Raw genomic sequence first — 106,029 nt, forward strand, 5'->3', positions numbered from 1 at the left:
GCAAGTTAAAGTTCCCCAAAAGTGCTGCTTCTGGCCCCAGAACTCAGCCCGCTTTCTAATGGAAGAGCCCGTGCCGAGGTTTGGGCATTGTGGCTTCTGCTGGGAGTTGCCCCACAATGTCAGAGCTGACCTGCATGGCCAGGCAGGCCCCCGGCCCACCCTCTGGCGGAGCGACCTGAGTGGGTGGATGGGGTTGGCCCCTTTTCCAGGCCTGCCCCACGTGGAGCCCTTCCCACTGCTGCCAGGCCGCCAGGCGGGCTGCTTTCAGAACTCTGCAGAGTGAGGCAGATCTCCCAGAATGTCAGGGTCTGTGTGGACAGAGACAGCTGTGGGGACCTACAAGTGGCTTGTGCTCAGGGGTGCCAGCCAGGGAGCAAGGCGCAGACGCCGCGGGCACCCCATCCCTGCCACCGTTTTCCTGTGCACCTCCTTGCCTGGGGCCCCCAGGACTTGCAGGGCATGGTCCCAGGCCTCCACTTGTCTCCCCACCACGCAGCAGCCGGGGCAAGGCGGGAGGTTGTCCCTGTGGATGGCTGTTGTCTTGCTTGTCAGCAGGTTCCTGCGGAGATGTCGGACCTCAGAAATGCATTAATCGGAGAAAATGACTCCTGTAAACCGTGCCTTCAGCCGTGGATGCCTCGAGCAGCACCTGCCCTTCTCTGCATCCCCCTGTGTGCCAGGGTCTGACACGAGGGTGCTTCGTTCTTGCTCTTGGCTTGGCTTTGTTTTTTGGCACTTGGTGGTCTATGTTTTTTGATTTGTTAGTTTTTAACAGGGTTGAAAGAACCATTTGTTCCTCTGTTGCTGGCCAGGTCTCTCCCGGGGCACTAGGTGAAGAGGCTCTAGGAGAAATCTCAGTCTGGGCGGGGAGGGTTCTTGACTATTGTAAGTCCGGGGAAAGGAAATCCCAGGGCAAAATACCTCTAAAAACTGAGATCAGTCAAAGGGAGAAATAAAGTTTAAAATCCGTTTATTGCTCACAAACTGCAGTCCCCGAGCATCTTTTTCCTCTTTCCTGCTCCAGCAGAACCAAAAACCAGCCCTCCCCTCATCTCTCGGGTATAGATAAGCCCTCCTTGCCCAGATAATTACCCATTGATATGGAGATGAACTTCCACCCCTGAGGAATGATGCAAATGAACTAAAGCCGTACTTCTCTCCACCTCTGAACGCCTGTTGATATGCAGATGTACCAAAGCCAGGCGAGATATTCTGGATATGTTACAATTTTACCCACAACTATGAATGAGATAGAATTCTCAAGCAGGTTGCACAAGTGCAAGGAAGGAAGGAATTCATTAAAACGAGAGTGGCAGCAAATGCCCACAGCCGGCAGGCCGCTGGGGGAGCAGAGGAAGGAAAGGGAGGCTCCCGGGACTCCTGCTCGGCTCCGGGCAGCTCCTCTGCCGACTCCTGAAGCCGGGGCCACCTGGTGTCCAGTGTCTGCTTGGATCTGCACAGCGGGGGAGCTAAGCCCCCGCCCACCCCAGGATCTAGGGGAGCCACAGACCCCTGGATGGAGTGAGACGGTGTTCTGAGAACTTCCCAAAGCAAAGAAAGGAGATTTTTCGGGCAGGCTACTAAGGAGCATGATGGTGCAGCTGCAGTCCTGTCTCGGGTGACCCAGGCGACGGGAACTTTCAGGCCCAGATCAGAGCTCTCAGCAGCCCCTCCCTACTTGTCCCAAGGAGAACAGAGTGAAGACCTGTGCTTAAGTCTGGAAAATTGAATTATAAAAATGCTTACCACTGGAAGAGCACAGAGACAAACCTCAGCAAGTTGAACACCAAGAAGTCTTTATTTTACGGCAAAGTACACATTGGGTACACATTGGAAGCACAGGGAGTCAGGCGGCCTCAGAGAGCAGGTGCCCTTAAGGGCTTAGGAGTCTGTCTTTTAAGGCTTTCAAGAATGGGGCAAAGGGCCAGGAGAGGGGGCACATAGGTTTGCCATGTGCTCTCACGGTATCTGTCTCCGGTGAGAGACGTGATGGCACCATCCATAGCCTGTCCTCTGGATATTCTGTAAGATGAACTTAACACAAGGAATTTATTGATCCTGTTCTTCTCCAAGATAGTGGTGACCCTCAGGCACTGGGATCATGTCAGTTAGGACTGTTTGCCCTGCCTTAAGGTAGGGTCAGTTATTGGCTGATTAACATAAAGTATGTTAGGAATCTTACCTCCTAACTCCCTTATTTTTGAAATGGAATCTTAGCCTCCAGGTGGAGCCCTTCTGTTCCTACTACACTCCTTACATCTTGGCGTTTTCATCCCACGCAGGAAGTCACCGGGATGCTTGTTCTGTGTCCCTGCCCTGAGAACGTAGGTATGAACTTGAGCAACTGGTTTTAAAATGCCTCTGGGGTGTGTTTTAAGCTGGTATGGTTAGGAAGCTGACGCGGGCCGTGTCCTGGAGAAGGAAGTTCACGGTCACAGGACGCTGCACATGGAGGCGGCCCACTGTGAATGTGCAAATGGCCACCGGCTGGAAGGAGGGCGTGGGGAGGCCTCTGTGGTTTTCAAAGGATGGGGCGGGCTGACCGTGCGGATGTCGGGCTCTGGAGTCGGGCACCCCAAGCTGTCTGCTGCCTGGCTGGGGGTTCGGGTGGGGGGCTCATGTCTCCTAGGAGAGAGCAGGTAAAGCAGGGGCTGTGGGGGTGGGGGCTCGGGTCATCGCCGCCGTATCTGCCAGCCCTGGGGAGGCCAGCAGGCCCCACTCTGGTCAGTAAGGCCCCAACTCATCAGAGCGGCATAAAATACAGAAAATAGACAGCAGGGTTCATCCACAAACGTAACATACACATAATGCTTTCAACCTAGACTTAAGTCTGCTGTTGATAAATATTGTGTGATGTCTCTGCTCCTTCTGGAGTGTGTTGGGGTTAACTCAGCCAGCCACGTTTATTCATTTAATTAATTTAATGTTAGCACACACTCAAGTGAAATGATATTTATGAAACATCCTTTATAAACTAAAGAATTACGTGCATGGGTAATACTATTTTCCACAGTGTAATAACTACCCCGAGACTAATCTCTGTCTCTTCTCTTGGAATTTGTAAACACAGCATAAACTGTTTGTTTTCTTCAAGTAAATTGTCTACTAACTAGAACTCCTAGATGCCTGGAAGGTAGAAGCTAATTGATTTTTCATGGTTAATATTTACTGGTAGAAAAGAACAGAAAGCCGTGTAGATGTGCTGAAAAGAAGCTACCCTGCCTGTTCTTCTGCCCAAGAAACGAGGGTGTGAAGTACAGAGCAGTGAGACGCCGCGCACAGCCATGTGGCCGACCTCCCGGCCAGGCCGGCTGGGTCAGACCTGGGGCAGGCTTCCCCACAGTCCTGGGGCTCTCCCGGCTGCCCCGACAGGAACGGGCCTGCGGCTTGGTGATGAGGATTCTCCAGAGGAACCCACGGCTGCCACACCCTCCCGTCACATTCAATGACCTCGTTTGCAATGTGCTCCACGCCTGCCAGGTAATTATTGACATCAGAGTGACTCTGCCGGCTCTTCCAGAGATTCTGGAGACCCCAGGAGGTGAGTGATGGTCTGGTTCCCGGTGACCTGCAATCCGTGGGCGGTGGGAGAGCCCAGCTCCCTGCCACATCCTGACTGCGCTGCCCTGAAGGGGAGAGAATGGGGACGAGGTGTGCTTTCTACGTGAGGCCCATCTCTGTGGCCAGCTGAGCCCGAGGCCCCCCTGTCTCCCTGTCCAGACCCCAGGCCCAGGGAGGAAAACCGGAAAGAGAACCCTCAGGTCGGGCTTCATCGTTGGGCAATCTCACCAATGTAGTGTGTCATCTGCCTACCGTGTGACAAACATCCTACCTGACATTTTAAAAACACTGTCATTTTCTTTTAAATGCCCATGTATTTGCCTACATCACACTATGCTTTGTGTTGGGGGAGCGGGTTACAAGCCTATAAATTTGCCCCTAAAATAGTACCTGAGGTGAAAACTCCAAGGGAGGCTATATCCCTGAGGATACGCTTGGGTGAAATTGTGACATTTCCGGAGTACCTCGCTTGGCTTTAGTACATGTGCATATCAGCAGGAGCTCCAGGGTGCAGAGAAGTGTGGTTGTAGTGGATTTGCGTAAGTCTCCATATCACTGGGTCGTTACCGGGCAGTGGAGGGCTTCGCTGTACCTGGGAGGGGAGGGGGAGGGCCGTTTTTGCTGCTGTTTGAGCCGGAGAGAGATGGCCCGGGCTGCAGTTTTGTAAGCAATAAACGGGTTTTTAACTGTATTTCTCCCTTTGACTGATTACAGTTTTTAGAGCTATTTTGCCCTGGGATTTCCTCTGCCCGGACTTACAATATGAGATAAGTAAGTGCTCGAACCCTTGGGGCCACCCAGTTCCAGCGGGCACATTGCAGGGCACAGAGCCGGTCAGGCCTGCTCTGGGTGGGGAAGGCCCAGCCGGGCACAGGTGCTTCTCTGCAGAGTCTGAGTGTGTGATCCGGTAACTTCCTGCTCCTGGACGGCCTCTGGACCTCAGCACTCTAGCCCTTTCTTTGCTGTGAGCACCGCTCCGGGCAGCGCAGGGCGGCAGCTGCATCTCTAGCCCCCTGCGCAATAGGAGCACGTCCGCCCCCTCACCAGCATCCAGACCTGACCACATGACCCCCAGGGAGCAGAGGGCTGGCATCATCTTATCAACAAGGCATTAAAATGCTGGTTGTTACAGTGCTGTTAGGCCAGCTGAGATGTAAGGATTCTTTGTGTCAAAGATAATTACAGCCTTTAGCTTCAAGGTCATCCCTCCCAGAACCCTGCCCTGGCTTCCTGTCCCTTCCAGCGGAAGACTTGGCTCTGGAATGGACTTCAGACCAATCTCATCTTGTTACACATGTGGCCCACAGAGGTTAATCAACCCCCCTGAGGTCACAGTGCCAGTGGAAGAAAATCCCTGGAAAGAACGGGTCGGGACCCAGGTTCGGAGCCCTTTGCTGCATTCTGAGACTCCGGATCCAAGACACACACATGGTTTGCGGTTCAAAAACATACTTTACAGGAAAAGAATTGGACACAATGTGTACTCATAAGCAGGTACATTTTCCTATGACAAATTTTTTTTTTCTAAAAAGCTTTCATTTTGCCACAGTTTTAACAACCGTATGTAGAAAATACTATTCGTTAAACCGGGTGAGGGACAGAATCACAGACTTTATTTGGGGGATGGTTGCAATGCATATAGCACCGCTGTGGTGGGTTTTGCACAGGGGAGAGATTGGGCTCAACCCTGACCACCACAAGGAAAAGCGGGGTTCATAGCCAAGGACAAGGTGTGCACTGGGGGGCTGTGGGTGGGGAACTGCCGGGAGGAGCATCCAAGGTGGGGTGTTCTTGCTAGACCAGCCTGAGAGGATTCTTGCAGAAGGAGGGCCAAGGTAGCAACATCAAGGGTGGGGTTTTTGCTAAAACAGGACTACGTGTGCGAGGTCAGAGCCCAAGGCCAGGGTCCCAGGGCACGGTGCCGCCCGACTGGGATCGAGTCAGGCTGAGAGCCTGACCTATGGATCACAGAAATACAGAAGAAAGCCATGCTTTTGATGCCGGGGTTCTTGTTTGCGGAGTCGAAGAATGAACTTAGCAAACACCGAAGGCAGAAGAACCAGGGCAGAGGCTTTTATTTAGAAATAAAGTGAGAAGGCAGAGCTCCTGGCTCATGCCAGGAGGGGACAAGAGAGCCCGGGGTGGTGCATCGTCTAGGGGATTTATAGCCAGTTGAGGATTTGGGGGAACTGAGGTGTGGACTTGTGCCACCTGCCCTGCCCTCAAGGTGGGCTGGTTGTTGTGTTTGCCAGGGCTGTTTACAGTGAAGTCACTGGTTATGCTAAGATAACCTTGCGGAACACTCAAACATTCCAAGCCAAGTTGCTCCTGGCCTTTTGACCTTTAACTGAATCTCACTGAACATGTGGATATTCCTAGTCTGGTATCTTTACCCTAGAGAATTAGTGTGAGCTTGGCTTTGCATAATGCTGAGCACAGTTTGGGTAGGAACTTACCTTGTTACATTGCTTTGACTGTAAGTATCCTGCCCTGCTTTCTTCTGGAGGCCCTCACCCTACTGTGACTACACCCCGGTCCGTCTCACTTTGTTGCTGACCACCACGTGCCAGTCCAAAGCCCTAAGACACTGTTCGGAAGCGCAGCCGGTGGAACTTCCCCAGAGATGCTCTCTGCTAACACGCAGACTTAAAACAGGAAATTCTCGCCTCCTTCCTCTCCTTCCGAGAACTCAGTCGTTTCCCTAAGTTCTTAGAAAGAAATAGGCAGAACAGAAATCTTACTGCCCCTCTGCTAATGGCTTCTAGAAATTTATTTTTCTTCATTGAACATTGAGCATGTGTTGCTTAGTAGATCACGAAAAAAGGGTTATGTTCGAACTGTCCCTGGCCGCCGCCTCTAGGAAGCCCGTCTCGATGGTCAGCTGCCTCCGGGTGTGGTTTTTCAAAATGCAGCCTCATCTTTTACAGCTGTGGGTAGCCGGACGGGTTACTTGACCTTACCCACACTGAACCTTGGTTTTCTTCCTTGCAAAACAGGGTACGGTGCCCGAAACGGGCCGGACAGCGTAAAGCTGGCATGAAGCGCTGGGGAAGCGCTGCGCACAGGCCGCCTCACGACAGGCTGGTCACCATGCTGTGGGGGGTGGGGGCCCGTGGCTACGGAGAGGACCTCCATCTGGGGTTAACGCCGGGGTTCTTGTTTGCGGAGGAAGAACGAACTTAGCAAACACCCAAGGCAGGAGAGCCGGGGAGAGGCTTTTATTGAGAGACAGTGAGAGGACAGAGCTCCCGGCTCACACCAGGAGGGGAGCGGTGGCGCATTGTCTGGGGGATTTATAGGCGGTTGAGAGACAAAGGGCTAGGGATGCAGACCCACCAAATGGTTTCTAGATGTTTATCTTTGAAGAGACACTAAGTTTCTTACCAGTTTTCTGGATTATTTTGCAGAGTTAACCTAAGATATTTATTGCTCTGATTCTTTCCCAGGGTAGCAGCTTCTTGGTTTGGAATCCCATCAATCAAGGCTGCCTGTCCCGCTCCCAAGGTGGGCTGAGTTACTGTCTGTTTGCTAAATAATTAGGAATCTTACTTCTTAACTTCCTGGGTGTTAAAATGCAATCTTATCTTTAAGGTGGAACCCTTCCGGCCCTTCACTATGTTGTTTACGGCTGGGCTTACTTGCCATATTAATTGCCCAGGTCATATATTACTTGACTAGGGGCTGGAGGAGGAAAAGTAGCATCTGGCCAAAGTTACCAAGACAAGCTGGGCCTTTTAGCATCAGGCTAAAGTAAATTTTACAATAGCCTCATTTAATTGACACAATGAAGACATGGGCCATGCTGAGGTATTTTATTATCTGGGGGATGTTCAAACATTCCAGGCCAGTTACTCCTGGCTTTTCAGTTTTAACTAATCTTCACGGAAGAATGCGTGTACTCCTAGTCTGGTATTTTACTTTAGAGAATTAATGTGACTGACTTTGCTGAACTGTTTAATACGGAGTTTTCGTAGGAGTCTTTTTCCGGAGGCCCTCGCCCTGCTGACTACACCCGCGGCCCCCGTCTCAGGGTGAGGCTGGCTCCCTCCAACAGCAGCAGGTCGGCGGCATTTCGTCCAGAAGCTTCCCAGTACCACCGGGTGTGTGTCACCTGTAATTAAAAAAAAAAAAATTGCTCTTATCACTGTAGAGACGCCAGAGGGGAAAGAGAATCCTGAGTATTTACATCAAGAGGACTTTTCTGCCCATGTGACCGAGGAGGGTCACCGTCTTTCCAGGGCCCAGAACCCAACCCCACAGCCGGCGGGAGCACCGCTTGGAGGGCGCGGCGGGGGCGGCCCGGACCTTCATCTGCCGCAGCGTCGGGTTGCCAGGGGCACCGCGTTCCCGGGGGCGGGGGGTCCCCGGGGCTGTCCGCTCGGCCCGGCCCGGGCCTCCCCGCGGCAGGACGCTGCCCGCCGCCGACCCCAGTCAGCTGCAGCCCGAGGGTCCCACCGCAACTCCGCCCGGTCTCCCGACAGCCGCTCCTCTGCCCGGCCCGCTCCCCAACCCCGCGATCGTGGCTCCGCTCCCGCCATCCTGGACCGTAGCTCCGCGCGGGAGGCGCCCACCAGAGACCGCGGCTCCGCCCAGCGCCCCAACTCCGACAGACTCCGCCTCCATCCCGCGTGCCCCGCCCACGACCCCGCCCAGCGCCCCTCCGGCAGAGACTCCGTCTCACGTGCCCCGCCCATGGCTCCGCCCAGCGCCCCCTCCTCCGACAGAGACTCCGCCTCCACCCCGCGTGCCCCGCCCACGACCCCGCCCAGCGCCCCTCCGGCAGAGACTCCGTCTCACGTGCCCCGCCCATGGCTCCGCCCAGCGCCCCCTCCTCCGACCGAGACTGCCTGTGCCCCGCCCACTGCCCCTCCTCCGTCCGAGGCTCCACCCCGCCCCGCTTGCCCAGCCCGTGGGTTCGCCCGGCCGCCGCACTGAGCAACACCCCGCCTCTGAGGTACGCATGCGCGGCTGCGTTTGCGACGCGTCGTGACGGTGCCGGCAGCCGGTGAGGGCGGGGGCGAGAAGGGAGGCGCTGGTGGGGGCCTCCCGCAGCACGTCCCGCTTTGGGCTCTAGGTGCGCGGGACTGGGGGCGCGGCGGGGACAGGACAGGGGGTCGGGGCGTATGGGCGGGGGCTCCCCGCGAGCTCCGGGCAGGGGAGGCGGGGCAGGGGCGGTGGAGCAGGGGAGGCGGGGCAGCGGCAGTGAGGAGGGAGCGCCCGCCGCCGCCGCCGCCGCCGCCGCCGCCGCCGCCCCCTGCGGCGCCCCCTGATCTGGAAGTCCAGGGGAGACCCCCCGAGGCCCTCGGAGGTGCTCACCGAGGGGGCGACGCAGAAGTCGGTAAGAAATAACATTCTTACTTTGTTTTCATTTTTCTTATCTGGAAGAAATAGTTTTACGCACTGTCAAAGTATAATTCTGGAAATGTTAGAAACGTCAATTCTTGTGCAGACAGCACATGTTGGCTGCATGCACCTCCTTGATGAGGGACAGCAGGGTGACCAAGGGGCTGGAAGGGAGTGCCGGGCACCGACACCCGGAGCATGGTCCGCCTCTGGGATGCCCCTCGCGGTGTGCCCTCCGGACCTGCGCCACCTCAGGTTCGCCTCTGTGAGGTGCCTGGCCAGTCCTGTAAGCTGGCTTTCAGCGATCGCCCTGGAAAGTCAGGTGATCCCCAGGGGGCTGATCGAGCAGTAATCCCGGCTGACATACGAGCACGTGACCTCTTTTCCTGCTCTTGACGCCATTTCCAAGTCTGGGGTCAGTTAGCCACATAGAGATGCAGGTATCCACAGCATTTCAGCAGCTCTTCAGTGAGTGAGGGCCAGCTGGAAGGGTCCTGGCTGGCAAGCCCCCCTGGTGGCACTGCCTGGTCAGCACTGTGGCGATGGGACCGAGGTTCACTAGATTTTTTTAATGTCTGGTCCAGTGCAGTAAGTCAGCTTCAGCCACCACATCAACAACAACCAAAATCCGCAGTTTGTGGGTCCATGAAAACAAAGGCCTGCATGGAGCCCTTAAGTGGGGCTTGGATGCAGCAGTGGAGCTGTGCAACCCGGTGCCCTGTGCCATGGAGAGAGGGATGTGGTCAGGGGCGGGAGAGCCCAGCTCTCCCCAGCCTGTCGGGCCCTCCCAGAGCAGGGCCAGTTCGCCACAGCTGTGCCCATGTCCTGTGCATCCGTGACATCGGGGAAGGGGCAGTAGTGTCTCCTCGGGCTTGGGGAAGGCCGACTGGCCACCCTGACTGGGCCCCTGCAGGTCCCCACCACCCACCGCCTGGCATGTTCCCTCCTGGTGTTTCGCCTCCGTTGTACATCTGGGTGGGGGTGCAGACTGGTGCCAGAAAGGCCCCAGAAGGCCCAAGGTGACAGGTCAGGCCAAGCTGGCACAGCTTGCTGGGGAACGTGTTTGCAGGTTCTCAGGGAGGCTTGGAGCAGGAGAGTGGACTTGGGACTTGGAGGGGCAGCAGGGTTTATAGCAAGTCATTCCATTTTTACAGTCGGCCCTGGCACCAAGAGCTTGCCCTGTCTCGGCTCTGGCTCTGCTGTTGATTGGCTCCAGTGTCTGACCCTCACCTGCCCACTGTTGTTTCTGTACATATGATACTGTCTCCAAAAAGACTGTCTGGAAGGCTTGAAGACCTGGAAGCCAGTCTCAGCCTTTCCTGGGGTATACATTTTAAAGAATAGTGTTTTTCCATGGAGTCGGGAGCCAGCTCCTCTCTGCCGACCTAGAGTGCTTTGCACCATACTTGTTGCCTGGCTGCCCTGGGCTTCCCAGCCCCGCCTCACGTAGCCAAGCCTGGGCTTCAGACAGACGCACACGCAGTGAGGGTCTGTGCCCCGGCCACTGCCCGAGTGCTGGGGGCCGGGGGTGGGTGTGCTCCACATCTTGCAGCCCCACTTCGTGTTTCCCCAAGTGTGACGGCCACCAGGAGCACCTTAGGCCGCCCCTCCCAGGCCGGTGTGTCACCCCAGGACCCACCTTCCTTGTGGTGCTGGCCTGTGTTCAGGGCTTCTCTCCAGGATAATCAGGTTCGGTTATTTTTGGTGTTGGGCTCCCATGGAGTACCACCTGGGGCGCACAGGAGGGCCATTGTGCAGTCTTTAGTTACCCTAGGCTGGCGTGGGGAAGGAAGACACAGAACCACCAGCTCAGCTGGGAGTTTACAGCCTCAGGGAGCCTGGGCAGCGCTGCAGAGGTGGGCCGGTGCTCCGCTGGTACCAAAACGCAGGGACCACAGCACTGCCTGCCAGGGGCCGGGGCAGGTGGCGCCACCCACGGACTAGCCAGTTTGAGGCCAGCACCTGAGCCCGGCTCCCTGTGTCAATTGGATTGTAAGTTGAAGGCAGGCCGTTTCCTGCCTCCTACCGAGTGAACGCCTGATGCATCACAGGTGCCTCATATGCATGACCAATATCCTGCTGACCTTTATTCATACTCTTTATTCCTGTAGTCGGACGCTGATTTACAACAGGGCTAAGAGACTTGTTTTCTTAGTTCCTAAGTGGCAGGACCAAGATGAGGGGGGCCCCTGAGTGAGGCCCTTCTTGTTCCTCTGGCCTGAGTGCCTGGCGTGCCTCCTGACAGCAGGGGTTCTGACCCTTTCCACCAGGTCAGCGCTCCTCAGAGCCACAGGGAGCCTCCCAGGTCAAGTCAAGACAGAGAGCTCACTGATGCAGTCGTGGCAAAACGGGAACTGTGGGCTGAATCTGGTGGTGGACTTATGGGAAATCATGAGGAGAAATGAGAAGTCCGTGTGTTCACAGAGTAGTAGTTCTGTGCAGGGTGTCATGGTTACCCCGTGCCCATGAGCTTTCCCTGACTGGGCCCCTGCAGGTCCCCACCACCCACCGCCTGGCATGTTCCCTCCTGGTGGCTCGCCAGTGTTGAAAATCTGTATGCCCTCCCGGCGTCTACCTCACCGGATGTGGATCTCATTGGCTATAGGTCAGCTACGTCGTTCCCATCCCCTGGGGCTTAGCAGGTGACGTTCCTGCAGAACCCAGCAGTTCCAGGTACTCTTATGTGATGGTCTGTCAGTGTGACCACAAGAGGAGCCTGGGCAGAGGGTCAGGGAGAAACTTTATTTTCATGGGTCCTGGAGGCACGTGCAGGAGCTCAGGGTGTCAGGAGGGAGGAGGCTCGGGTTCCCAGGACGAGGGGTCTGGGTGGGGTGAATGGGCTGAGATAAGTTGCTGGGCCTTGGGCAGTAGGGTGGCCCCTAGTTGTCCCGGCACCTGGCCCGGGATGATTCAGGCAGATGTCCGTCCCAGCATGTAGGCAGATAGAGGTGGCGTAGCTGCAGGTGGACTGGATGGCACATCCCATGCCTGCTTTGGGTGGGGTGGGGGGGTCTCTCCCCAGGCAGGAAGGGGCTTCAATGTCCAAGCAATACACGAAAAAAATACACACATACACACTCTACACAGATACCCAGAGCTGAGTGCCCTTGCCAGCCCTCAATGGAGTGTTAAACTTGATATGTGTACAGAGTAACAGTTAAGTGTGTTCTCAGGTGTGTAAGTCACGGCCTAGCAGGAGAGGGAATGTGGGCAGGTCTCAGGGCAGCCCTCCACAGCGTAAGCGCTGTGAACACGGAGCCCTCTGCATGTGGTGGGACAGGACTCGGACTTGTAGGCGGAAAACGCACGCATGAATGTATGTGGTCATTTCTCCCCTGAATGAGACTCACAGAGCTGGACTGGTCCTGGGCAGTGGAGGAAAGCAGACGCTTGTGCCTTGGATTTTGTGACCACTCTCAAATCCGAGTGTTCAGTTAGGAGTGGATCCTCTCCAGCTTGTGCTACATCAGCCAGTATGTTCTGTGGTCTCAGAGCAGCTGCCTGGTTGTTTTACTGCTGTTCGCGAGCCACCCCAGATTGACAGCTCGCTTACCTCTGCTGCTCCAGGCCCTGGGCTCGCAGGAGGAGTTGAGGTAGAGTGGGCACCGTCCCCAGGACTGAGAGTGGTAGCTGCACGTTGGCAGCGCTACCATGGGGTGTGGGTGGGAGAGGCCTTCCCCTCCCTGGGAGGCCCTGTGGTGTGTGGAAGGCAGGGGGGTGCTGGAGGCCAGGCTCCTGAGGCCGCTTTGTCAGCAGCTGACTCTGGGGTCCCCGTCCTGCACCGTGGGTTCCTTCCTGTTTTGAAACTGCAATATAAGTGTTTGCAGTTTCACAAAGAAAGCAAGTCCACATGTATGTATGTCTGCCTGCTGGAGCATAGTTTGAAATGCGTCCTACTTTTAGCAACACTGGGTGCCAGGCGCTGGGCAGAGGGAGTGGCTGGCGCCGGGAGCTGCCAGCCCCATGGGGCCAAGGTGACCGGAGCCACGTGGTGCCCATGCTGTGCTGTGGAGGTGGGCGCAGCGGGAGCCTGAGCACGGGTGCACACGCCCAGGACCTGGCCCTGGCGCTGCCCCGCCCAGGGACGCTCCTGGAGGAAACGACCCTGTCGCCAGGATCTGAGAGTAAGGGGCTGAGTGGGCAGCGGCTGAGTGAGGGCCCAGCTGGTGGAGCCCCAGAGACAGAGGCCCAGGGCTAAGGGTGCAGTCTGGTGGAAGCACGGAGCGGCATGCAGGGGATGGTGCCAGCTGAACCCCAGAAGGTGGAAAGTGTTGGATCCTGAGAGCTCGGAGTTCAGATTTTAACAAGAAAATACGTGAAACCTTGTGTGGGGACTATAGGACACCCTTAGTGCTGACTGGTGCGAGATTAGACAGCAGTCTTCAGTGTGGGGGCAGGGGAGTTCATTGAACCTCATGGCACACATTTCATATAAAATTGAGTTAAGAAACTTCTTTTTGAGAGATTGATATTTACTACATCTGGCTCAGTATTTTGTAGGTTCCCTTTTTGAGATTTGGAATTCTAGTCTGGATTTTTTTTTTCTTTTTTTTTTCTTTTTTTTTTTTGTGAGGGCATCTCTCATATTTATTGATCAAATGCTTGTTAACGACAATAAAATTCTGTATAGGGGAGTCAATGCTCAATGCACAATCATTAATCCACCCCAAGCCTAATTTTCGTCAGTCTCCAATCTTCTGAGGCATAACAAACAGGTTCTTACATGGAGAACAAATTCTTACATAATGAATAAGTTACATAGTGAACAGTACAAGGGCAGTCATCACAGAAACTTTCGGTTTTGCTCATGCATTATGAACTATAAACAGTCAGTTCAAATATGAATATTCATTTGATTTTTAAACTTGATTTATATGTGGATACCACATTTCTCTATTATTTTTAATAAAATGCTGAAGTAGGTAGATACGAGATAAAGGTAGAAAACAGAGTTTAGTGTTGTAAGAGAGCAAATGTAGATGATCAGGTGTGTGCCTGCAGACTATGTGTTAATCCAAGCTAGACCAGGGCAATAAAACATCCACGTATGCAGAAGATTTCTCTCAGAACGGGGGGGTGAGGTTCTAAGCCTCACCTCTGTTGATCCCCAATTTCTCACCTGATGGCCCCCCTGCGACTGTGCCTGTCTTAGGTTGTTCCTCCCTTGAGGAATCTTACCCGTCTCTGGCTAACCAGTCATCTTCCGGGGCCATACAGGGAAATGTGAAGTTGGTAAGTGAGAGAGAAGCCTTATTGTTTGAAATGGTTAGCTTTTTATTTCTTTGCATCTTTATGCCCTGTAGCTTCTATGCCCAGCATTTGTCTTGAGGTATCTTTACCACTTGGAAGAATTATGATACTCGGTAAATTTGATATGAGGCACGAATTCTATTTAAGGGTTGTAATTAGGAAGGAAGAAGAAAAGCTATAGAAGTAGCAGGCGGGAGAAAACATGGGAAGATTGATTATTTCTTTGACATATCTTCTTGTAGAGTAACTTCAGCATGTATAGGTTTTAAGCTACTACTTAAATTGCGCACACACATTAACATAATAGGAGTATAGTTACATAACCAAAGCATACCTGTAATTACCAGCCATCTCCAGTGAAACCAAGAAAACCAGTTAGGCACCTTAGGCATTTGTGAAAACTTATCTATGATATGGTGGATATTGTCCAACTGAACTTGAACAGTCTGAGAGAAATCAGACAAAACAACCCATTCCTGGGGAAAGTTCACATCCCTTATGTTCTTTTAACAGTAAATAGTCTGTAGTTCTAAGATTTTGGAGCGCTACAATTTGCACTTCTCCTAAATCCTGATTGAGTTCCAACAGTCTAGATCCAGTCAAATTTGTTGTTTTACTGTATGCACAGGCCAGCTTAGATATCTCCTTCCTCATTCCCATGGCAAGTCCAGGAACTGGTGGGATGAGTGCATCTACAGCTGTAGCAGTGCGTGGATCTTTGTTGGGGTTTTTTGATGATCATCTTCTGGCATGAGTCTTCCAGAGAGTGCAGATGTTGGAAGTTCTTTTTCATATCGTATCTTAGTTCATTTTCGGGGTAGCCAAATTAGGCTTTGATCCTCTGTATAAACACAAACAGACCCTTTGCCTACACTTTTATATGCCCTTTATACTCTTGTGTAGAACTCATTGGAGGTCACCACACAGGAACTGCCCTTTTTTTTTTTTTTTTTTTTTTGGTATCACTAATCTACACTTACATGATGAATATTATGTTTACTAGGCTCTCCCCTATACCAGGTCCCCCCTATAAACCAGGAGTTCTTAAATATATCAGGAATATAACTTGAAGTCTGTTTTATGTGATCTCCAGGTTTTGTCAGCATCAAAGTTGGAATAAGAAATGGGTTGGTTGTGAAGAGCACAACTATTTTATGTTTCTGGGCAGTGAAAGAATGAACTTTTTGTTTTTACATCATTGCAGAGAAAAGCTATGGACCTACTTCAATTGAACTTACTTTTCTGAATAGGTAAATATGTTCACAGTATTGTCCCTGCCTGCCTGTAGGCAGCCACTGTTAGTTGGAAAAAACAAACTTTTGAGGCAGGGTACTGATAAACTATACCTGTGGCCCAAGGTTAAATCATCATTTGTGTACTTAGTTTAGGGGATGGTTTTCATGGTTTCAGTGAGAATTACCACCTAAAATTGGCCGGCTGGAGGAGGCGTCAGGATGCTCTGGTCCAGGAGTGGGAGAAGGGTGTCCTCTGGCAGGGACTAAGGGTAGCTGGCAAGCTGTGTGGAACCACGTGGGCAGAAGGTGCCCAGCGGGTCTGAGGGGCCCATGGGCCCTGCCTCACTGCCTGGAGGTGGGCACACCCATTCTTAGTCGTGGTCCAGGGCACCTACTTCGGACGGCGCACCGAGGGCAGAGTCCACACCATTTGCGAGGTAACAGACTAGAACAGAGGACTGATTTCTTCCTGCTGTATGGGGACGTCTGGGTGGCAGTCAGTGATGACAGCTTGTACTGAGCCAGGTGGCTGCCTGCTCTGTGCCACACCCTGTCCTCATCCCTGTACGTCGTCACCTCTCCTGTGCTCACAGTGGTGCTTGCTGTAGGGGCCGTCTGAGGCCAACACGTGGCACCCCATGGATTTGATCCTGGCACACCCAGCCTGTGGTCCAGGGACTGGCTGAAATGTGGTGGGATGCCCGGGACATCCCGGGGAGCTCAGCAGCGCCGCAGCAGTGCTGTTGTGAGTACAGGGCAGCCAGTGCGGCCATGGCCACGAGCTGCCCTGTGGGATCCGTGAACCGCGCTGCAGACCGGCACACAGGGACAGTGCCACATGCACCGCCGGCTCTAGCTGGCTTTCCCCTTGCCCTCCTGTGCTGCCAGCTCTGCTGTGCTATCTTCACGCCCGCATTAGACGGAAAAGAGTACTTTCTATTGCCATGTTCTGGGGAACTGGGTCCTCGCTGTGTGCGGTCAGCATGGAATGACTCCTCTCTCCCTCTGCAGACTGGACGGCTGCACGTAGACCTGGGGACAGGTGTGCTGACTCGGTCTCTCAGATGAGATGCCGTGCAGGGCCCCACAGCCCTATGTTGGCTCTTGGGCACCTTTGAAATAAAACTGAGGACGATGTGTCTTGTGAGTGACGGCGGGACACCAGAGGGCGTCTTCAACCTGGACTACACCTCATGGGAAACTCGCTGGGCACTGGCGGCCACAGGGTTTGCCTTTTACCTGGGCGTCTTTGTCATCTGCCACCAGCTGTCGTCCTCCCTGAACGCCACTTACTGCTCCCTGGTGGCCAAGGAGAAAGTGTTCTGGAACCTGGCGGCCACCCGGGCCGTGTTTGGTGTGCAGAGCACTGCAGCGGGCCTGTGGGCTCTGCTGGTGGACCCCATACTTCAGGCTGATAAGGTGCATGGTCAGCAGAACTGGTGCTGGTTTCAAGTGGCCACAGCAACTGGCTTCTTTTTCTTCGAGAACGTGGCGGTCCACCTGTCCAACGCACTCTTCCGGACGTTCGACCTGTTCTTAGTGACCCACCACCTCTTTGCCTTCCTCGGGTTTCTTGGCTCAGCGGTCAACCTCCAAGCAGGCCACTATCTCGCCATGGCCACACTGCTTCTGGAGATGAGCACCCCCTTCACCTGCGTGTCCTGGATGCTCCTGAAGGTAAGTGGCGCCTGGGAAGTGCAGGCTCCCCAGCAGTTCTGGCCCAAGCAGCAGAGCAGGTGAGCTAAGCGGAGCACCTGCCCATTCTGAGCCTGTACTGCGGGTGTGCAGTGGACTGTGCTAGTTATCAGCAGCCTAACTGCAGCATACAAAGTCAGCAGTAGACTCCTTCCCGTTGAATTCCGTTTTATTTATTTATTATGTATAGTTTTAAAGAAACCTTTAGGCTCCCAGCTCCATAACAAAAGGAGACTCACTGGACCTATGACTCAGGAGGGAGTATTTAGAAGCCCTAGAAAACATGATTTTTCTTCCAAATGCTTGTAAAAAAAATTGAAGTGATACATATGTATACACACATATCTTTAACGTTTTTTCATTTCATGTTATTTTACATGTAACATGAAATCTAACCTCTTCACAAATTTTTAAGTGCACAATACGTTATTGGCTCTCTGCACAACATTGCACGGCAGAGCCCAAGAACGTGTGCATCTTGTTTGCTTGCCTGTTGAGTAGTGACCTGCTGTTTCCCCCCTGCAGCCCCCGGCACTGGTCCAGTGTGCTTCTGTGAGTTTCGCTGTTGTACCAGCGTAGGCGAGCAGACTTGTGTCTCTCTTACTGGACCATTTCACTGAGCATCATGTCTGCAGGTGGTACACTTGGTCCAAGTTGTTGCATATTGAAGAATTTGCTTCTCTTTTCCACATGAACCATTTTCTATCGTGTATATAATCTATTCACTGGATGGACCTGTCAGTCGTTGGCACACCTGCTCTTCGCATAAGCGAAGTCAGACACAAAAGTGTGAGCACCATAGGATTCCAGACCAAGACAAATTATGAATGATCTCACTTGTTATGTAGAATTAAAAAAAACAAAAACAAAAACCCACCAGATGCAGGGAACAGATGGGTTGTTGGCTGAAGCAGGGAGCTGGGGGTGAGCCAGAGGCATAAGGAGGGTGAAAAGGCACAAACTTCAGCTACAAAATAAGTAACGAACTTACATGATTTAAGTTATATGACTTACAGGGTCTCATTGCAAGAAAAAACGTGACTGTGGTGATGGAGTTAGACTTACTGCGTCGATCATCTCACCACTTACACAAATGTGGGATCATTGTGTTGGGCACTGGAAACACAAGACGTTAGGGGCTCTGCAAAGAGGTGGGGATGAAATGTGTGCTCCATTTTAAACAAAGGAGTGAAATAGGGCTTTTCCTGCTTCTTTGCCTTCTGGACCCCTGGCCCACTCTGTATGCCAGGGCCTGGGGCCCGCTGCCCTGGGGCCAGCCTTTGTGCCCAGTCTGATGTGTACCATCTCCAGGTTCCCTGCTCAGTTTTGGCTATAATGATTGGAAGCTGGGTTTAATGTAAATTGAGAATAATTTTAAGGTGACTCCCTTTACGCTTGTATCCAAGGGCCGCTGGGTGGAGAGTGGCCAGACACCAGCCCAGCGGGACGGGGATCTATCTCATCCTTGACTCCCTCTTGGAGGCAGTTTTCTCCCAGGCCTGGTGTGGGAGCTGGTCTGGCTAGACAGTATATTCTGGTTTTGCTAAGCAAGCATTACCAATTCACCCCAAATGTACAGATTCAGGGTTAAACAGAAAGACTGAAGTGGCATTGAAAACAAGATTGACTTTTGCTCCAGGGAGCAGAGCATCTAGAAGAGCGGGAGGAAGAGGAGAAGGGGAGGCCGGGGTCAGCCCTCCTGTGGCTGGGGCAGAGCCCTCGAGCCGCTGTGGCGGCCCCAGGGTGCAGGGGTGGCAGCGGGGCACTGACACCTGCCTCCACTCGCCCGCAGGCCGGCTGGTCCGACTCCCTGCTGTGGAAGCTGAACCAGTGGCTGATGATCCACATGTTCCACTGCCGCATGGTCCTGACCTACCACATGTGGTGGGTGTGCTTCTGGCACTGGGACGGCCTGGCACGCAGCCTGTACCGGCCCCACTTCGTGCTCTTCCTGGCGGGGCTGAGCCTGCTCACGCTTGTCCTCAACCCCTACTGGACCCACAAGAAGACCCAGCAGCTGCTCAGCCCCGTGGACTGGAACTTCGCGCCACCGGACACCGGGGCCAACGGCCCGCGGCTCCCCAAGAAGGTGCAGTAGGTGCGCTGCCGCACTGTTTCCAAGACCCCCATCTGCCCACAGCCCAGGTGTCGCTGGCACGGCGAGGGGGCCGCGGGGCCCCGGGGCCAGTGGGGATCTCGGGCCGGATGGAAGGCTGCATGCAGTGCCCCGCCCCCCCCGGTGGCCAGGCGGCCAAAAGACATGGTGGAGCCGAGCGGTGCCGGCTGAACCCTGTTGTGCTGTTTTACCACCAAGGACTCTATATTAGAACAAGAATTTGTGTTCATATTTTATTGCTCAATTGACAAATAAGGTAGATGTTGGGTACGCAGACTTGTCTGGATTTTGGATTCATTTTTAGTTGAGTTGCTTATAGTTGCCACAACTAGACCATCATTTCCTGATGGGTGTTTTTCAGTAGATTCCAAGACCAGGTGATGACCTAGTTTCCCGACGAGCTGTCCTCGGAGATGCGCAGCTGTCCGCAGAGGCAGCCCTGCAGCCTGCTGCCCATCCTCCCCCGCCCGGTGGCAGCCCTGAGTTGGGCCTAGGTAGTCTGTAGGCAAGCAGCCAGTCTGTTGGCAGCTGTGCAGGGATACCCTCCTCCCAGGAGCCCGCAGCATATCACTTCCCTCTCACAGAAGACCTACATCAGTTCCTGTCTCCGTGAGCGGAGAGCAGTCCTGGGAGGTTCTCCCTGAGGACCCCACCTTACCCCGACTTGGCCAGCAAAGGCTTCATAGGAACGCCCCAGTTTGCATAGCAGGGGACCTGCATATGCATTTTATTCTTGACCTGAGTGTGCACTTAAAACTAGAAGTTCGTTCTTATCCAAAGCACCTTGGAAGTTTTTGTGAAAAACAGGAGTTTACTGGTCATGAAAATCACATGTGACTGCTTATGTAGCAAGGAGCCCATGGCGTATTGTGATTACAGAGCTCTGACTTCATTATGTTTAGGTAAAGATACATAATACCTCTTAAGAAGTGATGCAAACCTTAAAGATACCCAGCAAATCATGTCCCTGCTAGGAAGACTGCTCACTAACTGGCCTGTGCCCACACACCCTTCCTTGCGGAAGCAGAGGTCAGGGGTTTTCCAGGTGAGCAGAAGTTTAATAAAGTAACTGATGTTTACAGATCCAGAAGAATGCCAGTTCTTGTCTCAGTGCTGTTCATATCACTGTGAATGTTTTATAGGATGCAAGTGATGATAAATCTTAATGTATTCAAAACTCAGTTTAAAGTTTGAAATATTTAGCTTAATTTTTTTATCTTCCCTTCACTAGGACTTTGACCTTCCCAGTTCACCACTTACACCCCCTGTAAAGATGTATTTTGAATGCAAAAAGCCATAAGTGTGTAAAATGCACCACACACCAGCACTGTCCTCACGGGGCTCTAGTGAGGAAGGCGCAGGCGGGTATGTCTGGGCAGAAAGGGCTTTTGGAGCCCCTGTGTTCCAGCACCAGTGGGCCTTTATCATCTAGAGACTGGTAATGCCTCCTGGATCGTAGGACACTTCCCAGGCTCTTCACCAGGCCCAGTCACCCCACCCCCGCCACGAGAGTGGGTGAAGGTACAGAGCAGAGTGGGCCCCACAGCCTGTGTGCCCCATTGTTTGCTGAGACAGAGCAGGCGCTCAGCGGGGAGGATGCCCCGAGTACAGGAAGGTCAGCAACACTGGCCTTGACCCTCCTGACCACTTGGGGTGGAAATCAGCTGCCTTCAGCGAGTACATGGGCTGTCAGCTTGACCTGTCGCTGGCCACCCTTGGCACTGTGCTTTCCCTTCTGGTAGAGAATTGCTTCTCTGTACCCGTGGGACACAAAACAGGCCAAGGAGGCTGAGTCGAGTGTGGCGGGGAAGGCTGTGGACTGGAGGACAGCGCCCACTGGCACCCACAGTCCTCTGGGCCCTTCCCAGGCCCCACCCCCTGCATGCTGCCCTTGCCAGGCACAGCCAGCTGTGTGGCTTGGGTTTGCCAGGCACTGTGCCGGGTGACCTGTCACTTCTCTATTGTTCTTGGCACAGGCAACTCTGTGAACTGGGCTGATATAAAAAGAAATTGAAAATCAGTGTGGAAACTGGAACCTTTGCACACGTTGTTGGAAAAGCAAACTGGTGCAGCTACTGTGGGAACCAGTGTGGGGACTTAGGAAAATCAGAAATAGAGCCACCACGGGATCCAGCAATCCCGTTCTGGGTATTTATCCAAAGAAAATACAACCAGGATCTGGAAGAGATGTCTGCACCCCGTGCTCGCAGAACTATTCACAGTAGTCAGAGGTAACGGCACCGTAAGTGCCCACGGTGGACGAATGGATAAAGTGGTGCATTTACTTAACAGACTCTTCTCCAGCCCTGCAAAAGGGGATCCTGATGTGTGCTACAGCGAGGATGAGACTTGAGGATGTTGTGCCGAGATAAATAGTTGCCAAGAGACAAACACTGTGTGCCTCCAGCCACGCAAGTCCCGAGAGCCGTCCCAGTCACAGAGACAGGAGGTGGAAGGTGGGTGCCTGCGGCTGCCGGGGGCGAGGAGCTGGTGTCAGTGGGGCTGGAGTGCCAGTATTATGAAGTGACGGTGGTGGGAATGGTTCCACAGCAGCGAGAGTGTGCTCAGAGCCCCTGAGCTGGGCACTGAAAAATGGCTCAGACAGTACATTCTGTTACGTGTATTTTACCACGATTAGAAATAATATTAAAACAGATGATAGGACTTATCATTTGCGTTGAGTTTACTACTATCCAAAAATTTTAAAGGAACAGGAAATAGAATAACAACTAAATTCCCAGAAATTTATAAAAACGGGCTCTAGATGAGTATTTTTATTTTAAACTTTGCTTCCCTCCTCTCCGTATTTGTCCCCATCATTCCACCTCCTTTGAGATGCCCTGGTTAATTCATGCACAGAAGGCCAAAAGGTACCGAGTGCCCACCTTGTCTTCAGCACGGGAGCGAAGAAGACAGAACCCGCCGGAGGGCCGGAGGGCCGTGCAGGAGCCCCTCTGCCTGCCCCTCACCAGGCCGCCTTCCCCGGAGGCCTCCCTGACATCCCACACTCCACTTCCTTCAGTTTATTTTCCGCTTTCGGCTTCCCGTCCCAACCCCTGGGCACCTTAGCACACCGGGCCCCAGGTGGGCACTAGCAGGCCCCGCCCACTGCTCCCATCCCTGCAGACCAGGCACCCTGAGGGGCGGTGCTGGGGCCCGGGTGACACCGCGGGGGTCACGGAGCCGCACGGCTGCACCGCCTCCTCCCGCTGGCCCCGCCCACTGACCCCTCCCAGGACCACACTGCTGAGAGCCCCCCACTCGCCCGCCGTCCCAGGACCCCGTCTCCATGAAGCTCTGCACAGCCCAGGGTCGGCTCTGAGCAAGCTTGGGGCCCTAGCGCCGTCAGCCACGCCACGCCCACGTCCCCGAGAGAGCCAATCCTGAGCCGGGACGGCTGATTGGCATGCAGCGGATCGACTGGGCCCATCTGCCGCTGTGGGCGGGCCTAGGGGCGGATCCGGAAGCGCCGCCGAGCTGCCATCACCCCCGCGGGGGTCACGGCACCTGAGTGGAGGCGCTGCGGAGGCACGGTAGGCCGGGCGGGGCGGCGGCGCGAACCTGGCGGCTAGGGGAGACCTGCCCTGGCCCCAGGCCCACCTCCCACCTGACCCCAGGCCCCACGCTCCGCCGGACCTCAGCCCCTGGACCTGCCAGTGTTGGCTCCCCGGGGCCTCTTGTGGGGCCGAGGGCGGGTGGAACCCCTCGGCGGGTGTGGCTTGCGGGGCTGGCGGTTGCTCCAGGCATCCCCGGGATCCGCAGGCTCAGCCCCGGATGCCCAGGGGGCCTGGCTGGGGGCAGCAGGCTGGGGGACCCCCAGAGGGGGTGATGCTCCCCGGGCTGGAACTTGCAGCTGGCCTGGCCGCTCTGGAACTGGTTTGCCTCACTGTAAACAGACAACAGAGCCGCCCCGAACCTCCTCTTCACCGTGAAATGGACTCGTACTCTACCTCCAGCGAGTGCTCATTAACCCATAGTGGTGTTTTCAGCCAGCACCACAGGCAGCCATCCGCCCTGAGGGGTCAGCCCGGCCGTGCCTCAGAACTGAATGTCAGAAGATTCGGGGAGCCCTCGGAGAGAGCCTGCCAAGCAGTAGCTCCCCCTTACGCAGTCATCCACATAGGAATGAGAAAAGGGAAGGCTTTGTTTCCCAGTTTTACTGAGCTGTGTTGACACACGATGCTGCGAGTTTACACAGTGACCTGACGTGGGCATGTGCTGCGAATGATCAGTGTGCATCCATCCCCTCAGAGAGTTAGAAAGAGATGTTTCCCTTGTGATGGGAATGTTTAGGATTTACTCTTAGCAAGCCTCAGCGTGGCCACACGGCATTGTTTACTGTAGTTGCCACACTGTACATAACATCCCAGGAGTTATTTATTTTATAACTGAACTTTGTACCTTCTGACCCCTGTACTCCAATTCTCCCTCCTCTGGTAACCGCCAGTCTATATTCTCTGTATCTGTGGCGTTTTAGGTTCCACACACAGTGAGCTCATACAACATCTCTGTCTGACCCGTGTCATGTAGCATGTCACTCTCTGGGTGTGACCACGTTGTGGAGAATGGCAGGATCTCCTTTTCTCTGGCTGAGCAATACTCCACTGTGCGACTGTCCTGGCTCTTGTGAATAATGCTGCAGTGGACACAGGGGTGTCTCTTCGAGATCCAGATTTTATTTCTTTCAGGTAAAACCCAGAAGTGGAATTGTTGGGTTATAAATAATTTGTAGTGTTCTGAGGAGCCTCCGTACCATTTTCCGCAGACATTCCCACCAGCATATGAGGATTCCCTTTTCTCCACATCCTCACCAACAGTTATCAGTAGCTGGAAAGGTGGGTGGTGGTGTCTCATCGTGGTTTTGATTGGCATTTCCCTGATGATCAGTGAGGGGAGCATCTTTTTATTAACTGTTGGCCATCTGTATTCCTTCCTTAGAAAAATGCCCATTTTTAGTGGTATTGTTTTGTTCTCTCGAGTTGTATGAGTTCTTCACATAGTTTGAGTATTAGTCCCTTACCAGGTGCATGCTTTGTGAATACTGTTTTCACGTTCCGTAGGCTGCCTGTTCATGCTGGTGGTGGCCTCCACTGCTGTGCAGAAGCTTCTTAGTTTGATGTCGTCCCACCTGCTTACTTTGGCTTTTGTTGCCTTTGTTTTTGGTGTCTAACTCAAAAATCACTGCCAAGACTGACGTCAAGGAGTTTACCAATATATTTCTTCTAGGATAGCTATGGCTTCAGTTTTTTTAATCCATTTTGGGTTGATCTTTGTGTATGGTGTAAGAAAGTCGCCCGGTTTCATTCTCTTGCATGTAGCTGTCCAGTTTTCCCAACACCAGTTATTGAAGAGGCTGTCTTTTCCCCACTGAATATTCTTGGTTCTTGGTCCTTTGTTGTAAATTAATTGATCATACATTCATGGGCTTATTTCTGGGCACTGTTCAGTTCCATGGAACTATATGTCTGTTTTTATGCCAATATATGCCATTTTGATAACTAGATTTGTAGTATAATTTGAAATCAGGGAGTATGATGCCTCCAGCTTTGTTTTTCTTTCAAAAGATTGCTTTGGCTGTTAGTAGTCTTTTGTATAAATTTTAGGGTGGTTTTTCTGTTTCTGTGGAGTATACTATCGGGATTTGACAGGGGTTGCTTTGAATCTATAGATGGCTTTGAGTACTATGGACGTTTTAACAGCATTCTTCCAATTTGTGAGCATGGAATATTTTTTTATGTGCATCTTTTTCAGCTTATTTCATCAATGAGATAGTTTTCAGAGCACAGGTTTTTGACTTTCTTGATTAAATTTATTCCTAGGTATTCTTTTTGATGCAGTTCTAAATTTGCTTTCTTAATTTCTGTTTCTGTAAATGCAAGACTTTAAAAGCATCTTAAACAACTGTTGACTTAATTACCATAAAGCAAATATCAAAGAAAATGTTTTATAACAACATATTCTCTGAGTGTGACTCAATTAACTTAGAAATAAAGGTAATTTAAAAAGCACTTAAAGAAAAATTAAAAATATATTAAAGTCAAAGAATACCAATCTTTGAAATTAGATTATACTTAGCAGTGAAGGCTAATTTTAAAAGTTGTGAAATGTGGCTTGGCTAAGACAGTCCTTAAAAGGATATTTATTGCTTTCAGTGCTATAATTAAAATAGAAATGTCCCAAAATAATTTGTCTATACCTTAAGAAATTAGACATAGAATAAGAGGACAAACCAAAAGTAAAAAGGAGAAAGTGTATATGGTAAGGGCAGAAATTAATCAAGTGGGAAATTGTAATGCCACACAGACAAGAACGATTCTGCAAAGAAAAAAATTGAGAATCTCTGGCAAAACTGAAAGGAAAAGAGACACAGAGAGAGAAAAGGCATAAATAACAGCCACTGTAGCGGCAGAGTAATGGTCCCCCAAAGCATAGACGTCCTAAACCCCAGAACCTGTGAATCCATGACCTCAAATGGCAGATCTGTAGATCCGATCAAGGCGAGGATGGAGATGGAGGAATTATCCTGGGTTTTTCAAGTGGTCATTAAAGTGAGAGAGGGAGGCAGATGATGTGACAAGGACTCTGCCCACCGTCCACCCTCATGGGCTCTAAAGATGGAGGGAGGGGCCCCAAGCCCGGGACCACCTGTGAAGCTGCACCGCTGAGAGGAGACTTTCGCCGGAGTCTCCAGAAAGGGACACTGCTGCCAACACCTTGGTTTGGCCCAGTGAGACCTGTGCTGAACTGTGACCCACAGAACAAGGTAATAAATTGTGTTGTTTTCAGACTGAGTGTGTGGCAATTTGTTGCAGAACCTCTTGAAAAATCATGCAGGCGTGAGGGGGTCTAATCTACATGTGCAGCCATGATTAAAGCTATAGTGTGATCATGTCATGAGCAACTCCAGGGGAATACATTTGAAATCTTAGGATCAGTAGATAAATTCATAGAAAAATCTAACTTACCAATACTGACTGAAGAAAACACGGAAGACCTGAACATCTAGTACCCGGAATAAAATTGGAGTAAATGCAAATTTCCAGCAAGAAAATAGAAGATTCAGGTGGTTTTTTGGGTTCCACTAAAACTTCAAGGAAGAGAGAATTTAAATTTTAAACAAATTCTCCCAGAGAGTAGAGAGCATTCAGCATATTTGATGAGGTTAGTTTAAACTTGATAAGAACAGCGTGAGAAAAGGAAATTGCAAACAATCTCATGAACGTAGGTGAAGAAAAACCCTTCAAAAATCAGACGATCCAATTCAGCAATTCTTTAAAAGGGTAATACATCCTAGCAAGCTAGGATTATTTAATTCAGAAGATCTATTACTTTTGAATCCCCACATAATCATCTAAAGCAGGAAAAGTACACATCATCAATAGCTGCGGCAAAAGTTTTTGGCAGAATTCAAACCACATTAACAATACAGCCTCCTTCCCAGCTGGTTGGAAATGGAAGAGAACTTCCTTCATCTGATAAATGTATTTACACACATCTCAAGCAGAAAGTTAACTGAATGCTACACATAGAAGTTTAAATGTCCCAGCGGTTGGGAAGGGGGTGTGCTGCAGTGACACTGAAGATGTGCATAGCCTGACAGGTTAGACACCCAGGGAGCAAAGTTCAAGTGCCCCATGAAACATGTGAATGTTCACATAAGTGTGGCTTATAATGGCCTCAGCCCAGAAGTGACCTAAATGTCCTGGAGATGGTATAAATGACCTTGGTGTGTTCAGAGGTGAACAGGAGTGACAATGAGTGAACCTGATGTGGCACAGCAAAGTGTCAGAGAAATGCACGCAGCAGGACACCAGTTACTACAGCACCGAGAGCATACAGTTCTGACCATGAGAAATGGGGAGGGGGCTGTACACAAGGGACCAGACGTCCTCCCCGGGTCCACCTAGCCGCATGTGGATACCCCACTGCCATCCTGTCTTAAACCTGGTGGTAGGTGAGGGGTGCCCACTGTATTCTTCACTTCCTTCCATGTGCTATGTATGATACCTTGTATGTGTGGAAGAGGTCATAAGGCTCATCAAGCGCTGACGTAGGGGAGAGCCCGGGTGAGGTGGTCCGTGTGGCCCCACGTCAAACAAGGACACCCTCGTGACAAGAATGCCCTGTAATGCGCCTTCCAAGGGCATGTGGCCTCTCCGACATCTCCCAGCTTGCACCCTGAGAAGTTAAATACTTTGTGCAGTCACCCAGTTGGCTAAAGCACAGTGAAGGTGGAGACACATGTCTTTTTATTTCCAGCCAAATGCTCACTTAGTACCACCGCTGCTGATGATGAATATTAGTTAATTACTCTAGTAAGATGCCCAAGTCTGTCTACAGAAGAGGAAATGCCTAGATTTTTAGAAACTAGTGCCGTTCCCACCTCAAATTACTGTGTTAACATTCATCTTCCACAACGTAACAGTCTGTCTGAGTCTAGCTTAGGAAGGAAATGGGAACAGGGATTTAAGCAAGCCTGTGAGCATCCACTGATTCAGTGCTTCTACACACACCTCAGATCTTGCTGGGTCCACCCAGGCGGGGCTGATGTTTTAGAAACAGGAGGGGCAGGGCTTCGTGTTTTTCAGAATGGCTTCTGGGTCATCGTCTGCTTTAAAGACTTTAGTCCAGTCAGAAGTAAGCTTGGAGACAAGCAGGCGAAACCTGAACAAAGTCTAGCGCGGTCAAAAGTTAAAACGTCTGCTGCAGTATGGAGCAGGAAGCTGGGTATGTGGACACCACCGGCGTGCTAGACGCGGCAGCAGCTTCAGAAGGTTTCTGGGGTACTGGACGTCCTGTGTCACAGCCACAGCTTCCCGTCTGTGTGAAGTCAGCGTCCAGGAAGGTGTTTCTACCCAGGCAATTGTGCAAGTCCGGACGGAGCCCCACCAGCAAGCATTTGGAATTGTCAGGGCTATGAAACATTGTTGTTTGTATATTTGTAAGTAAACTGGAGAGGAAAATGATAGAAGATAATATAATTAAGCATGAAATTATTTAAAATGTGTATTAAACGTTGATGCCCCAAAAGAAGTACATACATTGTATCAGCATGAAGGAGATAGGCTTGAAAAGGGGAAGCAGAGACAATTGGAAGTCCAAATTCAGGGAGTTCATCACATTGAAACTCACTTCAAATTCTCTCTCTTTCTCTTTACCTGATGTCCAAAGTCATGTTAAAAATTAACCGTTGGACAAAGCAAAACAGAAGGAACAAAACAGCAGCACACACAGACTCCGAGAAGGGACTAGCGGTTACCAAAGGGAAGGGGGTGGCGGAGGGCGGGTGGGGAGGGAGGGAGAAGGGGATTAGGGGGCACTATAATTCACAATCACAATGTAGGTAGATCACGGGGAAGGCAGTCCAGCACTGAGAAGACAAGTAATGACTCTTTAGCATCTTACTACACTGACCGACAGTGGCTGCAATGGCGGGGAGGGGGACACTTAGTAATACGGGTGAATGTTGGATCCACAATGTTGCTCATGTGAAACCTTCATAAGACTGTATATCAATGATACCTTAATAAAAAAAATTAACTGGAGGCATAGTTTACATCTCTAAAAGGGATGTGCCCGATTAAAATGTACAGTCACAGGAGTTGAGAAAATGCCACGTAACTGGTCCCCAACCAAGATACACAGCGTGTCCCTGCCCCAACCCCCTGGGAGCCCCAGGCTGCCCCTGCAGGGATTTTCACCAGTACTCACCGCATGTCAGGGGAGTGGACAGTCTGGGCCGGACTTGAGGCTAACATTGACAAAGGAAACAGACACGGGATAGCACAGGCACAGGGTCCCGAGGCTTCCAGTGGCCAGGAGGGAGCCTGGGTGGGGGAAAGGCACGGCTGAATCCTGCAGCTGGGGTGCCTGGTCCTGTCTGAGCAGGAAGCAGTCCTCTCTCCCCCCTTCCCTGGTCCTCCCTGGACTTCCTTGGACCTCCCTGGCCCTCCCCACTAATCCCTGCCCTTGAGCTGTTGCTGGTGGTCCCAGATGAGCACCAGCACATGGGCTGGACCTGCTGACTGGTGCACTGTGCAGCCCCTTACATCTCGCCCGGTTGTCTGGGTGCCACCCTGTGCTAATGGAGAGATGTTACCTTACCCTCTGTTGTCCTTGAATCCCAGCGCCTCCCTGACTCGTGTGTCTTACTAGGCATTGGCACCCCCTAGCGCACCAGCCCTGAGAACCACAGCTTCTGGAGACAGAACCAGGTCCTTGGAGCAGGAAAGAACCTTCTAGATCTGTAAGGTACTTCAGCATTCCATCTAGCTCCAGCTACCCAAACTTTGAGCTGCTCTACCACAGATTTGGTACAGAGAGGAGAGGGAGGCGGAGAGGAGGAGGTGGGCCATGTCTGTGGGAAGGGACACCACCTCCCGACAGCCCCCAACCTTCTGAGCCTCAGTGGGCCACGTGCCAAGCGCCTGTGCTCCAGCGGAGGGGGCTGACCCATCCCACCTCCTGCACCCTGGCACTGGCCCTCCGGGGGTGCTTTCTCTCTCACCGCGCCTCCCCCTTCACCTCCCCGCCCACTGGGGATGGAGCAAATGGGAGAACAGCTCAGAATTGTTGCTGGTGCTCAGGGAACAAAAACGTCCCTGTTGCTGCCTGCACAATGCCCCCTTCTCCCTGCCGGCCGCGCAGGGGGCTGCAGTGGCATGCCTTTCCCTCCCAGGCCCCTCGGGCCTCCGCTGACTCTGTCTGCACCGCTCTCCCTCCCCCAGCCATGCCTCTGGCCTGCCCTCCGTGAAAGGGGGCTGGGGGAATGTTCCAGGGTAGCAACAGGAGTGCCTGCGAGGAGAGCCGGGCCTGACTCCCTCCCATCTTTCCCAGCGACTGACCGTCAGCTACGCACAGCGCTTCAAGCTCAGCAGCGGGCCCCTGGGCCATGGGTCACGTGTGTGAGGACAAGGTGTCTGTGCAGGAAGGCAATGGCAGGCCCGTGGTCACCGGCACTGCGGGCCCCTCACAGGGCCTGGCCCATCCCCTAGCCGGGAGTGGCAGGGCCACGCTCCATCAGGGGCGTGGCTCATCATCTCTTACCTGCTTCTTTGCATCTGTTTTTCTGGTGATACCTTTCCACTGTTTTCTCCAGTGGGGATTTTCACAGACGGGTTCCAGAGGTCACAGAAATGGAGTGTCAGCTCGAGAAGGCTGGAAAAATCACAGTGCCCAGGAGGCTCTTCCCTTTGCAAAGGCAGGAGAAAGTTCCTCTACAAGGAATCTAGGCCCCGCTGGCGAGGACTTCGGTGCTTGGCGGGGAATGGGGTATCTAGCAGGTGGGGGCCCAGGGTGCTTGGTGGTGTGCAATCCAGGAATTCGCAGTGGAGGCCCCAAGGCAAGCATTCGGGCACCCCCTGCACTGCAGGCCGGAGTCCCCGGGGACGCCACACAGGTGGGAAGCTGTTGGAACCACCTGGCTCTAAAACCTCAACTGTCTCGCGTGTCTGCCTGTGAACCGGCCTTCCTGGGTGTGCAGGCCTGAGCACGAAGAGAAGCGGCCTGTGTTCTGTGTGGACCCCACCCAGGCCGCTTGCCGAGGGTTTGGGCCCCCAGCTCCTGCGCTTGTTTTAGCAGCTCTGCTGGGGTGTCACCGCCACACCGTGCACCGCCCCTCACAGGAGCACTCTCGTGCTACTGGGTGTCTGCACACGCTGGAAACCTGCAGTTGGGAGGGCGCCCCCCACCCCTCCCCGCCCAGGACCAGCGACCTGACTCTTGCACAGTGTTCCTTAACATAGCTCCTTATTTTGTTTTTTTATGTTAGAAATGTAAAGTGAGATCAGCTAAGGGTGAAGTACTCATCAGGATGAGCTGAGCGGTGCGCGAAGTGCGGCCCAGCTCTGTCCTTAGAGGGCTGTTCACCGTGGGCAGTTGTGCCACATCCATCCGCAGCCCCTTCTCATCGGCCACATGTGTCCCCTGGTGACCCACTCCAGGCCGAACCCCTGGGAAGTGCCGCACGCTCACCGCGGCCAGGCTTGGTGAGCAAGGGTCTGGGCGCGTGTGGGCGCCTGGCACACAGCGGGGAGCACTGTCGGCTCCAGGAGGCCTCGGGGGCACCGCGACCCGGCAGGGCGGGCTGTCAGGAAACCCCGCTGGAGGAGAGGGGCCGAGGGGAGCAGCTGGCTGTGGGCACAGGGGCCTGGGCAGGGGCAGGGCAGGGAAGACAAGCCGCGGGGGGTGTCCGCCCTGTGTTCAGCGCTAGAGAGGCCTGGGCGGAGCTGGCGGACCCCAGGCTGAGAGCCCAGCGAAGGAAGAGCCGGACACGCAGAGCAGGGGTGACCCAAGGGTGTCCGAGGGGCCCTACCTCCTGTTGCCCAGAGGAGCGGCTGCCAGGCGTGTGCCCCCCTTCTGCGGCCCCAAACGCCCCCGTGACTCCCCTGCAGCGGGGTCTGTGCCCCAGGCCCAACTCGGGACCCCTGCGCCCGGCCCCGCTGAGGTCCCCTAGCCAGCTGTGCTCTCCCCACACCACGTTGACTGTCACTTGGCTCATGACATCGCCCACAGCGAACAGACGCTCGGCGCTCCGGGCAGCGCGCCAGGCGGTGTGCGCCCACCGGCACCCCGGGGCCTCCGGCGCGCCTCCACGCCCGCTCTGCGCCGGTTCCGGTGCCGGCCGCCAGCCGCGCTGCAGGCCAGCCCCGGGCGCAGGGACGGGCCCCGCCCAGGAGCGCCTTCCTCCGGGGGCGCCAGCCGCCACTGCTCCCGAGGACACAGGCACAGCCCCGGGGCCGGCCGGACAGCCTTCGCCTGTCGGTGGGCGGCGGCGGCGCCCTGCGCTCGCGCTCCCTGCACGGCGGGCAGGTGCGTGGCTGGTTTTGTGCCGCTCGTTCCTCCCGCGTCCTGAGCGTCAGCGTCGGTGGACCCGGGGAACCGGACGGTGGCGGACACCACGCAGTGCACAGAGGGCCTGAACGGGGCGGGAGCGAGGGAGGGACTCAGCCCTTCTTTCCTGCGGGCCGAGCCGTGGCACCTCCGCCTCTCCTCGCGCCGCAGTACCGCCCGGCTGTCCTGGGCCCCATGGCCGGCGGTGGGAGCCAGTTCCTCCTGAGAGGTCTCTGGCCGTCTGGCCGTCTCCCCCTGTTGTTCCCCCACGGAGAGCCCCGTGGCTCCCGGCACTGGTCCCTGGGCACCACGCCCTTACCAACACCTGTACACTTGAGGGGCCTAGTGAAAACTCATAGCAGTTTTAATTTGGATTTTCCTGAAAATAGTACTGTTGAGCCCCCTTTCTTGTTCTTAGTCATCAGCACATCTTTATGAAGTATTGGCTTAGGTCCTTTGTTCTAAAAGTGGACTTTTTACGATTGATTTGTAGGAGTTACATATTCACAAGTCTTTTGTCAAATACAGGTATTGCTAGTGTTCACTCCCAGGCTGTGTGTGGCCTGCCTTTTAATTTTCTTAATGTTGTCATAAGATAAGAAATGGTACATTTTGATGAAGTTCAGGTTAATCACCTTTAAGTGGTTAGTGCATTTTGTGTCCTACTCTGAGACTGATGATGACTAAATTACACTTTAAATTCTAATAATTTGTAGTTTACTTTGGATTTTCTGTGTATGCAATCATATTGTTTGTGAACAATCCCTTTTTTTCCCTCAGTCCTTAACAGTTTTTGTTTTTCTTGCTGTATAACACTGGTTAGATGCTCTAGTACAACAGTGGGTAGAGAAGTGATATTTGAAGACTTTAAGACACCCTTCTCAGTATAGATAAAACAAGCAGACAAAAGTAATTGGCCACAAATACGATCCACTTTGATACACACAGAACATTACATCTACAGGTGCAGAACACATTCAAGTGTTCATAGAACATTTACCCAAAAGAGAGTGTATGAAACAAGAGGCCTTGAAACAAGTCTCTACAAATTTTAAAGGACTGAAATCATATAGATTTATATTCTTAGGCTACAGAAGAATTAAGCAATAATCATGAAAACTAGAAAGTCCCTAAATGTTTGAAAATTAAACCTAACTTCTAAATATCCCATGGTTCAAAGAGGGAATCAAAATGGAAGTTCCCAGCCTTTTTCTCATCAGGGCTTACAGGAAATGGCACTGGAATAAACAGACAGAATTTGAGCCCCAAATCTGATTTCCTTCTCACCCAGCCCCACCCAGCAGCCCTGGGAGCCCCACCCCGATGCCCTTCCTGGGGGCCTGAGCTTGGTGGGTCAGTTCAGCCGCTGTGGGAGTGCGGACAGTCTGCTCTGTACTTCTGGTTGTAAGGGTGTTGCTGTATTATCTCCTTGGATCCAAAAACACAGTTTCTGAGTGGAAAATGATGACACAATAGCAGCTTCTCTGTCTTCCTTAAGATTTTGAAAACAAACTTGTGAGCCATCTTTTAGAAATATTGATTCAACGTGGTTTATCCCTTCCAGGAAAAAAAAAATAGATGGACCAAAATAATTGATATAGCTTCCTGAGTACCTACTCTGGCCAGACTTCCCCCTGGGTCCTTAGTTTTCTCTCTCAAACTTCTTACCTATGAAGTAGGTATCATTAGTCACACTTTCTAGGTGGTTAGACTGAAGCTCAGAGACTGATATAATCACATGATTTTATATGGGTCAGAAACCACAGCAGAACCCAGACTGACCCCACACCCCTTATTTAAGCCCCACACAGCACTATTCCTTTCGCCCCTGCTCTGCCTGACTAGGAAACATCACAGTGTCCGGACTTCTTGCATGGCAAACTAGAGCTAATTCAGTGGCCTTCACCTCTGTCACCGTGGCATTAAGATAATTGTCTGGAAGACCCAGGAGAAAGGTTCTCAAGGAACCTGAGAATAGAGACTTATACATTTTTCTGGTATTAAAGCCACTGAGAAGAAATATCTTTTCAGCTGATTCATGCTCTAGTATCTTCACAGTGTCCTGCAAGATAGGTCTGAAATTATATTTAGAAACAGCTCAGCTCTTTCCATAAGATTAGCAAGTGCTGACAATAAACACTGCAAAAATATTATCTTACCTACCAGCATTTATTTCCCAACCATTGTAGTCTTTACATGTTAGCTGTGATTTACACTAGTCAAAATTTGCAGGCAAAGAACTTTTGCAGAGCATGTGAACTTCAGAGGCATGTAATGTTTAAATTATTTTGTGACATTTAGGTACTCTGCGTCTCTTCTGTAAGCCCAGTGAATGGAAGCAGAGCAGTTCTAATTTCTGCCTTTAAGTCACCTCTGTGACTCAGGGACCTGGCAGAGGGGCCAGAGTCTAGCCTCTGCCAACACACCTGTTCTCTGCTGTGACTAGGTACCAGGCAGCACTGCTCCGGAGTCACTTTTCTGTCTTGTATTTTTGTTAAAGATGCTTTTTCTCCGGGGTTTCTCCCTTGAGTAGTACTTATAAGAATAGTTTGTCTCCTAACCTGTAAAATAAACGCTGCTGGCAAACAACCTCTAGGGCAAAGAAGGGCGACATTCTTGCCTATCCTAGGGGGCTTCCAGCGAACCCAGCGCGTGCAGGGATTCTCCGCCCCAAGCGGCCCGCGCAGCGCTCTCCGCGGCAGGGGTCTCAGGGCCAAGCTCTTGCTTCTCCCAGAGTTACTACGTGGCTGTTAACATAGGCATGGAATTCTAGAATCCGGGTTCACTAGTCAGGAACCCGGGAAAAACGAGTGCTACCCGGTGAAAGGCAAGTTTTTAAAAAGCCAGGAAATATGTGAAATCACTCATTTCCGAACGCCCCAGACTTGGCGGGTCTGAGGGCAGATGACCTTCTGCGGAGCCAGGACCCCGCCCGCTGACAGGACCAGTTCCCCAAGGGGAGGGGGCGGTGCCCCGGGGGTCGGCCTGCAGCGCGGGGGTCCCCGGGAAGGGCAGGGCGTCCCGGGGGTGGTCTGCGGGGCGGGGGTCCCCGGGAAGGGTAGGGGGCCGGAGGCTGGTCGGCCCGGGTCCCCTGCCTACGCGTGCGCAGCCCTGGCGGGCGTTGGGCGGAGGGAGGAGGGTCTGGGGGCCACGTGGCTTCATAGGAATGCTCGGGCGCGGGGGCGGAGAGCAGCCGACTACGGGCAGGCGCCGTAGCCAGTGAGCGCCCAGATCTGCCCGGGCCGACCAATCACGGTGTGGGGGTGGAGCGGCCTCCCGGGGCGGGGTCAGGGAGCATCCCGGGGCGGCGGACGCGGGGTGGGGAGAGGGGCGCCTGGAGGGTCTGCGGCCCGGGTCTCCTCCGGGTGAGTGTGGGGCGGGCGGGGGTCCCGGTGGGCGGCTGGGCGCGGCGGGAGGGTCCTGGAGCGGCGCGTCCACTGGAGACTCGGAGGAGTTTCTTTTACCTTTGAAACTTGTACTTCTGCCCAGCTGCCCCAAGGCAGGCAGACCCGACAGGGCCGCGAGCTGCGGATGGCTTGGGGTGTCCGCTGTCCCCCGCCCCGGGCACAGGCAGTGCAGGGAACGGGCCAGGTGCTGCCTCCAACCCCAGGGGTCACCCCTGTTCCGCTGTCCCCACGGCTGGCACAGGCAGTGCAGGGAGCGTGGAGAACAGCCCCCCAACAACAGGGAGGCGCCCCGTCCCTGGGGATAGGGGTCGTGGGGTCAAGTCTCCTGGCTGCAGAGTGGGCAGGCTTGGCTCCTGGGAACTCTCAGGACTGCTGAGCCGAGGGCCCCCCTTGCATTTCCTGCTCTTTGTATCGCCCAGGTAACTGGTACCTGCTGGTGGAAATGGCTGTGGGTTGTGGATGTTTGATGTTTTTATTCAGTGATGTTGAAAGATTCTTTCAGGAGTGGAAAAAAATATTAGTCATTTAAAATAGTTTATTTACTTATTTAAATATTAACTTAAAACTTTTCTTTTCCATGAGTCACTTTCTGATACTAGAAATTGTTTTTTAAAGTAAAATGAAGCGTCAGAGCTGTAAGAGCTGCACAGAGGTCTTTGTGAAATCGAGAAACAGAGAAGGCGTGCGGGGCGCACTGCTTCCTGGGTGTCAGTTCCCTGTGGTGAGCAGGGGCCCTGAGCGGACGCTGATGTACCATCAAAGTCCATGGTAATGTGACCTGTGTCACATGCCTGTGTCACCCCACTCACCTCATCTCCACGTAGGTGTTTCATCTCATATGGTCACAGGCAGGTGGGGACCGTGCAGTGAGGTATCAGAGAGGGAGCCGGCACATGCACAAAACCTTCCTTACCGTGTGCCCCGTAGTTACCATGTATGTACCATGTTATCGTTACTGTGTACCACGTATGGTTACAGCTGATCTGCACTGGTACTAGTTACTGTTGTTCATCTCTGGCTGGCCTACTTCATGAATTAAATGTTGTCATAGGTGTGTGTGTCCAGGATAACACCGTATGCATAGGGTTCAGTACTCTCCATGGCTTTGGGCATCTCTGGGGTCTGGGACAGTGTGCTCTGCAGATGGGGGCTGCTGTGACATTGTTGTTTACGAGCTGGCGTGGTGACACCTCACACTCCTGTGGAAGTGAGTTGGCTGAGTTAGCTTTGCACAAGGGGGTGGTTAGCTGGCGGCCCTAAATTTTGACTCAGTGAGTCACGTGGGACTCTTGGACTGGGGATTTTATGAAGGAGATGAAAGGCTGAGGCCACCTGAGTGTTCTGCACGCTGATGACCAATGTAGCCGAGGCACTTTTCCCGCAGGCCAGGTTCCTGGAAGGCAGGAGTGGGCTTCCCATCAGGGACTGAGGGTGCTCTTCGTTCTCAGGCATGGTGTCTGCTGGGGGGGATCCACACCCTTACTTGGATGTCAGGTTTTTTAGAAAGCAATGTGGACGTCCACACTCCAGTACTTGCATAATCTTTGAATGTCTATTCTCTTTTTGCTGTGGATAATTAAGACGTGACCATACAAGAAAGGCCCAGGGATTACATTTTGGCAAAAGTGTGCTGTCGACACTTACTGCTTCTTTTTATTCTTCGCCTTATTTCTCTGCAGGGAAAACCGAGTGGTGACTTTAGCTTGGTTCTGATTTTAAGGAAGGTGAGAAAGTGGGTTGGGAGGGCAGTGTCTACCCTAACTCAGCACCCTCAGCGCCCGCTGAACGTCACGGGGTGGGGCTGGAAGGCCCTCGGTCTTGGGAAGGATGTGGCCAGAGTCTCAAGTGCATGGAGCTGCTTGGCTGGCCTCCCTCTTCTGGCCAGGCTCTGCCTTCTCCAACAGCAGCTTGAAAGTGGTTTGAAATGGTGGGGCTTTTGCTGAGCAGGGTGGATTGGATCCCTGTGTGTAGACATGCCCCAGGAATGCCAGGGTTAAGGAAGGTGGAGTATGTATGTGTGCAAGCGTTGAGCTCTGGTGGAAAGAATCCACGGTCTGACTCCGTTTGTGTGCTGGGGTGAGCCTGGCTGGGTCAGCTGGGGCAGCAGCTGTGGGGCTGTGCTTGTGGGCTGCGGCTCTGCACGGGCAGGCCAGCTTGTCCCCACTCCCGGGCTCACCGCCAGCCCTGCCGGCCCTTTGCTGCAGAAGTGATAAAAAAGTTGATTCACTTCTTGTTCTCAGGGCTTGACTCAGCAGGGTAGTAGGAAGCGGCCCTCAGGCAATACTGACTGGGTACAACCTGTCGCCGCACCAGGCAGCCTGGTGCCGCATGCGTGGGTGCTGTGAGTTGAGCCAGCAGGAGCTCCTTCAGCGCCTCCCTGCAGAGGAATCCCCCTCTGTGCCTTCTTGTCCTGTGTGTGCAGTCGGCCCCTTCCCGGCTGGAACTGAAATCTGAACCATGCCATCGGCTTGCATGGACCGCCCCGGGCGCGGTTCTGCGGACACCGTGCAGACGGGGTCTGGAGTAGGAGCTCATGGGCAGATCCTGGGCAGCTGGGTGCTGCGGGCGTGCACGCCTGGAGAAGCGTTCAGACATTCTTCGCTCCAGGTGATCTCAGAGGACAGAGGGAAGCGTGCGGCCCCCGCTGGGCGGCAAGAACACTGGGAGCCCAGGGCCGAGGAGACTGAGCTGGGCAGTGACTGTGGGCAGCCGGGATTTGGCCTGGGGAACGTCTTTTGCTGGTGCTGGAGAGCGGCCTCACCCCCCAGGATGTTCTGTGGGAGGAAGGAAGAGGCCAGCAGGGGAGAGGAGGCGAGTTGGGGTGGTGTCCTGGGGGTGCAGTCACTCCGTGCCCCTCCTCCTCCATCAGAGCCCTCATTCGTCCCCCTGCTGCAGTGGGAGTCCCAGGGCAGCCCTCACGGCCACCCCCGATTGGGATGCCTTGACCCAGGGCAGAGCGGGTTCCCCCGCAGGGACAGACACCAGGCCTGGGGCTTTCCCAGCATACTTTGTTCCTGAGGCTGATGCCTGGTCTGTGAGGACCACCTCTCAAGATCGGACTCCCTTTATGCATGAGGTGGCTGGGCCCGTGCGTCCCATCCCAGCCATCCTGTCTCCCTCCTCCCTTTGATTTTTGGGTCTGGGGTGATTGCTCTGGTATGTCCCCTGAGAGCTGACCTACCCAGCATGTTCTGTGCCTGTTCTCGGAGTGGGAAGGCACAGGGAGATGGCACAGAGCAAGGACAGGGTCCAGCCCAGGAGTGACCCGAGGGAGAGACGTGCCTCAGCAGGCCGGTGCTGGCCAGCGCGTCACCCGCTGGGTGTGGGCCAGGCTAGCGGTTACTGCCTCACACCGTAACCCTCTGCTCTTCTGTTTAATGAATATACTATCCCATTTCACGGAAACAGTTCTCAAGACATGCCACGTGAAGACAGACTTAACTTACTCTGTGGTAAGTTTTGGTAGCCTGAAGCGTGTGTAGTTCCGCCCGTGTGGCATCAGGCCCTGGAGGTTCGCCTGCGTGTTTGACTGCGTTGGGAGCGCATGTGTGCTGGGACCTCCCGGGGGCCCCGGGGCATGGTGCTGGGTGGCGAAGCCTTTGTCCCCCGTGCCTGGTCTTGGGAGACTCGTCCTCGGGGCCTTGGAGTGGTGCCTTGACCCGGAGCCCAGGCTCAGGGTGCCTGCATGCAGGCTGGTGTGGACCCCATACCTGGACAGGTGGGCCTGCCCTCTGCCACCTCTGTGTGGGGAGCGGTGCAGACCAGCCTGCAGCCCACCTGGTTCTGGAGGTGGGGGGCCTCCTGCTCCCCTCCCTCCTCCTCCTCCTCCCACAGGTATTTTTTGAAAGTCGACCACATATCAGGTATATTTTTGGGGTATGCTCCGTATTAGTTGGCCCTAAATAAATAACTGAACACGCTTCTCACTTTGTACACGTGCAGCCCCTAGCTCGGGCATTAGCCCAGGCTTACGTACATCTGTTTTGTGGACGGGCCTGTAGCAGCACGCAGCACCTGTGAGCATGTCTGGGAGGCCCCCAAGGTGTGTCCCATCCTGGGCCACCCTTCCTCCCTGGGGGTGGGCAGGGCAGGCCGGGGGAGGCTGGGCATGGCTCCTGTCCTCCTGGGGAGTAGTTTGGGAGGGTGCCAGGAGGGGCAGAGCCAGGACAACAGGTGCACAGACGAAGTCATCTTGGGGTGGGTGCAGAGGCCCTGGGGGGCGAGCTGGGTGAACTGCAGGGCCAGGCTGGGGGCGGGTCGGACATGGGCCTGACACTCCGCCTGTCCCGTCCACAGCTCCCTGCCCGCTCAGCTGCAGCTCTGCATCCTCAGACTGCCAGTCAGCAAAGTCCCCCTGGGCTGGCTGTCCTCTGTCACTCCAGCCCGTGGCCCCCACCCCGTCTGTGTCTCTCAACCCCAGGGTGCCTCCATGCCACCTCCTCACCCCTCCTCAGGCTGTGAATCAGGCTTGTTCCTATTTGGGGTGTGGGGCTTCGCCCTTCAGGGCTGCACGGCTGTTCTCCGCAGGGACAGGCTCCCGAGGGAGAGGTGCGTCCTCTCCTATGGCCCTTACGGCTGGAGCAGAAGGCAGGGATGAGAGGGAGGGAGAGGTGCAGAGACAGACAAACGGACAGAGGACTTGGAGTGGCTGTGGAGCAGGAGGCTGAGGAAGGGGCCCACACAGGTTTGCGGTGGCTACAGGGGCATCACAGCTGGGGCAGCTGCTGCCGGCCCAGCCTCACCGGGCCTCTGGGTTGTAAGTGCCTGATCCCTGGTGCCCCACGCTCCGTGGGAAGAGCTGGTTTGCAGCTGTCACCTGCATGTTTTATAGTGGCCCTTGTTCCAGGGGATATGTGTGCTTCTGTTTTGACTTTCTCCCTTCTGGGGGCAGTGGCCTTATGGAAATGGCCTCAGTTGTGGCGTGAACAGCAGGTTGTGCGCTTGGAGTCACGTGGCCGTGGTGACTCCCTGGCCACCCTGTGTACTCGGGACAGTCCAGTGCTAACAGAGTGGACGTGTGGCAGCCAAGCCCGAGCTTCCGGAGTCCTGCGCTTTCCTCCCCCTTTTGCTTTCTGGCCTTTGTGAGCATTACATTTACCTAAAAACCTAAGGGAATGCTGGGTAAAAAGGGTTGAGGAGTTTGGTTTGCCTGGAGCTTGCCTGCCTGGTTAAATTAGGTTGCATCCTCGCCCCTAGATTGTACAAGGACCCATCACACGTGTCCGTGTTGACAGGGACCCTTGCTGACGTGAGACGGTCCCGAGTGCTCGGTCCTGGGTGCCCTAACCCACCAGGGTTTCCTGGCTCACACGACGGCTTGGCATCTGGCTCCATTGCAACCCCAGGTCCCCAGGCTCTGTTCCCCTCTGGTCACCCCCTCAGGAGCCTGAAGGGAAGTGGCCCGAGGGCCCTGGGCTCAGTGGGGATCCACGCGGACTCCCTGGGCCCAGTCTTGTGTCTGTGGCTGTGGTTCTGGTGCAGTCTCTGGGGCTGGACTTGGATGGTCCAGATCGTGCCCTGCCTGCCGCCTCCCCGCCTTGTGAGACCTAGACAGTGTGGAGCCGCTGCCGGAAGTTGGGGGCCAATCCAGCTCCTGCTGTGCATGCGATGTCGTGGGCTCTGCAGACCTGAGCTGTGGAGGAAGAAGAGCGTGTCCCCTCCTGGCCGTAGATGCTGTCCCTTCCACCCGCTGTCAGGCCTGGGGTGCTCTCCTGCCCTGGGTGTTGTGGCAGCGGGGCCTCATCCAGCTGGGAGAGGTCGGCCAGGGCAGGGGCTCCCAGTCTGGCTCTGAGCCCTTGCCTGGTGCCGGCTGTCTTCCTGCCACTTCCCGGTGTGGGCATGGAGCTCAGCACACTCCTGTGGTCGCCGCCTGTGCCCTCTGCTGTGCATGCCTGCTGGGCCTCCTGGCAGCCCATGTAGGTGCTGTAAGATGCCGACGCATTGCTGCAGTGGACGCTGGGGCCTGGCCCGTGGTGCCATGGGAAACTGCGCCTGTGGCAGCTGTGAAATGGAGCCATACGGCCCCAGCCACCGCTTCGGCTGGACGTCCTTTTGTTTAAAGCTGCAGTGTGAATGCACGGTGAGCCCTCTAATTTAATCAGGATGCTGAAATTGGAAAGTGGCAAGCGGTGCAGATGCCCCCGGCCCAGCGCAGGATCACCTCCTGCCGCTTGTTTCCCAAGGACGAGTCTTGTCCTTGGTTCCGGAGTCCAACCCAGCCCCGCTCCCGAAGCTGTCTGCACACCCGCTGGAAGGTGGCGTGCAGGAGCCAGGTTCTGAACCTGTGGCCTTGGAGCAGGGGTGAGAGCAGGTGGTTAAAGGGTGAACTCGTATGGTGCAGGGCGTGGAGCCGGACACAACGGCCTCTCAAGTCCAGACGCAGAGTCACGAATTTGCTGGTCAGCCTACCAGGGTGTGGGCTTCTCGGGAGTGTGGTTTCCCATGACACTGACTTTGAAAAACACGGTCCCAGAGCATCGTGATCTCCTGGCCTTCACATATGGCCAGCACACGGCCCTGGCGCATTGTGACCTGCCCGTGAAATGAGGTCCCACACATGGACCCTGCTGCCGACCCTGGTCCCAGGCCGAGCCTCAAGCTGCTGGGAGCCCTGTGGGCCCCCTCACGTGAAGGTGGGGACAAGCTGGGGACTAGGTGGCGTTAACAGTGGGCCCAGCACGGCAGGTCCTCTGGGTGGGCTGCAGTAAGACGTACACTGCTGCGGGGAGACCTCGAAGCACTCCTCCCTTATCCCGCCCCCAGTGTCACCAGAGAGGAGTCAGTTTGCCTCTGTTTTCATGCGTCATAAGCAGGCATGATGAGCATTAATGAGATTTGTACAGCGGGGTTTAAAAAAAGGCTTGAAAGTAAGTGAACAGTATAATGGAGAAAACAGAATTCTTCTGGGACCCAGGAGGCCCTGTGGCTCGGACACAGAGCTGGTGCGTCTGAGGGCCCGGGGGACGGGGTCAGGAGCCCAGCCTGCCCACAGGAGGCCGTGTCAGCCGAGCCACAGGCTGGCCCTGCTCGCAGGAGGATAGACGTGTGGGTCCTGTGGAGGCAGCAGGCACCGGAGCCAGGGGCCCCTCTGGGGTTTCCTGCCAGCCGGTCACCTTGACGTCCATTTGCACACCAGCGGAGTGAATGTGTGCATTCTCCGCGGCGTCACTGTGCGCTTGGTGGGGGGGCAGTCAGACCTCAGGAATGCCACCTCCCACCCTGGGGAGCAAGATGGCCGGAAAGCCCGCTTCCTTTCTTGTCCTTCCTGTGCCTCCTGCGGAGTCCCATTGTCCCCTCTTCCTGCAGATGCATCTGGTCTCCCTGCCCTGCACACCCTGATGGCGCCCCCCCACCCCCACCCCCCCACCAGCCAGTGCCTGGCCCCTCTGGTGTTACCCATGTGCCTGGCGTCCTTGGTGACGTCTCATCACAGGTGGCTCCACGAGCATGTGGGCTGGGCAGATATGGTTCTGGCATTTTGGACTTACTTCCTGTGGAGGTGACCTGGCAGCAGAAAGCCCCATGCACGTCCAAGGCGCCAGGGCCCCTGCTGGCCCGGCCCCCACGTCCTGTCCCACGCGGCCTTCCCGCGCCCCTCCTCTGTGGCTGCAGGACTGCAGTCTCCGGCCGCCCATGTCAAGACCTGAAGTGGGACCTGGACTGTGTGTTCTGGTGGCTTTCCCAGAGTGCCCCTGTTGGCAGCCCTCCCATTAGCAGATCGCCGAATGCGCTGAGGCTGCCTGCCTGGGGCTGGGCGCCTTCTCTGTAGGCTTGTCCCGCCCACCTTGCTTCCTCCTGTGACCACTGCAGTCCACACGCGTGTCCACAGGGCCTGGAAGCTACGCTGCAGCTTTCTGTCCACCTGGCAGATATCTGTTCCCGCTGTTGATGCTGCCGAATGTCTTGTGTGAACTCCCTGTGTGCTGGCAGAGGGCATTTACTGAGCCTTGCTGGGTGCTTGGCCCCAGTCACCTGTGTTGGACTGCCTGCAGCCACCCTGGCACAGGCGCCGTTACGTGGCCCAGGTGAGGGGATAGGCACAGCCTGGTGCAGAGGTGCAGACTCCACTGCAGTGGTGCCCCAGTGCCGGCCTCAGCTGCTCCCACAGACAACGGTGGGTGCACCCTGGTGGGTCTCTTAAACCCCAGTCTCTGTTTCTTCACTTGAAAATAAGAGAGACCACCCCTTGGTGGCAGGTGAGGCAGCGCCTAGCACGCCTGGAGCGTGGCACTCCTACAGCCGTGCCTGAGACCTATGAGCTGTGCACGTGTGGGGCCCGGGGAAACGAGAGGGGGTACGCCTCAGGAGAACCGGAGCCCTGCCTGCCGGCACGTGCCGGTCCCTCCAGCCGTGTCCTCATCCTGCGTGGAGTGCCGAGCCACGGGGCTCCAGGTGAAGGCAGGCCTGTGGCGCGTGAGCACCAGGCTGCCGTCAGCAGCCCGCCGACGTGCGTGCTCTTCCTCCACGCAGACAGGCCTGCATGTTTGATCCTGGTAGAAGCCGTGGCAGGTCTGAACCCCATGGTGGCCTCCTCAGGAGCAGGGTGAACCATCTCAGGAGGGCTGGGGCCACACTTACCCTGTAACAACAAATAGGGAAACAAATGCTGAAGAGAGAGAAATAGGACAGCGTGTGCAGAGATCAGGCTCAGACCTGAGTTTGGCGCACACTCGCTCAGGGGCTTCAGAAAATGCAGCTTCCTGAGCTGTCTAGGCTTCGCTGAGACTCAAAGCTTCAGTTGAAGGAAGACACACATGCTCGTTTCTCCTTAGGATGTGACGTGGAATTGAGCAGAGTTGCACGGCGGGGGTGTCAGGCTGGAAGGGCCTGGCAGTGAGTCCCAGCTGCAGAAGTCCGGCCTTCCCGAGCGTGGTCTCGGGGGCACGCAGATCCTGCACTGACGTGCGGCCCTCTGATTGCAGCTCAGCACGAAGATCGGCCTCCGCCACCCGGAGAGCGGCCTGCGGGGCTGAGGGCGGCCCGTCCACCTGACTGCGGCTGTCTCCCCCAGGGGCCCTGGGAGCACGGCTTCCGCAGCGGCGACATGGACCAGCTGGAGCCGTCCGCCTCCACCGCAGGAGGTAACGGGTCCCCAGAGCCGTGGCCTGGGCTCCTTCCGAGGGCTCCGTGCTCGTGGACCAGCAGGGCTGGGGACCGCCTGGGCCTTGGGGGTGCCCCTTGGGAGGAGGGTCTGACTGCGGCTGCTGAGGCGCGTGGCTCTGCGTGTGCTCCCACCAGCCCTGGAACCCCACCCGATCGGTGCACCAGAAACCTGCCTGGGGTGGTCAGGGCTGGTGGCCCCAGCCGGCCGGCGCCCTCGCCCCGTGGCTCCCCGGCAGCTACGGGTTGGGCTGGAGGGCAGCCTCCTTCTTCCGCACTGGCTTGGATGGGAAGCACAGCCCTCTGGCCACTCTCCAGATATAATGGCCCCAGGGACACGCCCAAATTAAAGGTTCCCTGTCTTGTCATGTCACTAGAGCTAAAATAAGTTGTGCTCGAGAGACCAGGGCTGGTGGGGGCACAGAGCGGCCTGGACACACAGCCCGAGGATTGTGCGGGGCCTCGCTTATGCAGTCACACCCACGTCCCTTGCACACAGGGGGGCAGAACCACGAGAGTGAGGAAGCCACAGAACTCTGGATGGCCCGCTCATTCTCGGCACGCATGGCCTCCACCTGCAGCTGTGCCGTGCTCTGCCCACTCAGTGGGGCTCTGGGCTCAGGGGTTATATGTGCAGCAGGAGGAGGGCAGCCTGCAGTTGGGGCCCTTCCTTAGGTAAGTCCAGGACAGAGATGCCGTTTCCTACAGAAGGCGAATCAGAAGGGAGGGCAGGCTGCAGGTGGAATGGGGTGCTAGCGTCCACCGCGGGGCGTGTTTTGGTGCCGTCAGACCCAGGGCGTGGTGCAGAGCTCAGCCCAGGAATCAGGAGGCCGGCTCCACGCCGGTCTGCTCTGCAGTGTGGGCACCTTCCGGAGGCCCTTGGCTCCCGGGCCGCAGTGTGCAGGGTTTGAGGGAGGCTCTGGGGCACATCCGTGCTACAGGTGTCCCCCTTGTGTGGGTGGATGGGTTTTGGGGTCCTAGGCTACATCTTATGTGAGAGCTGGACACTCGCTCTGGGACATTTCAGAATATGCACCTCGGAGGCTGATGCTTCAAAGGCACACCGCTGGCTAAGCACCGTCTGCAGTAACAGCCGGACTCCAGTGTGAGTTCTGGTGGGGAGAAGGAATTACGTGCGGTGCTGCGTTGCTGTGGATTCAGACGCCCCGTGACCGGCAGTAGGCTCGGATGCGGCCCAGCGAGTGGGAGTGGGGCGGGCAGAGGGTGGCGTTGTCCCGGGGCCGCTCGGCCCGCTGCTTTTCTGAAGCAGGAGCCCTTTTCTAACAATGACAGGCACCCCCCATTACAAAGAAAAGAAGCATCGCGTCCTGAGTTAAGCTTTTGTGTGGTAATCAATGCTGGTCCTACAAGCCCAGGAATGAAATGTGCCGCCTTTATCTCTGAACTTCAAGATGAATGTTCTTAACTTTTTTTCAGTGGGTTAGTTAATCCCATTGTCTTTAAAGTCTGTCAGTGGGTTTTCAGCCATCGGGCAGTTGTCTGCTCATAGAGGACGCGGGCGCCTTCCCTTCCCCTCTGTCCCTGAGCCCTGGCCCCACCCCCTGACCCACAGGCAGCGAGGGACTGGAGCAGCCGTCCCGAGCTGCGGACGGTGTGGTGTGTCCCCTAGTGCTGCTGACGTGGGCCTGGGAGCGTCATCTGGCCTCTGTGTGTGACCTTTGCTTCTCTTCAGAACACGTCAGGCCGGACTAGGGGCCACGCCACCTGGTCACACCGATAGTGGGGAATCACCCACAGCATCCCAGACTGCAGTACTGGGGACATAGGAACTGGGGGGACAGTTCAGACCCTCACAGCTGGGGTGGGAGCTGAACACAAGGCCCCAACATTGAAGTATTCCCTAGACGACCCTACGTCGCTCTCCCTGAGGCCTTGCCCGGCCTCTGTAGCCTGGAAGGTCCTACGGGGACATCCGGGGGCTGGGGGCCAGGGCCCAGGCCCAGCACCGAGGGCTCAGTAAATGTGCTGTACCAAAGCTCAGCGCCTGGCACCTCCTGGCAGCAGTGCCGTTGGGCCCTGGTCCCGTTGCACTAGTGGGAGGTGTGGGACTGTCGGCTGGGGCGGTGGGCGTTGCACACACAGCGCTGCTCAGCTCTGGGCTCTGGCCAGCCCCCAGAGGGCCCCTACTGCACAGACCCTGCCCCTTGCTGCCTGCTGCCTCCCCAAGGACACCAAGCAGGAATTGCTCTTCCTTCTCAGGGAGGTTGCCCTGCAGGTCCACAGTTCATGGGAGGTCCCGATGCCCCGGGGATGCAGGCCTGAGCCCCCTGGGGAGCCCACCTCTCAGAGCCCATGGATACAGGGCAGGGCCTGGGGGCTGTAGGCTGAGGGGAGGGAGTGGGTGAACCACGTGGTGGGGGCCCCAGGGGCTCGACCCTCGTCTTTACCTTTTCTCTCCTTTCCTTCCGTCGTGGCCACCCCATGCTCTGGCCCCAGAAGTGAGCCAGGGAAGGGTTCCAGGTCTGGGTTAATGGGGACTCCCGGGAGGGTGTGTCCCCAGGTGGGGACGCCCCACAGATGTCACGGGGTGTGGTCACATCTGTGCCGTTACCCACGTGCAGGGGAACGGGGCTGCGGAAAAGGGGGCCGTTGTTTACTAGCCGTCCTGCTGCCGTGACGTCCTGGGGCTCCCGACCTCACAGCTGGGCGTTGCTCCTTTTGACCATTTGCCCTGCCCTGGTCTCATTTCTTACGCACGAGACATTCATAATCGACGTCGTATTCTTATACATAACACGCACACACCACAGGCAGACGCCGAGGATTTTAATGCCATTTCACAGCATTTTCACTCTGGTGTCTGCATTTTTTTTTTCCTGAACAAACTTGTTAAGGGAAGCCACCCTCTGGCGACTTGGGGTCATAGGGAATTCAGCGCTCTGGGCCTTGGACAGTGGATCCACCTGACTTTTCTTAAAAAGCCTCCACGAGAAATCTCGTGTGTGACATAAAAGCCCTTTCTCAGCCTATCTGTGAATCCTCTTCTTCCCCAAAGAAAGCCGTCCTGGGAAGATTTCTCAGTGACCCGGCTGCCTCGTGGCCCCACTGGGGTGCAGCCTGCCCGGAGGGCCATCACAGAGTGCTGGGCACCCCCGGGCCCTGCCTGCTCCTCTCCGGGCAGCTGACTCATCCTGTACGGGTCCGAGTCCATGTACTGAGCCCTTAACACGTGGAAGCACCTCCTCTTCCTTCCTTCTTTCCAAACTGGTGTGTCTCCCAGGCAAAGGACTTGCTGCCAGGATCCCTGGCTGCACTTGCTGCACCCTATTTTGGCCTCTTTGTTCATGAATGCAGCACCATTTTGTGGGTGAGGGATGTTAATGCCATTATTTACAATATCTTAACCTTCAGACAGTGAAGTAAAATGCCACATGGGCACCGAGGAGGAGGAAGGGGAGCAGTTCGAATTCGACAGTGGAGATGACGCCCCAGAAGCAGACAGACCGGCCCCTGGCGCCCCCATGGCCAGCACCCCACCAGCAGGTGCTGCCCGCGGCTCAGGTGAGGCTCACCTCCTGCCCTTCTCGCTGCGGGTGGACACCTGGGGCAGGTGCATGTCTAGGAACAGAGACTGGCCGTGCGTCTGTGACGCTGCAAGACCTGAAGTGGCTGAACCTAAATTTGGCTGGATTCTTGTACTCAGTATTTTCCACACGTTTCAGTGTGTCCATCAACCTTCCTGTTGATATTTTGGGTGGAGAGGCGTGGCTGTTCTCTAACGTGCTCATGCAGTTGGAGAAGCTGTCCTGGGAGCTGCTGGGCTGTGCGTGTCACTGCCCCCAGGGCTGCCCCGAGCCGGGAGCCCCCTGCACGCTGCCTCAGAGCCGCCACATCTGGGAGCCCCAGGCGCCGGGGTGTCGGGTGGCCCGCGGCTCACCGCGTCCTTCCACCTCCATCCAGGGAGCGTGTGGGCTGGGCCCCCTGATGGCTGTGTTTTCCCCAGGAGGTGAGGACGGGTCGGGGGATGACAGCATGGTGCCACTGGATCCGGCCGCCGTGTTGGTGCCCACAAGGGTCAACCCCTACTCTGTCATTGACATCACCCCCTTCCGGGAGGAGCAGCCGCCATCCCCAGACCCAGAGGCTGAGGACGGGGGCACGAGCCTGCACATACCCAGTGGGTACTCGGTTCCCGTGCCCTGCGGCTATGCCGTGCCATCCAGCCTGCCACTCCTGCTGCCCGCCTACTCCAGCCCGATCATCGTCCGTGCTGCGTCCCTGGACGAGGAAGGTAGTGGCCTCGGCCTCTCGGAGCCTGTTGGTCAGGCCTCCGCTGCTTCCGGGGTCTGTAGGGTGTCGGGTGGAGAGGAGAGGGCTGTGGCCTGGCCGCGCGTGTCCCCAGACTCACGCGGTAGAGCCTAACCCCAGTGTGGTGGTGTTGGGGGCCTGGGGAGGGAGTGAATGGGACCGAGGGCCTTGTAAGAGACCCCAGAGCCTCCTGCCTACCCTCACATGAGGGCATGACGGGGGGGCCCGTCCATGAACGGGATTAGCCTCCCCAGGTGGTGACCCTGCAGCCGCTGGCCTGGCTGTGAGCACTTGGTGTCGTGGTTTGCCAGCCCAACCCGGGCCCTTCCCCGAGGACTGGAAGGGCTGAGATGAGACGGCAAGTTCTCAAGGTCCCGGCTGGGGCGCAGGCAGCAAGCTGTCCACGGTGGGGAGGAGACCAAAACTGAGCCAGGGGAGGCGGCTCTCAGACGGGCCCTGGCCGACACCGACCGAGTGCTTCCTTCCCTCTCCCACCTGACGCGTCTCCGCCCGCCGTCTGGGACACCCCACGGGCACGGCACGGTCAGAGGCTCACGGGCCCCTCGAATGCAGATGTCAGTGAGATGACAGTGATGGCTCTTTCCTTCCCCATTAGTAACAAATGAGGAAAGCTCTTTTCGGAAAATCCTGAGTTACGTTTGGAAAGCACGGAAGGTTTTCAGGGCCTGTGATTTCCCGTGCGTTTTCCTGCCGTAATCTGCAGTCATCTGGAAGTGGGCCGCGGTGAACAATGCTGTTTGTATTTTGTGACCGTAAAGAGAAAGAGCAATCTGAAAATAAGGGCGTGTAGGTTATGGAGATTTTGTGCTTATGGAAAACATACTAATTTTAAAGCAATTAGCTTATATTCATATAATTTGGCTTTTTAAAATAACTGAACATTCTTAATTTAAAATTGGTAAGCGTTATTTTAAGACCATTAGGATGTTTTGTGCTTCCTAGAGCGGTCAGTAAGCCCTGTAGGGATAAACGCTAAGCCCTCAGACCTGCCAGGAACAAGTGGGTCCGTGTCTGTCTTTGGACCCTCTAAAGAGAAGCAGGCCCCTTCGATGAGGAGGTCTGAGCCTGGGCTGCGCTGGGGCCTCCTCCAGGGCTGCAGGCCGCCCCAGAGCACACGCCCTGGCCCAGGCCCCTCCGGGAACACGACCCTGGACCAGGAGCAGCCACACTCATGGTTCTGGAAAGGACTGTGATGTCTGAGTGTGCTCACCGTGGTCCTCTGGTGGCCAGAGAGCTTCCGGCTCCTCCCAGACACTTAGTGCGGCTGTTCTGGAGGCTGTGGTGGGGCCTCCCTCCTGACCTCTACCCATCAAAGGCTGGTCTTCTGGACACGCAGCGGTGCATCTGAGTTCTCCGGGGAGCCACAGGGAGGGAGGTGCGCCCACGGGGTCTCTCAGTCCGTGAATCATCTCAGGGAAACCTGCCCTTCATAAGGAAGGAAACAGGCTGCTCGAGGGCAGGGTCAGCATCCTGGTCATGTTCATCAGCTTGGAACAGTGGGGCCTCTTTCTCCTAACAGAGATGCTGGAGGCGGCAGAGGATGGCCCGCGGGACCCCGTAGGTTCTGAGGCTCCAGCACACAGGTACCTTTACTGATTTTACGCGACGGCCTCCCTCTGCTGGTACAGCAGTGTCCAGGCGCCCCCTGCCCACCCCCGTCCAGCGCCTCTGTCCCCACAGGCCTCTCTGTCTTCCGCACACACTGCCCTCCAGCCGCCCCCGATTGGCCTCTGACTCCAGGACTGCAGGGTGTCAGTGTTGTTCTGTGTGAGCCTGCAAGGACAGCACTGCAGACGCGGCCCCCCCGCCTCCTGCTTGGGGACCTCAGTGACCCTCAGCACGGAGAGGGTTCTCAAGTCCTTCGCTGGGGGAGAAGTTATTTTTAATTTTGTCTCACCCAGCTTTCATCCAGAATCCCTCAAACTGATTTGACGAAAGGCCTTTCTTTCAAGCCACTTGCCTTCACAGTGCTTTTTCATCTGCTTGGAATGCCCAGAACATCGCAACCCACCAGGCAACTCCTACTTACCCTTCAAAGCCCCACTTAAATGCTCCGTTTCATAAAGTTCCTTCCTCTGTGCTTGCAGAGCTGTGTGCACACCTGTGCCATCATTCATTGCTCTGTGTTCTCACTGTAATTACCTATGTCCCTTTCTGCTGCTGGAAAGAGGATTCTTCAAAGGCAAAGGCCAGGTTTGACCAGATCTCAGAACATATACCGCCTAGCATGGCAGATGTGTTTATTTTTTGTTCTCAAACAGCCTTATTGAGATACAGCTCACATATGGCACATTCCACCTACGCCCAGGGCTTTTGGTATATATCACGTTACTCACTTTAAAATTGTGGCAAAAATAATGTAGAATTTGCCGTTTGAATCCTTCAGTGAAGACTTCAGTGGCATTAAATATGTTTACAGTGTTAGACAGCCACCTCACTGTCCCCTTTGAGAGCATCTCCTCGTCCCAAGCAGATGCTCTGCCCTGTGTGGGGGTCCCTCCCGCTACCCCGGCAGCCTCGCCCGTGACCTGTGTGGGAGTTGCTGGCAGCAGCCACCATGTAATTGCAGCCACATGGTGTCTGTCCCTTTGTGCCAGGCTTATGCCACCTGTGTTGTGCTGCCAGGTCCCTTCCATGCTGTAGCGCCACGCCTTCCCTTGCATGTTGCACCGCATTTTGTCCATTGTGTGTGTGTCCCCGGCGCGGGGCTTGCCACCCCAATGATGCCGCTGGGACGTTTGCAGGCAGGCCCGCCTCCTGGCCCCGTCGCCTTGGCTGCGCACCGAGAGGGGACAGGCTTCCTCGTGTGGCAGCCACGCTCAACATCCCCCCTTGGGGCAGTTTTGCACGCGGGCCCCTCTGGTTGCCTTTGGACTGCGGCGCTTGGGTTCCAGTCCCCCCATGAGCTCACCACGCTCATTTCCCCCTTTTTAAAGCCCTATCCTAGTGAGCATGCGGTGTGGCCTCCTGCTGACTGCGGTCTGCGTCTGTCTCCGCAGAGGCGTTTCCGAGGCCTCCACCCAGTCTGCGCGGGGTTTGCGGGTGGGGAGCGGGGCAGTCCCTCGGCAGGGGCCACTTGCCAGCATTTCCTCCCGTTCCCAGAGTTTCTTTTTGCTCTTTTGACAGTGACCTCTGATGTACAATTCCTTTAATTCTGATGAAGTCCAGTTTATGTTTTTTTCTTTAATTGCCTGTGTTTCCCCAGTGAATCATGGGCACCCCCCACGTCATGAGGCTGTCTTGCTGTTTTCTTCTAAGAGCCCCATGGTTCAGCTCTCTGGGCGGTGTGGTGTCCTGGCATGAGCGCGTCTGGTGCCCCGACCCCCATCTCCTCCCCACCTTCTGCCTGGTTGTTTACCCATGTGGAAAGCGCTGTACTGAATTCTCACCTGTTGTCGTAAAACCCGTCTGTCCTCCCAGTCTGTCCGCCTCGCCTCCTATGTTTTGGGCCCTGTGCGAGTTGTCTGTATAGGTATATTTGTCACATCTTCCTGCTGTCTTGAACCTTTGGTGACTGTATAATATCCTCCTTTGTCCTTTGTCTCCTATTTTGAGTCAAAGCCTGTTTATTCTGGCCAGGTTTTTGCAAGTGTGAAACTATCTGCCCCTGGCATGGCAGGCATGTGGGGCAGAGGGCGTTGCTCTGTGCCCAGAAGCACACAGATCGATGCCCAGTAGGGGGGAGCAGGGCTCCATGAGCGCCTGCGACAAGACCTGCCCTTGGCTGAAGGATGGAGTCATTTCAGTTTCTCAGGAATAAGCGCTGAGTGAGTGTGTTTCCCTAGAAGGCGGATCTGACATGTCACCCTGTTTTGTATCACTCTCCTCAGCCTCCCTCTCCCTCCTGGCTCGCCTCCCTGCCCTGAACGTTCTTTGCTAAAGCTCTTCTGTCTGTGCAGATGTCCCCTCCCTCACCTGTCACCTGCCACCCATCGGTAGTTGAGGGCACAGCTTTCATCCCGCCTCACATGTGAGATCGTGTGTGTGAGCCACAGGCAGAGGTGGTGGCCTTGTCACCTTGCGGAGGGAGGGTATCCCTCCTAAGTGGGTGGCATTTCAGTTTGATTGACTTTCAGAACCAGAAAGTGCAAAGTACTCCTTTTTTAGCCTGATGAGCACCTGGGCTCAGGGCGGGGACCCACTGAGCTGGTTTTATGCACAGGCACAAGTGTGGAGTGTGTCCGTGGTGGACCTTTTATCTGGAGGTTTTCAAGACTTTTGCTCTTGACCCCTGAAGTCTCACAGATACCACTGCTCATTAGCACTTTTGGCAAAAAATAATGCTGACAGTAAAAGAGGCCGCCCGCTGCACCTGTGGCTGGCTCTGGCCTATGGCGTGGCATCACCGTGCAGCCCAAATCAGTGACCCTCCACAGGGACGTTTCGGGGCATCTCGTTTACTGCTAGGGCTTCCCCTAGATCCAGCCTCTGCCCTTGCACATGCACCCCAGTCGGCCTGCCACAAGAGACCCCCACCCGGCCATGTGCGGTTCGTCACGGCTATGCCTCTCAGAGGTGACACTGCGGATGTTGTACTGATCTGACCTCACACTCTGAGCATTCAGACGCCCCCTGTGTGCGGGACAGCACCCGGCTGCTGCGGAGACTGCCGGCCCCAGGACCGTCCTGCCGAGATGGAGGCCTTGCCGCTGAGAGCTCTGTGTGCTCTGTTGGGGGCTGGTCTCGTGTCTCTTTCTCACTGGCCTGTTTGGAGCCTGGGAAGGCAGGTCTCCCGGAGTCTCTCCACCTGGCCGTGCATGTCCTCATTATGGACCTGCAGTGAGGTCCGGTTTAAATGGCAGGTGGTGCAGGCCTTTGGAGCGCGAGCTGCACCTCACGTTTGTGTTGCCTGTAGCTCTGAGTGAATACTGAACTTGGCTACGTGTTGGAGCTGGTGCGTTGACGAGAATGTGCAGGTCAAGGCCTGCTGGCGGAGGGTCACCGCTGCCCACATGGGGCGGCAGGGGCTTCTGCTCTGGGCACGTGAGGCCCCCAGGCTCACTCTGCCTAAAGCAGCGGGTCTGGCACATGCACCCCCGGGTTCCAGCCAGCAGGCAGGGTGCAGGGCAGCATCCCACTGCAGGCTGGTTGGGGTGGCGCCGGAGGTGCCCAGGGGAGCGAAGGGGGAAGGGATGGCAGGGACCCTGAACCCGTCCTCTCCCGGGTGCCTGCTCAGATGCCCAGAGCAGCTCCAAGCAACGGAAGCTGCTCTTGTCACAGGCTGTCTGGCCGCAGCCCCTGGGGGAGGTTCGCACGCACTGCAGCCCGTGTTTCGGGGGCCCTGTGGGTCTGACTTCATGTGTGTTTTCTTGAAGTGAAGGTGGAGTCCACGAAGAGGACAGTGCCCTGGCCCGGTGGGTTGCGGATCCGGCCAACACCGCGTGGATGGAGCGTGAGTACATGTGCCCCAGGGGGCTGACGCCACGCACTGCCCCCCCGAGACTGGCCCCGAGCTCTCCGACCCCGAGTCCTGTCTCGGACTGGTGAAGTGTGTTCACTGGCCTGAGGTGCTTGCCAGGGCAATTTCTTGGGCTCCTGAAGCTCCGACTCCACTTCCTGCGGGTGCATCTCAGCCTCTGCCCAGGGTCACTCCCGGGTGGTTTCTTCCCAGGACAAGTTTCAGCTGTTGCCGTGACTGCAGATCTGGGGGCTGATACTTTGACCCCAGCCCACAGTCAGCAGGGCGCTCTGGGTTGGCCACAGCGTGTCCTTTCTCACGGCTCCGTCGCCCAGAGACACCTTCCTGGGCACCCCAGTGAAGGGTCTGGGCAGTGGGTTAAGCTGACCCTCCAAGCAGACGCACCCACATGGTCAGAAAGCTGGACTGTCTTAGGTCCATCTATCTCTTCTTTATTTTTAAAGGGGAAGTAAAGATGGCATCTCTGATCACCCCGTGTTGCCCACTGGCGATTCTGTGCGGTTTTCTAGGATTGACTTTCTTGGCTATCTTGTCATTACATCACCTTCTGGAATGTTCATTCTGGTTTGACTGTGACCCTGCAGAGAACTCAGTGTGACTGTGCAGTTCTCTAGGGGCCTGTTAAGTCAGGTTCATGACAGGACTTTGATTCCAAAGTAAAATTTGCCTGAGTTTCTGCCATTGCTCACTTACTATGTGGGTGGCAGGGAACAGAGCAGCTGTGTTTGAAAGTAGGCTCTGTGCACTGCAGCCCTTCATGCCACCAGGAGCAGAAGCACTTCCTGTGGTCATCCTAGCAAATGTTACTATGAGAAAGCCAGCATCTGGGATGTGGGGGCCGGGCGGCAGCTGGAGCATGAGGGCTGTCCCCACACTTGCCCTGCAGACGGGAACAGGGCACAGTGGCCCAGGTCAGAGGAGTCTGGCTGTGTTCACGCACCTCTCACTGTGTCACCGAGTAACCAGTGGCCTCTGGTTTTCAGTATGGAAAGACACTGTACTTCCATAGACGAGCCATCAGCTCTTCCAAATGCTTAAATGAACGTCGAGTTTCCCTGCCAGTCCCCTGACGCCCGCCTAGTACAGTGTATGTTCCCCAGGGTCTTTCCCCATGGAGGACCCCCACTTCGTTTGTAAGGACACTTGGTACAGGTGCATAGGACACAGGTTCTACATCGTACAGTCTGGGAGACGTCGTCCTGAAAAGTCAGCATTTTTACACTTGCGGGCACCTACTTGCACGTCCACTGGCACAAACCACATAGTCGTCAGCTCACTTTACCAGCTCACCAGTGGAGCTGCCCCTTTAGTTCTGAGACTCTGTATGCACCTCTCTAATTTTTTCATATCGGAACATATTGACTTAAATGCCTAAAAATGTTTCTGAAAGAGCCATGCAGAGCTCCATAGCTGAACACAGACTAAGGCACTGATGGGCCTGGGGACAGTGAGACGCCCTGTTGGACGTATTTCACAGGTGGCCTGCTGCCCTTCACTTCCGAGGAAATGTCCTGTGATAGAAATAAGGCTTCTGCTCCGGGAGGCACCACGGTCCACCCTCACCAGCTGCCCCTGCGAGTCCTGGGGGCCTGGGGCCTGGGGACGGAAAGGCGTTCTGCTGGTCCTGCTCGGTTCTTAAAGTTCCCCCCTTCTTATTCCAGATCCTGAGGAAGCCATTTATGACGATGTGCCAAAAGAAAATTCAGACTCTGAACCAGGTTGGATTTCACCTGCTGTCGAGTTTAGGAGGTTGTCAGCCACCTTCCCTCTGCATGTCAGAAGGCCCTGCACGCACGGCCTAGGGTATATTCATGGGTCACAGCGTCTCATTGATACCATGGGGTGAATATTGCTCTCTGCACCTGTGTCCCTTTTTCCGTTTTGTTTTGTGGTAAGGTGCACGTTGAGTAAAATTCACCATCCTGTCCATTTCAGAGCATGTGATCGGATGGCCTTTTGTGCGGCCTCCACCATGTGGTGCTGTGTTCGGGTCTGTCGTGGCTGAGGGTGGGCTGCAGGGCTGCAGCCTAGAACACGGGGGTCCCTTGTGCCCTCGCACTGGCCTTGGGGGAACCTGAGTGGGGGCGCGAGCAGAGGGAGACAGGACCTGATGCCGGTGCAGGCAGTCACCGGCTGTCCGCAGCAGCTATCACACTGCCTCCCAGTCCTCGTGTCACGCTTCCTGTGGGGCCTGAACAGCAGTGCCCCCCAAGACATAAGAAGGTCTGTTGTTACATGTTCCGGGTAAAGGCACGCGGGTGTGTGGAGGGGGTTCTGGCCCTTCTTCCCCCAACAGACACACCCCAGACTGAGGCTCACACACCTGCCATCCCCTTCCTGTGCTCCTGAGAGCCTGCCAGGCCACCGTGGCCTGCTCCTGCTGCTGAGCGTTGGTGGCCTGCTGTGTGGTGCCCGCGGGCTGGCCCGGGATGGAGTGACGTGGGAGCGGAGCACCACCTTGGTCTGTGGGAGCGGCAGGGGTCTGGGCGCAGAAGGGCCCCTGGAGGGGGGAGGTGGCTGGTCTGGTAGCCAGCCGTGGGGCCTTTGAAGCCTGCCGGGGGCACGCGGCAGCGTGTAGGGTGCCTTTCTGAACTACGAGCCGCGTGGAGCCACCAGGGTCTCCCGGGACAGCAGGTCGAGTCAGCAGGACGGTGCTTGGCCCTGACCTCTGAGCTGCTGCCGGGTCTGCCCGCTGCTCACTGAGCCAGGCTGGATCCCACGGCCGAGGTGGTGGTGGCGGTGGGCTCCTGCGGGACCCCACAGCTTCTGCAAGGGAGCTCATTTCCCAGCATTTCACGGTTTTACCCAGACAGCATTTTCTTTTCAGAGCATTTAGCCAAACGTTTGGAGAACTTGTTTTATAAGGATTAATCTGAATTCAGTGGAGGTGTACAAGGGTAATTTTAAATATTAGGTATTTTAAAAGCAACAGGTTCTCATCTAATTTCTCATTTCCAGCAAAAGCAAATGTTTGCCTTAAATCATCTTAAATGTATAAAGCTCGCTCTTTGTCCTAAATAATATATTTGATCAATTCTTAATTATTTAAGATGTTTAAGGCTCAGTGATGTTACAGTGAGCAGCTGAGGTTGTGTATGGAATGAATTTAACAGAGAAACAAGATGTATCTGCGGACCAAAGTGCATCTTTACCCACCCAGCCCCTTCAGTGAACGTTTAAGCAGAAATTCTTAGCAACTCATTGACCTCCAAGAAACTCCAGCTAAGACGAAGAGCTTATGCTCACATGTTCAATAAATAATAGAAATCTGACACTAATATTTTAGGAGCTTAAAGAATGACATTTTCATTTTCTAAAAGTCTTATTGCTGGCAACTCAGCATTGAAAATAGAAAATCCATCTGTATTTTCTTGCTTTACCATATGTTCTTACATCAGTCAGGGCATATCACAAATTACTCCACCTGGATGGGAGGCCTTTGAATGTATTTGGAAAAAAGAATATTAATCTGTTTTAGCGTTGTCCATTGCGTGCCAGGGGAGTGCCTGTGAGCCCCATTTACTTCCCTGTTAGAGAACACGGACCAGGAACTAATGACTCGGAAATTGCAGATCCTTTGTCACTGTATTTAGTGGCACATACAAACGTGTTCTTCACTAATCATGAAATGGCTAATGTGATGAAGCCATTTAGATATACTAATAGATTATAACTTTTATTAGGCTGTTTTTAGCACAAAAGCAAAATGCACAGTTGTTGGCAGTGAGCTTTACTTGTATTCATATTGGAATATCTGTTTCATCTGTCCGTCCATCTATTCATCCGTCTGTCTGATCTATTCGTATCACATTTATCTAAAGAGAAATTGTGCTTCCTCAAAGTTCTCTGTGGCCAACGGATTGTCTGGTATAATTGTGGCGGATCTCACAGACCCATGGTCCTTGTGATGCAGGCGGGGCTGGGGGCTTGTAAGAGCTCTTTGGCCCCGCATGTCTCTGCCCACGCACGGAGGCTCTGCCCGGTGTCCGAGGCGCCCGGTGCTCCTCCCAGCGTGCCTCATGCTCGCAGCCTCCAGCTCTCGATGACACGGTCAAATGGCAAACATGCGGAAAACACAGCTAGTGAGTCCTGTGTTTTAATTTCTTATTGGCATTCATGCATTCAGATGAAATGATCTATGACGACGTGGAGAATGGAGAAGAGGGCGGAAACAGCTCGTTGGAGTGCGGGTGGAGCTCCAGTGAGTTCGAGAGCTATGAAGAGCAGAGTGACGTGGAGTGCGGGGGTGGGGTCCCCAGGCCCTTCTTGCGCAGCAGCCACAAAAAGCAAGTATGTCCCGTCGGTCTGTTAAGGGGGGCTATCTTGTGCTAACGGACAGTTTCATTCACATAGTACTTAAATAATTGTGGCTTAAGACGTTGGCACATAGTTCGAGGGAAGCATAACATGTTGGCCAAAGGGAAGGCGCCCTTATGCTCATGGTGAGCGTGACTGCGAGGGGTGGGAAAGGGTGCTTTTATGAACAAAATCGCTTGAGTCCTCAGCTAGCTCGCACTCCTGAATGTTTTAAGGGAGTTAGCGACCGTTCCCTGATTGCTTGTTTATGCACAGTGACTGTGCGCCTTATGCACAAGGTCTGCCTCGCTCAGCACACCCTGCTTTCCTCTGAGGGGTATTTTGAACTTCAGCATTTTCTGCATGAACAGGAAGATCTGTAGGTAGAATGTGCTGCTAAACGGTGTGAAAGGACACCAGCTTTACACCGCCTTTGGCCTTCCTTCCTCGGGGGAGTGTGTGAGACATCCTGAGATGAGGGTCCAGGGAGAAACCTCAGAGACTGGAAGCGTGGATTGTCAGATAGGTGGCTGTCAGACGTGGGACCTAAGGGCTGTTTGTTGAGGCAAATCATGCAAATGAGGTTTCCAGTTCTCAGTGTCAGCCTGCTGTGCCACACCCCGTTGTTGGGTCTTGGCTGTTTGCAGAAGGGTTGATTTGCCCTGTGTCTGCAGCTGTGGCTGCATGCTTCGCCTTCTGTGTGAGGCCGAGATACAGGCCATGCAGACGGAGGCTGCCAGCCCAACACCGTTACTGATGCTGACTGTGACCTCATTAACACCTCGGCATGAGGACAGACCCAGAAATGCCCAGCCCGCCCTGCCTGCACCCAGTGCCCCGCTGCCGGTCTTGGGCTGTGCCCTCCGTGCATGTGTGGCCTGTGAGTTTTCCTGGCTTGCTTAGAGTTCCTGTATTCTGTACACTTCATGAGATCAAGAAGAATTTCCCATTTGTGGTCGGCGGCTGACTGCCAGGGTCATGACAGGCTTTTCCCAGGGGCTCAGGTCTCTGCCATCACCAGGACTGTTGGAGCAGAGACCAAGCCGAGGGGCCATGCCCCAGTCCTGGGACTCCCCACGGCCGCGCCTGATGCTGGGCTTACAGTGGTGAAAGGAGGTTCGCTGGGGCCCGAGTCAGTGGGAGCAGTGCCAGGGGCGCTGGGACGGTGGCTGAGCGCTGCCAGGTCACGTTTCTGTGGGCCTGTCTGGTTACAACACGAACCGGCCTCATTCCGGTGGTCCCCTGAACAGAGGCTGCCTCCCTTCCATCCCCGGGGACCCAGACTCCCAGACAGAGTGCCTGGAAAGCCTGGTGAGCGTGCCAGCTGGCACAGTGGCCTTTCCCGGGACGTGGAGCAGATGAAAGGCCAGCGGGAGTCGGCTCCTGGGTGCAGGGCAGTCACGAGGCCTCAAGCTCGCGCCTGCCTCCTTCCGCACCACCCTGTGCCAAGGGGATGGGACCCTGGGTGTTCGCGGAGTGGGAAGTCCCAGGGTTTCTAGTTTTAGAAGTTGTATTTTAAAAGCCGCCAGAAAAACACCGTAAGTCGTGGGACAGTCCTCAAAAAAGTCTCAAATTTTTATCAAAAATTGCTAAAAGTGTCCCCACTTCAGGTGACCTGGGAAACACTAGCGGGGCTCTGGCCTCCGTGTGCATAGCTGGGCCGCTTGTGGCCACGGAAACTGATTTACCAGGTCCCCCCATCCGCATGGGCGGGTGACCGCTGTGCCCACGTGACACAGCCCATGCTGCCCACCTCCGGCCTGCGCCACCCCCCCCGCTCAGCCTTGAGCTCCACTGGCCTTTGCTCTGGTGCCAACACAGAGAATGATTTCACACATGCTTCATGTATTTGGACATTTCAATTTCATCACAATGTAAAGCGGTGATCGTGCACAGGTTCCTTTTTGCGTTTATTTGCCCCAAGTGTCCGGCCTGGCCCCTCTGAGGTCGCATCTGTCCTCGGTGGCCGTCACCCTGTGTGCTCAGCTCTGGAGCTGGCGGGCTGACTCTGGGCCCCCCAGGGTGTGGGCTGCAGGCACTGAGCGGTTCCAGTGTAAGACTGTCCCAGAGAACAAAAAGGAGTGCTTTTGTGAGAAGATTGTGTCTCTTTACGCTGTAGCTCTCGCGTGACCTAGCCCGTTTCAAGGAGCGCTACGAGAGAAAGATGAAGGGCTTGGTGGCGAGCGCGGCGGGAGCTGTAGAGATTCAGCAGCTAAAGCAGAGACACGACCGGAAGGTAGTGTCTCACTCTTTGCCCAGCTACGCGGAGAACGCTCATTCAGAACAGACCAGACTTTAAAAAGAAACAGTAAAGGCCACTAAGGGGCCTTTCTACCAGAACAGCGGTTCTCAAATGAGGTCCAGGGGGGCTCAGGGGCACGTTCGTGCTGAGCCGTCACCCACCGCCTCCTCCCGCCCTCTCAGGCCCGCGGAGGGGTCTTCAGAGGCTCCATCACGTGTGGCCGCACAGCCGACTGGGTGGGGGTCCAGCTGCGTCTAAGCCAGGCGCAAAAGAGATTTCCAAAAACACAAGATGCCACCTATTTTTGTTTTGTTTTGCAAAATGCAATTTTTTGTAAATGTGTTATCTAAGATAGCACGTAGTAGGTTTATTATTTTCTTCAATGAATACTGGTAAACATATTCAAAATTTTTCTCAGTGTTGACTCCTCATACAGTAAATGTAGGTCAGTAAAACCCAGGCAGACGGCTTCTGGGGTTCCGAGGATGGTTCCCAGAGAAAAGGGCCCCTGAGACGACAGTGTTTGAGAACTGCTGGATTTGAGCACAGTCACGGCTGTCTCTTTGGGGTGTGTTTTAAAAGGGCTGTCAAGTACCGCGGCTGCAGTCTGAGGTTTTTCCGATCTGTTCTTACGGGTCGAACGCACTTAAGTGTTCACTTAGGAATGTCTTCCGTGATGGTCCCCTGCTTTATTCTGGAGGGTTCTGGGCTCCGGGTTTTCCAGAGCAGGAGCAAGACCCTAGGAGTCCCGTCATTATTCCAAGCTCGGCATCCGGCCAGTTCCCTTGCAGGGCATGGTGCTGGCAGCCTGAGGCAGCAGGGGCCACCCAGAGCTCGGCCGTCGGGGGAGATGTGTGGAGGAGGCCAGCTCAGGGCTGCTGTGATCAGCCAGACAGCAGGAGCAGCGGGCGTAGTTGGGCCGGGATCCAGGGCCAGGTGCCTGGCTGCAGGAGCTCGGCCTGCCGGTCTGGGGCCCTGGTGCTCTGGCTTCCCCGGGAGATGGGCTTTGCAGCCAGGCCGGCTCCCTGTGGGTCAGTGTGGTCACAGTCCTCCAAGCTTGTTGGAGGGTCCTGAACGGGCCCAGGCTGAAGACCCATGAGCAGCTGTGCAGCCTGGGCAAGGCTTGGGCTCTGGAGGCCGTGCTTAACAAGCGCAGAGTGGGGCCAGAGGCCATGCTGGCAGGGTGCTGGTGGCCGATGGCAGTCAGCGGAGCCAGGCCAGGCGGAATGGTGCTGCAGCCCTGGGGAACCGGTGTCGCGTCCTGGCGGGGGGCAGGGCAGACTGGTCCTCGTTGCTGAGTGGCAGTCCTGGTGGGCAGCCTGGGGCAGCACCCGAGGGCTGTGATAAGCTCGCAGTCGCCGGGGGTCTGAGTCAGGCTGTGCTCCCAGGGCCGGGCCACTGAGAGGCGCCAGCAGGTGGTGAGGGGAGGCCCTCTGGAAGGACACCAGCCTGTCCCTGAGAGGCCATCTGGGTTTCTCTTGGTGCCTGGTGGTCAGCCTCTCAGGCACCAGCTTCTCAGAAAACAAGGATTGTCAAGGGTCACAGGGTCACTGGGGGCTCTGAGTACCAGAGGCCAGGGTGAGTGGCTAGACTGGCTCCATGCCAGCGGGCAGAGGGGTTTCTGACCCTTACCCTCTGTGGAGGATGGAGGTCTGCTTGGCAGAGGGGCCCCTGCAGCCCTGCACTGGAGTGTCGGTGGCTGCGCGGGGAGGTGGTGCACTGCCTCCTGGGACCTGCCCTCTGAACTGGGGCAGCCTCCAGGCAGGTGGGCTGCAGTGTCTGCCCCCCTGTACGAAGCTCCTTGGGTCTGAAATAAGGACTGATGAAGTGCCGTTGGAGGCTCCTCCCCAGGCCCAGGAAGACTCTGTTTTAGTGTGTTTTTCCCTTTTAAGAACCAAAACCCCCACAGCCATAACCACACGCACGCACAGCAGCTGAGGACAGGCTCCCCCATCGGGACCCTGTGGGGCCCAGCGACCTGACAGTGGCCTTTAGAGTGGGAGCGGCGCGCAGTGTGGGACTGCGCCTCACGCCTGCCCCATCTCGGCAGGTGCAGAAGCTCGTCAGGGCCGCGAAGGAGGGCACCAAGGATGGGCTTGAGAGGGCCTCGGCGGCTGTGAAGAGGGGGCGCTCCTTCATTCGGACCAAGTCCTTCGTGTCTGCAGGTCGGTGCCCAGGTGTGCACGCAGATGGCCGTGCCGTGTGGGGTCTGTCGTGGCAGGGGTGGCAGGGCACAGTGGCCCTCCATGGGTGTCACCTGCTCACGGGGGTCCAGGTGGCCTGGGCCTCCCCCAGTGGCACAGCCTGCCTTCCTGCCGCAGGCTCACACCTGGCCATGGGGCTCTCCAGGGCCGTGCACACAGCTGCAGAAAATAAAGGAATTGTTTCCTCCCTTACAGCTAATGGCTTCCCTCCCCTGCGCACATGGCTCGGCGCCCCAGCCTGGGTGCCCCCTCCTCTCTCCTCCCTCCCCAAACCCCGTGGTCTGCCTTCTTAGTGAGCAGCGATAGGGACTGCAGGCACAGGGCATTAGGTCTCTCAGGCGTTTGTGGACCCCCAAGAACCGCAGACTTAAGCTAAGAAGGGATCTTACGAACCCTCTGCTGATGAGCAATGAATAGACCCTGTTGCTGCTTTGCCGTCTAGGCTTCAAAGGACGCCTCTGCCTTAACAGACTTCCTAGTGTTGAGAATTCCAAATATGAGTAGCGCTGTGCTCCCCTGTGCATAGGACTCCCTCCTGGGTCTGTCGACATTTCCACTGAGTCATTCCTGGGTGGTAAAGAGACAAGGGGAATAGAGCACAGACCCCGAGCACCAGCTCTGCTGTGCCGTGACGCCCAGCATGTCGTTTCCACGGCCGACTAGTGCATCCTGACTGTTCTTAAGACCACAGATCCTGTCTTGAGGAAGAACAGAGTTTGTTTATCGACGTTGACTGCAGGCACCCGGAAGCTGTCCTGACCCCAATGCCAGAAGGTTTGTCCCAGCAGCAGGTAAGCTGAGGCCAGCTGCGCAGGGCAGCTCTGCGGGCAGAAGGCTCCTTGGACGGTCACACGGCGGCTCACGAGCTGCTGCCCCCAGCCCTGGCTGCTGCGTCCCCCGGGCCCCTGCCCTGCTGTCTCCAGCAGTTAAAGGGGACCCGTTCCTTTGCTGTTCGGGCTCAGCTTGTCCCTGGGGAGGCGGTGTGACCAGGGCATGGCGCCTCTTCTCTGCAGAGCTGGCATCCTGGTGGTGAGGTGTGATAGCAGAGCCTCTGAGGCAAGTGGCCAGCACAGGAGAGAGGCCATGGGTGCAGGGGTGCTGGGCTGGAAGCAGGGTGGCTGAGGGGCTTTGCTGTCCAGGCCAAGACTCAGCAGTGAGTGGGATTTTGGGGGCCCATTAAGATACAGGAGTGGACAGGTGCTTTCAGTCTGGAGGGTCTTAAGGGGCACACACCTGCCAGTCTGTTGTGGCCACGGGGGGCTGGGTGGTGACCACGAGGTGTGGTCTGTAATGTGGAAAGAGCCTTGGGAAGGTATCGGCAAGCCTGGTTCCAAACCCCAGCCCTCAGCTGGGGCCAGCGGGGGGCTGTGGGTGAGTGAGCGGCAATGTCTTTGGGCACCACGTTACTTCCCAGGGACCTGGGGGTCCTGCGTGCGCTCATGTCCTGTGACAGTGTGTGGTCAGAGCCCAGAGGGGCCGCTGGGCCGTGACTGCAGACAGGTATCAGACTTAGGGTTTCTGTGTCCCCCGCCCAGCTCTTCCTTAGCACCGCGATTCACAAGGCTCACCTTTCCCACGGGCAGTTGTGTGTTCTCCGTGGGTTTCTTGTCAAAGGTGAAACCGGGGTGTCAAAGCTCCGAAATTCTTTCTTACAAAGTTGAAATAAGGCCCCATAGCTGTAGCCAGAGATGCTGCCTGTCAGGCATTTCCCTCCCACCCCCTCTGGGGGAAGAAGCAGGCGGCCCCATATTCCCTGTGTTGCTTGAAAAGCGCCCTTGGTGCTGAAGGGCCGGGCGCCCCACCCCACGCCTGGCATCTGCCCTGGGGCACTGCTCTGCCCTGGAGGCTGTCCTGGTCCTGCCGCAGAGGAAGCTGCCGGCCTCGGCGGCTCTCCTGGCTGCTTGCTCGGCTTTGGCAGGAAAGACCATTTCGGGGTTGCACTCTCCTCTGCCACCTGGACCCTGGGGTTCTCAAGGGGTGACCGCCGGGAACCTCCCACCCCCAGTCTGCACCAGGCAGGCTGGCCCTTTTGTTGAATGTAACTGACAGGCGGGGGCTATAAAGATGTGTTTAGTTAATTTTTGTATTTTTAAATTGTCTTACACCAGTTCCAGGTCATTTAACATGATATGTGAGTCATCTCAGGGCTTTAAAATACATACATAACTCCTAGCTTTGACCCCAAACATTCTGACCAGGAGGAAGTGTCTGAGAATCTGAATCTTGAGAAGAAGGATGGCCTAGATTTGACCGTCGGCCAGTGTAGGGAGTGGCTGGTCCTCGGGGTCTCAGACGCCTTCTGGGATGAAGGGTCTGTGTCTGGGGAGTCCGCCTGGGCAAGGGTGCCAGGGCCTCAGCCGCACGGCTGGCCTCCGTGCTTGTGTTTTAATCCCAGGCACATCTATGCCTTTTTTAAGGAAAAAACTGCATCACTTTGAGTGTCCTGGAGGCGCTGCCTTTTGTCTTAGTTCTGTGAACTGAGGCGTCCTGTTTGCAAAGAGAACATGCTTGTCAATGTCTTGGGAATCCTGGCTGCCCTGAATTTAATGGGAGGAAAGTCCTCTGTGGGAGATGCCGTCTTTTCCCACTAGGTGGCATCGTGGCCTTTGTGACCAGTGGTCCCTCGGCTGGGGTCTCCTGGAAGAGGGGTGCGTGTGGGTTAGAGGCACCCTTGCTGAAAAATTATTCTTCATTTTCTATTTTTTCACAAAAATAACTTGCCAAAATATGTTTAGCCTCGACAAGAGTGCCGAGAATTGTCATTGGCCTGTAATAGGCATCTTAGGGCCAGAAGTTTGTATTGCGCGAACTCCAGTTGTAAAGAAAAACCCAGAAAATTATGTCAGTGTGTAAACGCACTGTTGTCAGCCCTGTGGGTGTGTCTGTCTCCCCCCAGCCGTCCCCACCCCCAAGCCAAACAGTAATAAAAACCATTCTGCCTCCTTTCCAAAGCTTTTCTCTGTAACTTTGGGATGATACTGTTACCACATAAGTGTTGCTAGTAGCTTCCTTTAAATCAAGACTGGAACTGTTTCTTAATTCTTATGTGAAATCTCATGTAGCTCAGCATGGGACACTGGCGGTAGCAGTTAAAATTATGTTACTTGTTATAGTTTGACTTGTTCTCGGTAGTTACCGTATATGGTTTGAGGTTTAAAAAATAAGAACATTGCAGCAGGGGGAGTGTGTTTTGTGCCTAATGCTAGTTAGCTCAGAGCACCATTGAAAATGTTTTAGAGGCCTTTGGATCATTTACCTACTATTTTCAAAATAAAAGACATTTATTTTTCGACTTAGTAACAAAGTAAAGTTTATCTGTTATTTACCAACAATGAAGTAAGCTTTGTGTTCTGTTTCCTACCTGTGTATTTCCAAACTCCCCACAGGTTGTGAGAAGATATATCCTGGGTTCCATCGTGGACAGTGAGAAAAGCTATGTAGATGCCCTGCAGAGGATTTTGGAGGTACCTGATGTCATGTTATGGGCTATGTACATATTATATTAGTCTTTTCTCTGTATATTCTCTGGTTACATATATATGTTCATATGTGAATGAACCATAAAATGCTCATTTGCAAAATCCAGGTATTGTGTGAGATTGTCACCAGAAGTTCCCTGATTTGTGCGTGCTCTTCTGTCTTCCCTGAGGACAGCCTGTGCCGTCTCCCTGTTTCTTTGTCAGCAATACGAGAGGCCGCTGTGGGAGATGGAGCCGCGGGTGCTGAGCGAGAGGAAGCTCAGGCTGGTGTTCTACCGCATCAAGGAGGTCCTGCAGTGCCACTGCCTCTTCCAGATGGCGCTGGCCAGCCGCGTGGCCGAGTGGGACTCCGTGGAGATGATCGGAGACGTCTTCGTGGCCTCGGTAACGACACACGGGCAGTGACGTCTTCCTGGAGGCCGTGCTGCTGACCCACCCTCGGGTGGGGATGCCTGGCACCCGGTGCCCACACTGTGGGCCCACAGGGAAAGCACAGGAGGACGTTGCCAGGAAGACCTGGAGAAACCCCCCGGAGGCGCAGGGAGCGTCCGACACGTTCCAGACCTCAAGCCCTCCGGGGCCGTGGAGGCCGGGCTGTCTGGGGAGGCGTTTTGCTGGCAGCACTGCAGGCCTTCCTGCTTCGCCCTCCCGCCCGGGGGCCGCCACGTCCGCACCGCACCATCCCTTCCTGGGGACAGCGGGCGGCGCCTGGTGGGAGATCTCCAGTGTGTTCCTCAGACTCGTACGCTGACCGAGGCCTTGTGCGCATGCCGTCTTCCAGCCCCGCTGTGACACGGGATGCCGGGGGTGCGGGCAGAAGGGTGGTCGCTCCTCGGAAACTGTCAGCTGCGTTTCCCGTGGGCAGTTCTGAGTCCTTTTATCTTTGATCCGACATCTTTGTATCCGTTAATTTTCTATCTAGATGAGGGAGATCATGGATAAAACAGAATGAATTCTCTAATTGATTTAAGACAGTAATTTAAGGCGATACCAAAGGAGATGCAAGCATGAAAGTTTCATATGCTTAAGTGAATGCTGTAATGATAGAGGAAACCTTTTCCCTTTTTCTGTGTAATTCCCATCTGTGCCTTGATGAAGTATATAAATTATAGGGTGCTTTGAACATAACATGGAAACAAAGTTCTTACTAAGGTATTTGCATAATCCCCTTCAAGGATCTTTATGGAAAACAAACAAGAAATTTTGGACATACACTTTATAGCTGCATTTTCTATTTTATGTGTTACTGTCAACATTTACTCTATCCCTCCTCTTAAATATTTACCTTGGGAACATTAATTTAAATGGAAAAAACCCTCTTTAAACAAATACATAGCTTAGATGAAAGCATTCCTCTGTGGGCATCACACCAGATGTGCACTTATGGATCTTGCGGCCCCTCCTGGAGAATACGTGGGATCGGACAGCAGCCGAGGGGCACACGTTTGCCTCTTGAAACCTTTGTGCTTTTGGGAAAACAGGACGGTGACCCCCAGGTCTGGGGAGGCAAGATGGGCCAATTTCCTCCTCCGAGAGCCCTCCCAGGGGTTGGGGTGGGGCGGCCTCCGCAGTCGGGCTGCAGGACACTGTTCCCTGGAGGTGGGCCGCAGGGTGAGGATGGGTGGGAGTTTAAAGCAGGTGTCTGCCGCCCTGTCTTCCTAACTTAAGCCCACCTGTCACAGTGCTGAGCAGCGACGCCTGAAGGTGCAGGGGTCAGAAATAAGCCCAGCCAGCCCGGTGTGTGGTTCCTCACATTTGCCTGTGGAAAGGAAATCACACATGGTTGTAACAAAGTTTGTCCTGTGGAAGCATGACAGGGACTGAGAGATTGAAGGGCGGGTTTCTATCCTTGACCGTCTCCTGGGAAAGGGAGTGTTTGGGCTTCAGGCATAAATGAGGTTTCTCAATTTTCTCCTCTGTTTCAGTTTTCTAAATCCATGGTGCTGGATGCTTACAGTGAATATGTGAATAATTTTAGCACAGCTGTGGCAATCCTCAAGAAAACGTGTGCTACGAAGCCTGCTTTCCTGGAATTTTTAAAGGTAAGCAGTTTTTTCTCTTCCTCATTTGGAATTTTAACACCCTCTGCTATTAGGTCCCAAGTCAGAATACTTGCTACTGAAATTTCACCAAGTCTTGCCTCTCACTGTGTGGTAATTTATTATGAAGATCTTATTACCAACAGTGCCCTGCATGCTGGGTTGATGCTAGAAACAGAGGTGGTTTTTTAGTGGTTCCAGCTTTCTGAAAATAACCTTAATTTTTAACGTTTAATTCTAACCTTTGTTTCATGACTTATCCTTAAGTGTGTGCGGGACAGACGGGAGAGCTAAGATCAGGTCCCCAACACTGGTGCTTTTTGCTGCCTGTCCTTCAGCCTGACGTTAGGGAGAACAGGACGGGGCATGTGGAGCTAGCCGGTTGGCATCCTGGTGGCAGGTGGCAGGTGCCTCCCCACGGTGGGAGGCAGTGGCTCTGTTCCTCCTCTGATGTCTGCCGGGAAGGGACCCCCAGGTGCCCAGCCGGGGAGGGCGCCCCCTGGGGGAAGGTGTCTCACAGAGTGTGGGGTAGATGAGGCAGGAGCACGCACTGCTCCCTGGACCATGACGAGCTTCCCCCAGACCCTGTGGCCGCCTCGGACCCGAGCCTCGTTCGCAGGAGGCCCCCACGGGCCTTGTGAAACTTCGAGCCAAACCCTGATCTGTGCCTGGGCAGCTCCTACTGCCTGTGTGAGTGCACCCGGGAGAATCTCCCCAGCGGCACTGCTGCTTAGGCCCAAACCCTGCCCCCTCCTCCCGCCCAGCGTGCTGGCCGCTTAGGTGCGCCCTGTCTTTGGGAGCTGTCACACTCGGTGGCCTTTCCACATCACCATGTTTCTTTCTCTCGGGGGAAAGAAGACACAACATGATTTAAAAATTTACGTCTCGCTTTTTTTGTGGTCCTGCGGGCACTGCAGAAACCAGAGCCGTCAGCAGAGGTGACGGCTGCCCCCACAAGGTCACCACCTGCCTGGGGGGCCGGGGGAGGCCATGCCATCCCCCTCCTACCCCAGAACCCCGGTGTCGGGAGGCTGGAGACCCCACCCCAGGCTGTAAGTGACCCAGCCTGATGGCGCGGTTCCTACGGGGCGCTGGAAGGCGGCCTGGGTGGCCAGGCGGTCTCTGCCTGCAGGACGGAGCCCCTGCCCAGACGTCCTGCCATGGCCTCTACTGGGACTCGGCCAGAACAGGCAGCGGAAATGCCGGTGCCCCCGCCCCCCCATCGAGCGCGGCCTCTGCGGGGACTCAGCCCAGCTGTGCCGGGCGGGCCGCCTGTAAGGGCCTCGTGCACTCTGCTTCTCCGACATTTTGCAGCTGTACTTGTTACATGGTTTCGATTCTCAGAAGGAACTCAATCCTTAGAGGAATAGAGTTAATTCATAAGTGCACAAGTGCAGCCCAGCAGAGGTGGTTCTTAAAATAGAGAGTAAAAGAAATTCACGACTTCGGATCAGGCACCAGCCGCAGCCTGCCGTGGACATCAGTGGGGAGGGCGTAGCGTTGAGGTGTGAGGTGTGGCAGTGCATCCGGTGGGCGTCTCCGGAGGGTAGAGCCAGGGGTGACCCGCTGGCCAGCCTGTCGGCCCTTCCTGAACATCTGTGGGGTGAGTAGCGCCTGGAGGGGGTCCCCTGCCCCGAAGTGTGAGCAAGCCCCGCTTCCCCCACAGCAGTGCGAAGAGTCGAGCCCGGACCGCGTCACGCTCTACAGCCTGATGACGAAGCCCGTCCAGAGGTTCCCGCAGTTCATCCTGCTGCTCCAGGTGGGCCCGTCCGACCCCCTCCCTGTGCAGGCCCCACAGCCGGCCCAGTGCCTCTGACGCCCCGCAAGTGATGGTCCTCGGTCACCCCACTCCTGCCCAGCGAACCGTGTTGGGGCTCCCCGACCCTTCCTGGGTTCAGTGATTTGCTGGAACAGCACACAGAGCCCAGGAAGGTGGTCACTTCCTTTATCGGGTGTTTATAAAGGACACAGCCCAGGAGCAGCCTGATGGAGGGGTGCAGAGGGAGGCATGGTGAGCGGCCCCACCCCAGCACCTTCTGGCTCACCTGCGGGAAGCCCTTGCATCCCTCACTGGGGGCTTCTGTGCTGTTCCATTGGGGTTTGGTGGGGGTGTCGTGGAGACTTAATGATTAAATCACTGGCTGTTTGGTGATGGACTTGCTGTCCAGCCTCTGCCCCCCTGAGAAGTCAGAGTGGGGCTGAAGGTCTCCCCCTGGACCCCATGGCTGGCCCCCTGGGCAGCAGCCCCTCAGAGGCTCTGCAGGGCCCAGCAGGAATCCAACCCCCAGCGCAGCCTCGGCCGGTAGAGGGACTGGTCAGGAGTGATATGGATGCCCAGGTTCCCAGGCTTTGAAGCTGTGCCTATAACCAGAGTGGGGCAAAGGCCAAGTGTGTTCCTGTCTTACAGCACCAGTGCTGCGGTGCTTGGGGGGCTCCCAGACACGGACCCTGGGGCAGACAGATGCCCGCCACCTCCTCCCATGGTCGGGCAGGTCCCACCTCAGCGGCACATGTGCTCCCTCTGTGTCCACCCCTCTGAGACCCTCTGCTCAGGCTTAGACAGATGGTGCCAGTCATTCACGGTCAGCAGGCTGTCCCAGGGATGGGGCAGAGCATGAAGAAGGGACTTCCCAGCGGGCACCACGGTTTTTTTAAACGAAGAATTCTCAGTTCGATACATTTGTTTTGAACAGCAAAGCAGGTTTTCAGGGCGGATGTGAAGTCTGCTCTGAAAGGCCCTCCATTGTGCGCATTTGGCACTTACCTTCCTTGAGTGAACTGCCTGCCCTTTGTTTTGGGGGAGCCCACACTGGCCTCTCAGTGTCACCTGCTTGCTTTCCTAGAGAAATCAGAGGACTGGGCTTGGCTTGCCCGCCTGCCTCACCATCAGTAGCGAAGTTGTCCCTGGAAATCGCCTTCATGTGGGAAATACTGCAGAGTCCCCTTCCCTGGAGATTTGTATCTTTTGTAAGCAGCGCATCTGTGAGAAACATGTACCTTTTAGTTAAAAATAGTCTCAAAATAGGAAAAAGTACACACATTCAAATAGTAATATTGTCATTTCCACGGTGAGCCCTTGAGGTCAGTTTTCTCTTTTTTCACTTATATGTTCTGATGTGTGTCCAGTTAACTTGTATGGGAGTATTAATAACAAAAGCTGCTTTTTTCCCAAAAATGAAAATATCCAGGAAATGCCCTTTATTCCTCCAGTTGACAAGTATTTGCCCTGCTGAGTGTGTGCGAGGCACCCCCAGGTCCTGCCGGCGTACACCGGCAGGGAGGACGCCTTCCTGGGCCGTGGAGGCTGTAGTTCCCAGAGGCAAGGGCCGGGAGGCAGCCTGCTGTTGGCGTGCAGGGCAGGCTCCCCGGGACAGCTGTGCGCTGTGACACTTCTTCCCTGGAAGAGGGACACGATTTGCCCGTGAGCCATGACGTGGGCTCAGGCTCGAATGCTGGTGCCGTCAGGGACGGGTCAGCACGCTTTGCCTGTCCCTGGTCCCGTGTCCCCTCCAGGAACCGGGGGTAAGACCACAGCTGACGCTGGGTTTCTGTGACTTACCTGAATCGTTCCTTACTTCCAGTTTATCAAAACTGAATGTACTTCCAGTCAGCATGCCAGTGTTTGGTTAAATGTTACAAAGGCCCAGGTCTTCCCCAAAATACATTGTTAAACAGAAGGGGCGGTCAGGGCCTTTGGGAACAGAGCTAAGGGAAGCTGGGGGGCGGGCAGAGCCTCAGGCCCCTCCGTGCGTCCCCAGGGTCAGAAGATGGGCTCACCCTCTTCACGGCACGTGTGACTCCCCAATTCTGGCCCAGCCGGCCCATGCGGGGCTTGGCACTCCTTGTAGTATGAGGAGGGTGTCAGGCTTCTGGGGGCCGGTCACCGTCCTTGGAGGCGGTGCAGCCAGAGAGCAGCTCTGACCAGCCCTGTGGTCTCCGGCTTGTCCCAACACAGAGGGTGCAGGGGGACCCGGGACAGAGCAGCCGCTGCTGGGGACAGTGAGCACAGGATGCCGAGGGCTGCCTGCCCCAGCATTACCCCAGATTTTAAAAATTTGGTTCTTGTAAGAACTTCGCACTTATTTATTTATTTTTTCTTACTTCTGCTCTCACACTTAAATTCACTGAGCAGGAATAGATAAAAACTCTTAAACTCAGGATTCCAGTCAAACACTAGACTCGAGCTGTGGTGGAAGACTCCTGCCCAAGGAGACATGGCCGCTGCGTGCCCTCCACACTGCCTCTCTTGGGGTCGCTGAGGTCCGTTCATGCCACCGCCTGCCACCTGCTGGGGACCCCCGAGACTCCCGAGAATTTCCACATGGGTGCGTCGCTCCCCTGCAGCAGAAAACAGCCTTCACCTTGGCCCGCGGTGGAGCCCTGGACCCGAGCTGCCAGCAGACGTGTGAGCGGGTGTCGCCCTCAGGGCCTTCGGGCCTCGGCATGCTTTGGCTGCCTGCAGCCACTGGGGAGGCTCAGCCGGCACAGGTCCAGGTCACTAGGGAAACACCCAGCTGGAGTCAGACACCCGCAGTTTCTGCGCCTGGGATAATTGTGTGGATGTGCCCAAGGAGCCCGCCTGCCCCGTGAAGATGCTCCCGGAGCCGCTAGGGGGAGCTACAAGCTGGAGGGCAGGGTGGGCGCTGGCCTGACCCCCTGAGCTGTGCTGCCTCCGTGTGTGGGGAGGGCGGGCAGAGGACCCATGTGCACATCCACCCCTGCCTCTCCTGGTCCCCCTGAGCCGCCCCAGGGTCCTGGTACCTGTAGCTGCTTTGACCCTACAGCCATCCCAGAACTTAAAGTAAAGCCGAGGTGCCCCTGGCTGTCCTGGGCCTGCTCGTGTCTAACACGTGGTCCCCCGGAAACCTGGTCTTTCTGCATCCCAGCCACTGTTTCTCGCTGCCTCGCACCAGAACAAGTACCCGGACACGGTGAGAACTTCCCTGTGTTCTTCCACGGTCCGTTCCGGCAGCTGGTGGTGCCTCCTGCGCTCTGCCCACCCACCTGGCTTCCGGGTGTGTGGCGGTGCCCTGCTTGGCACTAAGGACATGGCGTCAGCACCAGAATTCATCTGAAGATGATTTGTTTTGCCTTGATGGGATTTGTTGTGATCCATAGGGAAAAAGTGTTTAGAACAGCCTGTGTTAGTCATTCAAACTGGAACTGTTTCATAATTTGTACTGTGTCTTTCTCCGATCAGGAGCAGCAGGTCAGAAATGCCAGGGCCGTCACTGAATCCGGGCAGCCTTAGTGCAGTAGGCATGGGAGGCGTGAGGCAGGTGGGCCTGCTGGTCTGTGGGGTCTTAGCAGCCACATGTGCACCTTAGACAAATGTCTGTCCACTGTCCATGTGAGCTGGTAGAACAGCACAAGACCCTGGCAAAAGGTGCTGATATCACTTGGGTGCCACCCTCAAAGGCTCCCTCGGTGTCTGACATGCGGTGCCGTTTTACTGGGGACCGTGTCATCGCTGCGTGCCGTGCCGCCTCCCTCCCGGCTCCTCACTCCTCTGACCCATTGTGGGGGGCAGAGAAGGGTCCGGTCCCTCTTAGTGTGAGGGCACACTCACCGTAGAGACCCTGCTGCATGATGCAGAGCTGTGGGCATCGCGGCCAGCAGGGCCACCACACAGCACAGCTCGTATTTGGAACCCAGCCGCCGGACCCATCTTGGGTCTGTTGGTCCAACTCAAATAGAGAAAAACAGTCTCATTATTTTGAACATACTTACAGAGAGCAGAATGCATCTAAGATTGTGACATGTTCATATTTATAGTGTCTTTTATTGGAAAATGCTGTTTTTTCCATTGCAGGGCTGTTTAATAGCTTAATTTTGGTGTTGCAAGTGAGCTGTTGAAATGTTCAGCCAAATTGTGACTCAGAGTGTCATCCTTCCCCACGGGCTGGTTTTAGTCCTCCCCGGAGGTGGTGGTGCACCGCCATCCATCAGCTGCCCACGTACGAGCAGCAGGTGTCAGGGGAGGCCTGCACGTGCTAACCGCCTCCTTTCCCGACACGGGAAGTCACGCATCTCCATTGTACCTTGTCTCTCCAAAAGGACATGTTGCGGAACACATCCAAAGGACATCCTGACCGGCTGCCTCTCCAGATGGCGCTGACCGAGCTTGAGACCTTAGCGGAGAAGCTGAATGAGAGGAAGCGAGCTGCTGACCAGCGCTGCGAGGTCAAGCAGATAGCAAAGGCCGCCAACGAGAGATACCTGAACAAGGTGGAGGGGGTGTTTCCTGCTCTGGCTGAAGCCGTGTTTGCTCTCTGTGCTGATCTGCCTCCGTCGTTCCGCCACTTACCCTCACCTTTTGGGGCCTTTGGAATAATTCCCTGGGCCCAGGGTTCTTACGCGGGAGGGTCGCCAACCCTGGGGGCTGCAGAATCTTCGTGGTCTGTGTCCATTTGCTCAGGAGAGGGGTTACAGGTGCATTAGACCTCCGTGTGGGTCCGGGGCCCCCAAGAGGATAAGAGCAACTCTTTCAGCTCATTTTACTTTCAAAATGAAGCATTTCACATTAGATAGTCATAATGAAAACATAAGGTATTTATCTACATGTTTATCTGTGCACATGTATGCAGGGATTCAGCTGTGCTTGTGGAAAAAGTGATGAAAAATGCAGTTTGAAAGCAACTGTTTGCAAAGCTGTATTTCAGCTTTATACTTACAAAGTCATCTTCCTGCAGCAATAACCTGTTTTTGTGTAGACTTTACCATGTTGTTTAAGGTCCAGGTCACAGGAAGAGGTTAATTGATTTGAGCTGTGTTAAATGATTACATATAAACTCATTTTTGCTCAGCTCCCCTTTTGTTTTTGTCAGTAGGGGTCATTTTGTACTGTGCAGTGACATTCAGTAATTTAACTACGAGAACTTCATTATAACACATTTTAAGCAACATTTTCCCTGATTCCCCACATGATTCATATAGAAATTTTTATTTAGATAATTTTGTAAGTAGAAAATTCTATTCAGTGATAGTTTATGTTGAAAATCATGCTTCCTGTGCCATTGGAATCTTTGAAAACCCAGGCAGCGCAGAGCAAGCTCAGAGGCGTACCGAGAGGCAGTTGCGTGTCACTTGCTGTTAGTGTCACTGCACGCCGCCTGCGTTCCTGCGGTGTCAGGAAAGTGGGCAGTGGAACGAGCTAGCCAGTGTAGGTCTGGGGCCAGAAGGTGGCAGGGATCATCAGGGCTAAGGATTCCAGATTTTCTCTTGGGCTAAATTGTTACAAGTCTGCTTCTATATGACTTATACTGTTTTACTGATAACACAAAGCATCTTTCCAAAGAACCAAGGTATTTGTATACCTTGTGAAATAAAGTAAGGCAGACCACAGAAGTTAAGATGTTTTCTTAATTATGCCATCCTTTGGGAAAAGTGAAATTCATCACTCTCACTTATATGCATTCTGGTTGGGACGGTTTATAAAGTGGGTGGGTGGCCCGCTGTGTGATGTCAGTCGGGAGCATTTATTCAGAGAAGGTGTAGGTCGAGTGGCAGGCACGCACGGAGCAGCCCTCACTCCCTGAATCAGCCTCGGCCACAGACTCTGTGCTGAACAAGGGGAAGCAGGGTTCCTTCACTGTTTACAGTAACTGCAAACAGTGTCTGTAAAACATTTTGTAAAAAAGCCACTTTCTGAACTGTGTATGGTGCCCACGTGCAGAGGGGTAGAGAACATGATTCTCTTTAAAGGGAGAACGTCTGTAAAGCCTTGGTGCTCTTCGTGTATAATTTGCGAGAGTCTCTCCTCACACTTTCTCTCTTTTTGGTAAACTCGGTTGTGGCAACTGTGTCACGTGTGACTTGGAATGTCCAGCTTCTCAGCAGCGGCAATCGACACCTCGTGCGATCTGACGACATGATAGAAACCGTTTACAACGACAGAGGAGAAATTGTCAAGACCAAAGAACGCCGGCTCTTCATGTTAAATGATGTGCTCGTGTGCGCCACGGTCAGCGCTCGGTGAGCCCATGGTTGATTCCCTGGAGTGGCCCTGTGAGCGTGGTGATAGCCAGTGGAGCAGAAGGCCTCTGGGGCCAGGTGGCAGGCTGAGCTGTGTCCTGGAGTGCCAGGGGCTGCCGGTCGGCTGTGCCAACCACTAAACCTCGGGCGTTTGGGGAACTCTTGTGTCCGTGCCAGCGTCCCCGCTCACCAGCCTCCGTGTTGGGGTGCGGCCCCCGCAGGTGGGGGGGCGAGAGGCAGGGCTCACCTGGGCAGGGCAGTTGGAGCCGAGACAGCTCCCCTAACCGGGATGTGGGAAACCAGTCTCTCCCGGCCTCAGGCCCTGCTGCCTCAGGTCACAATGGGGCTGCGACAGCCCCGCGAGGGACCCCTTTGAGGTGGGGCCTGCGGCCCAGCACCTGGGGGTCATGTGCTGCCCGTGGCGAAGCCTGGAGAATGCACCCAGTTTGCCGACCCCCTTGTGCAGAGCCCCATGTGTGGGTCACGTCGGTAGCCTGGCCTCCTCCCGGGGTGCGGTCGCCCTCTGAGCCCAGGGCAGCCATGCACTGGCGGTCGCTGAGCGGCGGCGCCTCGCCAGCTGCGTGGGTGCTGGGCCAGCGTAGTGGTGCTGTGAGGGGTGTGATGGGCCACAGACGGTTTAGGGCAAGTGCTGCCAGGCCTTCCTGCGCCTGCCGTCCTGTGTCACGAGGAAGGTGCTGTGGGGTGCAGACCGGTGTGGGTAGCCAGATGGTTTCCAGGCTTCAGAGTCCAGGTGCCCCCTTTCCAGGTGACACCTGTAGTTGTCCCTGCAGACATGTGGGCATTAAGGACAGGGTCGTGGGTGTGAAGCTCCGTGGACTGCTTGGTCCCACGCACACGTGGGTGTCCCTTGTCCAGGGCTTTCCTGTTCATGACAGGCCTTCATCCGAGTGAAGCGGGACATGGCCTCTGCTCAAGTTGCCTCAGCGTCCAGGCAGGCGGCCCGGATATGCACTCTGCCAGGAGGCCCGGTGGAGGCCCGGCCTTGTGAATTGGTTCTTTTGAAATTTTACTTAGGGTTCAGATTTTCAGGCTGGCAGAAATGATGCACTTTCAGGATGAATTGCGCGTGTATTAGTTAGACTGACATGGCTGTGCTCGCCCCGCTGTGTGTTTCTTAGAGTGACGGCCTGGCGAGGCCCAGATCCCCTGATCCCCATGGAGCACGCGTGACGTGCATGATGACAGACACTTCGTGTCCCATGTGCGCTGTCAGAGGCCCTCCTGGGGCCGCAGTGAGGGCCCCCGGGGTCAGGCTGAAATGTCAGAACAGCCCCCACAGACGCCTTTGAGGCCTCCAAGGACGTCAGGATCCCAGCGCTCTGTAGGAGTGATGACTTTGGGTTCAAACAGGCCAGAGTTTTTGTTGCGAGTTCCTGGGCACCCCCTTTCTGACGGAAAGCACACCCCAAAGCGTAGGCCACTCGAGATGCACCTGTTGCTGCCTCCATCCCTGCCCACGTGCTCTGGAAGCTGAAGTGCGGTGACACCCATATCAGAGGGACTTGGGTGGTTCGGGAGTGAGTTGGTTCCAGTAAGTCAGGTTTTCAGCTTTAGGCACAGCACCCAGCTTTACGTTATTCCTGTCCACGCTTTGTTTCTAAAAAGTTAATATTAAGGAAAAGCTTCAGGGTGCGGGTACCCCTGCTTCCCAGGCACACAGAAGACCTGAGGGGCAGGCACCCCTGCTGCCTGGGCACCCAGAGGACCTGTGGGGCAGACATCCCTGCTGCCTGGGCACCCGGAGGACCTGAGGGGTGGGCACCCCTGCTTCCAGTGTGCCCGGAGGACCTGTGGGGCAGGTACCCCTGCTCTCTGGGTGGACGGCATGTAATTGTTCATGAAGTAACAGTTTTTGCTTGTTTCAGCTCCACACACGACAGTGGTGCTCTGACATCAACCTGCCAGAGGTATTTGTTAAAGTGGAGTGTTCCTCTCGGACACGTAGAAGTGATAGAATACAGCGGCAACAAGGGCGCGGGAGAGAGCAGCAGGTGTCCCCCCGTGCACCTCGCCGAGAGCCTGGCCAAGCCAAGTAAGTGACAGTTCTACTAATGTGCCCACGCTGGCCCCTGGCTTGTTCCTCTGCCTGCAACACCAGAAGGAGCCCAGCCAAATGGTGCATCTGTGGGATGGCCAGGCTCGGAGTCTGTCCCACGCTGGCTGGGAGACAGAGGCTGACACGCCATGCCGGTTGGTCCGATCTCCGAGCTGGCCCCGTGCTGGCAGCGTGGGCAGCTCCCAGCCACCCGCATGTACGTAGGGCCCTGGCTCTGACGTCTGCCCCGCATTTCCAGAGCACTGGACACCACTCCTCTTTGCAGAGCATGTGGACAGGGTCCTCTGTGCCGCCAGCCAGCTCACAGCGCCCTACTGCTGCAGGCCCCACAGCGGGGGCTTGTCTGCTTCACCAGCTAAAAAGAGAGTAGGGGTCAGGGGCTTTGGGAATGCATCAACAGATGCATGATGTTTACAGTTATTACTAAGCATCCTCAGACTATAGGTTTTTATGAGTGATCATCATTAGCCTCTCTCTTCTTTTCCTTCTTTTTAAATCCACATAAAGCCTGGCTGAGTGCATGTGCTCTCTGGCCTGTGCCCCTGAGTTGTGGAGCATGTAAATACAGTGCATGGGAACTGTCAGTAGATCTTTTATACATGATGTGTCTGTATATTAAATATTCATAATAATGTAAATATACTCAGTAACCCTTAAGATTATTTTGTTTCTGACACATCCAGAAGAAGGCATCTTTTAAAGCCTTTTACATTTCCAACTGAATATACAAATACATTTGGATATACAAGAACACAACATAATCTTAGGTCTAATCTGCCATAAGATCATTTATTCTCATTTGTGTAATGTTCGTGGTCATCCGGTTTGGCCCTCTGCCTGGTAGACTCGTCCGTCGAGCATGTTACTATCGATCTTACTCTTGAGTTGATGACTGACTCACACCCCTCGTTAATGTAATGTGCAGTCCCCACTAATCATCAAAATACCACACTGGGTCCAGATTTTTGAGGAGGGTCCCCCAGAGGTGTGGTGTGGAGAGGAGAGCGGGGTGGAGCGGGGCGCAGTGGTCTCTGATGCGGGTCATATAGATTTTACTCAATGTGAATGACTTGCTTCTTGAAAGTTATTAAAAATGCGACTTAAATTATCAGGCAGAAATGATTGCAGATCATACCTAAGTGTTGGTTTTGTGAACCAAAAAATGCCTGTGTGCATTTTGTAACGGTAGCCAATCTTAAAATGTGTCTGCGGCCAGACTGCGTCCTCGCGGTCAGGCCTGCTAAAGCCGACTCTGCGTGGCGGCACAACGTCCGACAGGCGGTACCACGCTGCCTTGCTCACCTTCTTGTTTATGACTTAATGCTGAGCTGACTTGGGACGAGGTGCAGAGCAGTTGGCGATATCAAATCGCGTGAAGGGGATGGCCCGGCCTGAGGGGCCACGTGGAAGGGGGTGCCCGGTGGGTGTCCTGGCGCTCTTCGTGCTGCTGTGGGCTCCCCAGCCTCAGCTGGTGGGTACGTAGCTCTGGTCACCAATGACAGGACACGCATTGCTGTGGGAGTAACACTCACTTTTTCTCCGTGCTGACTTTAAGAACTTCGTTGTCAGTTCCTAAGTTCCGGAGACATTGGATAACGTAGTCTGCAGACCGGCCAACACCTCGCCTCACGTCTCTGTGAAACAGCAAGGCCGTGGCCGCCGTGGAGGCAGGGTTTTGGGGAGCAGCCTTTTGCATGTTGTGGTGGGCAGAGAGTGTAAGTGACAGACTTGTTCTGCCATCAATAAAAATGTCTTCTCCCTTTTCTGGATGGAGCTCAGACCTTGGGCAGACCACCCATTCTCCACCTGTCCCTGCCTTGACGGAGGTGTGCATGTCTTTCAGTGTGATTATTGTAATAACTTTATTTTAAGATATTAAAATACCGGTGACTTAATGAGTATGCGAGGGACTTTATCTAGAATCAGCTGATTCTGAAATGGGTTCATTCCTGCTTTGCCCATCTTGTAACCATCATCGTTTCCATTACAGCTCTAGAGCCGGGCATGCACGGGTGCTCAAGAAGTGTTTGTTAGTGAATGAAAAGGAAAGGAAAATGGAATCACCAGTCCCTGTTAAAGGTCTAATTAAACCATGTCTTCCTACCTCCTGCTGGTCGGAGGCCTGTCCCAGGCCAAACACCGTGTCCGGGGGTCCCCAGATGAAGGCGGCCTGAGGTGCCCAAGGCCCAGGGCAGTGGGGCACCTGGGACGATGCACCCTGGTAGGACAAGGCAGGCGCTTTGGGAGACCAACAGGGGTGACTCCCTCAGAGCAGGTGCCTTTGAAGTGGGTTTAAAGGAGGAGAAGTTCATTGGATGGAGAGTTGGGGTGCATTGATAGGTCAATTGGTTCACTCACTCATTCAGGGATACTTACCTGACATGTCGCTGGGGACACAGAAGGGAGTGTGTGTGTCCAGGGGTGGCAAGCATGTGAGTGTACAGAACCCGGAGCCTCCACAGCCCATGGCTGTGCCTCTAGGTCTGGGGGTCCCGTGGCTGTGTCTTCGTGTGTCTCCACGGGAACCGGCTCCACGCCAGGAACGTGAGACTGGAGAGGCTGCCGGGTAACCACCATGAGAAGTGAAGTGCTCTTTCCTGGCTGTGTGGCTGACAGGACTTCTGAGTCCAGAGGAGAGAACGGGCCGCCTGGGAGGCACGCCATGCAGACTCAAGAACCTGAGGAGGCACTTCAGAGACCACGGGGCCTCGTTCCCATGACCCCCTTTCCCTGTGGTGTCGGGAACGCAGGAGGTGGGTGCCTGGGGCCAGGGGAAGGAGGCCGGCATCGGTTCTCTCAGGGAGCCCTCTGTCTCGGGGAATAAAGAGGACAGAGTGAAGGTGCCTGGGGGCTGCCAGGTGGTGCAGCCTCGCCAGGGGACATGCCACCTGCCTCATCATCCCATCAGCAGGTTGTGGTGGCAGGAGAGGGATGGGCGCTGTCCTGACCGGGCTCCGGGTGGGGGCAGGGTTGTGTTCTCAGGCCACGTGTCCCCCGAAGGGGCGCTTTGCGGGGTCTCTGCCCATCCTGGTGGTCAAGTGCCTAGAAGTATCATTCAGTAACCTCTTACTGTGACTGGCGTGTTACTTTTTAAGTGTTTGTTTTTACTATGGCAGTCCTATGAAATGCAGCCTGCCCATTTTACGTGACAGTGGTGTTACCTTGGGCGTGCCGGTGGGTGGACAGTGCTGAGGGCTGATCTGGGGTCCTCAGCACACAGGGCAGCGGGAGCAGGTGGCCTGGGGGTGCACCTGTGTGGACCTCAGCTCCTTGGCTTCCCTGTCCACAGAGTGGGTCCACGTTTCAGCTCAGAGGGAAGAGGGATGTGGAGTCAGTGGCCTGAAAAATGCCTTCTGGATTAAAGTAACTTCTTTGAACAAACTAACATTTGTTAATTCTGTGTGTGTGGGAAGGCTGAATGCAGTCCGAGTGCCCTGGGGCGAGTCTCCCCGGGAGTGGAGTGTGCCGTCCTGCACGCAGAGTCCTGACGCTCAGGACACCCTCACGTCCCAGTTGGATGGGCCCAGGAGCTGTCCTGCTCTGTCCAGTTCATCAGGATGGTGGATCGTCTGTTAGGGGCAGGTGCTGAGCTGGTCTTCGTGGCATCGTGTCCTTAACATTGATCTCATGAGCGCCAGGCTGCAGCTGGCGAGTGTTACTGCCAAGGCAATGGGACTGTGCCTCCTGTGGGTCGCTGTTTGGCTGGGCTGCCCAGCGGTCTTGCTTTTTATGAGTGGCTCCAGATTTAGCCTGCGTGCTTTCCTTCCTCCTGATTCTCCTGCATTTGTCATCCCTAAATTATTTTGAGAAGCTAAGTTAGAATTCTTGTGCTCAGTCGATGTTCATATGACTCTTCTGCTATTTGAATGACTGTTCTGAAATTCAGCATTGGGAAAATTGGCCTGTTATTCAGCATTAAAGGCAGAGTGTGGGTGTCACTGCCTAGCAACCGTGGCCTGTGGGCGCAGCCACCCTCGATGGGCCCAGGGGGCACGCACGCAGGGAGAGAACGGGGGTGTGTAGAGAGCACGAAGGCCAGCCAGTCAGCCGGTCTGGGCCCGGTCCCCTCCGTCTCCAAGTGCTTGCCGGGTGCCCCCTCATGCTGAAGTCTCATGACAGTGTCTGGAGCTGCTCCTGTGTGTGGCTCTGGGGGGAGGGCTGTGGCAGTGGCTTGGGGAGATGGCACAGGAGATGGTAGCTGTCCTGATAAAGGTAATAAGCAGGATGAGATGTGCCTATCCTTAAGTCCTGAGGAGGGTCCAGGAGGGAGATGGCGGGGACGGCGGGGACAGCGGGTCCGGGTCCTTGGCCAAGGGTAGGATGTGGAGGGAGGTTCGGGCCAGAACTGACACAACTAAACACAAAACAAAGCCCAAGGAATGACCCCAAGGCAGGCATCTGCGTGGAAGGAGGGTGTTTGAGGTTCTAGGGGGACGGGCGCTTGGCCGAGAGGCGCCAGCAAGTGGGCGCAAGGCCCGGCTGACCCTCCTGAGGTAGCAGCCCAGCAGGAAACCCAGCGCTCCGCTTCCAGGGGCTGCACCACCGCCCGCTCCCCTGCGGAGCAGCAGGGCCGGAGGGCTGGGCCTGGTCCTCATCACCATCCCCTGGCCGAGGCTGCAGGCACCTGCGGAAGGCCTCACCCCAGGCCGTGGCGGTGCCGGGAGCGCGCTCCAGCCAGCGTGGGGCTCCTCTGCCACCCCCCGGGGCGCGGCCCCCGCCCTCCCCAGCCTGTTCCCTTTCCCACTGCGTCTCCCGCCTTGTGCATCTCCGTGGACAGCTAGGCCGGCAGCCCCTGCAGGGACAGTGCCGTGGCTCCCCAGGTTTCCGCTCCCCGAACCCGGGCCAAAGGAGGTGTGCAGGAGGCAGCTCTGTGCTAGCTCTGCACCTTTCTGTAAGTCCAAGATTATTTCAAGTTAGAGGTTAGGGAAGCAAAAACTACTGAATGCTTGAAAACATCTACTTTTTAAAAATCACCAGTCAACCAGAATTTATTTCAGTGTTTCCTGCCCACAAGCAGCTGGGAGCGAACACAGCTTCAGGCCAGTGCGCCTCCATTTGCTCGTTTGCAGGCAGAGCCTACGTGGGGCCCGGGCAACTGTACCAGGACTTACAGAACCTGCTGCACGACTTAAACGTGGTCGGCCAGATGGCTCAGCTGATCGGGACCCTGAGAGGGAACTACCAGGTAACAGCCCAGGCCCCTCGGGGTGGAACTCCCCGGTCATCGTGGGCACGTGGCTGCGTCCACGTTCTACCGCAAGCGAGAAATGACGCGGCTAAGACTAGGTCTGATGTGTGTCCTCGCCGGTGTCGGGTGAGGCGGGACACCTCAGTGTCCCTTCCCTCTTGTGGGCAGAGCTGAGCTGCTGCGTCAGAACCGCCCTGGCCGAGCCCGGCAGCCTATCCCCCAGGGCCGCGTCTTTGTGATGGGACACGGGCGTCGCTGTGTCTCCTGCTCTTCCGTCCTTGGGACGGTCCTGGCTTATTGACACTTTCAGATGTGCTTACGTATTTCCTTTGTAGAATTTAAACCAGGCAGTAGCCCACGACTGGACATCGGGTTTGCAGAGACTTATTTTGAAGAAAGAAGAGGAAATCAGAGCCGCCGACTGCTGCCGAATTCAGTTACAGCTGCCGGGGAAACAGGACAAGTAGGTAGAGACCTTACCCCAGCACAGCGCCGGGGAGCGGCTCGTCACCGTGAGGGCGTGTGGGGACTCACAGGGCGGGGCCCACATGGTAAAGCGGCGCTCTCCTCTCCCGGCAGGTCTGGGCGGCCCACGTTCTTCACGGCTGTGTTCAGTACGTTCACCCCTGCCATCAAGGAGTCCTGGATCAGCACCCTGCAGATGGCCAAGCTCGCCCTCGGTAAGACCACCCACCAGCTGGCACCAAGAGCTGCGTGGGGCATGCTCGAACGAGGGGCTGTGCACATTTCTACAGCCCCAGTGTCTCCTGGGCTGTGATGGCAGGTGGACCTCGGAGGATAAAGTCATACCGACCGATTCACCTACTCAGTTGAAAGGGCCATTTTAAATGGGAAAAATTCACCCTGCACAAGTGGTTTTTAAGTTGTTTATATTATAATTCAGGGGTTGTAGAGAAAAAAAGCCCAGCTTTTATTTTAACAAAACCTCCGTATCAGCTGAGACTGTCCGCCCATGTGGGGGAAGCCCCCGGGTCTGTGGCTGGAGGCGGGGGTCCCAGCCCTGGTCCCACGTGGGCCTGGCTCCGCGTGGCTCACCTCGGCTGTGTCATCACCCCTCCCTGTGGAATAGAATGCGGTTGGAGCGGAAAACGAGTCCAGTGGCTCTGTCAGGGGAGGGGGTGACGCTAGGGTCACTGTCGCTCTGCCCCGTCAGCCTTGCAGTCTTGCAACCTGTGCAGGAAATATGTGCCTGTGTGCAGCTCACACACGCAGACCTGTCACTCAGAACACACTGGGGTGTCGTGTCGTGTGACTGGAAGGGCCTGACCCCTTGGGGGTGCCCTCCCAATAGCCTGCACTCGGGGAGGGGAGCGTCCGCCTGCCTGGGCATTGTGGTGGTTTCGTCACAGCAGGTTCGGAGTGTCTCAGCAGACGGGGAGGGGGCCCACCTTGCAGCGGATAGGCTGAGCCTGAATGTGAGCCCCCTTCACCTCTGGGTGCGTGACATGCTCAGGGCTGAGTGACAGTAGGCTGTGCCCGTGAAGTCTCTCTTCACTCCCTTGTACTTCTGCACCCTGTGGCATTATATTGTATTAAACTTCTCCCTGTACCTCCGCCGAGTCTAAACATCTGTTACTTTGAAAACATTTTTAGGAGATGAAGCATAGACATGGGTGGGTTACTAGCGACGGTCAGCCTGTAGGGGGGTGTGGACGGGAGGTGCAGTCGCTGGGACATGGGCAGAGTGCCTCCCCCAGGAGGGCGGGCCAGCAGCCGAGCCTAGGGGCAGGGCTGTGCTGCTCCCTGGGAGCTGGGCCTGCAGCTCTGGTGCCCGCAGAGCGGAGCAGTGCCCGGTCACAGCCCGCCGCCGTGGTGGGCATCCTTCCCATGCACTCGCTCACCCTTGCCTTCGCCTGTGGCCGCAGGGGAGGAGAACCACATGGGCTGGTTCTGCGTGGAGGACGACGAGAACGAGATCCGAAGGGAGCGACACCCTCTCCTCGTGGGACACGTGCCAGTGACGGTGGCCAAGCAGCAGGAGCTCAAGGTGACGGTGACGGGGGTCCACCGTGTGCAGGGACAGCAGCATCCTGTCCAGTCTGAGGCTGCCTGGCAGGTGGTGGGTTGTCCCTGGGCCCCTGCCTGCCTCAGGCCAGGGCGTCGGGTGGCCCCAGGGGTTGTCCTGTGGGTGCTGTGCAGGCCTCCTCTCGCGCCCGCCGCCTCCAGCCTTCAGCGTCTGTGTGGGCCACGGGCAGAGGCTGAGCTTGAGTAAAGTGCCCACTGTGGCCGCAGCAAACCCATCTCAGGGCCACGGTCTGTTCGTGTCCCCGAACTGTCACCTCGGCGTCTCCGGCGGGGCCCCTGGGGCTTCAGGGGCATGTGGGTGTGTGTCTGAGAAACAAGGAAAGACTACTCACCCTCACTGCTGGCCTCTGGCCAACGCTCAGACCTGCAGCCCAGGCTTCCCGGGGGGATCCCAGCCCCGGGAGAGGTGGGTGGACAGATAAGGGGGCCAAGTGGGCAGCACCACCCTGGCTCAGCTGCCCCCACCCGGGGAGCCACACCGCATCCGGCACCCCTGCTCTGTGACGCCTGCTTCTGGCCAGTGCTGGGGTCTGGGGGTAAAGTTCTGGATGTGGAAGGGGCTTGCTCAGGGGCTTCCTGCAAACCTCTGATTTAGAGGGTGTCCTCGGACCCTCCCCTTTTCCTGTTGTCATTCTAATAAGTAATGACCTGGAGTTTGTGCGGCTGAATGCCAGAGCTTGTCCACTGAAGGAGTTACGTGTGCACACCTCCTGCCCCATTTAAATGTGGATGCTTGATTTTCTCCCACTAGATTGAATGTGCTGCTTACAATCCTGAGCCTTACCTGAATGATGAGACTCAGCCAGATTCGTTGTCCACGGCTCACGGTTTCCTGTGGGTAAGACGTTTTTGTTTTCAATGCAAGTTCAAGAAGAATCGATATCCACAGTTAATGTGATGAGAAGTTACAGGGTGAATGTCGCTGTTAGCTGCCAGCGTGCCTGGGGTTGTTCTTGCAGACACGGAGGTCATGAAACGGGTCAGGTCCCTGGGCACTGTGGAAAAGATGTGCCGTCCTACGAAATAAAACACATCTTTTCTTTTTCATGTAAAACTATACCAGACCAAATCCAGTCCCAAGACAACTAGCAACTAATGTGAGAATTTAAGTATTCCTTCAGTTTTGGCCCTTGAATTGCATGAGCTGTTTTTCCTTCTATTGCTGGCTTTTTACATGGGGAATTCAGCAGTTAAAACTAATCAGTTCCAAATGAAATATTTGTTCTGCAACTGCAGTGGATGTTTCTGGTTCGTGCCAAGTGGAGCTCACTGTCACGCAGCCATGGGGCTTCTGGCGCCCCGTCCTGGGAACCCCAGGACCCTCCTGGCGGGCCCCAGCCGTCTCCAGCCCTGGCTGCTAGCCCCGTACTGGGGGACATGGCAGACAGTCTGCTCAGCCAGAGAGCTGCGGGAGGGGCAGGCGGCTCCCCGGGGCTTCCCAGCCCGGGAGAGTTCCCGTCAGCCAGCCGGACTGGCTGCCCCTCCTGGCCACTCCCCTCTCCAGAGGCCAACGCCGGCTGGGCAGTTGGGGTCCTTCCCCTGAAAGGCCGGCAGAGCAGGATGCTTATTTGTAATGTGGAAAAAAGCAGTCAGGATAAGGAGCATCACAGCATTTCCAGAACCGGTGGGAGGAGAAAGAACCTGCGACCATGGCCACCCCAGCCAAGCCGAGCTTTCCCAGGGGCCGCACGCCCTTCGTATCAGCCAGTCGGTCCCTCCCCAAGACACAGTTAATGCAAGTGTCAGTCGGGATGTGACCTTTGCCGAGCGTCACTGAGTGACCAGCTAATAGAGGCTCACAGATACCGTCAGCACAAAGCCAGCACTTGCTGCGTCACACAGTGGATGCGCGGCTTCCGTACCGCCTTGTCCTCTGCTGTCTTAGGGGCGGCCTGTTAGACATGATGCTAGGTCATTTAAAATGGGTATTAGTCTGCTTTTTTTAGATTCTGTGTATGAATAGGCCTTTCCCATTGAGTAGTGCCATGTTCGGGGTTTTTAAAGGATAAAAACATGATTTCTAAGAAAACCAAAACCAAGTTCTTGTTATTAGCATTAGAAGACGAGATAACCCAGTCAAGGCTGGAAGGGAGAGGGGCCACGTGGGCAGCTGGTCAACGCGTTGTTCGGCCCTTTAAGCGGGTCCTCCCGTGAGAGTCGAATCTGTCTTTGCCGTGACTGCCGGGTTCCCGTGTACCCCATGCAGCAGCGGGTCCGTTTCCCTAACTCTGTGACTCTGATGCAGATCGGAAGTTGTACCAGTCAGATGGGTCAGATCTCCATCGTCTCATTTCAAAGTGGCAACCCCAAAGTCATCGAGTGCTTCAACGTGGAGTCTCGTATCCTGTGCATGGTGCACGTGCCATCGGAGCCGAGGCCCGGCGAGCCTGGCGCCCCCTCAGAGCCCACGGCTGCGGCCATGAGGGCGCGGGGCATGCCCACCATCTGCCTGGGGACCGAGGAGGGCAGGTGAGGCCCCACACTGCACTGGTGTCACTGGGGGCGGGGAGCCAGCAGCGAGGGAAGGGCGCTCCCCTCACGCCCACGCGGGATCCTAGGGTCGCCGCGCTGGACAGCAGGGAAACCGTTCGGGAGCTGGCAGAGGCAAGTGGAAGCTGGGCTCTTGCCAGGCCTGTGGCAGTCCTGTGCCCCTTGGCTTCAGAACCTGCAGGGCCACCCTGTGCGCTGACTGAGCCCAAGGGAAAGTGAAGGCCGCTGTGCGCAGGGTGCACGGGGAGTGCGGAAGCTCGCTTGTGACCCAGAATTTCTCTCTGAAGGCGAAGGACATATGAAAGTGGCCGCCGTCCACAAGGCAGCACGCGGCAGGGTGGGGGCGGCAGGCAGGGCCCCGGCCCGCCCCAGCCCAGCAGGCTGCCCTCCTCTTGCAGCATCTCCGTCTACAAGAGCAGCCACGGCTCCAAGAAGGCGCGGCTGCAGCACTTCTTCACCCCCGAGCGGCGCACAGTCATGAGCCTGGCCTGCACGCCCCGCTGCCTGTATGCCGGCCTCGTCAGCGGGGCGGTGGCCGTCTACACCAAGGTGCAAGGTAACGGTCCTGGCGGGTCAGCATGTGTCCCCTGGCCCGAGGCACGTGTAGTGTGGGAAACAGGGCACTCATGCGCACCGGCCGTGGGTCAGGCTCGGGCACCGTGGCGTGTCTGGGTCACTGGTCCGGGCCGGTCAGTTTGCGTTCCGACGGTCATGCCGCGTGGCGTGTGCCCCTCCTGTGCCACCTCGGCCAGCCTGGGCAGCCCGGATCCGCTCGCTTTCGGTGGTTTTCCTGCTGCTCCGGAGCATGAAATATCATGGGATTTATTAGCAATTTGAAGTTTGAAAAACTACAGTAATTTCAGTCTGGTCTGGCAAATTTCCTGAGTTGGTTTGGGATATTTTGTCCGTTTCTTCCAGTGCTGTGAAACTATTTTTATTCATTTAATTTGGGGTGGCTAAGCCTTCTCCCCCCACTTCACGGAGATAGAATCTGACATACCACACTGCGTAAGTTTAGAGTGTAGCCTGTGTTGATTCAGTAAATGTGCGTATTGTGGGATGTTCGCCATACTGTCAGCTAGTGTTCCCATGAGTCACATAGTCATTCACTTCTTGGGGTGAGAACAGTTAAGGTGTACTTACCGCTTAGAAATATATGCCACTGTGCTGTGCATTAGGTCCCAGGACATGGCTTCTCATTGCAAGTCCATGCCCACAAAGCCACCCCCGGCCCTCGTCGCCAGCTACTGGGAACCCATCCCACCACGTTTCTGTGGCTTTGGCTCTCCTGGGTCCCATAGAGGAGTGAGATCACGGTGTCTGTGGCGACTTGCCCTCTTGGTCCGTCCCCGTTGCTTCAGGTGGCAGGATTTCCTTTGCCAGGGCTGCACATTAGCCACGGCATTCAGGTGCCACATCTCCTCTACCCACTCACCCGTCAATGGGCCTCAGCTTTCCCCCATGTCTTGGTTATTGTAAATGGTGGTGCAGTGAACATAGAGGTGCATATATCTTTTTGAGTTAGTGTTTTCATTTTCGTATAAAAACCCAGAAGTGGAATTGCTGGGTTCTATGGTATTCCTATTTTTTGTTTTTTGAGGAATTTGCCTACCATCTTCCCCAGTGGCCGCACCAGTTCACATTCCCACCAGTAGTGTGGGAGGCTCCCTTTTCTCCACATCCTCGCCAGCACTTGTTATTTCTTATCTTTTGGGTGGTGGCCATTCTGATGGGTGTGAGGCGGTGTCTCTGTGGTTCTGACTTGCGTTCCCCTGATGAGCAGCGGCGTGGAGCACCTTTTCGTGTGCCTCTGGGCACCTATATGTCTTTGGAACGGTGTCCCTTCACTGCTGTTTTGTCCTCAGAGTTGGGAGGACTTGGCTTCAGGCCTTCCAAAGAGAGAAATGCTGCTTCTCAGCCGCGCACTACAGCAAGTCCTTGACTTTTTAGGCAGTCGGAAATCTGGAATTCTGTGGGAAGTTTGGAGATTTTTAAGTGTTGGCTCAAAGTGAATTAGCATGTGTTGCACGGCTCTGGTGTACGCAGCCTGAGAACTCAGCCCGGGAGTGGAAACCCCAAGAAGTTATCATGAGAGGGGCTGCCCGTCGACTTCAGCTGGCGCACGCATCCCAGTGGCCGGGGTCCCCACCTTCCGGAGGGTTCTGTGGGAGGGTGCGGGGCATAGGATCTGTAGAAAGAGCGACTTAGGTGCTCAGAAAACAAACTACTGCAAGTTAATCCTTAACCGAAGTCAGTGTCTGAAGCGGGTCCATCTTTGATCTTTGAGTTCTTTTCAGAGGAATCGGCAGCGTCAGCATCATAGGTGCCCAGGGCCCGAGTCCTGGGCAGGTGGCATCAGGCGGTCCAGGACTCAGAAACCTGCCCCCCCAATCCTGTGTGGGCCCTGGGGTGGTAGGCGTGCGCCCACGCTGAACCCCTGTTCCCATCACAGTGGAGATCCCAGGGTCAGGTGTTGTGAGTTTCTATGAGAACGTCTGCACATGTGAGCGTGAGCTTGTGTGTGTACCTGTGTATGTGTGCATGCATGTGCACACACGTGTGCCTCTGTGAGTGTGTGTGTGAGTGGGTGTTTAGCCACACTGTGGTGCACTGGCTCCAGGGCAGGTCTTACCAGTGACGAGCGGGTCACTGTCCCCTGGGCTGTAGTCCTGCAGTGTCTGTTAGCCTCTTAGCAACAGAAAGTTTCCATTAAATCTGGGTTATAACTTAAAAGGACGCCACAAAACTCAGAACTTGCCTGGTCACCTAGTGACTGAGCACCTCGGCGGGAGACAGCCACTTGTAAGTAGGTTTTGGATCAGAAGGCCCAGTGCCTGCAGCCGGAGCCGAGGAGCAGGGTGCCGTGCAGACCCCAGAGCCTGCCTCCTCCTGGGGCCCAGCCGTTTGGGGCCTTGATGGACCCACACAGTCATGCTTGGAGGCCGCATGGCCTAATTCATGCTGCCTTTGAAAACTGAAGGATTGAATTACTCACTGGGTAATTACAACAGCCACTTTAAAATGTGCATTTAATCTTGCTTTAAACAATTTTTTATTGCCACCCAAGTTGTCTGTTGACTCACACTTTATATGCAGTGTGATAAACCTCAACAGTGGATTACTGAAAATATTTTCAAACTGAAATATTTTATCCCTCTCTATGCTTCAGGAATGGGGCAAGTTCATCAAAAGAGAGAGAAGCCTTTTACCTCAATTTGTGTTTATTTTTGTAAATTCAGTGAACTTACAGTGTCTTCTCAGAGTTATCAAGGGCTATTCCTAAGCAAAAGCAGGTGAAGGGGAGACTTAAGCGTTTGCCCAGCTCTTTGGGGTGCAGGTCCTATGGTTGACGACTGGGTCACTTTATGTGAACACCTGTCTGCCAGGCTCTGAGCCGTGCCCTACGTGCATCCTTACAAGGGTGCATTGTGCATGCAGGACAGGTGCCTGCGGCTGGGCTGGGGTCAGCACAGAGCCTGCCTGCCGAGGTGCTCCACGCTCGGTCACTGTGTTAGGTTGCCTTGTGGAAATGGTGCTACTTCTGGGAAATCCAGGCACCCAGGCTCAAGTTTAAGCATTGAAATTACAGGTGATGTCTGGTCGTCTTATTTAAAGTGATCTGTGGTCCTTTCCTCAGTCCCTGTGCTCAGATAACTGAATTTGAATGAAATAAAAAGAAATGCTTTATTTTAAGATGGATCCTGGAATTCCGAACCTCAAAAAGTCATCAAATTAGGCGTCCTGCCCGTGAGAAGCCTCCTGATGACGGAAGAAACATTGTGGGCAGCCTCCGGAGGCCAGGCATTTGCCATCAGTGTGGAGACCCATGCTGTAGAGGTGGGTGCTGTGGGCGGCTACACGGTGCGTAAAGGCGCATTTCAGAGCCGGTCCCCTGACCTTCCACAGCGGGAAGCCAGAGAGGGCCCTGCCTTCTGGATTCAGTTTAGAGAGATGAGATTTACTAGACAATTCAGCTCACCACTTAGGTGGCAGGACGCTTTTTCATGGAATGATCATTCACAGTTTACCTGCTCATTAATAACAGACATCACTTCAAGAAATAAATTCTCTGTGAGCATTACAGCCAGTCTTCAAAGACACTTGGAAAATCAGCCTGTGATCAAGGTGGCATTTCAAGTCAGGACGGCACACGGGTTGTGCGTTGAAGGACGCTGGGGCCTGGCTGCCGTCTCGGGGACAGACCGTCTGTCAGCCCCAGCTCTTTGCCCTGCTAGACCTCCCAGAGAAAATGGGTGTCCTTTGGGTCTGGCAGTCGGGATCCCTGGGGCCTCTGCAGGAGAGGCAGTGGGGAAGCCGGTGGGGCCTCGAGACCAGGGCCAGGGCGGCCTGCGGACTGGGGAGAGGGGCTGGTGAGAGCTCGGCTGAGAGCCCCTCCTCCCACCTCCCTTTTCCTTTTAGCTCTGGGTGAGGAGGCTTGTCCATGTTCTGGGGCTGAATGGGGCAGGGCCCCAAAGTGGGGAGACATGCTGGTGCAGGCCCAAGGGTGCTGGGCAGTGTGGCAGGCGTGCCCTTGGGCCCCCCTTCCCATGGAGCCGAGGCCGGAGAGTGGGAGGGGCCGGAAATGGACCAGGGCCAGCGTGACCCGGAGCCCAACCCTGTCCCAGCCTCCCTGGCAGCACTGGGGTGTGTCCAGAGCCCACCTGCTCCATGCTCACTATAGCACACTCCTGCTCTGGGCGCCTGGCGCGTAGGCAGGGATAGAGCTACCTGCCACTAGGATGTTTCTCCCCTACCCGGCGTGTCACGGTTTGGAATAGAGGCCAGCAAGGGTGCCATGAGGGACTCCGGGGGCTGCAGGTGGCCCTCTGTGGGCAGGACAATCACACAGCCTGGTCCCAGCGTGCGGGCGGGGAGCCGCTCCTGACGACTGCAGCCTGGCACATGCCATGCCCCACACACCACACTCTCCTTCTTCCCAGAACCAGCTGGAGGCCCACCAGGAGGAAGGCATGGTGGTCTCACATATGGCCATTGCTGGCGTGGGCGTGTGGATCGCCTTCACCTCAGGGTCCACGCTCCGCCTGTTTCACACGGAGACGCTGAGGCATCTCCAGGACATCAACATCGCCACCCTTGTGCACCACCTGCTGCCAGGTAACAGGGCTGGCGAAGGAGGGCGCAGCCTGCCCACAGTATTTTGGGGCTGGGGGGGGACCGGGAATTGGAGGGCAAGCTCTTCACTCAGGGAGAGTTAGTAGCGAAGACTGAGCGAGACCAGGCGCCCAGAGCTGATGCCCGTTCGCTGACTTCATACGCTTGACAGTGCTTGCGTCCTGCAGGTCAGTGAGGCGGGGAACCTTAGGAAGTAGCCGGGCCCCTGCCAGTGTAGCAGTGAGATGAGCTCATCATAATCCTACAAATTCAACACAAATTACATTTGGACGGGGACCTGGCATACATTTGTTTATTTATTTTTAACCATTCTTCAAAGGTCGTGGGACCCAGGTGGGGCAGGTGGGAGGTGTTTGTTTTGGTGGCTGGGTGCTAGTTGGCGGCCGGTGGCAATGGTGCAGGTGTCTGTAGCTCACACAGAAGGTGCCAGAGGAAGGCTCACCGTTGATGGTGCGTTGAGGCTAGGGAGTCCTAGAGGGGCTGACCTTTGACGGGGAGAACACTGGTCCTGGGAGGGGGTGAAGTGGGCAGGGAGGGAGGGAGAGGGGAGCAGAGGCCAGCGGCCCAGGCCCAGCCCCGGGGGCACCAGGTGACTGAGGACCTCTGTATCTGGGAAGGTGAGTGACAGCTATTCTTCTGTTTTATTTTTTAACATCTTTACTGAGATATCACTGATGTGTAAATGTCTGTATTTAATACATATATACAGAGTTTGATAACACATACATGGTAAAGGGTCCACCACGGTCAGGCCGGATGACACCCTTACCACCTCCTGGTCACCATGAGCACACACGTGTGTGTGTGTGTGTGGAGGGGACTCTGGGGCTCATGGCACAGAGCATGTCTGCAATGCTGTACGGTGGTTCTGTCTGGGGGAGCACAAAGCCTTCCCTAACATAGACACTTACCTTCAGGAAACCACTGTGGTTTGGGCCTCCCGTGTCCATGCCCTCGGGGGACTTGTGTCCTCTGTTGCTCGTGCTGGTGGACACCTTTGCAGCTGTGATCTGTCGTGGTGGTTGGGAGGAGACCCCAGTGTGCACACAAGGCCTTGCGGGAGGCCTTCCCCACATTGCTGGTGGCAGTCTTCCTGGCTGCTTTGACAGCCGCCAGTTAGCACCCTGTTGTTTGTTCCTTGTGCATGGTTGGTGACCACAGATCCACGTGGGCTCTCTGCAGAGAGGGGGGCCGTGGCACCTGGCACAGGGGCCTGATGCCCGCACCCGCCGGGGCCTTTCTCTGCCGGCCTCACTCCCTCTGCCCCTCCCCCACAGGCCTCTGTCTTGACTTTATTCCTGTGCAAATTACTGGGCCTCTTTTCCAGGGAGAGCAAGGCCTGAGTCCCATGCAGAGTGGGCGGGGTGCCTTCAGTCGGCCTGTGCCCTCCTGCACATGGGTATCACATTTGAAATGCATCCAAGTTCACCAATACTTCGGGGCATTCTGTGCTTACCTGCAGGTCTTTGCCCCCATGGCTTGGTGGGCTAGGAGAAAGCTGGGAAATTTAGAGTAGAATTCAGGTCCTCTTGGACAGTGGTCCTTGAATACCATCCCCGGAAAAGTGAAATCTGAAATCAGTTTGACTTTCTTGGCATTTTGGGATTTAGAGGACAGGAAGGCCAAAGAGTCCTTTCTTCCCATTGTTTCCAAATCCGTAGGCCGGAGGCTTGTTGATTAGTGTTACTTCACTGTCTTCCACGTGTTCACACTGCATGTGAGCACATTGAATGGGAAGGTGTGGGCCGGGGTCGCCCACTGGACACTTCCCTCGGGGCCAGCCAGCATCTCCCCGGAGGCCGCAGCGCCGTGCTCGCTGGCGCACGGGACCGCCATTCAGCATGGGCTTGCGGCGGCTCCCAGGAGGGTCTTGTGGTGTGGTGTGGCAGTAATGCGTGGATCGCCCCCGTGCGCTGTCACTGCACTGGCACATCAGATCCCAGCAGGGCCGAGGGATGGGGACTTCCAAAAACAGAAAGAACAGAACAGAACAAAAAACCGCCATACCGTGACTCACACCTTTATTGTTGAGTCAGTGAAACCTGAGAGTCTGTCTGCCTCCCTGAGCCCTTGGCACACTGTCCCCCGCAGCCGGGCCCAGGGAGGCCTGTCCCCAGCACACACCGCAGAGCCGCCAGTCGGGCGCCTGGGCCGTGCGGGGCTGATGTTCGGCCGCAGAGTCGCAGGAGCCCCTCCAGGCCGCGTTCTCCCAGCGGGCCTCTGGCCCCACGCTGGGCGCGTCCCAGCGCAACCGTTCTCTGCTCGGTGCCGAGCTTTCACAGGCAGGGATTTTGACAGGAAGCGGCTCAGACTTCAGGCTAAGTGGCCTTTCTGTGTCCTGCTGAGTGAACGCATCACCTCCCGGGAGCCAAAACAAATAGGTGAAGTTTGGGTTTTTAAAAACTCGGTGTCACTTGTAGATACCACCGACCACATGGGGAGGGAGTTCGGCCAGTGACACCGGACTCGAGATCACTTACGCGGAAGCAGCAGGAGCAGGGGGTGGGTCTCGTGCCCCCTGGCTCCGGCTGCCATCCTGGGTCCTGGGGCACCCGGCACCGGCCTTGCCCACCTCCTTTGGTTGCGTCTGCTCTGGGGCAAGCAGAGGTGCCTCCTGTGTAGGGTCCCCACCACACTTTGAAGGCTGGTGTGCTCTTCACCCACTCCCTCTGTTGTGTTTTTGGCAGTTACTTGTGTAAAGCTGGGGGCCTTTCCTTGATGTGTCTCAGCCCTGGGGCCGCACTGCTGACCGGAGCTGGCCTTCCTGTGGTCTGGGGGCAGCACCAGGCAGCGGCCGAGGCGGGGATGGTCCCTCTAAGTGTTCCTACCCCATTTAAAGCCTGGAGCTGCCTGCGCCCTTTGTCCCCATGTCTGTCCTGCCCCCGTGGACATGGCGGGGACGGCCCTTGGCATGGGCACAGCAACCCAGAGACTGCGGGGCTCCAGGCTTGTTCTCCTGGAAGATGTGGCCGGTGCCCCACACAGAATATCCCAAATATGGGCAGATGCGGGGTCACAGGCGACGGCAGGACCCGCTGTGCAGTCTGGCAGGTCTGAGTCCAGCCAGCGTGGCACCGTGCAAGGCTGTCTCTCTCTCTCCGCCCAGGGCACCAGCGGCTGTGTGTGACCAGCCTGCTCGTCTGCCACGGCCTGCTGATGGTCGGCACCAGCCTGGGCGTTGTGGTGGCCCTGCCTGTGCCCCGCCTGCAGGGGGTCCCCAAGGTGACTGGTGAGTCCACCCCCCACCCTGCGGGCCTGTGCCCGGGCCCTGCCAGTCTTGTGAGCCCACCGAGCTCTGTCATGCATCACCATCCCAGGACCTGCTTCAACTGTGTGGAGGGTTTTTCTTAGTGTACCCCACAGACGGTGCCTGCTAATTTGAACCACCCATTCATGCTTTTGTTTTCTTGCTGCTTATGTTAGTGGCCCAGGGAGAGTCTTACCCCAAAACGTGTTTTATGTTACCATTATTGTTCCCTATTAGCTTCTGTCCTTAGATAATTTTGCTCAATGAAAGTGGATGCTTTTAATACTTTATATAGCAAAGAGGGAAGCCTGGCACCTGAAAAGGCCCCCCTGGGCTTTTCTGCACTGTTGGCAGGAGTTCAGGTGCTGTGGCCTTTCCAGAAAGCCGTTTGGCCTCATGGACCATGAGCCTGAACGTGCTTATGTGCCCGGAATCAGCATTTCCATTTCAGGATCTGGCCGTGGGAGGCAGCCACGCCTGTGAAGAAAGCACAGTACAGAACGATATTTTCGTGGCATTCAGGTTTTAATAGCACAAAGCGGGAAACAAATGTTCAAAATTAGGGGTAGGGAAATGTTTGAGAAAATGGTCTTACTGCCATTTTGGAATATAATGCAGCCAGTATCAGTGATGTTCACGGAGAACTCTGAATAGTACAGAGCACTGTGAATTCTGTAAATTAAGTGAACTAAGATCTTACTGATTCCATAATACCGGCTACATGGGGCAAAAACTCTCAGAGGAAAGGATTTGTGGGAAACTCACCGAAATGTCTGTACACCTTCTGTCTCTGCACTTGCTTCCTGGTGTCGGTACAGGATATCTGCCCACATCTTCAGGTGCTCTTCCTTCCCCAGAGGCGCCCCTCTGGGCGTGTGTCCAGGGGGCGCATCCCTGGTGTGTGGGAAGCACACGGGTCCGCCCTCCCCGGCGATGCTGCTGTGTCTTCCCAGACTGTTGGGGCCAATCTCCCCTCCACAGCCGCGCCTGCCCCTGACCAGCAGCACCTCTGGCGGCAGGGCCTCTCGCCGTGGCCAGAGAATCCTGTAATTTAGTCTGCTTTGGCCAAAGTGGGAAGGTGAGCGCAGGGCCTTGTTCAGCCCCAGAGCGTTTGGGAGGAGGGCACATGCTTCCCACAGCCACGCCACGCCCCTGTGACCCGACATCAGGGTCCGGGCATTCTGGGACACCTGGGTTTCATAAAGACCCAGAGGTAGTTTCTCCCATGTGCTCATGGGTCAGGGGATGATTTTAAAACTCAATTCACATCACTTTTAAACTGAAAAGTAAGTTGCCACATTAATTAAAACCATAGACTAATTCATTCTGAACCACACAGCTCCTTTGTAATGAAAAATGGTGGGAAGCCACTGGCAGTTTAGGCGTCTTGTTCTTAAACTCAACATGTTTCACGTATTCAATTTTTTGAATCAAGATTTGGGATAATAAATATATTTCCTAAGAGCCAGTGAGAATGCATTTAAGCAGAGAACAGGAAAAGAGTCGCTTTAATACTTTACAAGTATGGTGGGCCTCTTAGAGCCAAGGTGCTGCTGACGAGGACCCGGGGTCGCATGTCAGCCCGTTGTTTCCTAAGCTTTCTTGGAATTAACTAAAAGCCCATGAGACTGCGATCATGGAGCAGTTTTCACTTCCCTGTCGCTCATGTGGGAGCTTTGTCCGGGGTCCCGTCCTGTGACAGGCGGGAGGCGCTGTTTGCCACGGGGTGCCCACCGGGCACGTCCACTGACAGGCTTCCGGGCGGTTCCTTCCAGGAAGAGGCATGGTCTCCTACCACGCGCACCACGGGCCTGTCAAGTTCCTGGTCACAGCCACAGCCATCCTCAAGACCGACCAGGACAAGCCCAGGGACAGCCCAGCAGCACCCGGCGCAGAGCCCCCGGATGGAGATGATAAGGAGGCGCTCCCCCATGAGGACGCCGGGCCCTGCGCGAGTCAGGGGGGCCCCGCCACCCGGCTCAGGGGCTCACGGGGCTCATCCTCGGCGGGGTCCCCGATACCAGCACAGGGCTCCAGCCCCCTGGAGCCCAGGTCGGAGGGGAGCGCCACCCACGACCTCCTGCGGCACCCTGATGTCCCGCCAGGCAGGGGCCGGCGAGCCCGTAGGGCGAAGGCCAGCTCTGTGCTGGTGGCGTGCGGGGGCCAGGGCCACCGGCGGGTGAGCAGGAAGGCCAGGCCGCACCGCCCGGAGGAGCTGGCCTCCTCCATCATGGTCTGGCAGATCCCGCTGCTGAACGTGTGAGCCCCTCGGCTGACCTGACCGATTCAGGCCGCGTCTACACAGTTCGGGAAAAGTCCAAAACCGCGTTTGGGGAAGAAACGTGCAATATCGCAGCGGTGCATGCGCCTGCCTTTCAGCTCCTTCTGTCCTGAGCACAGTGGGGGACACATGCTCCGGGGAGGGCGGGATATGGAAGCACGTTGGAGGGGCCTGAAGCCCCGGGCTGGAAGCTCTCTGCGTCCTCTGTTGCCGTCTGCGTGAGCGGGCGTGCCGCGGGCACACTCCTGTACCCCTTGCTGAGAATTTGCAGACTAAGAATTTGAGAAAAAATAGGTCATATTCAGTAGTGTAGGAAATTTATTAACAACTCTTAAAACAATTTTACTTGATTCAGACTCACTGCTTTTATTTATATTGTATATCTTTTAATTCCAGAATATAAATTGTAACAATGAAGAAAGCCAGGTGAACATACCAGTCCAGGTGGTGGTATTTGCTTTCTGAAGTGCATCTGGGTTTTCCAAAGTGGTATAATGTGTGTAGTGTATATTTTAACAAGGTAGTATTTTTATATGGCCTTTTTCTATTAAAACATTAACAGTTAATGTTTTAGTCAATGTATTACTTGTAACATTTCACAAATAATGTTTGCTTTGAACCAAAATGCTCAATACCTGTGAATATTTACACTCAAGTGTCAAGGCCAAAATATCTTCCCTTCTCAGAGTAAATAGCCTTAATGTCTGTGTTAGGAATGTGTGTGCTTCAGCTTTGTAGGGAAGGCACAGAAAGTGTCTTGGTGGATTCTTCCATCAGTTTCTTCCGGAGCGCTGTCTGACCAGAGCACTGTTTTTGACATGCCTTCCAAACGACTCCTGGCGCTCGGCAGTGTGGGTGCCCCATTGCTGGTAGGGGGACACAGGCCGAGGGAGGTGACACAGGACCAGCACAACCCGTCACTCAGCTGTGTCTTCTGCAAACTTGCAAGCTTGCACTCTGACGCGTAGAGCCAGCTGTGCGAGTCATCCGTGCCTTCCGTCATGACCAGTGTGTTCATGTATTGATGTTCTACTTACTGGCTGGATAAAAGCAAAAACCTGATGCAGGCATTCACTGGAAGTACATTTTTCAGCACTTTATAAATGACTAAAACTGCTAATTTTATGATTTAGCCAAATGTTTTCCAAGCTGCATAGATATCCCAGCCCCGGGTGAGTCCTACCTCCCCACGCTTTCTTAAACTGTTAGCTGCCCTCGTATTTCATAAATAAAGTCTTTTTATTTAAACACAGTATTACGAGTAGGGGGCAGTGGCTCTGGAGGGTAGGGGGAAGTCTGACAGGGCCTGTCAAGTTCAGCTCCACTGTCTGCTTTGGGAGTTGGCCTCATTCTGGAGGTGGTAGTGATGTAAGGAAAAGAAGGCCTTGAATTTAAGAAACCTGCAGGGGTCGGGTGGTCAGAGCAGATGGATGCCTCGTTTGCTGGGACCTGAGGGCAGTGGCCAGGCTGCAGCTGGTGGGAGCTGAGGGGCTGCCTGGGGCTGCTGCAGCCACCCAGCACGTCCAGCCCCTTGGAGGCCTGGGCTCTGTCGGAGCAGGACGGACTCTTGGTGGGGAGGCTGGGGGCAGGAGTGGCCACTCCTCCACACCCCAGGTTCCTGGGACACAGACCCGCAGCAGAAGGAGGGACGCTAGCATCGTCAAGGCCCTGCAGGCAGCTGCACTTAGAGGCCGCAGATGTGCTTGCATGGGGCAACTTCCCAGGCTCTGCAGGAGTGAGCACGGTCCTGCTAGGCTCTAACCAGCTGTTCAGTGGCCACTGGCTCTCCTGCGGAGGGGAGTAATTCCCGGGTCTGGCCCCGTTGAGGGTCTGCCCGGCAGGCTGGGAGGCCAAGCTCCACACCCTTACTCCCAGTTCCAGGGCCCTGGCCTGAGCTGGCGGGTCCACGTGCCTTTACCTGGGGTTGGCACCAGGCACCCTGGAGCTTCCTGGTACAGACACCAAACCACAGGCTGGGTGAGTTTTGGCCAGCACGGTGGATGACACGTGAGCCCATCCATATTGGAATCCTAACTCCTGAAGTGACAGTGTTGGGAGGTGATTGGCTCACAGTGGGGAGGGTGCATATGCATGTGTGTGAGCATGAATGTGCACGTGTCTCCTGCCACCAGCCCCAACCAGGCATGCCCCACCATCTCCTCCCCCATCAGGGGCAGCCGGCCCCACGTACACACTGCCCCCAACACTGGACAGCAGGGGTGTTTGGCCTGTCCGTTCTGTGTCCACCGTGTGGTGGCAGCTGGCAGCCCCTGGGCCTGGGTCTGGCCGCCCTCTGCTCCCCTGTGCTCTCCAAGGAGCCTAGGAAAGAACTGCCTCTTGGGAGCAGTTGGGGAATTTGTGGTGTCTGACAGCTCTGGGGGAGAAGGGACCTCCTGCAGCCCCCCTGGGCTCAGATACCACGTCGGTCCCTGACACGAGGTTGCGGCGCCCCCTCACTGTCTTGTTTCTGCCCAGGACGTGCCGAGTCTGGAGCTGAGTCAGCCAATGGCAGAGCCGAGGTGGTAAGTGGCACCTGGGAATTGGCACTGGCGTCCCCTCCTCTGCCCCGAGGGCTGAGAGCCTGCCACTGCCAAGCCCCCAAAGCCCAGGAGCTGGCAACCCCTGGGGGCCACTGGCCGCTGGAGGGGGCTCCTCACCCGCACTGCAGGGCCCAGGCCTGAAGGCTGGTGGGGTGCCAGCCTCAAGGTCTTTTAAGACAACCACGGTGGTGGCTGGCCTCCCGTTCTGCGGGTGAGGACGCCATGGCTTGGAGTCGAGGGGCCTTGACACAGGTGACTCAGCCGGGAGCGGGGGGTGCGAGGCCGGCTGTCAGGTGCACTGAGCCCTCATGCAGTGCCAGCCCACAGCCAGAAGTCACCAGAGTCAGGGTGATGGGTGGGAACCACAGGGATGGAGGGAGGCGAGGCGTGGCCGGCATGTGTAACAGCGCCTCTGGACCCGGCCAGGGCACCAAGCAAACAAAGGCCTGGAAGCGGACACCACGCAGAGCCGGTGAGTTCATGCCATCCAGAAGCTTTTCCACAGTGACGGTGGCACATCGCCAGTGACAGGGCCCCGTGGGTTGCCACCACATAAGGTCTGCGGGGTTTCCACAAGCCCTGGCTCACACAGACCACCCTGTCTGGAGGGTCTGCAGCCGAGCCCTGTAGAACCGCTGACCGTGGGTGGCGCTGTGTTACATGTTCTAGAATGCCAGCCCGGGCTGATGGCGAAAGCCCAGGGCCCGGGGGGAGCGGGGACTTGGCCCTTCTGAGATGCAGGGGCAGAAGGCATGTACTTTTGGTCGCGTGACCTGGGTCCCCGCCATCCCTGCTTGGGTAGGTCGCCTGGGATACAACGTTTGAACACAGAGCTCAGGGCGACCGGGGAAGAGGACGCAGCAGTGTGAGACGCCCCCCAGCCGTGGACGGTGAGGAGCTGCCGAGGCAACACCGTGCGTGGCTCTGGTTAAGTAAGTAGTGGAGGAATCATTTTAATTTTTTTCTGCCCATCAAAAAATAAGTGCTTGCCTCTTTTTTGGTGCCTAACTTATGGGATTACTGTTCTGTCCCTAGTTCAGTGGTTCTCATCCAGGGGTGATTTGCTCTCCTACCAGGGATATTTGGCAACATCTGGAGACACTGTCGTGTGGGGAGTGTGGAGGGGGTGGGGGCCAGGGATGCAGCTAGGACAGCTAGACACCCGCAGGAGCGACAGCTGGACACCCAGGTTCCTATTAGGGAACCGGTTCATTTCATTCCATTCTATTCCACTGAAAATCAGCTGCATGATTTCTTTCTTGGTGTCAACACATGGCTCTCCTGCTCTGTTCTCAGGTGTCCTGCACGGATGTCTGTCTGTCTGGTTTAGCACTGCTATTCTAATTTGAATATAAAAATACCTTGTTCAGGTCATGAAATTGAGCCTTTTGTATGGACCAACAGTTTGCACAGTGGCAATCAGCCAATATTCAGACACCATTATATTTATCTTTAGGCAAGATAGTATATAATGGTTGATTTATAGCCTAGAGAGGATTTGGATTCATCTCAGTGGAGAGAGGAACTCCTGCTGGCCAGGAACATCCTAACACCTTATTTTAGGCAAGTTCCATGTACGTACATCCAGACTTACACAAATGGTCTTCTGCACAAAGATGCACAGTGGACTCCATGGGTCAATTCCTCAAAGGACAGGGGCCTGCGAGCTCGATTTCATGGACCCCAGGGATGTGGCTGGCCGTCTGTGAGCCTCCAGGAGGTGCTGAGCCCGGGACAAATCTCGCTGCTTTAAGTTGGTGGCCAGAGCACCGTTCTCGGCTGCCCTCCTGGGGCGGGGAGTCCAAGTCTGCAGTCTGAACGGTTCCGTTCAGCACCCAGAAACCCGGGAGAGGGGCTGGGGGCACAGGCCCAGCATGGGTGGTGGTGGCTGCGTGTCCTGTCCACATTCAGCAGGTTATTAACAGCTTCCCTCTGGACCTGTCATGTGGGCTGCCATCCAAGATTATTCTGCTATCCTGTGATTTTCTCAGTTCTTACTCAGATATTTGTGCTCTTTGGACAAACACGTGTCATGTGCCTGCAGGTCCAGGTCTGTCTGGGTGGTGGAGGCACAGATGGAGGAAGGCAGTGGCCTCAGTGACTCTGCAGGGGCTGAGTGGTGGCCCCAAGCGGTCCACGCCCCAGTTCGGGTGTGGGAAGACGTTACCTTACGACGGAAAAGGGACTCTGCAGGTGTCACTCGTTAGGGGTCTTGAGATGGAAGATGACCCTGGACTGTCTGGGCCGGCCAGTGTCACCACAGGAGCCCTTGTAAGATGGAGAAGCAGGGACAGAGATGGATACACGAGGATAGAAACAGGTCAGAGAGGGAGACGGAGGGCGGGCGGGGGCTGAAGGTGCCATACTGCTGGCTCTGTGATGGAGGACAGCAGCACGCCAGGAGCAGGTGCCCCCAGGAGCGGGGAAAGCAAGGCCAGGGGGTCTCCCTGGAACCTCCAGAAGGGACTGGCCCTGCCGACACCGGAGTTTAGCTCAGTGCTGGACTCTGACCTACAGAACTGCAGTAGGTCTGTGCTGCTCCAGGCTCTGATTTAGGACGGTTCGTCCCAGCAGCACAGAACGACAGACCTGGAGTGAAAGGTGACCTCTTACGCCCACAGGGACAGACCACCTCCAGGAGCAGCCAGGTGGGTGGAGAGGCAGCCGTGGGCAGGAACGACCGCAGGAGGCGGCACACGCCGTTTCTCTGCACACACTTGTCCAGAGCAATCACGTGTACTTTTTCCTTCCAGTTACAAATGCAAGACAATCTACTTTCAAGGGGAAATAAAGAAAAGGCACCACAAAGAGAACAATGAGGTAGCGGTGGCTGCCTCTCATTTCCCAGGCGTGCGTGGCCCGAATCCATGTGTTGAAGCCCAGCCCCTGGGGGTGGTGTTTGCGGGTGGGGCCTTGGGGCAGTGACCCGGGTCAGGCCTGGTGAGGGGTCCCTGGTGGGCAGAGTCTGGAGCTGCCCTGCCTGTGTGGGTGCAGTGGGCAGGTGCTGACCACAGGCCAGGAAGAGCCCTCCAACCGGGATGCAGCCGGACAGGCACCCAGACCGCGGGCCTCCTGGCCTCCAGAACCCTGAGGAAGAGGGAAGGCATCTGAGGGGCTTCCCACGGCAGCCCGAGCTAAGGCAGGGTGCGGCGCAAATACCAGCCAGGGGCACTGCCCGCCTGCACCCTGGGAGTGGCCCAGCACTGCTGTAAACACGAGGTCAGGAGCACCACCCCCTCCCCGAACGGCCGTGCTCAATACGGAGGCCACTCCCCCGAGTCCCAGAGCACAGCAGGACAGACGCGTCTGGTAGAGACAAGAAGGTTCTCTTGGCATCTGAGATCTACCCTTGTATTTATTGGGAATAGTTCAGTGCATTTTCAGACATTTTGCCCCCTCCCCCAGACTAATTTTTCACAAATGCATTGCCTAATTCCACAGTCCTACCTGGTGAAACGCAGGGGCCGGGGAGGGCCCGCCTGCACCCACCATGCGCTGTGGCCTTCTCGAGGACGGGCCAGCCACACGGTCAGCTCCAGGAGCCTGTGGGCCGCTGCCCTCCGCAGACCTTCAGCCAGTCCTGACTGAGCAGCATGTGAAACTCGTGTAGCGGGTTGACAGACTGGTTTATGCCTGGTTAACACTAAGGAGATGGCTTTTGAATTTTATATGTCATTTTATATGTTCTTTTATATGTCATTTTATATGTTCTTTTTCTAGCAATTCATTTTTACAGTATTTTGAAAAGGTCAGTCCATAATGGATTGAAATTTTTTAAAAATGAACTGATTGATGACAACAGACAGTTTGAAAAGCACTCCTTGTAGAGGACACACAAAACCTTTGTGTCTGTTCCCAGGGTGGCCATGACAGAATGCACACTTGGGGCTTTGATGACAGAAATTTATCCTCTCCCAGCTCTGGCAGCTGGAAGTCCAGAGATCCAGGTGGGTCAGGGCCACGCTCCTTGAAGGCTGGGGGCGGGGAGGGTCCTGCCTGCACCAGCTGCTGGTGTGTGCCTGCGTCCACGGCGGTCCTGGGCTTGTGGCCACACCCCTCCTGTCTGTCTTCACTGCACGTGGTTTCCGTGTGTGTGTGTCTGTCTGTACCTGAATCCCCTCTTCCTATAAGGACACTGGTCGTATTGTGTTAGGGCCCCCTCAGTGACCAACTTTAACTTGGTAACCTTCATAAGGACCTGTCTCCACATTCTCAGGTCCTGGGGTTAGGACTCCATCATATCTTTTTTTGGGGGGAAGGTAGGGGGACCCATTTCAACCAAACAGAACCTTTACATTGGGGTTAACCAAAATATACTATCAGATTAAGCATCCTTATTTAGTTTATGCTTTTGGGAATTTACTATTTAGACCTTCACTATGTAAAGACGACTTGAAAAACTGAAAAACTTGCCGTCACTGCACATCAGTGGTGAGGTCAGTAACACCAGGCACACTTTGGTTTGGAGTTTTGTCCTGTTTTACCTTGCGCGTCATCAAAGCCATTGATGATACTCTTTATGTGGTGGCAGCAATGTGATTGAGAAC

At 55.5% G+C, this 106,029-nt stretch overlaps 2 protein-coding genes and 2 long non-coding RNA genes across 11 annotated transcripts; 3 read left to right on the plus strand and 1 right to left on the minus strand.

The window, feature by feature from the left end:
* The first annotated feature begins 2,496 nt into the window (after positions 1-2,496).
* On the plus strand, positions 2,497-7,856 carry LOC130684401 (uncharacterized). Its single transcript, XR_008998646.1, has 3 exons — positions 2,497-2,639; positions 3,176-5,055; positions 7,712-7,856. It is a non-coding gene; the product is annotated as an uncharacterized LOC130684401 (long non-coding RNA).
* On the minus strand, positions 7,498-8,116 carry LOC130684400 (uncharacterized). Its single transcript, XR_008998645.1, has 2 exons — positions 7,867-8,116; positions 7,498-7,672 (listed from the first exon to the last, which is right to left on the minus strand). It is a non-coding gene; the product is annotated as an uncharacterized LOC130684400 (long non-coding RNA).
* A 345-nt stretch (positions 8,117-8,461) lies between these two features.
* On the plus strand, positions 8,462-20,284 carry CLN8 (CLN8 transmembrane ER and ERGIC protein). Of its 2 annotated transcripts, none has more exons than XM_036898254.2 (3): positions 8,462-8,566; positions 16,401-17,066; positions 18,877-20,284. In XM_036898254.2, exons 2-3 carry the CDS (start codon positions 16,524-16,526, stop codon positions 19,180-19,182), a joined length of 849 nt encoding a protein of 282 aa, XP_036754149.2. In that variant the 5' UTR covers positions 8,462-8,566; positions 16,401-16,523; the 3' UTR covers positions 19,183-20,284. The 2 variants fall into 2 exon arrangements, with proteins under 2 accessions (XP_036754149.2, XP_036754150.2); XM_036898255.2 differs by lacking the exon at positions 8,462-8,566 and adding an exon at positions 8,718-8,899.
* Positions 20,285-20,419: 135 nt separating this feature from the next.
* Positions 20,420-100,194, plus strand: ARHGEF10 (Rho guanine nucleotide exchange factor 10). Of its 7 annotated transcripts, none has more exons than XM_057505043.1 (29): positions 20,420-22,733; positions 44,360-44,518; positions 47,910-48,059; positions 48,502-48,789; positions 50,347-50,410; positions 54,143-54,219; positions 55,908-55,964; positions 58,373-58,536; positions 60,662-60,778; positions 62,835-62,949; positions 63,673-63,779; positions 66,375-66,452; positions 66,672-66,851; positions 68,393-68,509; positions 70,173-70,265; positions 74,564-74,734; positions 76,335-76,480; positions 78,367-78,533; positions 83,627-83,742; positions 84,081-84,208; positions 84,325-84,425; positions 85,632-85,753; positions 86,543-86,629; positions 88,037-88,260; positions 88,680-88,837; positions 91,976-92,118; positions 93,222-93,396; positions 96,521-96,643; positions 98,437-100,194. In XM_057505043.1, exons 2-29 carry the CDS (start codon positions 44,482-44,484, stop codon positions 98,922-98,924), a joined length of 3,993 nt encoding a protein of 1,330 aa, XP_057361026.1. In that variant the 5' UTR covers positions 20,420-22,733; positions 44,360-44,481; the 3' UTR covers positions 98,925-100,194. The 7 variants fall into 7 exon arrangements, with proteins under 7 accessions (XP_057361026.1, XP_057361027.1, XP_057361028.1 ...); XM_057505044.1 differs by having other exon boundaries at positions 70,176-70,265; XM_036898262.2 differs by lacking the exon at positions 20,420-22,733 and adding an exon at positions 35,310-35,396.
* Positions 100,195-106,029: the final 5,835 nt, after the last annotated feature.

This window comes from Manis pentadactyla, chromosome 7 (assembly GCF_030020395.1).
Source record: "Manis pentadactyla isolate mManPen7 chromosome 7, mManPen7.hap1, whole genome shotgun sequence".
Classification (NCBI taxonomy): domain Eukaryota; kingdom Metazoa; phylum Chordata; class Mammalia; order Pholidota; family Manidae; genus Manis; species Manis pentadactyla.

Bases quoted from the DNA above. Each gene is read 5' to 3' on its own strand.
- ARHGEF10 (XM_057505043.1), top strand. From the start codon at position 44,482: ATGGACCAGCTGGAGCCGTCCGCCTCCACCGCAGGAG. The intron at 66,852-68,392 runs GTAACGACACAC...CCTCTGTTTCAG, and splicing joins GAGACGTCTTCGTGGCCTCG to TTTTCTAAATCCATGGTGCT. The intron at 76,481-78,366 runs GTGAGCCCATGG...TGCTTGTTTCAG, and splicing joins TGCGCCACGGTCAGCGCTCG to CTCCACACACGACAGTGGTG.
- CLN8 (XM_036898254.2), top strand. From the start codon at position 16,524: ATGTGTCTTGTGAGTGACGGCGGGACACCAGAGGGCGTCTTCAACCTG. The intron at 17,067-18,876 runs GTAAGTGGCGCC...ACTCGCCCGCAG, and splicing joins TGTCCTGGATGCTCCTGAAG to GCCGGCTGGTCCGACTCCCT.